Consider the following 142,598-nt stretch of genomic DNA (forward strand, 5'->3'; position numbering starts at 1 on the left):
GTTATGGTCTGACAGCTCTCCCGGCCTTCCTAGGCTCCCTCTCTGCTGTCTCTCACAGGTGTTGCCCCCACTAAAACCCTTGCACCTTTATCCAGTCTTGGCTTCTGCATCTCAGAGGACCCAGATTAACACTGAAGGCTACTGTGCCTCCAGAATGATAAATCCCTGTGGGTTAGGACCTGGTAGCAGGGCTAGATATGAACCTTTAGAGTTGCCCAGAAGAAAAGAATAAGTAACAGGAGAGAGCCGGGGAGAGAAACAGTCCCTAGGTTGGAGACCCTTTAAGTAAATAGCCTTCCAAATTGGTTGCCTGCTCTTTTACTACCGAGATAGGGCCAGGGTCCTTCTGCCACCTGGTGGACATTTTAGGCAAAGCACTTTTGCAGCTTAACAACTCTTGTTCTATGATTCTGCTCAAAGAGGGTGGGAGTAGAGATTTTATTCTGGTGTTTGGGGTCCTCTCTTCCTCATTTACAGCATAAATGATAGGAATTGGAATCCAAACTTTGTACTCAAACATTTATCCTTTAAAATTAGCACCAAGTTGCACATGTCTGTGAAGATATGAAAAGTCACTGGATTGTATGTTTTAAAGATTTGAACTGTATGGTATGTGAATTATATCTCAATAAAGCTGTTTTAAAAATTCGGCACCAGAAGAGGAGTTGGAAAGAACCGAAGCTTTTAGAACATGAGGATAGTTAGTTTCAATTTCTCGGGACATCCTCAAACAGGTGTGCAAAAAGGTCAGACAGGAGGTGTTCAATAAATACTTAATAAATTATGTGTGCAGTTAAATGGGGCTAATTCTTCCATTTCCTTACCACCCACCCTTTAACCTCTGCATCCTCATTCCTCCAAGTCAGGCATCTAATAGCCTTCTCTCTTTCCAAGGTCTCCTGAGAGATTCTAGTCTAAACATCCAAAGGCTTTTATCAGAATCCTTGACCTTTTAGCACCATTTGATACTGTCGATCAGCACCCCTTTCTTCAAACACTCCTCCTCTGACTTTTGTGTCTTGAAAGTCCTTGGTTCTCCTCCTATCGCTAATGACCATCTCTCTCTTTCTGGCTCCTCTTCCTTCCTCAAACTCCTTAAACTCTTTCCTCAATCCAGTCCTTTGGCAATCTTTTTTTTTTTTTTAATTGAAATATAGTTGAATTACAATAGTTACAGTTTCTGGTGTATATAGCATAGTGATTCAGTAATACATATATACATATTCTTTTTCATTATAGGTTATAACAAGATATTAAATATAGTTCCCCATGCTATACAGTAGGACCTTGTTGTTTGTCTATTCTGTATACTGTAGTTTTTATCTGCTAATCCTAAACTTCTAATATATCCCTCCCCTACCCTGCCTTTCCACTTTGGTAACCATGAGTTTGTTTTCTATGTCTGTGAGTCTCTTTCTGTTTTGTAAATAAGTTCATTGTATCATTTTTAAAGATTCCACATGTAAGTGATGTCACAAGATATTTGTCTTTGTCTGGCCCACTTCACTTAGTATGATAAACTCTAAGTCCATCCATGTTGCTGCAAATGGCATTATTTCATTCTTTTTATGGCTGAGTATTATGCCACTGTGTGTATATGTATACACACATACGTGTGTGTGTGTGTGTGTGTGTGTGTGTGTATACACACATACTACATATTATTTATCCAGTCATCCACTGATGGACATTTAGGTTGCTTCCATGTCTTGGCTATTATTGTAAATAGTGCTCCTATAAAAATTGGGGTGCATGTATCTTTTTGAACTAGAGTTTCCTCTGGCTATATGCCCAGGAGCGGGATTGCTGGATCATATAGCAAGTCTATATTTAGTTTTTAAAAGAATCTTCATGCTTTTCCATAGTGGCTACACCAAATTACATTCCCATCAACAGTGTAGGAAGGTTCCTTTATCTACACACTCTGTCCAGCATTTATTGCTTGTCGACTTTTAAATGATGGCCATTCTGACTGGTGTGAGGTCAGACCTCATTGTAGTTTTGATTTGCATTCCTCTGATAATTAGCAATATTGAGCATCTTTTCATGTACTTATTGGCCATCTGTATGTCTTCTTTGGAAAAATGTCTGTTTAGGTCTTCTGTCCATTTCTTGATTGGGTTGTTGGTTTTTTGTTGTTGTTGTTGTTATTGAGTTGTATGAGCTGTTTGTATATTCTAGAAATTAAACCCTTGTCATTCACATCATTTGCAAATATTTTCTCCCGGTCTGTAGGTTGTCTTTTCATTTTGTTAATGGTTTCTTTTGCTGTGCAAAAACTTAAATGTTTGTTTAGACCCCATTTGTTTATTTTTGGGTTTTGGGAGACTGACTTAGGAAAACGTTGCTGTGATTTATGTCAGAGAATCTCTTGCCTATGTTCTCTCCTAGGAGATTTATGGTCCTGTCATTTGTTTAAGTCTTTAAGCCATTTTGAGTTTATTTTTTTTATGGAGTGAGGGAGTGTTCCAACTTCGTTGATTTACATGCAACTGTCCAGCTTTCCCAACACCACTTGCCAGTCCTTTGGCAATCTTTACTGTTCCTACGACTCCAGTAAATACTTCTAGTCCCATGATCCCCACATACTCTCCCCAGTCTTTATTACCCTCTCAAACTCTAGCCCAAATTATTCAATAGCCTCTCAGATTTCATCATCTGAATGTCTCATTAACGCTTTAGACTCAGATGTACTTAAAGCTGAATTCACCACTTTCCTACTGAAACCTACTCCTTTTGGACCTTCTCCCCACCCTCCTTTTAATAGTATCACCATCCTTCCAGTTCTCCAGGTTTGAGACCTTAGATCTACCTTTTTAAAAAAAAATTTAGATATAGTCAGTTTACCATGTTGTGTCAGTTTCTGGTGTACAGCATAAAGTTTCAGTCATACATATATGTATATTTTATATTCCTTTCCGTATTCTTTTTCCTTAGAGGTTACTACAAGATATTGAATATAGTTCCCTGTGCTATACAATAGAAACTTGTTGTTTATCTATTTTATATATAGTGGTTAGTATCTGCAAATCTCTATCTCCCAATTTATTCCTTCCCACCCCCTTCCCCCTTTGATAACCATAAGTTTGTTTTGTATGTCTATGAGTCTGTTTCTGTTTTATAAATAAGTTCATTTGTGTTTTTTTTTTAGATTCCACATATAAGTGATATCATATGGTATTTTGCTTTCTCTTTCTGGCTTACTTCACTTAGAATGATGCTTAGATCTGCCTTTGATTTCTCTCCTCCCATCCAATCAAGCGCATTATAATCCCAGCAGGTTCTGCCTGTGGGATGTCTCAAATATCTTTCCATTCCTTTCTATTCTTTCACCACCATAATTCAGGCTCTCGTTATTTGTTCCCCAACTAGCACAGCAACCTTCCAACTGATTTCCTTGCTTCCAATTTCCCCCCAAACCAACCCATTCTATTGTCAGACTATTTTTCATAAAATACAGCTTTGATTTTGTTACTGTGTTCAGCTACTTCCTTTGTCTTTCTGTTGCCTAACGAACTAAATGTCTGGCAATTGAGGTCTTCCATATTCGCTCTCAACCCTCTTTACAGGCTTGCTTCCTGTTCTCCAGCCAAGTGGGATTATTCTTTCAAAAGAGCATGCCCAGTTCCCACCGGCCTGCCTTTGCACATGCTGCTGTCCCTGCATGGATGATACCCAGGAAGTCATTATCACCGTAGCCAGACAGGCCTGATTTGGAAGCCTGAAGCCACTGTAAGTTCTCTCTCTGATCCTCGATGTAAAACAGAGATAATGAAAAGCTATCCCATAGGCTTGTGTGAGAATTAACTGAGATAATGTACTGTAAAGTGTCTGGCATGTGGGTGGTTAATAAATGGTAGCTATACTTCATTACTGTCTCTTAAAATATTGTCTGTCCTTCAAAATCCATCTCAGTGCCATCCCCTTCAAAATTCCCTTCTTGACCTTCCCACTTTCGAACCTAGTCACCTTCCTTCCTCTGTGAGATGCTGTGTCTCTCATTACGTTGCTTATCATTGTCGCTGTTTTCATACCTGTCACACATTGCACCCATATTCTTCTCCAACTGTAATCTCCAAAGAAGTAGCAATTAGTCTTAGAGCAAAAGCAGGTGGTAAGCAAATCTATTGCATGATGACTCACATGTCAAGAAATGAACTACATGGATTACTTGCTGCCATGGAGAGCTGTTGTGGAGAAGGCAGCCAGCCAAGCGGTTCTCTGAGTCTGAAATGAAAATGAACCTCAACACTTTATAAACATAACTACTGATGGCTGGCTTTTTAAAAATAATTGTTTTTTTCTGAATATGAAAGTACTCATGATCATTGTAGAAAACTTAACAAAATAAAAAGCATCTGTAATCACACCATCCAGAGATACCACTACTAAATTTTTTTATTCTTTAATATTGGTTCCTATTTCCTATGCATCTAAGTAAAAATCTATACAGAAAACTTGGCTTCTGTAGATGTGTATGCCAGAATTTTTCGTATAGCATATCATGAGCGTTTTCTTAGGACATTAACTATTATTCAAACATGTTAATTTCCACACAATAACCCATTATGTGAATGTGTCCTAATTTATTTAATCTTATTAATCAAAATTATTGTTGGACATTCGGGCTTCCGCTCAGCTTTTTTAAAAAACTGTTATCAGTCATACTGATAAAAGTATTTGGATAGATTTGGAATTACAAGGCCAATGGAATAAAAGAAAATTAAGTTCTTGGTTCTGAATTCCTGTTCAGGAAGTTAAAAAAAAATTTTTTTTGAAGTATGATTGACCTCTATGGAGGTATGACCAACATACAAAAAACTGTACACATGTAATGTATAGCAATTGGTGCATTTGGAGATGAGTACACCTGTAATACCATCACCTCAGGACATTTTTAACCAATTTGTAGTTTCACCAGCTACTCTAGGTCTTTTATTAATCTGTCTCTTTGTCAGGTTTTGAAGAGAGAACCAGTTTCAGGAATGAAACAGTAGCTGGATTCCATGTCTTTGGGAAGAAGCTGATGCAAGAGTAATACACTCTTAGCTCACATTCCAGTGACCACCAGGGGTAAAGAGCACTGTAAGTGTTAACATTTCTTGTGGTGGTGTAACTTCCTCCTCATTCGGTCTTTTAACTCCGCTCATTTCCTTGTGCATACTAGCAGTAAAAGATTTTTGGATCTCAAAAAATGTCTCTTCAGGGACAAGAAAGGGGAAGAGAGATAGAAATCATCATTCCATTCCTCACTGGCCTCCGAAAGCTGGGCATCCTACCGTAAATCCTCATAGCACCTTGTGCTTCTCCCGTGCAGCACTTCTTATGATTATAAGTCATCCGTTATTTGTGTATTTGTTTAATGTCTATCTTCTTTACCAAAGTATAAGTTTCACGAGGCAGGGGCCCTGATGGTCTTTTTTGCTGCTTCATCCCTAGAGTGAAGCATAGATCCTACTGTATAGTAGGCAGTCGGTTAACATCTATAGAATGAATTACGACTGGAATGAGGACTCAGGATGGAAAAATATGTGTCTTCTGTACCTCAGAGACTGAGACAAGGAGTTGTCTTGGGTGCTTGCTCTGAGACCCTGAGATGATGCTGGCAGAGTGAGCCCCAGGGACATCTGCCCTGGTGCTCCAGTCTCCCCTCTTCAAGGCCTGGGACATTCAGCCAGCTGGGGAAGAAGAATTGCATTCTTCCCTGAGCCTCTCTGTCCTCCATCCTTTTTCTCTCTCATGCCTTCCTTTCTCCTCCCCATCCCTTTCTTTCTCAAACTCACGTGGAGCTCTTTCCTTCCTCACTCCACCCTCTCCAGCAGATGGCCCAACTAACACTCAATACCAGCGACAGAACCCTGCCTGCCACCGTAGGAGCTCTGCCCAGAAACGATCATGTTGATGGATTACTTCAGGACACTTGAGCCCTCAGTGTCTGGACTACACTCAGCAAGAGGATATGATTATGGCCTCAGATCTGAGTTTCCAGGTGCTTAGTCAACTGACAACTGATTTCTTTTTATTTATTTATTTATTTATTTATTTTTGAGTTATCATAACATTTTGTGTATATTTCCCTGTGCTATACAGTGTAATCTTGTTTATCTATTCTACAATTTTGAAATCCCAGTCTAGACAACTGATTTCTTTATTTTTGTTGGTGATGTCATCTGTCTTCTACCACTTAGGTGTGATTGCTTCCCTCCCTCTGTCCAATTTTCTGTAGAAAGGGAGGTACAAATGGACATGGATGTCCAGGAGGGTCCTCTGGAAATGGGAGGAAAGCTGAGGGTCTCATTCAAAAGGGTTCTCTTTGGAGACATGGAAGATGCAAAATGTATTCCAGAAGGACTTTTAAATCAGTGAGGTGATAGGAAGGGAGAAAAAGGCTAAAGTGGGCCATTTTGATGGGAGGTGGTTCACCTACAGCCTCTCTGTGAGGTCCCTTATTAAACAGAACCAAAGCCATTCCCTTTGCTTTCCTGGGCTGGGACAGCTGCAGCAGGGCTTCATACACCTGACCATTCCAGGAGATCTGGTTTGTTCTTCCTGATGTATGGAGAAGCTGGGGCTTGTGAAGGCCCCTGGTGTAGTGTTGCGGTGTTTGTTACACGAGAACAGGCAGGGAAGGAGTGCCTTTGGCTTAGCCTACTTCAGGTCTTGCTTGGTCCATTATGTTTGTTGTTGAAAACTCGGGCTACTCAAATTTCAGTATTTTTGTCAGGAAAATGACTCTGGTGGTATATTGGTGAAGGTTAAGTTCTTATACTCTTTTACTTAAGAGTTCTTTCTTACAGATAAGTGATTTCCAATGTCTTCTTATGAACTGTTTCCTACTGTTTATGTCTATGGGGGTGAAAAAGGTTGAGTCACTATGTAGAACACAGAAAGTGGTCTACAGCTTGCCTCTCCCTGTAGAACCTGGACTGTGAATCACCCCAGGGTTTCTTTCTCTAAAATACAGAAAGTGTCTTATCCTAGGGGAACTTCTATGGAGAACTTATAAGGAGATGGACCCAGCTTTCCATTCTCTAGGCTTTGATGTCTCTGGAGTCTTTGTCAAGGCCTAGTAGATCTGGGTAGCACTGAAGAAGCTGGCTGGGATGGGGATGTTGTAAAAAGGAAACGGACGGGTGGTGGGAATGGGGTAATCAATCCTCTTGCTGGTGTCTGCATGAGGATGGCATGTGACCAAAAAATTAATCCCAGTGAAGCAATGAGACCAATTCACCAAGGGGATAAGAGGCTTCATGATGAAGAGGTACTTTTGCTTTGGATAAGCCACAAGGCTTGACATGTAGTTTTGAAACTCTTCTAAGATGTGCTTTCATTCAAAGACCACTTGTGTAATACTCTTCAGCTGAAATGCTGTCATTCCATTCTGTCAGTGTCAGCTGAAATAAAATGGGTGGGGACACAGAGAGTCCTGGGACTGTTGTCCCTCAGAGACAATGACAACAGAGTCCTGGCTGAAGGTGGCTGTGTTAACCATGAACTGTTGTATATGAGTGGAATGCACAAGGATGAACGCTATGGTATGATCATTACATTTGTTGTGTGCTTCACAGTGCACAGTTTATAAAGACTTCTATTTTAATTCTAAAATTGTCCTTAAAGTCAGCAGGGCAGGCCTTGTTATCAACACTGTGTAGGTTGATACCCCAAGTCTCAAAAGAGACTTGCCCCAGAGCATACAGTTAGTGTGTTGCTGAGCCAAGAGTTAGACCGAGGAGTTTTGTTTTCAAGTTCAAGCCTCTTGAGTTTTGCTGAACTGGTTAGAGGCAGCCTGAGCCACAGGACTCCCGTGAAATGGGTTGCCCTTTTTAACAGAGCAAAGTCAAGTGCCAGTAGAAACTTGAGGGTGTGGAGAACTGCTGGCCATAAGATCATCAGCAGATCCCATTTTATTACCGCATTTCCAACTTCTTGAGTAAGACTAAACATCCTCAGAATGCAGAACACCTCTTGAGAAAATTTCTCAAGTTCTGTTGCATAACGCGTGCCTCCCAGGGTCACTGTAGGTTGATCAACACGTGGGGAGTGCTCAAGACTGAGGAGGGAAAAGAATGCTGGCTAGGTAGGTGACCACGACAAGTTCCACACCCCTGGCCTTAAGCTCCCGGGGGTCTGGGACCTGTCTTGTGATGAACCTCCTGAAGTCCATCCAAACCCCTGCTGATCCTTTAGAATACAAGCCTCCTTCAGAATACAAAATTACCCCCTAAAGCAATCAGAAGCCAGCTCCTGTTCCTCTTCCCTCTTCTCTGGACTATACTGCTAGCTTCTTGTTTCTCACCTCTGTCACAAAGTTCAATTTTACAAGCCACGAGTCCTTTTGCAATTGTTTGAAAAGTGTGTGGGTGAGAGGGGAGCAGCTCCTGTTTTTTCACTATGAGAGAATTTCAGACAAAATGTTCAGCACAGGCCCAATCCCTTACCTTTTATCTTCCCAAAGAAAATATACACCTGGGAGTGTGTCTCACTAGCCAATAAAATGAAGAGATGGAAACTCCTACATCTAGGAAAGCTCACAGAGTGGCCTTAGCTCCAGCCCAGACAGAGAGTTAATTCCCTTAATAGTATCTGAGCCTAAGGCAGGAGATCCATGCAGCAGACCCAGGTGTAGGACAGCCACTCATTTTTCAATCTTGTCTCAGATATTGAGGTACACTTATTTATTAAGGAGCTGAGCCCAAGCCTGGGTCGTCTGGGATCAGGACCTCTTTAAGGGGACACTTCAGACTGGTGACTTCCACCAGGCTTATGTTTTACTGAGCGTGAAGGTGAGCTTCAGGCCAGTGCAGCAATAAAGGAGCCCATATGGGGAACCAGGAGTTGGAGAGAGGGCAGGCCCCACTCCAGCCATCAAGGAGGAAGTAACCACCTGCACTTGTGAGGCCAACCCCATTCTGGGCCACCACACATGCCTGTAGGTGAGCCAGGGCAGGTGATCAGAGGCCAGAGCTGGGCATAGTCAGGGATGTGCTTAGGAGGTCCTTGCCAGGGTTTTAATTCAGAAACCAGAGACTGGAAAAAAAAAAGCAGATCAGATGAGCATTTTGTGCTCCCATTTACAGTTCTAGGTCCAGTACTAAGCAGAGCCATAAGGTAAGATTGTCAGCTGAGCAGGGTCCAGTTATACACTCCCCTTAAGGAGTTCCAAGCCACAGGGTCCTTGCCCTTTGCTCTCTGATCCATTTTCCAATCAGGGCTTAGCCTTCAAGGCTTAACCTCTTCCCTAGGCTGATCCCCACACCCTGAAAGAAGACCTTTCTATCAGTGTAGCTCACCCATAAGCTGCAAGAGGGCAGATCTCAGAAAAAAGGATACAGATAATCTAGAATTCTGCAGGCTTTTCCCTTCTTCAATGGTCAGAGACCCTGTTCCTCAAGTATCTGAAACAGGGGGTCCTCCTGCCACAATCCTTTTCACCCAGCTGTGGGGGTGGAGTGAGGGATGAGAGCCCCCCTTCTCCACCCGACCAGGGGACAACTCAAGGTAAGAAGGTAAAAGATCTCCCGACACCATTGGCCGAGCCTAGGAGGGAGGCAGTGCGTTTCAGTCTCCCTGCCCGGCCTTGGTCCCCACCCCGATCCATGGCAGCCCTTTCAGAAAATTTAGTGGAAATTAATTCAGACCTGCAGTGGAGTCCGCCAGCCTCCCTCTTCTCCCAGCTCCTCCCATGGCGCCTTCATCACCTTTTCTGTCAGACTCGGACCATCCCTCCTGGGCTTCATCTGCAAGCAGCCCTCGTCTCCCTGCCAGCACTCACCTCTTTCACCCCTTCTTCCTTCCAACCCCAGTCTCCACATCCTCCTGTTCCCCCTTCTCCCCCCTCAAGCCCCTGCCTCCCAGTTGCCTCGCACCCTCTTTCTTCTTGTCCCTGGCACTTGCAGCAAGAGGGAGAGAGAAAGTCCCTGACAGGATTGACTGTCACTCCCCATCCTCCCCCTCCTCTGCTCCCTCCCCCTAGCAGGTCCAGATTTCTCCCTACAAAAGGCTGGAGGCAGAGGCTGTGTGAGACCAGCTGCCTGCACCTTCCCTTTCCTTTGCCTTCTGCTGGCTCGGTTGGGCTGTGTCTTTGTTTTCTCTTTCTCCAGGTGAGAGTGGGTACCTGAGGTACCAGGTCCCCCTCCTCATTCTCCATGAATGCTGTGGAAAGCCCCGAGGGACAGGAGCTGCAAAAGCTGGGGAGCGGAGCCTGGGACAACCCTGCCTACAGTGGTCCCCGCACCCCGCCTGGGACACTGAAGATCTGCACCATTTCCAGTATGGTGCCCCCCCCACCCCAACTCGAGAAGCCTGAAGATGGACCCCAGGAAAAGACACATAAGACCCTGGTGTCCAGCTGCTGCCTCCAAATCTGTCATGGCATCAGAGGTACTTGGTAGAGGGGGCATTCTCCTGTGATCCCAGAGTCAGGAGAAGGGGTCACCAGAAGCTTTTGGAGGGGGATGTGATCTGAAGAAGAGGTGGAATCTCAGTCTCTCTCTGGTATTAGAGAATTATCTGTGTTAGAGCTGAATGCTGCAGAATACAGAAGTCAGGTGCTCTCCCAAAGAGAGAGCCTGGTACAGTCATCTCTTGGGGCCCAGAAGGTTATGTGGGGGCTAGTTTGAGAGAAGACATGGATGTGCTGATCCCCTGGATAGCCCTACCTGGAACAAAGACTCCTTTCCGTGCCTTCATTCTCTGTAACCCAGTGCCTTCACTCCTGTCTACCTCAGGGTGTTTGATGGGGAAGGACAGTCATAGGTGTGGTTAGAGTAGCCAGATTCAGTGAAAGGATAAGATGATGGGGAAAAGGGCTGGGGTGGAAATGGGAATTAAGTCCAGGGACACATGTGTGGGGTAACTGGGGGGAACCCTGCTGTTGGGAATCTTAGGCATCTTTCCAATGTCCCTTAGGACTTTGGGGAACAACATTGACTGAGAACACAACTGAGAACCGGGAACTTTATGTCAAGACGACCCTGCGGGAGCTTTTGGTGTACATCGTGTTCCTGGTAGACATCTGTCTCTGTGAGTAACACCTATCTCTGAGCACATCTGTCTGTGAGAAGCATCTATATATGCACAACTGTGTACATACCTCTGTGGGCAGCATCTGTGGGGACAGCATCCGTCTGTGTGAGCAGGCTGTATCCGAGATCTTTAGATCAATAATAACATTCTATTGTGTACCTTTTCAGCTTAAGATATTTTGATTAAAAAGGGTTTGTCACTGAGTTCAGAGGAAAAAGGCATATTGTTGGAAAACTTTTAATAAAAGTTGCTATGTCAAGAGTTACAAGGGGAATCCACTTTTTAAGTTCAGGTTCCTGATACCTACTTAGCAGCCACTGTTTTCAATCAGCAGGTGGAAGTTTTCACCCTTCCATAAAAAGTGGAAGCCACTCCTTTCTGTTTGGAAAAATATGGTTTGGTGGGTTTCATGTAGTTATTATACAATGTCTGATCCGCATTTCTTTAGAGGCAGGAAGAAAAATATTCAGCTCAGATCCTTGATAAAAGGGTTAAAGATGCAAATGGTGTGGTGGTCAATACAGCTATGGTTCTCGCATGTGAGAGGCCACCATGCCACAGGCACTGAGGGAAGCTTATCTGAAGCTGTAGCTATAGGTGCACACTGGGAAGGTTTGGTCTCCAAGCTGAGAGATCAAGTGAAAAGATAGATCGGTGAACTATGGAAGGATAGAGTCAAAGAACTGTAGATAATAATAAAGATGGAGCAAACATGCCATGAGGCCAATAGGTAAGCATGCTTTATACTTAGTTAATTGTTTCTTTAAAATGTTGCACAAGTGAATTTCAACTAGTCTCCTAGAATTGTATGTGTAGGTGTGTGTTGAGTGAAGTGGCAACTTGAACCATACAACTAAGGTGTCTCCATTTCTAGGTGGCTCTGTACCCCAGCTAGTTCTTTTTAGGATGCATGGATCTTTTGCAAGTAGAATCTGAAAGTCTGATAACATAAGTTTTGGTCACAAATTTCACTGCCTTTATGAGCCATACACTTTTATTTGAGCCCTCTAGGAAAGCTGAGCAGAAAGCACTTGCTTTTGGCTGTCCTCTGTTGAGACTCACTTCATGGGGATGGAGGGGACAGTGCTGAGTGTTTACCACAGGCCTTCAGCATGGAAAGAAAGGAGACAGTACACGTGGGGAATAGGAGTCGACCCAGTGTACATTCTTTGGAGCCCATTTCAGCAAAAGACTGACAGAAATTCATTTGTTGACATACTGATTTTTCATCTTAACCATCTGCTGGGAAGGACTATGACAGACTATGACAGGCAGAGCCTGTCTGTATAAATGACTCAAGTGTTTCTATTTTCAGATTAGCCTTTAGAGAAAGATTAGGAAGTTTCTAGCTGTCCAAAGTTAGGGTGAAGTATGCTTGCTCTTTTGTATGGGGCTGGAGAGAGTGAAAGCTTGGGTTCTGGAAACCCAGAAGTACAACCCACTCGTGTTCTCCACTTTTTGAGATCTCAATGTACTGACCATTGCTAGAGGGACTGTGACTTGCCAAAGTCTGAGTCATAAACTCAGTCTGATAATTATAGAATCCTTGAGTGGCCAGAAGCTTTAGAGGTCATCTAGTTCAAGGATGCAGAAATCTTTTCTCCATGATCCCTCCTGTGGTGCTCTGTCAGGTGACCAAGCAGCCGCATCCTGGGGAGCCTTCATGGGGGTTTCACTGCTTCATGGGGCAGCCCTTTTACTGTTGGGCAGGTGTATTTCCTTCCATCCATGGAGCTCCCCTTTCTGTGCCAGACATTGGACTGAGATAGGCAAAGATAACTGATCCTTAGACCTTTCAAGGGCTCACCTTCCCCTCTTGAGAACTTTCTTCTATTGAGCCATCTACTTCCCTGTTGCTCTCCGAAGCAACAACCCTTCAACTGTGTGAATGAATGTGTTTATTATGTTTCTCCTAGGTCGTCTGTTCTCTGGATTAAATATCTTCTAATCTCTCACCAAATCAGTAATTATAATATGGTTTCTAGAGGTGGTATTATGCAAAGATTGAAGGCAAGGGTTCTGAATATACACAGTCTTGGGTTCAAATCCCAGGCTCTACCATTTACCAGTTGAGGGACCTTGACAAAGTTGCTTAACTTCTCTGAGTTTCAGCTTTCTCATCTGTACCTATCCAATCCATAGGGTTATGTGAGGTTTACATGACGTAATACCTATGCAGTCATTACCTCAATGTCTGGCATATAGTAAAAAATATTCCATAATGCTCACCATCTTGGTTGCCTATCTCCAGTCCTGATCTAAATGTGCCCAGTACTGGACAAAGTCCTCCATGGGTGATCTGACCGGTGTAGAGTTCTGTGATGCTGTTACTTCAGTTGTGTGCATATTTGGGGAATCTGTGATGACATGCAGAGGAAGTGATGTCTGAACTAAAATCTGAAAGATGAGGAGGATTTAGCTCCCCAAAAATGAAGTGAAGGCAAGGGAAGTTTCTGGGAAGAGAGAACAGCATGTGCCAAGCCCCAGAAGTGACAGAGGGCACCGTTTAGTGAGAGTGCATCAGTGTGGCTGGAGCAAAGAGTTTGAAGAGCAAAGAGGTAAAAGATGACAAGGCTGGCCATTTAAGCATGAGTGGGTCATGAAAGGCCTTATAAGTTATGATAAGGAATTGGGATGTTATCCTGTGGACCCTGGAGGGGAAGCATTGAAGATCTATAAACATAGGAGTGACATGATAAATCTTGAGTTCTTCTAATTCTGGGAAGAGGACAAAATCCTGGATTTGGGGTCAGAGAATATCTCTGGGGAAGTTGAGTGAAAAAGATAGTCCTGTGCTAAGTATAGGAATGGTTATTTTATTTAACCCTCACAACAACCTTATCAAGGCCACTGAGTCAATTTAGTGGAAGTAAAGCACACTGGTTAAGCACTAGAACTTTGAAGCCCCAGAGGGTTCAAGGCCTGGCACTTCCAGTTATCAGCTGTGTGGTCCAGAGCAAGTTTGCTAACCTTGGATAACTTGGGTAATGATCATATCCACCTGATAAGATTGTTGTGAAGTTTAAATAAAATGGCCCACGAATATGCCCAGCACAGTGCCTAACACGTGATAAATAATACATACTATTATTTTCAGTTCACAACAGACACTACAATACTGAAGTGGCATGAACCCAACCAGTGATGGAGGTTGAGGGAGAATTAACCTGATACCTTCAAACTTCTGAAAACCTCCAACTCCTATGAAATTGGGCTCTCAGTAAAGACCTTGAAATCATTAAACTACCCGAAGATATACCATTAACTGCCTTTGACTTTGAGAATTGAAGTCCCTGTCCACAAAGTGCCAGCCCCCTCAAGAACTATCTTATAAAAGAGGATTTGGAGGCCTTCACATTCTGATCACTCCTACAACATGTAACAAAATGGTACTAATACCAGGTTCCTAGACACCATCCTGTTCCAGTCCCTTCCTTCCTTCAGGCAGATCTTCAGGCAATGTTGAGCTGATATTGTCTCAGTAGGGCTTTTTTGATGCTCTCCAAGGTCCTCACCTTTGTGGCCTCCTCACCTTTCTGGCCTCTCAGCTTTTTGTCCGCCTCCATGAGTTCTGGCCACCTGCAGCTAGACTATGTATTCTCAGTCGGAATGCTATAGCCCCCAAAGGGGTGGAAGTAGTTTCTTGGATGGCAAGAAATACCCCACTTAGATATTTCAATAGCTTTTGGCTCTCCAATGGGCCACAGTACATAAGCAAAGGTAGAGTATTAAAATGTAATTAGAATTGTGGGTGATTAGGATAAAGTGTCTAAAGAGGCTCCTGGGTTGGAGTACAGTACAAAAAATTGTTAAGAAACACTAAACTAGACCCATCTAATTTTGCTAGTCAGTGTGCTAAGCTCTCCTGCCAAAGGACTGGGATACAAGCCCTGGCCTTAGAATCTGGCATAAAGTAGGGCAGCTGTTGTGTTGTTCAATCAGGATGCTGTCTTTTTTTTTTTTTTTAATATATCTTTATTGAAGTATAGTCATTTTACACTGTTGTGAGGATGCTGCCTTCTAAGAGCTGCCATGACATGTGATTGGATATGCACTTTACTGGTTTGCTTTTCTCTGTCAGTTCCTACGACTGGGTTCAGGTGCTCCAGGACCCATATTTGGTCTTAAGATAAACCCTGTGGCATAATGGAAAGACAGGAACATTGGAGACAGACAAACTGGATTCAGATACCAGCTCTTTCACTTACTGGTTTTGTGACTTTAGGCACTTCCTTGCTGGTAGAACAAGGTTGACAGTATTTATCTTATGGAGATAGCATGTATAAAGAATCTAACACCATTATTGATAGTAATTATCTTTGTGTTACCTAGTGGAATTTTAGAATACTTGGTCTTTTAGATTGGTTGTTAAAAATACCTTTCAATAAAAAAGCAAATCTAAAAAGGCTATGTACTCTGTGATTCTAACTGTATGACATTCTGGAAAAGGTAAAACTATGATGATAGTGAAAGGACCAGTGGTTGCCAGGGTCCAGGGGGAGGAGGAGATGAACAGGTGGAGCACAGAGAATTTTAGGGCAGTGAAACTACTCTGTGTGACACTATTATGGTAGATACATATCATTATATATGTGTCCAAACCCATAGACCATATAACACCAAGAATGAAGCCTGAAGTACGGACTTCGGATGATAATGATGTGTCAACATAGGTTCATCAATTATAACATGAACCACTCTGGCTGTGTGTGTGTGGACGTGAAGGGTATATGGGAAATCTCTACCTTCCATTCAATTTCTCTTTGAACCTAAAAATGCTCTAAAAATTAAAGTCTAGTTTTTTAAAAACATCTATTTGAAAAATACCTCTCAAATTTGTACTTGGCTTTACATTTAGGGATAGTATCATTTGAGCAGCATCCACTTCTGACATTAAACCTTTAAGGCATTTTCTCCAAAAGACCTCAGTTTATCACAACCACTACCACCATCATCATTATCATCAACAGCACTTACAGCAAACCTTTATTAAATAATTTTTCAATGTGCCTAGCACTACACCATGTACATTATCTCACTGACCACTCCCAATAAGTCTACGAAATTGGTTCTGTTATCACTATTTTACAAATCAGGAAAGGTTTAGATATCGCAAATAGCTTGCCCAAGGCCACGCAGCAGGTAAGTGGCAGAAGCAGGAATCCAATTAGGCGACTGTTAGCCTGACTCAAATTCCAAGCAGACTCTTTGCATGCAAATATGCTACACATTAATTATTGTCACCCATCAACATCTTAGCAAGAGTAACTGCCTGCCTTACCCTAAAAGAAGCAGACTCTCGAGAGAATTCTACTAGCTGATTACTTTTCTTTTTATCACTGTATTTAAAAGGTGATATCAAAACATTAAGGAACATTTTAAAATATAATTCACCCTCAATCGACCACCACAACATCAAAGATATTCTCCCATTACCAATCTTATCCATATATTTATATATTTGGCCTAGTTGTATCATATTGTACAGTTTCACTTACAATTATATCATAGTTCCTCATGTTTGTAAGTAATTTTTATATTTTCATTTTAATGACTACATTCACACCACAGTTAACTAAAATATATACTATACATGCTGCTTTTTCCCCCCACTTTTGTTGAATTATTGCCTTGGAATTTCCAGGGAGAGAGATTACTACGCCAAAGACAAAAGTATCTTCTTAGTGCTTGCTATGTGTTGTCATTTTGCCTCTGTAAGCAATCATACTAATTTATGATGCGGCTATTACTGTAAGATCACACCAATTTTGTCACAACTTCATCAACGTTGGATATTCTCATTTATAATTTTTATTATTCAATAATAAAAGGCCTAAGGCCTAACATAGTACAATTTGCCTTAATTTGTTTGTCTTTGATTACTACTGAGGCTAGACAGTTTTCTCGTGTTTTAATATTTATGTATTTATTTTTGTGTAAATTGCATAAGAAATATGTCTTAAGTGGGGCAAGGAATAGGATTGGAGGTAAAGTTTGGCACATTAGACCCTAGGTGAGGGGCCAGCCATCATGGGGCTCATTTCTCAGATGTGGGTTCCTGGGGCTGGAAAGAAAAGTCAGCTAAGCCAGGCAGCACCTGCACAGCACAGGTGTTCGGCCTGGGATGGGCTCTAGTAAACTGTAATGGTCAATCGTATTGACCATATTTCTTCTCCTTTATGTTTTATTCTAGGAACTAGGTAGGGTTAGACACTAGGGATATCTGGAGTCTCATCCAGCTAAAATAGATCTATCTTTTTAACACAGGCATTGTGGGCAAAGCTATCAATCTTTTCATAATAACCATATCAGGTGTGCAGCCCTTTAAACCTTACAAAGAGCTTTCACATCTATTATCTCAGTTGATTCTGACTGCAATCCTGTAAGGGATAGATACTATTATTTCCGTCCCACAGATTAGGAAGCTATTGTTATTGTCCTTATGTAGTCCAGGAATGATCAGTAATTCAGAACGGTCCCTGGTGGGTAGAGTCCATCCTATTCCTGAGCAGAGAAGCTGCTAGGGGGGCGATCTTCCTGCTTCTGCCCCTTCCCTCCCACTATCGTGATAATTCTGAAAGGACTTCCAGCCCTTTGTCTTCTTGGCAGGATGGCTGTAGCCTTTTGTTGATGGAGGAAACATTGAAGGTCTTTGTGTGGAAACAATGGCTGTTTGTTTTAGGAGACAGTATTGTTATCTCAAAGGTGCACCTGGGACTGGCTCCCATATAGGAGCGGCTCTGAGCCAGGACAAGGCTGGGTCTGGTCACCATGGAACTGGGGGGGAGAGCAGAGACCCTTGGCCTTTGGTGACTTGCATCTATGCATCCATTAATGTCAATTGGATGTTCTTTATCCATCACTGGTTGTAAGGAAATGGCTGCCTCTGTTCACTCTGCTTTTTTTTTTTTTTTTTTTTTTTGGTGGATTTTTAAGGTTCTGTTCATAGACTGGTGAATCTTGCATTAACAGGAAAGCCTAAAGTAATCTTGGAGATCAAGAATAATAAGTCTTTTTTTTAATTGTGATATAATTGACATATAACATTGTATTAGTTTTACGTGTAAAACATGATGATTTGATATACATATATATTGTGAAATGATTACCACAATAAGTTCAGTCAGCATCCATCCATACATAGGTACAAAATTTTTTTTTCTAGTAATAAGAATTTTTAAGATCTACTCTCTTAGTAACTTTCAGATATACAATACAGTATTAATTATTATAGTCACCATTTTGTACATTACATCCCCAAGACTTATTTATCTTATAACTGGAAATGTGTACTTTTGACCACCTTCACCCATTTTGCTCACCTCCTGGCTCTGGTAACCACCAATCTGTTTTCTGTATCTATGAGTTCAGGAGTTTTTTTGGTGTTTTGTTTGTTTGCTTTTTAAGATTCCACAATTAAGTGAGATCATGCAGTGTTTCTCTCTTTCTCTCTCTCTGTGTACATATGTACACACATTACCTTTTCATTATCCATTCATCCATCAGTGGACACACAGGTTGTTTCTATATCTTGGCTATAATAAATAATACTGCAATAAGCATAGGGGTGCAGATATCTTTTTGAGATAGTGATTTTTGTTGACTGTGATTAGGTTCTTGTCTCGTGGCAGAAAGAATTCAGAGACGAGATGTGGAGGTTAAGAAAGTAAAGTGAGGATTTATTAAGGAATAGATAGTACGCTCTCAAGAGGAGAGCGGGCAGGCTCAGGTGAGCAGCTGCCCTGAGTTTCTTTGGCAAGTTGGTTACACAGAGTGCAAAAATGAGTGGGTGCAATATTCATTGGGGAGGGAAGGGTTTGGAGTCAAATTCCTTGATTTTTATCCCAACTCCACCTTCCTGAGGGCAGGAGGGGTTTTGTCCTTATTCAGTCTGGATCATCATGTGTTGGTTCATGGTGTCAGCACCCTGTTGTTTACATGATGTATGGTTTCCTGCATTTCGCACCTTGCCCCTCTCTTTTTTTGCCCAATTCCTGCCATTAGGCCTGTGTCCCCCTTTCCTGGCTCATATCTACCTATCTGTGTGCTCTAACAATTTCATTTCCTTTGAACAAATACCTAGAAGTGGAATTATTGGATCATATGGTAATTTTATTTTCAATTTTTTGAGGAACCTTCATAGAAGATGTCTTTTTTTGACAGAGCATACTTAGAATTAACAAAGAAAGGAACAGAAAGCTATTGGAGGTTCAGGAAATGTCTGTGGGTGAGCCCCCATCCCCCATGTGGTTGTAATGATGGCAGAAGAAAACTGATCACATAGAATCATTACATTAGAGAAGGCACAATGGTGATGGAGAGAGCATGGGGCCTGGAATAAGATGACTTGCTTCAAATGATAGTGCAAGCAGTTATTAGACATGTGCCTTTCACAAGATATAGGTCAAGATACTTAAATCTCTGGAAGCCTTGATTTCCTTGTACATAAAGTAAGGATAATGTCTGCCTTTGTGAGACTGGTAGAAAACAAATAAGGTATTTAACACAGTGCCTGGCATATAGAGGGCTTTCAATAAATATCAGTTGTCATTCTGTTAGCGGGTAGAGGGACCCCTAAATTAGGAAGCTCACCAAAGTGTGGGTCCTTGCCGATGGCTGTGAAAGAATTCACACAGCAAACACAGAGGGACAAAGTGAACAGCCGCTTTGTTACTCAGAAGGGGAAATGGAAGGAAAGAGTACAAGCAGAGAGAAGAAAAGAAGGGAGAATCGAGCAGGGAAAGGAAGCGCTGGAGCGGGGAGCCATCAGCCAAGATGGCCAGTGGAGACAGCTCCGGCCCTGGACGGGCTGCGGGGCCTTTTGTTAGAAGGCTCTGCCATCATTGTCTTCATTCAGGTGCTGGTGTTAATAATTTTCTGCTACAAGCCCCTTCCTCCCTCAGATCTCAGCCCTGAAACAAAAAGCAATTAGCAGAAACTTTGGCAGTGACAAAGGAAGAGATACTGGGGTATGTCCTTGGATTTTTAAGGAACCAGCTGTGGAATAAGAGAAATGTCCTACCTTTTCATCAGCTGGGAACTTCCTTTCCCTTGTTAATCAGCCAGGTCAGTAAGCCTGCCTAACCACCTCTCTCACCTACCCCCGAGAGACTTCATACTCAAGAATCTTGGGAAAATGGACGGAGGGCTCTATCTTCTGTAGTTGCTTCCAGCTGTACAGGGGTGTAGGTCTGCCTACCAGGGTAGAAGTCTCTCTATCTTCTGAATCCAGATAACCTGACCCTGGGATAGGCTTCCATCCATACAGCAGCAGAATCTTATTTTGAAACTGCTGGAGATGATTTGAAATGAAGCAGGAAATTACTTGAATTAAAAATGGCCCAATAAGCCGGGCTAACAGGATAATAATGGCAGAGCCTAAGAAGGGCAATAGCCAAGGCAAGACATTGGGCATTTGCCCACCAAGTTCTTCATCCCATTTTCTGATGCTTTCTTTCTGCTCTAATAGACTTCTGATCTCTTCTTATACCTGCTCTGATTGATTATAATCCCCTGTGTGGCCAGGTTTAGGGCAGGCAAGGGAGAAAGAAATGGATTTAAATGTTGTGTGGCCTTAAGAGCTCGATTTTCCATGTAGAGAGTGCTGCCTCTTGGTTTCCACCACAGCGTACGATTGGGAGGGGCTGGGATTCCTGACAGGTAACACTTGTTGGAATTTCCATATTTACTTAGGAACCAGGAGGCCATGGTATGATTTTTTTTTTGGTCATCCAGAGCAGAAAAGGGGTACTCTGTTGATTCTAAACAGTTTTTATTTCTTCTCTGCAGCTGCCTCCTGAGACTTAGTTGAGGGAGGGGCAAAGGTATAATCTTGAAGACAACAGCCTTGGTAACAAAAAGGAAAGTTGCTTTAACCTCCCCAAAAAAACCATCTCCAAAGATTCTGTTCAGCCATGACAGTTTTAAAGGGAAATGGGGGAGTAATCTCAGTTAATCGTTGAGATAGGTGGTCAGAGTTGTTGCCATCCCCCAATGCCTGCAGGCTTGGCCTAATCAACTGCTTGAGCCTGCTCTTCTAAGACTTGGGGAGGCCTGGGAGACTTCAGTTTTTCTATAAACAAGAGGCAGAAGCTGGGGGGATGGCCCACAAGGTCCTGTTCCCTTTCAATTCCCCCTTTTCTTTGATATTCCTTAATCTTGAGGAGAACAGGTGTTGAACAAGAAGGGAATAACATTTTGGATAGACAGAGAAATCATAAATTTACCAGAGTAACTCAGTTTTAGGGGGACTTGGCTTCAACCCCCCTTTTTCTTTCAACCTTCCCAAATCTTTCAGGGAATGGGGCAACAGCCATTCTGGCTACTTCCTACTGAAACAGGGAGTAATCAATTTGGGGAATAGACACTGAGTTGGAAATATTCCAGAGTTTCAAGTCCTGGATCCGAGTCTAATATGATTAAGAATCAACCCCTTGGCCCACCACTTTGGTGTAACATCCAGTTAAAAGTAGAAATGACAACCCGAACTTTAACAGACAAAATAGATCTCATTCCCTGAGGAATTCAGGATAATAAGCCTGAAACCCAGTCTGGACCTGGCACTTTGGGGAGATTTGTAGCCAGGTAGCCAGTTGTCTAATTTTAACTTCTGATGTGGTATTTACATGTATATAATAGGAAGTGTTGACCACTATATGTCTCCCTTTTTTGTTAATATCTGATCTAAAGCAATTTTGTTGTCTAAAAACTTAGTAATTACAAGAAGAGACCTTGAAACCATAAGGTTGCAGCTATCAGTTTCAAGCAGACACTGTTTTGAAAATGGCTGGTGATGTTCCAAGTCTGACACAGCTCTGAAAACTCAGCAATAGGTAAACTTGTCTGAAATCACGTCTAAGATGGTTACTTAGTTTTACCTTGGATGTCTGAAGTACAGTTACTCCATTTTGACTTTCAAATGCGTTTCTCTCCGTAACGGCCAAAGCAGATGTCACCTTGAATGATTTTAGTGCTTTTCTAGATATGAGGAGATGCAAGAATTTGGGCCCATAAAATCTTCTCCTGAACATATCTAACTATCTAAACGCCTGTTTCACCAGTTTTCCCAGAGCACAGAGGGCCTCATTTCTGATCTCCACCCTGAACTCCTTTCAGGGTGTGATGAAGGTCAGCAACTGCAGTGGCTTGTGACCTAATCCTTGCAGAGGCAGATGGCAAGTGCCAACTTTAATTGGCAGGGACCCCCATGATCATCAATTCGACCATGGCTTGGGAGGCATTTCATGACCATTTTGTCTAAAGGTGGTAGGAATGCTCATTCCTAAGTCAGGTGAGGATTTCACTCATAGGCCACTCAATGTGCTATTACTGGACTAGGCCCCTTATTAATAGCAACCAAAAGTCTTTGGACATCCTGTCTTACTAGTCTGTTATGGTCCAGGAAAATATTCCCTCTTGTTCCCTCTTCTTTTCATATCTAGAGTTACACTGTTATAACTACAAATCTCCTATAGAACTTCTGGTTAACTGCTTCAAATTGCCTAGTCGTCATTTTATAAGAGGCTTAGCCACACATTTAGTAATGTAAGAAACAACAATTTTGTAAAACAGGCAATATGCAAATAATATAACTACCAGTATGTTAAGTTAGGAATCTCCATTAGGTGCAGCCCAGTATATTCCCAGGTCATCTGACTTAGTCTGTTCTCTACCAATCCTTATCTTTAAGGGAAATGATATATTGGCATTGTCCATAAGACACCCAGCCCAATTTCCTAGTGTTATTAGGCTGGTTATCCTCAGGATGATTTAATCTTCCCCAACGTAAGGGAGCCTTTAAACTTAAATGACCATAGCCTGGTGTTAATCATGTAAGTCCATCCCATAATTGTGGGAGGTTATATTTTTGGCTGAAGTTCTGCTTGTTGCTCTGATTGAGCTTGAGTGACCTCATGAGAAAATTTGTATTTATGGCCAGGGTCAGAGCAGGTATTATTAATTGGCCAGGTGAGGGGATCCCACCTACTAATATTACTAGTGGCCTGAACAGAACTATAATTTATTTCTTTTAGGATAAAATTCCTAAGGGCTAACCAATTGTAGCCTTGGAGTGGAGAAATCCACCAAGGTAACCTAGAAGTACTGGATATAGGTGGTTGGCCATAAACCTAACAATTGGATTAACTTCAGCTCTGCGTAAGATTGTGAAATACATTTCATTCATAAGCAAAGGTGTGAGTGGTTATCAAAGTAATTGGTATACAGACTTGGTCCAGTGTCTAGGGTCAGCTGTCTACCTCAAATGTCATCTTCTTCTCATCCTGGTCTGGTAGCTTCTCTTTTGTTTGAGCATTGTTTTAAGGTGATTTTTGAAGTCAGCGGCTTTCTCTATAGGCCAGTCCAGTGCAGAGGCCTTTTCTGAGTGGAAATATGAATCCAAGAGTCAATTTCCTTCAGTTTCATTGTGCATGGGCTAGTCAAGAATACCTGATAAAGGGACTTTTCATCTAGGTTGGAGGTAGTCCTTTAAATCTTGTCTGTTTCAGTATGTATAATCTCCTGGTTGCAGGTCATTGGGCATCCGATCTTCATCCAAGGATAGATTATTGAGCTTTAGAAACAAAACTTAGAGTGTCCCTTTAATAATTTAATTAAACTTTGCAACAATATAACATAACAGCAAGGAAATGAGTCTTAGTAAATACAGACCTCAATTAACAAAACTAAAATATCCACTGAAACATAATCTTTTTCTCTCTATAATTACGCTCATTTTTATCAAATATTGCCAAGTCAAGATTAATTTGTCTGTAAATTAAGTCTGATTAATTGATCATATAGGCTCTTTTAAATTGGCTGTGCTGGAATTTCTCAGAAAGGAGTCTCAAACTGAATTCCCAAAAGGCCTCTCAAGGCCAGGAAAGCCACGTCAAGAACCTGTCACAGATTTTGCCTTACAGATTTAGGTGAATTTCTCCCTTTTTGAAGTCCCTAAAATACTTTGAGATTTTTGCACCTGTTAAGAGGTGGCCTTTCTAATTTACCTGGTAAAGCTTCTGGGAACCTAAGAGTTTACCAGTTTCTGGAGAGAGAATAGGTAGAAAGAAAAAGATAAAAGTTTCAATTCTGCTTACAAAGGTATGGTTTACCAAATTGCTGTAAGTCATTAACTAGCTTGAGGAGAACGGTTTCTTTATATCTGGAAAACACAAATTAAAAGCTAGTAATATTTCAGATAAAACCAAAAATTATAACCATATTCATCAGTTTGCTCAGTCCCATGTAACTAATCCTTTTTGTTAACAGTTTTCTGAAATCAGAGTTTCCATTAGACTTTTAAAAAAATATCTTACCCAGTTCAGCAGTATGATTTAAAAGTTATCAGAAACCTGTACTTGTCAGTAAAGAAGTCTTTTCTATAAACCTTTTTGAAGACAAGGTACTTTGCAAAGGCATCAGTGTAAACCCATAACTGTCCTTAAATGGTAAAAGACTTAAGGCACAGTTTAAAACCTGATTACAATGCAGTTGACAAGAAACTTGGTTACTGCTGTGACAGAAAACATTTTAGGATAATAACTAGAATTACAACTAATAACATTTTACCAAGACATAGCAGATCGTTAGGATTCTTTATAATTTCTAGAATCTCTGTATTAACAACATTTTCCCATACAATATAATCTAAGAAAATTTATTATTCATTTGACAATACTTCCCATGTAATTTAACATTCCAAATGAATCCTAATTAGTTTAAAGTTTCTCTTTGGGACGTTTCAGGGGCTCTCCGAAGCATCCCAAAGTTAGGATGAGTTAAAGGACCTTTACTACAATTTGATATTTGGGAAGTTTGTCAAAAAGTTTTAAAACATTTGGTTAGATAAGATCATAGGTCACTGTGAAACAATACTTATTCATTAAACCAAAATAACAATAAAAGATTTTAAAGGCAAACATAGAACAGATCACCCGAGAGGCAAAGAAGCTTTACAATCTGTTTCCAAAAGCAGATTAACATTTCAAGAAAACTTTGTCCTCTTAACAGAGAGAATGAAAATCAAATTCCAGTTTTGTACTAGCTTACTTTTAACAACCAAATCTATTTAGTCATTTAAGTCAACCTAAATTTAACCAATCCTGATCAAACACAAGAGTTCTTTTCTTAGGGTTCCTTTTCCAGAAACCTTCCATCACTTTTTGTATCCATTAGTCTGTCCCTTATTTTTTCCCCCATCTAGAAACAACCAGCTACAGGACAAACCTACTTTTTTTTTTTTTTTTTAACAAAATGTAATTCCATTTCTCATACCTTCTTTTCCTGAAAACACACATCTTACTTTCCTAGCATATTGAAACACTTCCCTCATTATAGTAGCTTTAATTATATATAATTTTAACCCTTGAAAACCATAAATTTTTAGTGAAAACTAAGCAATTATGAACTGTCTTTTACATCAGCATTCTGTAGATTAGTAAACATAAATACCAACAAAAATTTCTAAAAACACCTGCTTTCGTATAGAGAATATCTCAGGGTGGCACCAAGCATACTCATTAATATTCCTAAATACCTTTAGTTTCTCTGCAAAGGGAAGCCAATGTTCAGTAATTAATGTTTCAGTATCTTATTTTATTTGAGAATGACCTAATCATTTAACAAACCTTCATCATTTGACTTAATTTAGCACAATTCTAAAATCTTAAGTTACCAAATATTTAGAGAGATTATTTTTCAGTAGACATTCCTAAAATATAGTTATTTCTAAAGAGTTCACCTAAAACCTCTTATCTTATTGCATTTAATTTACTTGTAAGAATTTCATCTTACCTAGTTATTTTTCTCGCTGACAAATTTACAACAAATATAAAATCTTATTTGATCTCTAGTAAACGTAGGTACAACAGAGATATTATGCTTAACGTTGATGACTCTTAAGACATGTCTATATTAATCAAATCAGCAAACTGTAATACTGTTAGAGCAGGCAGATAGCTAGATACGAGCAGAGAAATGAGGACGCAGGCCAAATGGTAGGAATTAGGCAGAAAGGAGGGGCACAAGCCAAAAACAGGAAACCATACATCATGTAAGCACCAGGAGTCCCTGGGCAGAGAAAGAAAAGTAGAAACCTCTGGGCTGACAAGTGGTCACAAATTTGGGGGTGACGAGTGGCCTAGAGGCTGATAAGGAAAGGTGGAAAAAGACAGGAATCTCCAGCATCTGAATGCAACCTTTTGCTCATTATGCCCTCATTTCAATAAAATTAGCCTTGCAGGTTAGAAGTACCCATCATTCACTGAGGCCATGACACTTCCGATCCAGGCAAAATAAGGATAAAAATCCCTCCTCCCTTCAAGAAGGTGGAGTTGAGATGAAAATCAGGGAATACAACCCCAAACTCTTCTCTCCGCAATGAATATTCCACCCATGCATTTTTATACTCTATGTAACCAACTCGCCAAAGAAACTCAGGGCAGCTGCTCACCTGAGCCTGCCCGCTCTCCCCTTGAGTGTACTATCCATCCCTTAATAAATCCTCACTTCACTTTCTTAACCTCTTTGTGTTGTCTCTGAATTCTTTTTGAGACAGGACAAGAACCTGAACATCGATTACATCTACTGGCAACAATACCAGGTATTAATTTAATACTGAATATTTCCCAGTTCATGTGAACCCGAAATTCATTCTGGCCAGTTTCCTTTTATATTTCTGAGAATTTATATAAGCGCTTAATTTCCTCTAAGCCAATTAAATAGAGCTCTCATACAAATTTAATTTTGATAACTTTTTTTAGAGATAGAGACATCTTATATGTATAATGTATATATAGACATATATACATCCAGACACAGACAGAGATCTCATAGGTTTTCTGCTTGAGTTTTTAAAAGGTCTTTTACCACTTTTTTTTCTTTGGTTTGAAGTTCTGCTAATTAACCCAAGGCCGAAGTCTCAGGCACAGCAGGCTGTGTTTGTATTTCAACAACATGATAACAGTTAACTTCAAGTTTTCTCCTAGGAATATTTTTATTCTCTCAGGATCAGAATTCTGAAAAGACATTTCTATCAAGCCAGCTGTATTTAATCGTGCACGCAAAAAGTCAGTTTTGGAATGTCAAAAAAAGTCTCATCTTGGTCATTTTAGGGTTAGACAAGTGCTTGCAAGTATTGGCTCCATGCAAATTGTGGAAGCCAGCCAGAGTTCCAGGGGTAGCTGCCAGTCTGGGAGCAGGAAGTCTTTAGAAGCACGATTTCCTGCTTTTTTTAAGTTTTATTTTGTTATAAAGTGCAAATCTAAAATTAAAATTAAACTTTCAGTTTTAAGCCACATTAAAAAAAATATCAGCCAACCCAGTTTATTTCGAAATTCCCTCCAGGCCATTTTGCCTAAGAATTCCCTCCAGGTCCTTTGCCTAGAAATTCTCCCTAGGTTCTCTGCCTAGGAATTCCCTCTCCTGTGCAGGTGCAGAGCTAAGGCAGCACTCATAAAAAAGCCTGATAGCAAGGAGAGTAAGGATGGCAATAAGTACCCAAATCCACCAGAGTGTATTATTTAGCTGGAGGGTGGAAGAGAGGGAGGGAGAGGGGGCGGTGGTGGTGGGGAGAGAGAGAGAGAGAGGGAGGGAGGGTAGAGTGCGCCAGCTTAAGAGGGAGAGAAAGGAACAGAGATTAGTGGCCTTACAGACATCTCATGCCACAATCTGTAGGCTTCTTTTTGGGACTTGAACCCACAGGTGGGACATGAACCCATACCCTAATGAGTTCCCTGCCCACTGGGTGTGATCAGGCCCCTGCTCCTTTGTTCCAGGATGGGACTCCAAACGCACAATCATACCAAGGACTTTCACTTCTGTCCTGCTTCCAGGACTTTGAATTTCTGTGGGATTCAAACCCACAAGTAAAAAGAGAGAGAAATAAGGGCCTTTGGAAAGACTTCCTCTGGACAACTTCCAGCCAAGGGTGGAGATTGTTGACAACCCAGGTTTTGAGGACCGACTGAAGGGTAGCCTCAGCCACGGCCTTGCAATCCCTGAGAAATCAAACTGATCTGCAACTGTCCCAATGAGGTCCTCCCTTCAAGAAGAAAAGAGGGAAGAAACAGGGAGGGATAGTGAAAGAGGGGGAGAGAGAGGAAGGGGAGCAAGGGGAACAGATGTAGGTGCTGGCAAGAAATATGGAAAACTAAGAAATGAGCAAGAAAGCAGTCAAATGCTTACCTGGTCCGGTGTCCCCTATGGGCGAGTTGCTTCCGGAGGGAATGAAGAGGACAGAGAAGTCCTAGAGGCAGCCTCCTGGCTCAGTCCCATTTGTGAGGTCCGATGGGGAACCCCGAGCAAGCAGCACCCACAAATGTCCTGTCTGGAGTCCCACCTGGGGTACCATTTGTTAGCAGATAGAGGGACCCCCAAAGTGTGGGTCCTTGCCAACGGCTGTGAAAGAATTCACACAGCAAACGCAGAGAGACAAAGTGAACAGCCGCTTTGTTACTCAGAAGGGGAAATGGAAGGAAAGAGTACAAGCAGAGAGAAGAAAAGAAGGGAGAATCGAGCAGGGAAAGGAAGCGCTGGAGCGGGGAGCCATCAGCCAAGATGGCCAGTGGAGACAGCTCCGGCCCTGGACGGGCTGCGGGGCCTTTTGTTAGAAGGCTCTGCCATCATTGTCTTCATTCAGGTGCTGGTGTTAATAATTTTCTGCTACAAGCCCCTTCCTCCCTCAGATCTCAGCCCTGAAACAAAAAGCAATTAGCAGAAACTTTGGCAGCGACAAAGGAAGAGATACTGGGATATGTCCTTGGATTTTAAGGAACCAGCTGTGGGATAAGAGAAATGTCCTGCTTTTTCATCATCTGGGCACTTCCTTTCCCTTGCTGTTAATCAGCCAGGTCACCTGCCTAACCACCTCTCTCAACTCCGTATCATTTCCATATATTAAGAAAATATTGAAGTGTAAAGTTTAAACCACCAGAAACCTGAGATCTGTTTGAAAACACCAGGATAATGCTTAGCAAGGATCAGAAAGTGGTTGCCAGGGATTAAGAATGGCCATGGGATAACGATGTCATGCCCCTTCTAGCACACTCAGTTACCCGTGGCCCATCTAGACAGAGAAGAAATGTTACGGAAACGACAGGCCAGCCAAGAAACAAGCACCACTCGGAGGGTTGGAGTACTCAGATGTATTACGCCGGCGGGCTCAGAGGGGCTTCTGCTCCGAAGCTCTGAGCACCTCCAAGACGTGCACATGAGGTTTTATAGGGTTAATTACAAGTATGGGGCTATTAGCCAATAAGGTTCAAACAACAAAAAGCAAGGAATCAGTACACTGGAGCTTATCAATTTGGAACAGAACACGTTACTGACACTTGTTGAGCTTGGATTTATGAGTTAGCTTGTTAGCCCAGTAAACTGACACTAAACTTCAGATTTATGAGTTAGCCCGGCAGAACTTATATCAGTAAACCGACACTTATCACACTTAGATTTGTGACTTAGCTCGTTAGCCCATCTGGGCTTTTCCTTCACGTTACGAAGTCCTTCTAGTACTAGGGTGAGGTGATCTGAGCCAGTTTAACCTAAATAATAGGGATTTAGGCACCACCAGCAGGCCTGTATTTGCTGTAACAGAATTTCCTGGTGTCCCAGAATTTCCAGGGCCTAGATTACTGTTACAAGACTGGTGGGCCTGAACATATCCTTTTGTCCAATGCTGAGTGATAGCTTATCATTTAGTTTTTCCCCATGTGGGGCTGTCATTGATCTCTAGAGATACAGTAGTACATTTAAGTGCTAGATCTTAGGATTGGGAAGGGGTTTTGACAAAGAACTATGCATCGCAAGCAGAGAAGTGCAGATAGCATCAGCTGATGAAATCTGGGGCACCACTGATGTAAGCCAGAGGAAGAACGTGAAGCTTGTCTCATAAAGGCATAAGTCTGAGGGCTGACTCTGCTTCTTGCCAGCTGAATGACCCTGAGCAAATTGAATAAACTCTGAACTTCATAATTCATAGGAAACTGCTCATAGGTCAGGAGGAATGATCAGACCATGTCTGACAGGCTATAGGGAGACATTGCCTGGGAAAGCTCCCATTGCCACGCTATGGAGTGGTGGCAATAGGAAGTCTAGGGGTTTAAGTTCAGGAAATTCTCAGGTCTGGGTGGAGGTGCTAGTCAGAAATAAAGCATAGGGCAGTGGTTCTCAAAGGTGTGTTCTAAGGACCCCTGGACATATCCTGAGACCCTTTTGGGGTTTCATGAGGTCCTTTCTTACCCAAATACATATTTGTGACAGGTCATATTTTCTTCCATATTCTTCAACTAAAGCAACATATTGCAATAGGTTGAATGCTGAAGCACATATGAGAATCCAGCTGTCTTCTCTTAAGGCAGACATTAAAGAGACCTGCGAACATGTGAAACAGTGCCACTTTTCTCACTTAGTTGTTTTGTTTTAGAAAACGTAGTTTTTCATAAAAATGTTATTTATCTTCATGTATATCGGGTTTATCTGTGTTTTTAAATGAATGAATTCATAAATATTTAAATTTCTCCTCAGTTTTAATTTCTATAAAGTAATTATTGATAGGTAATTGATAGATAACCCAAATAAACAAAAACCTTCTGGAGTTCTCAGTAATTTTTAAGAGTTCCTAGGGATCCTGAGAACAAAACATTTGAGAAACACACTGGCTTAGAGAATGAGTCTGAGCTGGTCAAATCAGATTATTTCACAGAATGGTTGGAAAGGACAGATGAGACAAGGAGAGCCGTTGGCAAAAGTTCAAACTATGGACAAGAGCCTGCGTATTCACGCATTTATTCATTTATTTACCCAAATATTTCTGAAGTCCTACTATGTGTCAACTTTTAAAGGATTTGAAATACAGAGACTCATCCTCTGCCTTCAAGGAGCAAAGAGGTGGACACGTGAACCAACAGTGACATAAGGAATGCAGTGGTGGAGGGCTGCTCCAGGACCATGGCAAGATGTGGGGGACAAAAAGGTCAGAGAGACCTGGTAACTGTTGCAGGTCCCAGAGGCAGACAGCCACTGACATCTGAGGAGGCCCAAAGGCAGTGCCAGGGAGGTCTAAAGTCTCTGCAGTTTGTTTGCTTGTTTGTTTTAACGTCTTTGGCTCTCAGCCTGGAGTGGGCAAGGGTTGGCAGAGTTAACAGGAGCCAATGAGGCCTCAGGCTATGGATATGCAAGAGCTTTGCTGTACTCAGAGTCTGAAAGGGTAAGTATGAGAGGAAATGTAAAATGGGATTTCTCCTCATTCCATTACAAAAAAATTCCTCCCCCTGCAAAACAAAACAAAACAAAACAAAACAAACCCCAGGGAATATCTTTACTGAAATTTTAACTACTACATAACCCTTGTTTTAAAAAGTCCAATAATTTAGAGAATGTTAAAGCCCACTGTTATTAGCCACTGTTAATAGTTGGGGTATATCATTTCAGCCATTTTCTAGGCACATCAGAATATATATGAATTTTATTTTATTTTTTAATTTCTTTCAGGCTCACTAATTTTTTTTATTGAAGTATAGTCAGTTTACAATGTTGTGTCAATTTCTGGTGTACAGCACATTGCTTCAGTCATACATGAATATACATATATTCATTTTCACAAAAATATATATAAATTTTAGGTAAGAGGCTTCGGTTTGTTTACACTAGAAGGCTGTCTGTGAGATGAAATGTCCGCTGAAGGTGATAAAAACAGTATAGGAGGCTTTTGTAAGGTTTGGTGGCTGACGACAATAAAGTCAGCATAGGAGGATCTCTTGACACACTTGGCAGAAAATAAATCACACTTCAAAATACCTGCCAGGAACTGCTAGCTTGCAGCGAAGGTGAGAGGTAAGAACAGTGCTTCTTGCTGGGTGTTTCTTCATCCTGGACTGCCTCTTCCACACCTTCTTTCTTCTCTCTCATCTCTGGTCCCCTTTTCAGTCTTTGATTCTTCTTTCCCTTTTGACTTTCTTCTCTGGTCCACTGTCCATAGCCTTTTCCCTGTCCTCCTCCTGTCCCTGACACAGCTTCCTGAGAGTTCTTTGAAAGGCTCTCTCTGCTGGGAACTTCAGGGAAACATTTTTCACTTTTGATTCTTGAACCCCGGGGAAAGTTTGATCATGTATTATTTCAAGGAGTTCGTGTCCTTCAAAGTGGTAATGACATGGTCTCCATTTAAATTATTTAAAAATCAGTCAACATGTTAATTACTGAAATATGGCTTCCCTTTATATGGAACCATCTGAGAGCCTCCTGTTGTGTATTGAATGAGCATGCCCTATAGTAAAGGAGGTAATGCATTTATCTGCGGTGTCTGAAACTGTCTTCATATATATTTTTTTCTGGACTGCCTTTATTTTGCAATGTCTCATGAGCTAATCAATGATGAGACTACCCTTAACAGACTGTGTCACTCCAGAGAGAATCAGTTCCTGGCATTGGATAAACATGGTTTGGTCATGGTATTGATTATCCTATAATCTTCACAGAATCATTGATGCATGCAGCTTGGACTGCAAAATTACAGGTGAAGTCTAGGGCTTTTATATACTGAAATCACTCATCACCAACTCTACTATCTCAGTCACCTTTATCTGGTATTTTGTTAGGACAGTGCATGAAATGGTGGCATCATAATTGGGGTGACCCTTATATATGTGAGTTAGGTCTGTCTTGCCTGGTTTCCCATCTTTCCTGGGTCCACATTTTCAAGGATTCTAGCAATGGCACCCTTTAACATCAAGGGTTCCTCTCTTAGTGCTTCCTCAGTGTTAGTATTAAATATCTCTTTGGTGTAGTTAGATACAGGCAGCAAAAGTCTTTAAACCTCAGCTCTGTATGACTCTCCAAGGCCTTGGTTTTTCAAAGATGATCTGGGAAATCTCAGGCAAAATCATTCAAGGAAACACAGATAAGAGCAAGCATAGTCTTCCTGTGTAAAATTCTAGGGGAATATGTATAGAACCACTTCTGACTCATCAGCCAGAAAAGTACTGAGTCAGCTCTCTTATGCTATACTCCAGTTGGCACCTTCAGCTCTCTTGAGACAGTGTGCCCTTCTTCTTAAAGACCAAAGCTATATGTGTCTTATATATCTCTCATGGCATTGCTGAAGTTCATTCTATGTCTTGAGGTCTCTGAACATCATAAGAACTATGCTATTTGAGGGGCAATATTTTTCTTTACAGGATGGCTCTGAAGAAGACAATCCATCTTCCTCAGGACCTCTGACCTCCTGGTTTAACTGCTGTCTTAAAAAACTTTTCAAGTCATTCTGAAACCATGTAATAGTTTACAGTCCATCAGCTAAGGTTATACAATCTATAAGATTTTAAAGGTTATAAAATCTATAAGAATCAATTGCTTTTGTTCTCCCTTTCATCTGCACTAAGAAATTGAATAGAACAGAGAAGTTCCAGCAGCCAATCACAAGTGTATCCTTGTGGCCAGTTCAAGTCCCATCTTCAATCATCTAGGTATCTTATATTTCAGTATTTCATCCCCTGAGATAATCTGTTACATTGATTCAGCATGGACAAGTATTTACAGATCTTTCTTACCGTTGTCCTAAGATACCAGAGCTACTAGAAACTTCAGGGGGAAGAGGGGAGGGTATAGCTCAGTGGTAGAGTGTGTGCTTAGCATGCATGAGGTCCTGGGTTCAATCCCCAGTACCTCCATTAAATAAATAAATAAACCTAATTACCTCCCCCCAAACATTTTTTTTAAAGAAGAAACTTTAGGGGGTCACTAATTAATTCTTGGGTTCATTTTCTGCTTCTCTGAGTGATTACCTTCAGCCTGATTGAATTCTTTCAAAAGCAACTCAAAATTCTTTGGCCCTGAATCTGATTTCCTAAGAAGGACCTGGCCATGTGTAGTCATAGGTTCTCTAGAACTTTAGTCTTCTCAGCCTAAGTCCCAGAAGGCTTAACAATGCTCGTATACGTCGTTACCAGACTTAGTAAGGCAGACGTGAGTGATCTGGTTCTCTCAGCTGTACTGTCTCTAGGTACACTGGTGTGAAATCCTCCAGTGAACACTCTGCAGATTTAATCCTTCTCTCATTTCTGGGTCCCAACTTCTGCCTACTGTCTATCTTAAGAAACATGAGGTATTTGGAATCCAACTTTGAATGATCTGATGGCATTAATCAGAATGTGTGGGTGGTATAGCAAGCAAAGAAGAGTGAAGGGAGGAACTGCCCAAGAAGAAGAAGAAGAACAGAAGAACTTCTTAATAGGGGATGTCCTACTAAGAGAAGGTAAAATGTTCTGTGTGTTCTGTAAATGGTTTCAACCAAGAAGTCTGTGATTAGACTTCACTTTTCTTCGGATAGGAATTTTGTGCTATTAGCTTGTTGACTTCAACTCTTTTTCCCTCTGTGCTTCTCCTAATTTTCTTAGAAAAGTTCCTTTTGCAAAGTATCATCTAACATGGATGTATTCATATGGAATGCTTCTGTTTGGAGATTGATTTAGCTGCCGTAACAGTGGCTTAATTAGATAAAAGTTGGGGTTTTTTTCTTACATAATAATCTGAGGTATAAGAAGCCCTGGACTAATGTGGGGCTTTGCAACCATGTGGGGCCCAGGATCCTTATTGCTTTGCCATTCTCAACTTCTATCTTGTGCTCCGGCTCCTGCTTTTATGTCTGTGCTCCGCTCACAGGAAGTAGAAAAGTTGAAAGGAAAAGCACTTCCCTTCCTTTTAAGAACATGAGTCAGAGTTATAAGTGGAAACAGATCACTCCACTCATATTCCATTGAACAAAACTTAATCAAATGGTCACCATATCCTGCTGCAAGGGAAGCTAGGTAATGTGGTAGTTGGTTGGGCAGCCATGTTCTCCTTGATAAAATCACATCATTATGCAAGGAGGGGAGGAAAGGTATTGGAGGAGTAATTAGCAGTCTGTGCCAGATGGGAGAAGAAATCTTGTCCATTGTTTGGTATGGGAGCAGCAACAGCTAATGGAACCCAGGGAAATCAAGGAATTTATACCTCCCTGACAAAATCATCATGAAGGCTAGTGAGACCTGATTCTTTTCCATCAAGAGTGGGTATTAAAGTGTTTTGCTAAGCTGTTGTAAAACTATCATCAGAGGCTGTTGGAAAGGCATTAAGAGGAGTCAGTTTCAGGGCATTGTATTTTATTTCACAAGAAAGTAGAATCACCCTATAAGGGTAACCAGAGAACTTTTCCCTCCAAATTTTTTATATAACCAAAGCCAAACTGGATCCAGTGTTCTAAGAAATTGTTAGAGGTATTTCAGAGAGCTTCTTAGCAAGCCAGGCTCAGGAAGAAGCCATCAGAGGAGCTGTAAGGTAAATTTATAGAACTGGTAAAGCTCAAGGAACTCCCAACTCTTCAACAGTTGGAGGATTGATGGAACAGTGTGGAAGTTCTATCCACATAATGACTGTCAGGGCTGGGATTAGGGGAGAAAGAGACCCCAGCTTTCTAGAGAAGCATCCTCAATGATTTTCTTCCAGCTTAGGGAAGAGCAGTTGGCTTCTGAGTGTCAAAAACTTGAAAGCGCAGAGTTTCCAACAGAGAAGTAGTATAGACAAATAACGAAATTATACACTTGCTGGCAGAAGCACCCCAGCTCTTCAAGGTTCTTTGTCAATTAGTTGAGAAAAGGGATCTCATTTCTGCCCAAGGAGAGTGCTGTTAGAAAAGGATGGCTATGTTCCTTTAAACAGTAAATGGGGACAGGGAAGAAGCTCAGTAGCAAATGATGATGGCCTATATAGCAATCACCTGGGAAAGGAGACACACAAAGCAATTGCTGACTTCTTGTTATTGCCCTGAGCTGTAATAATTCAAAAGAGAGGGCAAGAATATTCAATCTCTGCTATAAACACTGGAATAGATAAAATCAAGTTCTTATCCAAGCTCATGATGATGACTAAAAATAATTACTAGTCATATTTCTTTAATAGCAATATATTTATGCCCCACCTGTGTCCAAAGGGGATCTGAGCCAGGTTACATTAAAAAGCACAGATGCAATAAAATATAAACCATTAGAACTATAATACGAAGACTTAGCAGCTCACAGAGAAAAAAATGTGACAATGAATATGTATGTTCATGTATAACTGAAAAATTGAGCTCTACACTGGAATTTGACACAACATTGTAAAATAATTATAACTCAATAAAAAAAATGTTAAAAAAAAGACTTAGCAAATGAAGTGGGAAGAGATAGGTGAGGAAGATAACGCAAGATAATTTAAGATCAGAAAATTTAAGATAAACCAAAGTACTGCAAATGAGAACAAAGCCTCAGGTTCCTGGTAGCCAAAGTGAAAAAGAAAACACAAATAGATCGCATAGTTCTCATTGTTGAGTAAGAAAAAGCATACCAGTAAGTAAGAAGATGCTAACTTGGGAAGAATTGGCTTTGTTGGATTTTATATAAGGGACATGGAATATCATAATGGATAAAAGCAATGTTAAAAATTGGAGCTACTTTTTTTTTTTGACTGTTTCTTGTATCTGTCTTCCTTAAAAATCCACATTATATCCTTATTATGTAAGGGCAATTTTTAGGAGTAGGAATGTGTGTGTATATATATATTTTTACATACATATATACATAGGTATATATATGTATTATATGCATATATACATATATAAATATTTATAAACACACATGTACATGTGTCTGTGTCTATATAAATTGTCATGATATTCTAAAAATCTGGCTTTACCTAGAAATAAATTTCAGAAAGCTTTGAGAAATTAATGGAAGGCATGTTCCTAGAATATCATCATCAGTTGGCTTGGTCAGCAAGCCGCCTTTAATATAGGGTAATAATGTATTTAAATTAATGTAGACTTTGGCACAGATATGCTCAAGTCATCCACTGCCCTTTAGAGATGTTCAGACAGTAGCAGTTTTTCTAGTTCCATTTTCCTCAGAAATGATGCAATCCTTTTGAAAATGTCATGGTTTCCATATAAATAAGGACTGTGTTACAATAAAATAAAACCCAATGAAAACAAGTTTAAACCTGAATGGGATTTTTTGTCTAAGTAAGTAAAATCCGAAGGACAGCAGGGTTCAGGGCTGATCAATCCAGTGGTTTAATGACATCATCAAAGACTCACCTGTTTCTGTTATTCAATTCTGCCAGCTGTGCCATCAGTTTCATTCTAAGCCTGGATCACCTGGGCTTTCTTATTCATATCTAGTATGAGAGAGTAGGTCCCAAAAGGTTCCAGAAATCTCTCTTCATGACTCCTTGGTCTGAAATGGATTACATGTTCATCCCTGAACCGATAATGGTACCGAGGGAGGGGGATTTGTAGATTAGCTTAGGCCTGAGCTCCCTGTCCAAGTCCTAAAGCCAGGGTTGGATTTAGCATCTGGCAACATATATGAGATGATCAGGAGAGGTGTGATACCTCAAACAAATCATGGTATGAACCAAGAAAGGATCTTAGGGAAGCAGTCACAAAGCCCAGCACAGCATCCAGCAGCTGGAAATTTCAACCAGTGACTTATTTCAACCAGTGAAATTTCAACCAGTGAAAATATTTTTTAATGATTTTATTATTTTTATATTCTATTATGATCATAGCATTAATTGAATTCCATGGGAAAGAGAAGAGAAATAAAATCCTATTATACTACTCTTTCACTGAAAGTCCATTTTTCCTTTAAGTTTTTATATACTTAGTATCTTTTAAAATATTTAAATGATAGCAGGAAAACAATTTTGCATTCTGTTTTTATTATCATTTCAATGGCTGTATTGTACTCCGTTAAGTGGTTCAGTGATATAATTTACTTAACCATTGCGTCTCTGTAGGACTTTAGGTTGTTTGTAATTTTTTGATATTATACATCACCCAGGTGACATATTTGTACATGTGATTTTTTTCCTTCTTTGGGACTCACCTATGTCAGAGTATGATTCTTGATACAGATTTATGTACATTTATCCATTTATACCAGAATGAAGAAATTTGAAGCTTCTTTTAAGATGTTTAAGATCTTTTGAGTTTGCCAAGTGCTTTTGTAATTTGCCTCCTAATTCAGATATTGAACTCTTCAAATAGTTTTCTTATAAGGACACCTTATAAACTTGCACAGTCCTAACCATTTGTTTTTTTTTTAACTTTTTTTTATTGATTTATAATCATTTTACAGTGTTGTGTCAAATTCCAGTGTTCATCACAATTTTTCAGTCATACATGGACATATACACACTCATTGTCACATTTTTTTCTCTGTGAACTACCAAAACATTTTGTGTATATTTCCCTGTGCTATACAGTATAATCTTGTTTATCTATTATACAATTTTGAAATCCCAGTTTATCCCTTCCCACCCTCCGCCCCCCTGGCAACCACAAGTCTGTATTCTCTGTCTATGAGTCTATTTCTGTCCTGTATTTACACTTTGTTTTTGTTTGTTTGTTTGTTTTTGTTTTTGTTTGTTTAGATTCCACATATGAGCGATCTCATATGGTATTTTTCTTTCTCTTCCTGGCTTACTTCACTTATAATGACATTCTCCAGGAGCATCCATGTTGCTGCAAATGGCATTATGTTGTCGGTTTTTATGGCTGAGTAGTATTCCATTGTATAAATATACCACATCTTCTTTATCCAGTCACCTAACCATTTGGATTGACTTTAGGAAAGAGAGTCAGAGTTCTTAAACAAAAGGATTTTGAGTAGTAGAGTGATGTATTAGTATAATGTAGAGCAGTGGCTAAATCCATGGTCCTTGGAGTAAATCAGACCTGAGTTTGAATCCAAGTTCTACTTGCTTGCTATATTATCTTTGGACAAGTTATTTAATACATTCTGGATCTCAGTTATCTACATAAAAACAGAGTTCCTACTTTTTGAGGCTTTTCAGGATTATGGGAGACAAGGTCTGGAGAGCGCTATGAATAATAAATGTCAGTAATGGTGACTACTCTTATTATTCAGCAAATGTGAATTTGACCCAAGCCAATGTTGAAAGGCATAGAGTGTGTGGGAGAACTTTGTTTCTGTCCAAGAGAGAAAAAAAATCAGATACTCTATGTTGGATGGCCACCTTATCTCTGAAGCATTCTCAAGCAGTCATTGTCCAATTTCTGAAAATTTCCTGGAATGAGGCCCTCACTGTACCAAGAAGATAGTAAAGTACTGGCATGCTGACATTTGATACACTGACGCAACTTCTGACTGCTCCCTGTTCCCTCCTATTCTCTGGCTAGTGTCACCTTTTGAAACACACAGAGCACTTCCCGTCCTTCACTGGATCTTAAAGGAAGGAACCAGGAAGGCCTGCAGCTGCCCGTTGCAGGAACCCCCTCCATGTGACCCTCAGTAGGCAGTTCTTTACTGGCACTCTCTGGGTGAAATGGAGTCTGGGTGAAATGGATGTTTGTGAAGTGGTCCATTTCATAATAGAAAGCACTAATGGTTAAGAAGTTCTGCCTTTTATGGAACTTATGTTTTTCCTCCTGTAACTTCTACCCCTTGGTATAGTTCTGTCCTTAAAGCAGAACAGAATTCATTTACTATGGAGGCAACCAGATTTGCATTTGAGTCCTGGCTCCATGAGTTGTTTACCTCAGGCCAGTTACTCAGCTCTCTCAGACTGGAAAATAGGGGAAACAATAGCACTTAATACATAGGGTTGTTGTAGGATTAAATAAATTAGGCATGTCAAGGACTTAATATAGGGCATGTGATAGATATTCCGAGTATCAGTGGGCATTTGACTAGGTGGAGCCATTTTTCTCGGAATATGTGGTCTTTACAGTCTTGGATAATAATCAGAGATGTTATGCCTCCATAAAGGATTGACAACCATTTCAGAGCAGTTCTCATTCTGAGCCGTAACAGAATTGGAGAATTGGAAAAGAGAAAAAGATACAGCTATGACTACCACCTAGTGGCCATACAGAAGGTATAACAATGTAATCAGCAAATGTCTTTAGGAAAAGTTTAGCTCACTGACCACCAGTTCTAACTGTGGTGGCTTTCTGAAGACAGAAGTTTGATTTTCAACCCATTTTCCAGATCCAGAAGAGCTGCATCTGAGTCCTCCAGATACGAAGATTGGGTTATCGCAGATTTGAGTTAGAGAGAATTAGTCTTTTCTTGGAATTAATGGAGTGGAGCAGGGAAATGTGAAATAATAATGCTTTCTTTCTGCTAATCTCCCACCTGGAAAAGTTTAATGTTGCTTGTGCTTAATCTGGGACCACTCTTTGGCCTTTCCTCCAAGACTGTGGATGAACTTCAGTCCACCCTAAGGCATTCCCTTTCCAGATGGAGTAGTACAAGAAAATATGGCCCAAGATTTGAAAGTGAAAATTCTGAAAGGGGATTATTCACAAGAGGTTGGCAAATCCTACTTTATTTTTTTGATGCAATAACAGACTTACAGAAAATTTGCAAGAATAGTACAAAGATTTCTCATACACATTTCACCCAGATTTCCCAAAGATGAATATTTTACCATGCTTGCTTTTCCTTTGTCATTCTCTCTCTCCACCCCACCCCCGCACACACACACACACACACACACACACACACACACACACACAAACTGTTTGAGAGTAAATTGCAGACATAGTGCCCTGTCACTGCTAAATACTCTCATGTGTATTTTCTAAAAACAAGAACATTCTCTTATCAAAATTAGGAAATTACCTATGATCCAGTACTATTATCTAATGAACAGACTACTACAGTTTCACCAGTTAATCCACTAATAGCCTTTATAGAAAAAGAAAATAAATTATGGTCCAGGACATAATGCTAACTAGATGCACATGTTGCATTTATTTTTCATTTTTTATTTACTCTATCTTAATCTAGGACATTTCTTTAGCATTTTAGGGCAATTTCTCTGTCTTCCATGACCTTGCTAAGAATTGAGTAAAATTCATAATCTTAACAAATTATTAAAAATTTTATAGAATTATAGAAATTTTAAAGAAAAGACAAGAATCCATGAGTTCCTACTGATATACATAAATGAATAAATTAATGAGGAAGAAGGGAAAGCTCTCCTTGAAGAGAATGCCCACTAATAAATGCATGAAGAATGATGGAATGAGAAAACCACAGCTTGACAACCATAATCAGGCAAATAATCAGGCAAAGGTCATCAATGGATGCTAAAACTCACTGATGAATAACAGAATATTTGCATAGTTTCAAAGTATTTCTCTGCAAAATACGTATTAATTACACAGAGAAAAACAATAATTGTACATTGAAGAAAGCTGGATGATACTGCCTTAACGAGGGATCAAAGTTAATATCACCAGTAATGATACATTTAGACACCTTGTGCCCCCGGATATGATGCACTGAAAAGGGCACAGTCTCTCTTTGGCACTCCTTGCCAAAATGCATAACCTGAATTTAAGCACAAGGAGACACCAGACAAATCTAAACTGAGGGCAGTCTATAAAGTAAACGGCTTCTGCTCTTCCAATTCTACCTTTTAACCAGAAAATTTATAGCTTCCCTTGACAGCCCTACTTTAGACTGGATGTGTGTGCTACAGTGGTTAAGGGAGATCTAGTTCTTCAGGGCAAAGGCCAGATTTGTTTTTGATCTGGGGATGCTCCGAGTCCCTCTGTCAGGAGACAGCTGTGTCCATCAGAATGCACCAGGACCAGAGGTTCCATGTCTACCTTCTCCTCCCATGACTGCAGAGTCACTGACTCCAATATCCAGGAGACATCTCTACTGTAAGGTGTTTGGCCAGGGCCTTGGTGTACTGTAGAATTTGGAGGCATTTTCCCCGGTCATAATATAAGACAAATAAAAGGAAGCACTTCCTAATACAGCAGGTAGAAATTTCTTGGCTCTGAGAAGTAAGCAGTAGAAAGTTGAGCTGGTTCAGGAAGAGAAAAGTGAATATTCAGAATGACAGTGTCAAGAGAGAATCACTGAATGGAGTTCAGTCTTTCTGAGGTGAGCTGGGAGGAAGGGTGGAGGGCTTGTAGCCACAACTCTTACATAATGTATTCCCTGGTTTCCCCAATGCCACCATCAGCCTCCTCAGCCAATTCTAGGGGCAGATCCCATCTAGGCAGCATCTCTGGTCCCAGGGCAATGGCTTTACCATCTCCTCTGGAGAATGGAGATGGGAACAGTGTTCAGGACACAGCCTCTTGGATTGATTTCTAGTGACCTATGGAATGACAAGCTCCAGTGCCTATTACTACACCAAAGTGATGTCTGAGCTCTTCTTACATACCCCGTCAGACACTGGAGTCTCCTTCCAGGCCATCAGCAGCATGGCAGACTTCTGGGATGTGAGTATGAGATCTCCCCTACCCATATCGTCTTCTTCTCAATGGCCTAAAGCCTGAGGCCACAGGCCAGGGTTCAGGGATGTCAGATAGTGAATAAGGCCATATCCAGCAACCAGGATTGAGTCAAAGGGTCAGGCAAGAATTAATGGGATAGACTAGAGTTCAGGTAGAGTTAGGTGAGAGATCAAGATGCTAATCAGAGTCAAGTCAATAGGTAAACTAGTATTGGGAGTCAGAGGTAAAGCAGAGTATGTTTTTTTCCTTTTTTTTTTTTTTTTTTTGGTAGGGGGAGGTAATTAGGTTTATTTATTTTTTTATTCTTAGAGGAACCACTGGGGATTGAACCCAGGACCTCATGCATGCTAAGCATGACCTCTACCACTTGAGCTATACTCTCCCCCAAGAATATATTTTAAATAAAGAGTAAGGCCACATCAGGTTAAAATCTGGCCAAGGTTTATGGATCAGTTGAGAGCCCACCAGAAGCAGGCTGGAGACAAGCTGTGAGGGGTCAGGAAGTGGGGGAAAAGGTCATTCTAAGGATAGGGGTCAGGCCCAACTCAGATCTTGGTCTAGTTTGCCCAGGGCCCACTACTGGACAGTTTGTATTGGACCAAATGGTACAACAACCGGAGCCTGGGCCGTGGATCCCACTCCTTCATCTACTATGAGAACCTGCTGCTGGGAGTTCCAAGGCTGCGGCAGCTGCGGGTCCGCAATGACTCCTGCGTGGTGCATGAGGACTTCCGTGAGGACATTTTGAGCTGCTACGACGTCTACTCTCCAGACAAAGAAGAGCAGCTCCCCTTTGGGCCCCTCAATGGCACAGCGTGAGTGAGTCCCCCCACCGATGTCACAGGGCTTGTCCCTCTGAGCCTGACACCATCCCAGGTTTGGGAACCATTTCCATTGAGTCTTAAGGAGACTTGGGGGCACTTGGTGGATCTAGGGGACAGCTTTCTGAGACCCAGCTGTGATTGAAGACCTTGGTCCACATCACTCAGGAACAGAGAAGGTACATTAGCAGACAGAGCATCACCTCTGAACTTGTTTCCAGGCAGAGGTGACAGTCACAGTCACTCTACTCTGGAGGCAGTCCTGCCAGAGAAATCATCCTTTCTTGCCCAGAAGTCCCTCAGGGGTATGGAGAGTGGATGAAGTTTGATACTGCCACACAAGTCATGGTTGGAAGAGTCTAACCCTTGGAACTGACAAGGGAAACAGAAAGGGGCCAAGGACAGATGAAAAATTAGGGAAGAAAGGGGGGAAAGGTGGCTAGAACAGGAGAGAAGGGGAAGGAAATAAAGGTCCAGGGAGGAAAGCTTGTGGACAGAACAGAGAATCATGGGGTCAAGTAGCCAGATGGACAATTTATAAGAGCAGAAAGGGTCTTTTCTGGCTGGTATAGGCCAGGTCCTTCCCTTGTGGGGACTCCTCAGGCTGGGGTCAAACATGGGCTTGGATTTGTCATCCATAGTCTTAGGTGACATCATGAAAAATTAGGAGATTGACATTTGTGTGTTTCAGCTGTGCCATTAACTACCTGGGTTATCTCAGACATCTCTGAGTCTTAGTTTTCTCGTCTGTAAAATGTGGGTAATATTTACCCTCCCTTCTCAAACAGTTACATTAAACAAGATATTATATGTGAAAAATATATTATATGTGGTATGTATATATAATATATATGAAACGGTAAAGCCCAATCATAAAGTGTTGCCATTGCCTTGGGAGACTAGTTTTTGGGACTGGCTTAGACCTCTCTGTTGAGATGAATTCTTCTGTGACAGGTGGACATACCATTCTCAGGATGAGCTGGGGGGCTCCTCTCACTGGGGCCGGCTCACAAGCTACAGTGGAGGTGGCTACTACCTGGACCTTCCAGGAACTCTACAGGCCAGTGCAGAGGCACTTAGGGACCTTCAGGAGGGCCTGTGGCTGGACAGGGGCACTCGAGTGGTCTTCATTGACTTCTCTGTCTACAATGCCAACATCAATCTCTTCTGTGTTCTGAGGTGAGTCCCCCTTCCCTGCCTTCCCTCCATCCATGGTTCCTGGTTCCCTGCTCCTCTGACTGAGACCCTTCCCTAAAATTGTACCCTATGGTGGGAGTGAGGAGGGGAGGGGATAAGAGGAACTGTCCCAGCTCAGGCCCCATCGGGCATCTCTTCCTCCTTCCACAGACTAGTGGTAGAGTTTCCAGCCACAGGAGGTGCCATCCCATCCTGGCAAATCCGCACAGTTAAGCTGATCCGCTATGTCAGCAACTGGGACTTCTTTATCGTTGGCTGTGAGGTCATCTTCTGCATCTTCATTTTCTACTACGTGGTGGAGGAGATCCTGGAGCTCCACATCCACCGGCTTCATTACCTCAGCAGCATCTGGAACATTCTGGACCTGGTGGTCATCTTGGTGAGGGACAGATATCTTATACTTGGGACATACTGGGAGGTGGAGGGGGATCCACCCTGATAGGGGCTCCAAATTCTTCCTTTTGGAGTCCCAAGTCCTCCTTATGGCTTCCTGTCAAATAATATGTTAACAGCTCCCCAAGCCAAAGGCTGATGCTCCCCTCGCTCAGCCTTGGAAAACCCTGTCTCCCACATCTCCTCTCTTTCTGGCCTGTGGTCCAGGCCCTGCTCTTTTCTTTGCTATTACATTCCTCTTCTGCCTCTTGCCTTTATGACCTGTCCCCTTGGAATGCCTGCCTTTTCTTTTCTCTTATTAAAAATTTTTGACCTCTTCATTTTTGTCTCCTTCCTATTAACAAGACACATTAATTTCTGACCCAGGCTGGGAAGTGGTGGGGAAACTAAAATTGCTCAGCTCTGGTTCTCCATGGTCCTTCACAACATAGATATTTACCACTGGCCCCAAAGCCTCCTCTTGGGCTTTAAGACATTCCTCAATCCTATCCAGTTCTGTATGAACCTGAGATAGTCAACAACTCAGCAGGGAAAGATGTGTTTTTTCCCTACCTGTCTTCCCCACCCCAGCTCGCCCCGGGACCTCATCTTTGAACCTCCCTTGAGATCCTCTTGATTTCTCTGACCCCCCCGACCCCTGTGGTGGCAGCTCTCCATTGTGGCCATGGGCTTCCACGTATTCCGAACCCTCGAGGTGAATCAGCTGATGGGGAGGCTCCTGCAGCAGCCAAACACGTACGCTGATTTTGAGTTCCTTGCCTTCTGGCAGACACAGTACGACAACATGAATGCCATCAACCTCTTCTTTGCCTGGATCAAGGTACCCTGGGACTCCTCACCCCCAGCAATGCCTCATTCTCCCTTCCTCAGTACTTGTCCCATTTTCCTCGTCTGGCTTGGCAACTCCTGTGGTCTTCTTAGGCCCCTGGAGTGGACCATTCAAAGCTTTTCTCTTTTCTTCCTTAATTCCTTGGTTCTACATGGCCCTTCCAGATATTCAAGTACATCAGCTTCAACAAGACCATGACCCAGCTCTCCTCCACGCTGGCCCGCTGTGCCAAGGACATCCTGGGCTTCGCTGTCATGTTCTTCATCGTTTTTTTTGCCTACGCCCAGCTAGGCTACCTGCTTTTTGGGACCCAAGTGGAAAACTTCAGCACTTTCATCAAGTGCATGTGTGTGTCCTGTCCCCTTCACTTCTTTCTAGCCCCTCACCCTCCATCTCTATGTGTCCTTGAGGCAGCTAGGTAGGTGTGTGGGCATGTCTGTGCTTAAAGTATCTGTGTGAGAGTCCCTGGAAGCGCTGGTGTGTGTGCTCAGTACCTCTGTACCTCGTTCTGTCTCTATCAGATTGGGCTGGACCTGCTGTAAGGGATCTGAGTTCACCAGAGGGCAATAGTTAGAAGAGTGGGATGGGGGTGTGGATTGGGGTCAGGGCTATGTTTGGGCTCTGGGTGAAGCCAAGACCCTGGTCTCTCAGCTTCACTCAGTTCCGGATCATCCTTGGGGACTTTGATTACAATGCTATCGACAATGCCAACCGCATCCTGGGACCTGCCTACTTTGTCACCTATGTCTTCTTCGTCTTCTTTGTGCTCCTGGTAAGGATCCCTCTGGGGGGGGGGGGGATTTGGGAACCTGAGGAGTGGAGGCATGGATGGCCTGCAGGGTGGGGTTTTGACTCCCTCCATGTTCCACACTAACGATTATGATCGATTTCTCAAATCAAGGATAAGGGAGCATGACCCATTGCTAACAGCATTGTGCTTGGGATCCTGAGATGTGGGACTTAGTAGGCTGCAGAGATGAGATGTTGAGAGCATTGGCTCTTTAGAGCATGTGTCTGGGACACTAATAGGGTCAATGGGTTCAATGCTGTTAGTGGGTCTGGGAGTGAGGACCCAGGTCCCTGCTTTATCCTCCAGAACATGTTCCTGGCCATTATCAATGACACATACTCAGAGGTCAAGGAGGAGTTGGCTGGACAGAAGGAAGAGCTACAGCTTTCAGACCTCCTGAAACAGGTGACTACTCCCTCTCCTGGAGCTGCACATCTGCATCAGGGTCCAGGTCCAAGGCTCTGAGTCCTGGTCTGTGCCTGACTGGTTAGGAGCCTGTGCCCTCATGTGCCTTGGACTTATCCCTGGGATCCTGTCACCTTCTAGGTGCGGGTGGGGGCAGGAGATGTTGAGGAGGCTGTGAGAACTGGTGCCTGTTTCCTTTCCCCTTGCAGGGGTACCACAAGACCCTACTGAGGCTGCGTCTAAGGAAGGAGCAGGTTTCGGAAGTGCAGAAGGTCCTGCAGGGTGGGGAGCAGGAGACCCAGTTCGAGGATTTCACCAACACCTTGAGGGAGTGAGCAACCAGAGATCCAACCTTCTCTGACATTAGTCTATAAGTCCTTGACCCTCAACCATCCACCCTTTGCCTATAAGCCTCTGATCTTGGCTTATGGTGCTCTGACCTTGGTTTATAGGACTATGAGCTTGGCTTATAGGTCTCTGATCCTGACCTTCAGAATTGTGCCCTTGGTTTAAAGGACTCTGAGCATGTTCTATTGTATTCTGGATCTTGTTGAACAACTCTTAGGACTAATGTAATAATATAATTCCATAATCACTGTATACATCCCTCACTCCTTGAAAACTTTGATCTTGGTACTGTGCTCCCCAACAAACACAGATCTTTTCCTTTAACCATCCTCTCCCTGCTTCCCAGTTAAACATATTAACAAACATTGAACAAATATATTGTGAGCACCAGCTGTGGGCCAGACACACAATTAAATGAGACAAAGTCATTGTCCTCCAGGAGTTTATAGACATATAAGCAAATAAACAGAATCAGAGAACAAGTTTGACAACAGAAGTGACTAGAAGAGAGGGGCATGGATTAATAAAAGCATATACAAAAGCAAGGAGGTCTGAAATTGAGCAACACAGACAGGAGTCACTAGTAGCTGAGTATTGTTAAGGTATCAAATGAAAGGTGGAGCACAGGGGGAGCTGAGGCCAGTTAAATGGGCTCAGGCCACACTGGGAAAAGCCTTGGACGCCACTGCTCTATGCAAAGAATAGGGTGCTCAGTAGGGATTTTAAGCAGGGAATGGATATGTTTAGACTTGTATTTTAGAAAGATTAATTACTCTAGTAGCATTATGAGGGATGGATTTCAGGGATAAGGAGTGAAGGGGAGGCTATAGGACAGAGGGTGCAGGGAGGGGTCAGGTTATCTGGAGGCAAAGAGATTTTGCATAATCCCCATAGAAGATCACGAGGGCCTGAACCTAGTCAGTAGGAGTCACAGAAGGAAGAAATAGATTCAAGTGATTTCTTAGGGGATCAAATTGCTAGATCTTGGAGATCCTGGCTTTTCTACATGGTACCCTTCTTCCCTCTTGCCAGAGACTGAAAAAAACAAGTAGGGAGTCCATAACTGAGAGACCACAGCCATGGCAGCTCAGAAGTCATTTCATCACTCTGTTCTCCTCAGGCTGGGGCACACGGAGTATGAGATCACTGAGCTCACAGCTGCCTTCACCAGGTTTGACCAAGATGGGAATCGCATCCTGGATGAGAAGGAGCAGGAACAAATGCGACAGGACCTGGAGAAGGAGAGGGTGAGACTGGCTGGCTGGTGGAGAGGCAGTGTGAGGAAACTGCTCACCCTCCCCTCCCTGCCTGCACACCCAGAGAACACAAACCCAAACTGAAAATCCCCTGATGGTTGGGCAGGAAAGAGCTCTCTAGAATAGCGGTTCTCAAATTGCTGCACATTAGAACCCCCTGAGGAGCTTTTAAAAATTCTCAGGCCACATATCCTATACCAGAATCTCTGGGGAGTTGGGGGGCTCAGCCATCAGTCCTCTTTAAAAACTCTCAAGTAACTCATAGCCAAGGTTGATCGCCATTGCTCACCGTCATTGACTACAACCTTAAGGAGAAAAGGGCCAGTTGCCCAAGAATTCCTGACAATTCCTTCAGAGAACTTGCCCTCTCCTTGGGACTCCTAGCCCCTGCTAGGCCTGCTTCATCCCTATCCAGTGTACACCAAAAAGCCAGGGTCAAAAGGGACGGTGCCAGGGCACTGTCCCTTCTCTTCCAAACTGAGCTGGCTTCTAGTGAGCACCTTGTTAATCAGTGCTTCAAGGAGCTTGCATTTTGTTTCCTTGGAGGTGTTTCCCCACCAGAGGTTAGGCCCAGCTCTGTGTCCAGCACCACCACTCTGCTTCTGTCATCCCCAGAGTTTGAGAGGGAAGAGGAATAGCAGGAACTGGAGCCCAAGGCCCAGTCCTGAGAGCCCACTGGAGCAGGTGAGGGAGCAGGAGCTGATGGCTTCCCAGAGTCACCTTCTCCTCTCTGACCTCTGACTTCCTGATCAGGTGGCCCTCAATGCTGAGATTGAGAACCTGGGCCAGTCCATTGTGAGTAGCCCACCAGGCGAGTCAAGTCCAGAGGCTGCCAGAGCAGGTGGCTGGGTTTCAGAAGAATTCTACACGTACGTGCAGCCAGGGGCCAAGGGTTGACTGTGTTTATGATATCCTACCTTGAGTTTCTTTCCACAACCTTCCAATTCCCTGTCCTATCCTGTGAAGAACTTCTGTACCCCTTTAATTCTCCCTACAAGGCTGGCCTTACCTTCCTTGCTCCCATCCAAACATACACTGTTCTGTACCCCCTATCCCTGGAAACACCCAGGCCCCTAGACACATATTTCTGCTCCTTTGGTCTCTCAAATCCTGCACAGGCTCACAAGGAGAGTTTTGCAGCTGGAGACCACCCTGGAAGGAGTCATGTCCCAAGTTGATGCCGTGGGCTCAAAGCTGACCATGCTGGAGAGGAAGGGGCAGCTGGCTCCCTCTTCATGCACGGTGAGTGGCCCTTTATCCGGCTCCTGTTGGCTCCCCACAGCTGAACTCTACCATCTTTTCCACTCAGTGGGTGGAGGCAAAACATTTTTGAAAGACCAATGATTTCACTGCTCCTTGGGCAACATGTTCACAGTAGTCAGTGTATCAGCGGAGGTGGCGGGGGGAGGGAAGACCTGAAGTTGGTTGCTCTAGCCTGAGGGCTGCTTTGGCCTCTAGGAGATGATCTGGGGTTGGAGAAACAGATCCAGGTAAAAGGAAAGTGGGACACAAACTCTTCTTTCAAGTGACTTGTCTCTTTTTCTTCCAACAGGGGGAACAAGGCATTTGGGAGCACCTGCAGGCAGCCCCAGCCATGACTCCAGCCCCCTGGGAACTCCAGAGTGGACAGGAGAGTGGTGGGGGAGGGGTCCTAAGGCATCAGACAGCAGGCTCCTCCCTCACCACCTCCCTGGAAGGACCCTTGGCACGTGCCCTCCACTTCTAGGGCAGCAGTTCCCACCATTGCTGCTGCTGAGTTCCACCCTATGTCTGGCCATTTGAGCCAATGTTTCTGTGTGTAGCCATGTAGCTCTGTGAAATAACAGAGCTCTCACTCCCTGTACTCTGAGCTCTGTTTAGATGATTTAAAAAAAATAGTCAGTAACAAACAAAATAAAGGAAGGGAGGGTAATGACTTTCCTAAGCATCTGGATAGCCACCATTTGTGAAAAAAGTAGAAGCTGAGAGAATAGCAGTATCTACATGTCTTCCTCCTTGCCAGTGAATCTTCTCCTCTGTGCATCTAGAGATATGTTGCCAGCACCCATGGAGTTCAAGTCTTCTCCATAGACCTTCCCTGTGAAAGAGAATGGGAAGCCAGAGAGGAGAGGAGCCTTTCTCATGTGAGGAGGTTATAATGTCACAGAGGATCTGGAGTGATGATGTCCCCCAACTTTCCCCCAGCAAAGTCCGTGAAGACTCAGTGGAAGAGCCTGCCTTCAGACATGCCACTGAACACTGTGGGGGCTGTAAACCAGGATGAAGATGGAGCCTGAGGAGAATCCGGCAAAGAAAGGACTTCAGGATTCCAAGATCTTTGGATAAAATGTGGTGGGCTCCGATTCTGTCCTTCCATAGGACAACGTGGGTTCCCCTGGTGATAGTCAATAAAAATTCTTAGGAAACCCAGGACTTGGCAGTTGTTTCTGGGATTGCATGGGGGGAGAAGAGAGGCTGGAACTGTGAGCCATTCTTGTACTTGGGCTGGAGAAATCTCATCCCTGCTGGGAGGTGTAGAGTCTGGCAGTGACAATGTGAAGAAGCTGGGCTGCCCCAGGAGTCCTAAAATAAAAACTCTGGCTTATAGGAATGGTTTGAAATGGTGGGCACTATGATTGTACCACTGGAGAGAGTGGAAACAGTGATCTAGGGAGACCTTAGAGTGAAGAGAGTAAGGTGTGTGTGCGCACGCGCGCATGCACGCAGGGTGTGGGCAGTGAGAGTGCAGCTGGAGGATAACCAAAGACAAGACAAAAAACTCCTACAGCAAGATTTCAGGTATATAGGACTGCATCTTGAGACCTGCTATATAACCGCTCTCTTGCCTTGTGACCCTTATCCCTACCTTATTTTGCACCTTCCATTGCTCCCCAGTTTCTTTTTTCATCCATTCCCTTCACCCACCCCCATTCTCTTACCTCGTCAAATACATTCTGTACACCCAGGAGTCTTGTGAAACAGCTGAGTGTAATTAAGATAAACAGAGTGTATCCTCAGCCCTAAAAAAGTTATCATCTAAGCTTTCTTCAAGAAAGGCTGTATCAACCGAAGAGAAGTAGGTGCCAGCCTCCAGCTTAAAAATAAATGGTCCAATGTGTTGATGTTAATCCAGGACATTGGAAGGGAGAGTATTTCAGCTCAGGTCTAATGCCTGAAGGTTTCCCCAGAGCCTAGATGAGACTACCTTCAAAAGCATGGATTCCCTAAGCAGGCTTTCAGCGACTAGTACCAGCCAGGGTGAGAATTCTCTGGGGAGCGGCTAATTTGTCTCCGGTCACTTCAGTCAGTAGGCCACACCGGGCTCGACCCCTCCCCTCCCATACACGTTGTGTGTCTTCCTAGACTAGTGATTCCTCCAGGAAGGGGCCGCAGGATTGAGCGCATCCTTAGTTCCAGACGTTGGACTCTTGGCAGCAGATTGACTCACGAAAGCCCATTCTAGCTTCAATCCCGCCTTGGTGCTTACACTTTGTTATTATTCATAACGTACGGTACGACTTGAGGCTCAAGATCACAGGGCAGCGAATTCAGGGCGGGAGTGGGTGGGGCACGCCCGGCGCGCATGCGCAGGTATCCCAGAACCGGAAGCAGCGCGGGGCCGGGCATGGCGGCGGCGGCTGAGAGTGTCCCAGCCACCCACAGAGAGGAGCCCGTTCGAGGTATGCGGAGTGGATGGGGATGAAGTGTCGCGGGAGGCCTGAGGCTCCGGGTACGGGCCCGGGATGCCGGAGCGGGCAGGCGGGCACAGCGAGGCGCGCCTGTGTGTGCGTGCGTTTGTCCTGTCAGGGCGCCTGAGATGGTTTGGCCGCGGGGTCGGGTGTAAGCTGAGGCGGATTCAAGGGAGCAGAGTTGGCGTCTTTTGTGGCAAGGACGAGGCGAGGGACTTGAAATTATGACACATGAAGATTGGAGCCGATTTGATGGAATGAGGACAGGTGGGGATGTGGGGAGAGGCTGCTGTGCCTGGATTAGGACCAGGTGTAGGGCAGGGCACTTACTTATCCTCATTTGATCCAGATGATGCCGCCGTGGAAACAGCTGAGGAAGCAAAGGAGCCAGCTGAGGCCGACATCACCGAGCTCTGCCGGGATATGTTCTCCAAAATGGCAACTTATCTGACTGGAGAACTGACGGGTGAGGCGGGGCTTGGGTTGAGCAGGGGTCTGGCTCCAGACCTGGGAGGTGCTTTAGCAGCATCAGTCTGCGGCTCCCTTCCTAACCCTATAAACCTTGAAACATGCCTGTTTGAAGTTTGGGAGGTCAGGAATAGGTAGGAAAGAAGTCCATCCCTTCCCTGGAGAAATTTCACGAACTACTTTCAGAAACACCTAAGAATACTTACATTCCTGCAGGCCTCCGTAGTGTGGGCTGAAGCTGAGAAAACAAAAAAGAATTTATCAAGAAGTGCTCCCTTGGAGGAGGTGTATTTTGAACAGAGTTGTGAAGCAAATGATTGTCCCAAAAGTGGGAAATGACTAGTGAGTGAGGTGTTATAAGCAAGCAGTTTGTTTGGCTAAACTTTCATATTTACTACGTTAAAGAGAAATGAAATTGGAAGTGACCCACAGATTTGGGGACCTATTAGGTTGGTCTGAGGATTTGGTGACCCACCCTTTGGAACATGATTAATTTTTTGGTCCAGTGTGTATTTCTAGGTGAACACATGACCCCTGTGTGGAGGAGGGTCCAAAAAATGACATCTGGCTTTTCATAAGGGTCTATTATATTGTTTCACTTCCCTAGGAAGTTGCTGTGAGCTAAATTTGTGAATCAGAGTCTATGAGAAAATGTTTGATACAGAATAGGAGGAGTTGTGTAATCAGCCTGATTACTTATTTGTTTATTTATTTCTGAGCAAGAGAAACCAGGCAACAAATCTATTTTTGGCTTTTCTTTAAAAATTCCCAAGATTTGGCAATACTAGTCCCTCATTCTTAAGAGGCTCTAGTTTACTAGAGCTGGGCACCTGTCTCCTTTAAATGGACCAGTGCTGTTCAATTTGTCCCCACTACTCCCTATTTTCTCTCTTTTACTGAGACCTGGTGTCAGTTGCCATTTATTACTGTTCTTATATTGTTTTTAGTAGTGGTACAGAGTGGTTTTCTGTACCAATATCTATCAAAATTGGTGAAGTAAATGATAGACTAAGAGGATTATGTTCCAAGAAGTAGGAGAGAGCATATTTCTATGTGGAAATGGATAATTTTGTGTTTAATTTTCAAATCCTTAGCTTGCTTCACTCATTTACATTATGTTGCTGGCTTCTAGGTATTTGAGTGGCCCTTGTTTTAGAGAGACTAATTTGATAGCAGTGAGAGTATGGATATGGAGGAAAGAGAGAAGAGCAATATTGCAGATGAAAAGTAGTGGTCTGTGACAGAGTGATGGGAAAAGGAATGGGAAGGAGAACATGATGCAAGAACATTACAGAAGTGGAATTTATAGAACTTGTGGAAGTGGGTATTGAGGGATGGGAGCCGCTTAAGATGTGTCTGAGGTTTTAAGCCTGGGTAGTGCCATCAGCCAAAATTGGCAAGTTCGAAAGAGGAACCATGTTTAGTGTGAAAATAATATTTTCAGTTTTGGCTTGGCTGATTTTAGATATTACTGGGACACTCAGGTGACTATTACCAAGACATTCAGGTGACTTGCACATGTTAGTCCAGAGCTCAGTGTGTGATCAGAGCAGGAATAGAGTTGGGAGCCACCCATGTAAACATCAGTCATGTGTGACAGCTGAGGAAGAGTGGGGCACTGATAATTAAGTGAGTTGGCTGAGAAGAGATCTGGCATAGAAACTCAGAAAGAGCTGTGAGAAAGAGATTAGAAAATGCTACAGCGGCCAAGGGACATGAGCATTTCAGGAAGAGAGGGAGATCAGTAATGTCAGATACTATGGGGAGGCCTAGGAGGATAACAACTGCAAAAAGGCCATGAATTTGGGGGTTAGGATAGTGCTGATGACCTTTGAGCATGTAATTTCTCTGGATGATGGGAGCAGAGACCAGAATGGATGGGCTTACAGGAGTGAATAGTGAAGAAGAGGAAGCAGTGAGTGTAAGGTACTCTTTCAAAAGGGTTAGCAGTGAAGCTCCTTTGCTTTACTGAGCAAATGATGTAGGTGTAGAATAGAGGGAGGGCTTTTGGGCTGGAAGAAACATGAATATATTTCTAGATAGAGAGGGAAGTGCCAGGATGGAGAGAGTTTGGAAATGCGGGGGAGAGGAGGTGATTGAAGAGAGGCCCTGAAGAGGTAGAAGGGTTTGGGATCAGGAGCACAGGAGGAGGAGTTGTCTTGGAAGAGTAGGAGCACTTCTGCCTCTTGGGAAGATGTTAAGGTACAGAGAAGTTTAGAAGTGAGGCAAAAAGATTGAGGCAGCTTATGTAAGTGGGCTTGGCTTTTGGGAAAACTGGAGTAAAGGCCATTTGCTTTGAGCAGGGCTGGGGAAGGGAATTGAGGGTATGAGAAACAGACAAATGGTTTGAATAAATGCATAAAATGCAATATAGAATCACAAGTAATAAATGAGTTACTGAGAAGTGTTGAGGTCCTAGTTGATTTTATATGTATTTTGATATTTACATTTGCTGCAATCTGCCGTATTACATGTTTTCGTGCTGTAGAGGTACCAAGACTATTTCACTTCCCTTTTCTTGGTACATGAGTTTATCATTTCCCTTTCTAACTAAGATCCTGAAGCTTCTGAATCTCACTTGATTTAAATAGTGTGTTGATTGTTGCCTGAGTTTCTACTTAGACATTCAGAGTATGCAGGCTGAGTATAAATGTCATAGATCAAAAGTGGCTTGCTCCTTTGCCATTCCCTAGGTCCTCCCTTGAACTACTATTTGGCCTATTAATTCCATATTCCAGGGATCTAAGACAAATCTTAAAAGCATCACATCTTCTGTTTGTTTTAAAGCCACCAGTGAAGACTATAAGCTCTTGGAAAATATGAATAAACTAACCAGCCTGAAGTATCTTGAAATGAAAGATATTGCTATAAACATTAGTAGAAACTTAAAGGACTTAAACCAGAAGTGTAAGTAATAATTTTTACAATTAAATATGTTTGTATTTAATGTTCTTTTGTGCTTGGGGTGGTGGGGAAGGGAAGAGAATATGGCCTCTATCCTCAGGAAGCTCATTTTCTAAAAGTGAATTACAAAGTTAAGGTGAATTTCTTCCATTCTGAGGATTAGCGTACCTTGGTGTATGGTTATTCTGCTTCTGAATCTTGATTTGATCAGCTTATTCCTGGAAAACGGGGGGCAGAGGAAGGGTGGCCAGATTCTAGTGAACTGATTCAACAATGAAATCCATGAAGGACTACTCTATAAACAGAAAACCAGAACATCTATAAATGGAAAACACTGCTTTAGACTAGTAAGATATATTATTTCTATTGACTTACCTTTGTGTTCCCTGTCTTTAGAGCCCTCTTTCTTGGTCCGGGAGTACCCAAGAAACTGAATCAGTAATGGAAGGATTGCTTGAGGAGCAAGGAATTTAAAAGAGAGGAAAGTCAGATGAGAGAGGCTTAACTTTGTCTAGGTCATCTGATCAACTAGCTACTGTCTTCTGAGGTGTCTGCCCTACTAGTGATCAGAGCCATGTCACTCTACCTACTGGGTCTTAGGCAGAGCTGGAGAGACAGTAGCATTCTTACTTTTCCACTGTTTTCTACACTCCTTGTTGAAGCCGTATAAACCTGTGGTCTATCTTTGTTTTTAAAGATGCTGGACTGCAGCCTTATCTGGATCAGATCAATGTCATTGAGGAGCAGGTAGCAGCTCTCGAGCAGGCAGCCTACAAGCTGGATGCATATTCAAAAAAACTGGGTAACTATTTTTATTTCTATTTTCATTTGACAAGAGTACCCTCCTGCCAATATGACCTTATCTAATATGATAGCTAACGTTTATGGTATGCCTACAGTTATCTATTTTAATCTTCACAAACCTCTTGAGAGTAACTTTTTATTATTGGTAGTAGTAATAAAATAACGTTTCCCGAGTACTTAATGATCTGTCAAGGCACTGTTTTTTTGTGTCTTTTATGTTTTTTATCCTTCCAATAATCCATGAGCTAAGTGTGTGATTTTTATCCCCACTCTATAGAAGAGGAAACTGTGGTTGAAGGGGTTATAACTTCCTTAAGGATACAAAGCTGGTATATGAAAGAGCTTTATTCCAAACTAGATCTGATTAATTATAAAGCTCAAGCTCTTAATTGTGGTTCAGCAGGCTGAAGCATCTTTAATGATGTAGTTAATGTCTTAAAAAACAGGATTGCTAATCAATGCCTTCTTGAAGGATTACTTTTCCTTTGAAGAGGAAACTGGCACTTTCAGTGTTGATGCCTTGCTAACTGGCTCTGGCTCTTGTATCTATAATTAAAAATAATAAAGTTGTTTTTAACCAAGGTATAATTTACAGATTATTTTTATCATTGACAGTTGTTGACTACTTCAAGAGACTGGTCTTTAGCACACTGAGATTTGACATGGGTGGTGATTAATGATTTCATTGGCCACCGTTAAATTTACTAAATGGCGACTGTGAACTTTAGAAGGTGTTGTACCAGATGCTTTCAAGCTTTCAAAGAAAAAGAGATATATCATTAAGAGGCTTATTTGATTGTTTTCCTAGAGTGAGGGGTAGGGTTAAGAATATAAAAGGTGAAACCTACACTTACACTTCTTGAGAGTTCCAGTCTGGCTCCCACAGGGTTCCTGGGACAGAGCCTAGAGAAGCAATTTCCTGTGCTTACTAAAGCTCCCGGGTGGCTCAAGTGTCCTTAGAGCTCCTTAATCCTGGTGGAGCCATCTGAGCAGGTGCTGTTAACAGGGTTAGAACTTAGGGAACTTGTGTTAGGTTCTCAATTCTGTGTGTGTGTGGTTGACTCTTTATCTTAAGTTGTGTGCATTGATTATATTTGGACAGATATCCAAATATCTGTCTTTAGCTAATATGATAGCATTTATGGACACAATTTGGATAGTTAGGAAGACTGAAGCTAATAGATTTTTTTTAATGTAATAGACATTTTTGATTTTGCCTGGAAATGCTAACTAAAAAGTATCTTTGTGAGAGTCAGTTTTAAAAGATACAACTTTCTCTCCCCCTCCCCACTGCAGAAGCCAAGTACAAGAAGCTGGAGAAGCGATGAAAACTTATTCCTATGGGACAAAGTCTTTTTTAATGTGGAAGAATGTTTTATAAGACCTGAATCCTGAGGCTGATGAATTGTCAGAACTCCTCAAAAGGCAACTATGCTGGTCATCCCAGAAAACATCCCAACATTGGAGTAAACTGGAGAACCGTGGCTACTCCTGAACTTCTTTGGAGGCAGTATCCCTCAGAAACTCACACTTATAACTCCTTACTTTTCACTTGAATGCATCATCTATTCAGGACAGAGAGTCTCTCAAAAGTTCAGGATAAACCTGGGCTTGCCAGTAGAATCAAATGAGAGGACCTGTTTTCCCTGGTAGTAGTTGATTACTGCATTATTTTCTTAAATGGCTGGTTTTTGAGTGACTGTATAAATTGTTTTTTTCTGTTAAGGACGCTAATGTATTGCTAACAAGATTCTAAATTTAAAAAGGAAAACAACAACAACAAAAAGGAAAAAACAGTCTTGTTCTTGACAGTTTGTCACCTTGTGAATGTCAGTAATTTACTTTTCTATAACATTGCAAATAACAGAAAATGAAACAATTTCAGAACAAATCTTCTAGACTGAGCGGAAACAGTGAAAGGAGTGTTGTTGCAATAGCTTGGTGTATGTGATGGGCCCCTCCTGTCTTTTCTCTGTGTGAGTCAGATGGCTGGGGATGACATCTTGACATGTGCTCCCTTTTGGAAATATAAGGACAGGATGTGTATGTGTGTGTACATGTTAAGTGGGGAGGTGGAGCTGCCACTTGGGCTGCTACTTATTAAATAAAGCATTTTATAAAATATCTTCCTACTTGTGTCTGCAGGATCAGGGAGGCTCCTGGGACCTGATCGTGTTCCTTTCGTACTAAAGACATAAGTGCATGTGACTGACCTGTCTAGTTTGAAAGACAGGCAACCATATTCAGAGTTGGATGTCAGCAGTTAGGAAGGTCCCCAATTCTATCTCTGAAAGAGTTCTTTGTTCTGTTTCTGTCATTTCCCACCATTTATGTTCCAGCCCACCATCATTTATCCTCTGCTTCTCTGGACTATTGCTGTGATGTCTTCTCATCTTAACTATCCCTCCAACCCGCCCTCCACACTGCTGCCAGACCAGTCTTTCTAAAATGTAAACTGGCCACATTCTTATGCTTAGAATCCTTTTGTGACTTCTCATGGATGAAGGTTTTTTCTTCATAAACTTTCTACTTTGCAATAGATTTATATTTGCAGGAAAGTTGTAAAGATAACACAGAATTCCATGGATGAGTTTTCATATCTCACTGTTTCCTCTTCCTGAAATTATTACCTGCCCATGTTTGACAAACTTCTACTCTTCTCCAAATTGTCTTAATCTCCACTCCTGGGCTGTGCTGTATTACCCCCAAAAGTAGAAAAAATATGTCCTTTGTGTACCAGTAATACAGGAGCATCAATATTTGTGAGGCAGATAACTTCATTTTTCCCAAAAAAGCATTGTAGAAATTGTGAGGAAAATCAGAACTTTGTTTTTCTTCCTTAAACTTATTTTACATTAATTTTGAATTTCTTGGCTGCCCTTGGTGAGTTTTTCCTGCCCCTCAGTTGTCAGAAACTTGCTTTTGTTTCTACTTCCTTAAACACTGTTGTCTCCTACCAATTGGGCTGAATTCTCCCAAAAAGTCAATGTTACAAAAAACAAAACTAAAAAGGTGGGTGGGCTATTCTAGATTAAAAGAGACTAGAGATAGAATTGAATCCAAGTGTGAAAGTTGATTGGATCTTGAATGAAAACAAATAAAGTTATAAAATAAATTTGGAGAGAAAAAAAACTTTAAATATAAATATGTGTTGCGGGGTGTTAGCTAAAAATTGGCACTTGCCATCTGCCTCTGAAAGAACTGGATCACGTTGGCACTTGTCATCTAACTCTGTATTAAATTACAAGCCGCTGCAGCCACTGACCTCCAACAATCCCTGAAAGGAGTTCAGGATAGAGATCAGGAATGAGGCACTCTATGCTCTGGGAAAACTGCCTGAACAGGCCTTCAGGTAGTTAGATATTTTCAGGAGAAAATTTTATGACCCCAATTCTTATGTCTCCTCATATCTAGAAAAGCACCATAGTCATTAATGGTGACATCTGCTTCTTGTGACTACCCGCAGCCTCTGCCTAAACGTGTGCTTGATTGCACATACCCCACTTCACTGAAATCAGATATAATACTGAGTTTTCCCCCTGCCTCTTTAGAACAGTTTCACAGAGCTATCTGAGGTGCTGTCTCCTGGGCTATAGTTCTCATTTTGCCCCAAATAAAACTTAACCCACAACACTCACATTGTGTGATTTTATTTCAGTCGACAGGGGATATTATTGAATTAATGTTGATTTTCTTAGATGTGTTAAATGGTATTTTGGTTATACAGGAGGATATTCTTAGGAAATACATGCTGAGATATTCCTGATGTCTTCAATTTACTTTCAAATGACAGAATAAATTGCTTATATACCTCGAAGGAGAGAAGGTGGAGGGAGAAGTAAATTTGCCAACTTGTTACTAGATCCAGATGATTGCCTTTGTTCTTTCCACTTTCTGATAGGTTTAAAACTTACAAAAAGCATGTGTGGAGGGAGTCTGTCTTCTCCACCAGAGTTACATTATTAGGCTGGGGCCGACATTGTTCCAGGAACTTTCTAGCAACTCAGTACTTTTAATTGGCCCCAAATAAAAAATTACAACTGGATTGCTTTTCATCATTTCACTTTCCCCCTCCTTCCCTCTCCATTCCTCCTATAGGTGAAACCTCCTGAGAGAGGCTTCTGTCCCTCGGTGCTCTCCGTAGATAACTGAGTTTTCATTGGCTGGGTTCGCTGACGTCTTACTGTAGTGCGACCGCATTTTCCGGAGGAGCGTGGGTTTGGTGTCCCAATTTGCCGTGGTCGTCTTGACCCAGGCTGTTAGGGCGGATGGCTCAGAAGCCCCTGCGCCTGTGAGTGACCCTGAATCTGAAGAGTGTGTGTGTGTCTGCTGGTGGGGTGTGTGTGTGTCTGAGTCTGCTGGCGGGGGGGGGGGGGGGGTCTTGATCTAAATGGGAAGGGAGGAGGAAAAGGCGAGAGTGGGAGGAGGATAGAGAGCGCCCAGCGCGTTTTTGCCTCACCCGGTGCCAGCCTCTTTTCCCGGGCCATTTTCGCTCCCGAGGAGGGGAACTCTTGGCGACACTCGCTGGGACAGGCGGAAGCACCCAGCGTCAGGCCTCCTCCGTGTTAGGTCGTTCTGGCCTCTGACATCATTTCCCCTTCATTCCTCCTTGCACTCTTACTTACTTATTAACACAAAATTGTAGGCATGGGGTCCATTGATGGGCCCTGAGCAAGTGGTAGGCTAGAGAGAGAGGTGAGGTCTCTGCCCTGGCATTCTTTTTGAGAGGTTGGTTAGGAGAGGACTTCCATTCATCTATTCATTGAATAATTGCAGTGTGCTGGTACCGTGCTAGCTGTTGCACAGATGGCTCTTCTGCCTTTGTGGATCTTACAGTTTAGAGGAACGGCTATTAATCGAGGAATCCAGATAAATGTTAAATTACGGTACTGATAAATGTCAGGAGGAAAAGTTTGACGATTCTGGGAAGATGTATAATAGGGTATTTGGCTTAAGGTGAGGGATCAAGGAAGTGAGGATTGAGCCCTGATTAATAGCTTTGTCTTTATCCTAAAAAGTCATTGGAATGTTTCAGAATGTCTTGGCATGAATCGTGTTTTCACTTTGGAAAGCGATTCTGACTGCAATCTGGAGAACAAATTAGAGGCAAAGTAGGGGACAGCTAGGATTAGAGTGAAGGCAGAGGAGAAGTGTGGGAACTCAAGGTTTATTTAGGAAAGGACATCATCAGGGTTTGGAGATAGTTTGGTTATGAATGAGAAGGAATTGGCACTGTCTGGGTCCTAGATTTCTTTCTTCAGTGAGATGGGAAATACTGGAAAAGGGCCCACATAAGGAGATGATGAATTTTGAGGTGTTTTGATGGTGTACGAACCAGGCAGTGGCTCTCCCAGAAACAGCTGTAATTCCATGTGACAACTGCTATGAGAGAGAAGTGCAGGATCCTCTGGGAGCAACAGGAATTAGTGGCTATAGGGGTTGGAGGGCTTCCTTGAAGAGGTGGTGCTCAGAAGATAAATGAGAATGCTTAATAATTTATTACAGAGCTTGCTCTGAAAAGCTAAATGGGTTTCTGAAGTTTTGAGAAGAGATCTTTCTGAGCTGATCAGGAAGGCTTCAGAGATGTGCTAGGCCTTGAAGGATGGGAAAAATTTAGACTCAGGATGGGTAGGGTGGGACTGTTAGGAGAAATAACTACCCCAGGAGAATGGCAGAAGCAGAGAGTTATCAGATGGACAGTGGTGAAGGTTTCTGTTATGGAAGCTTGGAGAAAGCACTGGGGAGAGACATCAAGGACTTGCAGAAAGCTGTGGATCCTTAGGCAGTGGAGTTGTCTTAGTGTTTTTTAAAGAACATTAAACTGTTAGTTTTATATAGGATGGACAGGAAGAAGAGGAGGCATTGGAGAAAATATAAGCAAAGTATTCTCTTTGTATCCAATACCAGAGTCATTGTATTTCTCTCTGATTCTGCCTCTGCTGTAACTACAGGACTCTCAGTTGCTCAGCCTTGTAATTGTCCTCCATTCCTACTTCTCCACTCCAGTTTGTGTTTAAGTCTTGAGAGTTCTAAATTTCTCATCATTTCTCTCCTCCCCATCTTCATGTAACATTGCCCTCTTTGCCAGCATTTTTGCTTATAGTCACTTGTTCCTCCAGACCATCATTCACTCTGTTACTAAAATGATCTTTCTAAAACAGTCACTACCTAGCTTGAAAATGTTCAGTGATATGGACAATAAAGCACACCAGAAAGACAAACTGACAAAACAATAAGATCTATAATTTTTCAAGATGAGTTAAAAGACATTAAGAAAATGATATGAGAAGTGGAGAAACCATATAAATCATATACCTCACAACCTAGGGTCAGTCCCCCTTACAAACTTTAGCTCTCTTGCCAATTTCTACCTCCCTGCCACATAACACTTTACACATACGTCCTATTACTGCCCTTTTTCTATAGATTTGTAACTGTCAGAGTATTTCCCCTTCCCTGATAGTGAGCTCTCTGAGGCTTAAACTGAGTCTTCATCTTCTTTATACTCCTAGCATGTCCTTAGCAAAGTACTTGGCATATTGTACTTAGCAAGCATGTTACAGGTGTCCAGAGTGTTTTTGTGGAGTGGATGACTGAAGCCTTGTGCTAAGGTAGTGGCAGTGGAAATGAAAAAGACGAAATGGTTGTGAAGGATGTTTGTAAAAAGAGATTGATGATACTTGATGACTGGAAGGGAGATTTTTGACTCTTGATAACCAAGTCGACAGTAGACCCGTCCACAAAACTTGGCAAGTGAGAAGAAACTGGTTCAATTTTGGAGGAAATGATAAGCTAAATTTTAGATATAGTGGGTTGAAGGTGTTGGTGAGATCTGTAGGTGGAGCTGCCCAGTAGTCATTAAAGTTCACATGCATTGAACCTCTCAGGTAATCTCAGAGAGAGTGGGTCACATGCCTACCTGATCCAGGAAGACTAGTATGTGTCATATCTGGCAGGCCTATTTGGGTGTCCTGAATTGCCTTAACATTTATCTCTTATTTGCAGCTTGGCATGTGGAGATGTTGAAGGGAAATTTGATGTTTTATTCAATAGAGTTCGAGCAATTCAGAAGAAAAGTGGAAACTTTGATGTAAGATGTTTCCTTTTACTGCATTTATTTGGACTGTTGTAGTCAGACACACTAAAATAATGTGTGGCCTCCTTTATACATTTCTCAATTGAACACACACTCTCCTTGTTTGTTAGATTGCGTTCCTTTTGTGTGCATGGGAACTTAGTAGCTGCAGAGTGGTATGGGAAGGGAGACCTGTTTACTGTAGACCTTTGAATACTTTTTGAATTGGAATCATGTTACTTTATTACCATACACAAAGCTGAGAACAAACTAGCAAAACTTCCGTGATTCTGACCACTGGGTTTGGGAAGCACAGATCTATTTCATAGGTATATGGTATAGATTAAGTCAGATAGCATATGTGCAAATGCTTCACAAACTAAAGAACCTTATGTAATTGTTACAGATTGCCAACTAGACTGTAAATTCCTGTAGTACAGAAGAGTATTCTAGATATGAGGATAATTTGTTCATTGGGTTAAATGTTGAATAAAGGCAGCAGCAGGTAGGAAATGTGTCCTTTATACCCTGTTTCTCTCAGGGTATCTAATATTTAAAGTTTTGTATTTCACAGAGGGATTCTTGAAGGTCGGATTTCTCCATTTTTTCCCCAGTCCTCTCATCCCCTTCCCCAACTTGAATTTGACAGCCAGTGAGCCAAGATTTAGTAGTTTATATAGAGTCAGAGTAACCACTACAATCACTGTGAAAGAATTATGTATAGAAATTCTGTAAATTGATTAAGGAAAAAACCTGGTTTGAGACCATTAAGAAGGGTAATTAGCTGAATAATGTTACTATCAGTTAGTTATGTATTATTTGATAATAAAAATCTCATATCTGTTTAAAACGCTCATTTTAGCTGCTGTTGTGTGTAGGAAATTTCTTTGGCACCACTCCAGATGCTGAATGGGAGGAGTATAAAACTGGCATCAAGAAAGGTACAAAACTTATTTTTAGCATATGATTTTTAACAAAATTTCAAGGCTAGGTAGTTCTTGCCAGGTTGGTTTTCACAAGTGTTAGTGACTTAAGAGCTTGCCTTTGATCTCTGCATTGACCTGGGAAGAATGCCTATGCATCTAAATGTTCACATTTTGAATTTGGTTGGATGTAGTTCCAGAGAAAGAATTCTCTTCTAAGTAGGAAAGAATTGAATAAATGCAATCATATGTGTCCTGTCCTTCTTCCAGTTTTGGTGTTTTTTATTAAGCAATTTGAGTCTGTGTTTCCATAGTTATATATTGACTATCCACTCTAAGATGTTACTTCATCAGTCTTGTGGTACCATTTAATAGTCAGACCACAAGGTTGGATGTAGGATATTCTAAGTGGTGAGCATGTTCCACACACAGGATTGCACACTCTACTTTTGCTGTGTTTTTCCTATGGGCAAGCAGTTCTCCGGTTCCAAAGCAGATCTGTTAACTATTTGGTGTGATGTCTGTTTCTCTCACTAGCTCCTATTCAGACATACGTGCTGGGTGCCAATAACCAGGAAACAGTAAAATATTTCCAAGATGTTGATGGCTGTGAATTAGCTGAAAATATTACTTATCTGGGTAAGTTGATACTTCTTGTGTTTGTAATGGGCATAATGTTTCCCAGGAATTAGTCTCCCAGGAATTTGTGGCTGGATTCTTTTGCCACTACTGCCTGAGAGAATGGGGGTCAGTGGGGTCTTGTCTGACGTTTACGTTTATACCCTTAAGACTATGGCATTTTTTCCTCTGTTGTCTCCTGCCTCTTCCTAATCTCCTTGTTATTCCACAAACCAGTATACACTCTTCCAGCCAACAAGAGGAGTAAACTACTTGACTACAGTGTTTGGAGTACCTAAGGTATAAATTGTGTTAAAAAAAAATTCCATGCGTGTGGTCTCACCATGTTACATTGCTCAATATATACAGCTTATTTGTAGACTCCTAATTTGCTATAGCTCTAGGTTTCACTAAGGTTTTGGAAACTCAAGTTTTTCGTGTTGATCCTTGGGTTTTTCACTCCTTTTGCCCTATTTCTGGTTCTAGGTCCACTCTTCAATTCCAGGTTAAAGTTGTTCCATCCACTACCCCCTGAAACTCTTCTAGTAGTTCTTTCAATGTCTGGCTGTTTTAAAAAGCATCGTCAAATTTTGCTTTTGTTCTCCACTTGCCCGCCTCCCCTCACTGCTACTGCTTCTTGGATCATTCAGCTCATTTTTTTCCTAAAATGGCTCAACTTCTTTTCACATTTCCTCTCTCTTGGTGTCTCATTTCTCTAGAAAGCCTCTACATTTCCTTTGCTGTAAATGCTCCTTTTATAGTTCTTTATTAGTATGTGTGTTCCTTTATTACTTTATTATTTTTTGTTAATATGTATGTTCCTTTATGAGTATGTGGAAAGAGCCATTTGGGAAGAAGATACTCAGTAGATGAAAGGGAGGTGAAAATTGATGAAGCAGGGTCTTGGAGGCAACAGAGGAACGGAATCAAGGGCACAAGTCAGGAATAAATTTAGAAGATGACAGTGTCTTAATTTTTCCCAAACAGTTGCTTTTTCCAAATGTTTTCCTTTTTTTGGAAGCGTCTGCCTTCATGAAGAGTACATCTATTCTAGACTACAGCTTACTCAGAACTGCAATTATTTTTTCTTATCATTGCCTCTTTCTGTGTCCAGGTGTCTAGATTTCTTTTAGTCCATATAGAGTCTCTAGAAAGCAGAAGTCCTTTTTATTAATCAGTGCTTCCCAAGTTTTTCATCTGTAAGTCACCTGGGATGGTCAGACAAGCCTGTGGGCTCCAGGCTCCCTTATGTGGGCTCCACATAAGGGCTGCTGTTGCTTACAGAACAGAAGTACTGTTGTATTTCATCCAGCATAGAGACCTAGCAGCCAGAAGTGTGGCTGTAGGAGAGTTTAGGAAAGGCAGAGAGGTAGGAGAGTCATGGCATGGGGCAAGAGATTCATCACCAGAGTGACATTTCATTCTGCAGTTTGACTAAAACGTGTCCATTTTTCTTTGAACACAGGTCGTAAGGGTATCTTCACTGGAAGCTCGGGGCTGCAGATTGTGTACCTCAGCGGGATGGAGTCCTTAAATGAGCTGGTCCCAGGTTACAGTTTTAGTCCCAAGGATGTGTCTTCCCTGAGAACAATGCTGTGTTCAACATCCCAGTTTAAGGGTGTTGATATCTTGCTCACATCCCCATGGCCCAAGTATGTGGGGAACTTTGGGAATTCTTCTGTGAGTAGTGTTTGTTTGGTTGGAATTTCTAAAAGCAAATTGCGCTGGCTTAATTTGAGCTTTTTTTGCTTTTTGTATGAGTATTTCAGCTCTTAGTTCCTTTCAGTGGAAATCTTTTGTGAATTTTTTCAGAATACTTAAAGCTATATCAGCTGACCAAAGTAAAAGTTGATCTTATGAAAGCATGATTCACAGATGAGATTGTGAAGTCTTAATTATAAATGAATGTTTTTTTAAATTATATTGTCCATTTCAACTACCCTTTCTCAAGCTGCTTCTTCACATGTTTTGAGGGGTCACCAGCTTTCAGTGAAAAAATTTACAGCTAGTAGCAACTCTGCAGTATTATTTCCTCTCTCCCATTCCAGATTATATCTTTTTGGCTATCAAAATATTTTAAAACATGGAATCATTATGAGATTGAGGATAGTAATCTAAAGATGGGAAACTAAATTGAAAACTTGGTACTTCTGTAATGGGAAAGCGTTAGTGTTGGAATGTATCAGAGCTAGCCATTGCATTTGATCTGAATATTTTTATAAGCAATCTGGAAGAGGATGTATGCCAGATTGGTGAGTGACAACTATTATGGGGAGCTTCATGGGTGGAAATAAGCTTAAGGAAGAGCTTGAAAGGTTGTATGTGGGGGCAGAAAGTATCAACTGACTGACCTTCAGTGAAGGAAAATGTTTAGGACAAATACCAATTCATAGATGCAAAGTTACCAGTGATGATCCAGAAAAGGGCCTAGTAGACAGACCACTTTCTGCCAACTTTAACACAGTGTGTCCATGACCAGAAAGGCCAACAAAATACCAGGCATTATCAGGATATTGAAAGGAGAAGGGACAATGCTCTCTTCCCCTTCCACAAACCCGTGGTTATTCTTCCACTAGAATACAAGCATAGCATAGAGAGGATACAGCACAGCTAGGGAAGATCCAGAGAAGAACTACTACAGTGATGATGGAGAGGAGAAACACGTGGGATATTCTGTAAGGAAGAATGAAAAGAATGAGGCTGCTTCATTTTGGGGGTGCTAAAAAAGTTTACAGTTTTTGTTTAAAGTTGATTAAAAAATTATTTTTGGAGGAGAGTAATTAGGTTTGTTTGTTTGTTTGTTTGTTTGTTTATTTATTTATTTATTTATTTATTTATTTATGGCAGTACTGGTTTTTTTTTTTTGGTACTGGGGATTGAATGCAGGATCTCATGCATGCTAAGCATATGCTCTACCACTGATCTATACCCTCCCCCTCAGTTTAAAGTTGATTTTGATGAAAGTTTATAAGTAGTCATGCAACATATACATAGAAGAGAAAACAGTATAGTTTACCAGTCTCTAAAATACTTCAGCTAACCTCAAGGCTAATTCCTTGCCCTTTAGTAGAAACCTGAAGGAAGCAAGCATAAAATGAAAGGAAGTTCTTGATTTATTTAGCGGAAAATTAATTTTGGTAATTTCTTTACTTGCAGCTAATATCTTCTCTTAGAATGAAGTTCATAAATAATATGGATAAGAGATCACACAATTTGTTGTTAGTGGAAGCTAGGGATGTACTGGGAACAAGCCTAGCTTTGACAAATTTTATGTTACAAACATTGTAACAAGGGTGTGATTGTGCCCTTTCAGAAACCATGCCTTCCTTGACAGAAGCAAAATAAAGGCTTGTGTGCTTTACATGATGAAGTCTTTGAATATTCCATGCCATATATTCAATGGCTACTAGGGGCCCTGAAGCTAGCTTTTAATTTTGATTTTCTGCAACGACTAATTTTGATTTTCTGTATTGTCGGAACTTAAGCAAATTACAGAAGCAATCTGTGAGCTCCAGAGAGACAGCACTTAGTTTCCAAAAAAAGATTTTGATAAACCTTGTTTTAGGTGTTAATATGGAGGAGTTACCTTCCCTTTTAACCTGGCTTCCAACAGTTGTTCCTATTTCTGCATTCATAATAGCCCAGTTCCCCTCATGTGTTCGAGAGTTTTCTGATTGCCATAAGAATGGAATTCATGATGTAAATCCTACTGCCCACATTTGTAGCCACAAGTAAATTCCGAAGACATTTCAGAGTGCCTTATTTCTCTGTATTTATTGATAAATCATCAGTCGATTATGGTGACTGTGTTTCTATTTTCTAGGGAGAAGTAGATACCAAAAAATCTGGCTCTGCTTTGATCTCCAGTCTTGCCACAGGCTTGAAACCAAGATATCATTTTGCTGCTTTGGAAAAGACCTATTATGAGAGACTTCCATATCGGTGAGTAGAATTTCTTTTCTTCTTTTTTTTTTTTTTGGTTTTTTGAAGATTTTGCCTTGGATTTTCTGTGTAAATTTCTCATGTTCATTTCAGCCTTATAACAGCTTGGTTCCTTTTAGTTACTCAGGCATGAAACAAGTCAACTCTCAAATCATTCCACTTCTCTGAGTTTAGTTTCCTATTTTGAAATGCAAGGGATTGGACGATATAGTAGAGCTCCTTGAAGTTTTGAAGGTCTCAGTTGACAATGTGGTTTCATCACCATAGTTTGATGTAGTACAGTAAGTCCTGTTTTGATCAGGTTAAACAGTACTCTTTATAATCTTAAATTCAGTATGATCACCTTAGAAGTATTTCAATTTGGAAATCAAGAACTTGTATCAATTTTTTCCCTCCCTCTCTCTCTCTCTCTTTTTTTTCAGTTTAGTTTGGAGGTGGGGTTTTTAAAGGATGTATTGCAGAGAAAATAAAACTAGTGTTTTACAAGTTATACAGCTAAGTTAACTCTGAGTTATCTTCATTGTAAGGGGCATGGATAATCCCTAAAATAATTTTTGAAAACTTTTTTTAAACACAAAAGCCATATATATGTTGCTAAAAGTTCAAAACATAGGGGTGAGCAAAAAGAATATAACTTACCCTTTCCCTGTACTCCACAGCCTAAGATATAACTATAGGTACTACAGATTTTTTTTTTCATATCTCCGTATATGCATTCCAGAAAAACTTCTTCTTTAAAACCGTGCACTAAAAGCAGAAAGCTTACAGGACAAGCCACTCACAACCTGTTTTTTGGGGGTGGGGTGGGGCTGGTAATTAGGTTTTGTTTGTTTCTTTCTTTCTTTATTATTTTTAATGTAGGTACTTGTGGTTGAACCCAGGATCTTGTGCATGCTAAGCGTGCACTCTACCACTAAGCTATACCCTCCCCCCTAAACCCTGTTCTATTTTTAAGGATCCAAATATACATTTCTCAGAGAACATAAACCAGTGGCCATTAGGCACATGAAAAGATGCTCACATCGTTAGCCATTAGGGTAATCCAAATCAAAACCACAATGAGATCCCACTTCTCACCCTACTAGGATGACTATAATCAAAAAGGCAAATAATAAGTGTTGGTGAGGATGTGGAGGAATTGGAACCTTCATACACTGCTGGTAAGAATAAAAAATGGTGCAGCTCCTTTGCAAAATACTTGGTATTTCCTTACCATATGACTCAGAAATTCCACTCCTGTTGCAAGTGAAATGTAAACATAGGTTCACACAAAACTTGTACACAAATGCTCAAACAGCATTATTTGTAAAAACCAAAAAGTGAAAACAACCCAAATGTCCATCACTTCATGAACGGATAAATAATGAGTGGTATATCTGTGCTATGGAAAGTTACTCAGTTTAAAAAAAAAAAAAGGAATGGAGTACTGATGATAAGCTACAATATGCGTGAACTGTAAAAACATTATTCTAAATAAAAGAAGCCAGACACAAAATACCACATATATGATTCCATTTATCTATAGTGTCTAGAATAGGCAAATTCATAGAGATAGGAAATAGACTAGTGTTTGCCAGGGGCTAGTTGGAGGGAAATGGGGAGTGACGGCTAATAAAGAGTTTCTTTTTTTAGGTGATGAAAATGTTCTAAAATTAGATTGTGGTGGTGGTTTAATATATATGAATATACCCAAAACTGTTGAATTATACGGTGTTTGAATTAGATCTTAATAAAGCTCTTTAAAAAGCAGCAAAAAACCCTGTACAACTTTTAAACCAGAGCTGTAACAAAAATTGTCATAACTACCATAATAAAAATACTAGCATAGTTAAATCTACATCAGCATTTGCACTTAAAATTTCTGTCAGGCCCTGCTTTGCATCCTGCATTGTGAGTCTTATGCTTCCAACTTTGAAAAGCAATTTATAATATTAAAAATACCCTTCAGTGGTAGCATTCGTCATCAGACATTTTTATTTTAAAATAAGTGAGGGAAACATCTTCACAACTTCTTTATCTGTACTTGCAGTTTCCTTGCTGGTTTAGTTTCCATTGCTACTATAACAAATTACCACAAAGTTTGTAGCTAAAACAATACAAATTTATTATCTTACAGTTCTGTAAGTCAGAAATTTGACACAGGTCTCTTTGGGCTACAAAGTGTTGGCCAGGTTGTGTTCCTTTCTGGGGGCTCTAGGAGTAACTGTTTCCTTGCCTTTTTCAGCTTCTAGAGGCCACCTGTCTTCTTTGGCTTATGGCCCCTTGCTCTGTCTTAAAACCACCAGCTCTGGTTGCATCCTTCTTACTACTCTCACCTTCTACAGTCACTTTCCCCTCTGACTCTCTTTTGCTTCCCTCTTTCACTTTTAAGGACCCTTGTGATTATGTTGGGTCTACCCAGGTAATCCAGGATCATCTATCTTAAGGTCAGTTGATTTGCAACTGATTAATCCCATCTGTCACCTTTGTTACCCTCTGCCTTGTAAGCCAACATTCACAGGTTATGGGAATTAGGACCTGGACATCTTTCAGGTAATGGGTGATGTGTGTGCATTATTTTGCTACCACTCTCAGATAGTTTAACAGTGGATACTGTTAGCAGTTTTTGAGGCTGCTGCACTGGTCACTACTCTCAGGGTATGTAGCTATTTTTCCTTAATGTCTTCATATATTGTTAAAACTTTTAATTGTAAGTAAGCTTGTTTCAGTCATCTTTAAAAGTTGGGGAAAGTTGCATACGAAGGAGCATGACTTTCACCATATACTGACATCAGTCCCATTTGTCAACAGTGAATGTTCTTACTATCTTTAAAAAAACAGGTTGTAGCAGGCAGACTGTATTTTGGTTTATTTGCTTTCAATACTGTGAATATAAAACATGTATTTGTGTATTTATTTAAAATGGTTTTATACTAGCTTTTTTAAAGATAAAATTGTATTTTGTGACAGATTCAGGAAATTTCTATAGCAGAAGGAAAGTAAAGAACTCTAAGGATTGATATCTGTATTAAGTCAACTCACTAAATATAAGAAATATATATAACACCATTATTTTTTTTCTTTTAATTATAAATAATAGTTGCTTAATGTAGAATGCTTGTAAAACAGAAAAGCTCAAAAAAGTATTTTGGTATATGCAGTTCTCATTTTTTTTTTAAAAAAAAAACGTAGACACTCATGTATTTTTATATTTTTCCTAGAAAAATGAAATTATACTATATATTACTATTTGAAGCATGTTTTTTGCACTTAAAACTCACTTCTTTTTGGTTTTCATTATTATAGCCTTTGATTACACAAAAGAAGAGAGAATAGTATGATGGACCCTCCTGAACCTATCATCTAGCTCCAGCAATTATTTTGCCAATTTTCCAACTCTTTTAAAGCCAAAAGTTGGTTGTTGGTTTTTGTGTGTGTGTGTGTGTGTGTGTGTGTGTGTGTGTGTGTGTGTGCTTTTCAGATATGTGATCTCAATTTTTCCTAACAAGCACTGGGAAGTAGGGATGATTATCCTAGTAGATGGACAGGCAACATCTGAAATTGTTACTGGTGGTGATGGACTTGGGACCTGTGCTCTTTTCATAGCCTCACGGAGTCCACATATTTCATAACTGCAGATCAAAAGCAGTGTTTGTTGGTAACCTATTATCTCTCAAATATATTGTAGAAACCACATCGTTCTGCAGGAAAATGCACAGCATGCCACCAGATTCATAGCTCTGGCAAATGTTGGAAATCCAGAAAAGAAAAAGGTAAATTTTGAGTTTTTGGTGGTTGGTTAATATTCATTGTCTGCCTGATAAATGTTCCTCTTGCCCAGTTTAGCATTCAGATACTCTCTTATGTCCCAGCACTTCAGTGACTTTACTCTCTGTAATGATGCAGGAATGAAAGGTCAGGTTTCCGTGGGCCCTTTGTAGGCTATTTTAGAGAAGGGTATGGGCAAATTGGCCCAATGGAATAAAGGCAGAATTTCAAAAGAATGATATTCCTTTCTTCTCACATCTATGTGGTTGCCTCTATAGGTATTTTTCATGAGTTTGATGGTATTCTTGCTTTGCTTCTTTTAGCAACTTCATTTAGCAGAAAGAATAAAATCCTCCCAAGGATTTACCTAAGCCCTCCTTGGCGCTGGGAAATCTTAGTGATACCTGGAATCTATCTTTGTACTGAAAAACAGTGCAGGAGAATGAAAAGAGAATATACCAGAAAAGTATGTAGTTTTCCTCACTTCTCTGAGAGCATTTCTAATCTGTAGCATGGGCCAAAAGCAGGATATTGTGGATTGGGATAGCTAAGATCAGAACAATCAGTCAAGTGGGAAAATTAGTAATTTGAAGATTATCCCACTATAATATGTCATAAACAATGTACATACAAAAGATAAGCAAATTCATATTTTGTTTTTTCCATAATATCTTAAGCTTTTGAGCCCAGTGCGTTCTTAGCAAGTTGAGTTTGTAATTTTCTTAACTGCCCTTTCAGGACTGAGTATCACTCATAGTATTTTTAGTCTCTTGCTTTACTCTCAGGGATATGTTAGCCTCAGCCCTAAGCAATGCATTCTTGAAGAGTGCACATTTTAAAATTTGGCTAGTGTTATTAAATTCATTTCAAAATTTTTGTTCCAGTTTATACTTAACCAGCAGTGTATGAGTTTGTTTTCTATCCACATTCTTGTTGGGTAGTGTCAAATTTTTATTACAGTTTTTGTTATCCTGATAGACAAAGATCATATACCATTGTTAATTAGTTGCATTTCCCTGGTAGTGAGGTTAAGCATCTATTTATATCTCATGTCAAGTTTTCAGTATTTGTGCCATGAATCCAAGATTCTAGATATTTATGGGAATATTTACTTTTTTGTGACTAGTCCCGAAGAAAATTTATCAGCATATATTGGAGAAATTGTATAAAATCAGAGATAAACACTAGGTTGTCCAATTTAGTTTTCGTAAGAAAAAAAGAATGGCAGTGCAGTCGTTATTGACAAAGTACACAAAGATAAAGGACTCGGAAACAGAAGTAGTTTGTCTTGAAGGGTTATGGAGCAAGTCCTTCTGGGCCTTGCAGTGATAATTGTTTTGTGTGAGGGCTGGGGCTTAGATTAGTTGCTTGTTACTTCGTCAGCCTTCAGAGATCACTAAAATGGCATTGCTGTGGATATTGTAAACCACAGATGTGTTGGTTGCTGCTCTTTTAATCTTGCTCAGTTTTTGAAGCTTTATGTGAAATTTTCACAATAAAATAGGTTGATCGTATTTGCATAAATAGTGTTTCCCTTAATTTTATGTTTTTTTTTTCTCCAAAGTATCTTTATGCATTCAGTATCATTCCTATGAAACTAATGGATGCAGCAGAACTGGTGAAACAGCCTCCAGACGTCACTGAAAACCCTTACAGAAAATCTGGAAAGGAAGCATCCGTAGGAAAGCAAATTCCTGCTCCTGAGGTATGTTCTGATTGAGAGGTGGCATTTTCTGGGCAGGATTGCCCATTGTAGCATCCTTTTCCTGGTTATATTTTAGTTCATAAGACAAATTTCATCCCCAGAATCTAAATCTTTTTTTGCTCTCTTTGGAAAATCATGGCGGTGGTTAGAAAGCCTTGGTAGGTTTCAAGAAAGTTCAGTGTTTGTTTTTTTTTAAATGGTAATTTGGGGTTAACAGTTTCATATTTTAAGTCTTTCTTTGCCTAAACTTGGTTCATATGTTAGGGCTACACATGTGAAGTCTTTCCTTGTCTAAAGTTAGCTCTATTAACTTTTTAGGCAGGTATCTAACTGCTTGGTAGCAGTGTAATTTGCTATTTTATAATGAGTGCTAATAGGTAAATGAGATTCACTCTGAAGAAATTTTTTAATAGTAGACTTTTCTGAAATTCATTTTTTTTCCCTCACTAAAGAAAGACCATCAAGTTCCCTTACTAGTATGTATGGTCTTCTTTCTCAGACTGTTTTTCTTTATGAGCAGTCTTCTTATCTTTTTAATTAAACTTCAGTTAAGAGTTATTTGACCTGTGAAATTGTAAGACTGCATTACAGCCATACTGAGAGAGAAAGGAAAAGGAATTTGGGTGGCTTCATACTGTTCTGTTTTAGACAAGAATTGCTGCATAACTTGCATTTTAATTTGCTTTTCCAAAGGGGTGAATTTGGTGGTAGCTTGGACAAGTGTTGAGAAGTATGACTGAGAGTCCAGGCATCAGGATTGGGAAGATACTTTTCTTCTCTAGAATACGCAGCAAGGGCCAGGAGGAAAGATAGACATGACATGCATGGCAAGAATGTTCCCTTGTATGTGGACGGTGTAACAGTTAGTTTAATAACATTTACTCTTCTACCTTTGGCCATTCCAGGAGGAATCGGCCTGTCAATATTTCTTTGATTTAAATGAAAAGCAAGGAAGGAAGCGTTCATCTTCAGGCAGAGAGAGCAAATCTTCTCCTCACCCAAAGCAGCCTCGCAAACCTCGTAAGTACCTCCATTCCAGAGGTCTCTTACCTGAACAATAACTATTATTTTGGGTCTTGTTTGGGAAGCAGCATTGCTAAGAAAGCCTCTTCTGGCAGAAGAAGATTGTATATTCAGTCATTAGACCAATAGTAAATAGAATAGAATAGAATTTTTAAAATAAATAAATTAAATTAAATTAAATTCAGATATGGCCTGACTTTGAGGCTAAGGCTATTTCTGTAAGAACTATGGAAAAAGCTTCTTTCCTTCGTGTCTGTCAAACATGAGATTAGAAGCCTACAAAACCAATGTAGGTGCGTAAAATAATAGAATAATCAAACTAGTAGACAAGATTTATGGCTGTTTCATTGAGATCCTCTTTCTCCACCCTCTTGTTTCAAAGATGAAGAAGCTGACTTTGGGAGGGTAAACTGACTCCCAGGGTCATGTTGCTAGCTAGTGGCATAGTGGAACTAGAACTGGGGCTCCAGACACCCAGTTGAATGTTCTTTAATTGCAGCTGGTTGCCAGTTACATGCTGTTGTAGTCAATATGTGGTTATCACTTGTGGATCACCTACCTATGGATTGGTTACAAATTTGGAACTCTTAATAGAGGTTTAGTTTTATTGCTAATACTGATGGGGGCAGGGATCAAGTAGACCCAGCCTGTCGTGCAGTGCTGTATCTGTACCAGTCTTTGCAGGATAGAGATCAGACAGGGCTGAGTTTATAGGGTAGTTATATGCTGGAGGGCTTAACATTTGTCTTTCTTCCACATGAAGCTCAGCCTCCAGGACCCTGCTGGTTTTGCCTTGCCAGCCCTGAAGTGGAAAAGCATTTGGTGGTCAACATTGGGACACATGTGAGTTACTTCCATGGACCTTTTACAGAGAAGGAGATGTTTTCTATTAACTTTATTGAGTCAGTTTACATAAATCATAAAATTAGCCTACTTTAAGTGTACAATTCAGTGATTTTTAGTAAGCTTACCGATTGTACAACTATCATATAATACAGTTTTAGAACATGTTCATCCCTCCAGTAAGATTCCTCATGCCCAGTTACAGTTAGTCCCCATTCCCACCGTAAGCCCTGGGCAACCATTAGTCTGCTTTCTGTCTCCATTTCTGTCTGGACATTTCAGATAAATGGAATCATATAATGTGTGGTCTTTGTCTCTGGCTTCTTTTCCTTAGCATAATATTCTTGAGGCCCAGTCATGTAGTATGTGTTAGTTTTCTGTTCCTTCTTCTCATCAAGGAGTATTCCATTGTATGGATAGACTACATTTTGTCTATTTATTCAGTTGATGGACATTTGAATTGTTTCCGCTTTACAGCTATTAGTGAACATTTGCAAAATGTCTCTGTGTGAACATGTTTTTTTAAATTGAAGTGTAGTTGATTTATGATGTGTTAGTTTGAGATATACACAAAGTGATTTAGTTATACACACACACAGAGACACAGACACAGACACATACATATATATTCTATTTCAGCTTCTTTTCCATTACAGGTTATTGCAAGATATTGGATATACTTCCCTGTGCTATACAGTAGGTCCTTTTTTAAAGCTTTTTTTTTAAAGCTTATTTTTGGTGGAGGCGGTTAGGTTTATTTATTTTTTTCAGTGGAGAAACTGGGGATTGAACCCAGGACCTCCTGCATGCAAGGCATGCACTCTACCACTGAGCAATACCCTCCCCCTATCTATTTTATATGTAATAGTGTATATATCTTAATCTGAAACTCCTAATTTATCCCTCCCCACCCCCTGTCCTCTTTGGTAACCATTTGTTTTCTATGTCTGTAAGTCTATTTCTGCTTTGTAAATAAGTGTTTTTTTGTTTGTTTGTTTGTTTGTTTTTTAGTTTCCACATATAAATGATACCATTTGATATTTGTCTTTTTCTGTCTAACTTATGTCACTTACTATGATAATCTCTGGGTCCATCCATGTTGCTGCAAATGGCATTTTTTTTAATCACTAAGTAATATTCCATTATATATGTATACCATATCTTCTTTATCCATTCATCTGTAGGTGGACATTTAGGTTGCTTCCATGTCTTGGCTATTGCAAACAGTGCTGCTATGAACATTAGGGTGCATGTATCTTTTCGAATTAGAGTTTTCTCAAGATATATGCCCAGGAGGGGGATTGCTGAATCATATGGTAACTATTTTTAGTTTTTTTAAGGAACCTCCATACTGTCCTCCATAGTGGCTGCACCAAATTTCATTCCCACTAACAGTGTAGTTGGGTTCCTTTTTCTCCACACCCTCTCCATCTTTTATTATTTGCAGACTTTTTAATGATGGCTGTTGTGACTGGTGTAAGGTGCCTATTAGTATGCCTTCTTTGGAAAAATGTCTCTTTAGGTCTTCTGCTCATTTTTTGATTGGGTTGTTTGGTTTTTTGATACTAAGCTGTATGAGCTGTTTGTATACTTTGGAAATTAATCCTTTGTCAGTTGCATTGTTTGCAATTATTTTCTCCCATTCCATACTTTGTCTTTGCGTCTTGTTTATGATTTCCTTTGCTCTGTAAAAGCTTTCAATTTAATTAAAAATGTAATTTTTTCATTTTTGCTTTTCATTACTCTAGGATACAGATCCAAAGAAAATAATGTCAAAGAGTGTTCTACCTATGTTTTTCCTTAGGAGTTATAGAGTATGCTGTCTTATATTTAATCCATTTAATGTAAGACTTTAATTCATTTTGAGTTTATTTTTGTATATGGTGTTAGAGAATGTTCTAATTTCATTCTTTTACATGTAGCTGTTCAGTTTTCCCAGTACCACTTATTGAAGAGACTGTCTTTTCTTCACTGTATATATTTGCCTCCTTTGTTGTAGATTAATTGGCCTTAAGTGTGTGGGTTTACTTCTCGGCTTTCTATCCTGTTCTGTTGATCTATGTGTCTCTTTTCGTGCCAGTACCATACTGTTTTAATTATCGTAGCTTTGTAGTATAGTCTGAAGTCTGGGAGTGTGATTCCTCCAGTTCTGTTATTCTTTCTCAAGATTGTTTTGGCTATTCAGATCTATTGTGTTTCCATACAAATTAAAAATTTTTTGTTCCATTCTGTGAAAAACAATGCCATTGGTAATTTGATAGGGATTGCATTGAATCTGTATATTGCCTTGAGTAGTATTATAATTTTAACAGTATTGATTCTTCCAGTCCAAGAACATGGTATATCTTAGTCATCTTCCAGCTTTGTCATCAGCATCTTACAGTTTTCCAAATAAAGTCTTGCCTCCTTAGGTAGTTTTATTCTTAGGTGTTTTATTCTTTTTGATGTGATAGTAAATGGATTGTTTCCTTAATTTCTTTTCTAATATTTTATTGTTAATATATAGAAATGCAGCAGATTTCTGTATTTAATTTTATATCCTGTAACTTTACCAAATTCATTGATGAGCTCTAGTAGTTTTTTGGTGGTGTCTTTAGGGTTTTCTATGTATAGTATCATGTCATGCAGTCATGGTTTTACTTCTTTTCCAATTTGGATTCCTTTGGTTTCTTTTTCTTCTCTGATTGCTGTGGCTAGGATTTCTAAAACTATGTTGAATAAAAGTGGTGAGAGTCGTCATCCTTATCTTGTTCCTGATCTTAGAGGAAATGCTTTCAGCTTTCCACCTTTGAGTAGGATGTGAGCTGTGGGTTTGTCATATGTGGCCTTTATTATGTTGAGGTATGTTCCCACTTGATCCTGGCATATGATCCTTTTAATGTATTGTTGGAGTTGATTTGCTAATTAGTATTTTGTTGAGGGTTTTTGCACCTATGTTCATCAATTATACTGGACTGTAATTTTCTCTTTTTGTGATATCTTTTTCTGGTTTTGGTATCAGGGTGATGATGGCCCCATAGAATGAGTTTGGAAGTGTTACTTCTCTGCAATTTTTTAGAATAGTTTCTGAAAGATAGGCAATAGCTCTTCTCTAAATATTTGGTAGAATTCTCCTGTGAAGCCATCTGGTCCTGGACTTCTATTTGTTGGGAATTTTTAAATTACTGATTCAATTTCAGTACTGGTAATTAGTCTGTTCATATTTTCTGTTTCTTCCTGGTTCAGTCTTGGGAGATTGTACCTTTCTAAGAATTTGTCTATTTCTTCTAGGTTGTCCATTTTATTGGCCTATCATTGCTTGTAGTAGCCTCTTATGATTTTATGTTGTTCCTTTGTCTGGAACATATTCCTCTGCCTCCTCATTTTGTCTAAATTTCTATTTGTATTTTTATGTACGTGGTAGGTTAGTTAAGTTTCTTGACCTTGGATAAATGGCCCTCTGTAGGATACGTCCTATGGGTCCTAGCAATGCACTCCCCTCTTGTCACCCAAGGGCCAGAGGCTAGCTGGTCCCAATGGTAGGGTCTGACCTATGTTTGCAGACTCATTCTGCAGGCTGCAGGATCATAGTTTTCTTGCTTCTGGTGTCTGCCTAATGGTAGGTGAGGCTGGTCTAGAGGCTTGTGCCGGCTTCCTGGTGGGAGGGGCTGGTGTCTGTCCACTGGTGGGTGGAGCTGGGTCTTGGCCCTCTGGTAAGCAAGGCCTTGTTTGGGAGTGTGTCTTGAGTTGGCTGTGGGCTCAGGAAGTCTTCAGGCAGTCTGCTGATGGGAGGGGATGTATCCCCACCCAGTTAGTTGTTTGGCCTGAGGTGTCCCAGCCCTGGAGCCTACCAGGATGTTGGGTGGGGCCAGGTCTTGGTACTAATGACCCAGGCAAGATGTCAGCCTCCAGGAAGGAGAGTTCATGCAGATGAATACTCCCGAAATGTCTGCCAACATGTCTGTGTCCTGAGAGTGAGCCACAGCCACCCTGTGCCTTCCCAGGAGACCCTCCAAGACCAGTAAGTAGGCCTGGCCAGGGTCCCATGAAATTATGGCTTTTGCCCTTGGTCCTGGTGAGCATAAGATTTTGTGTGCATCATTTAGTAGTGAAGTCCCTATTTCCCCGAGTCCCATGGAGCTCATACAGTTAAGCTCTGCTGGCCTTCAAAGCCATATACTCTGGGGGCTCCTCTTCCTGGTGCCGGACCCCCGGGTTAGGGAGCCTAATGTGGGGCTTAGAACTCTCACTTCTGTGGGGGAATCTCTGCAATACAGTTTTTCTCCAATTTGTGGGTTGCCCCCTGGGGTGTATGGAATTTGATTATATTGCGACTCTGTCCCTCCTACCTGTCTTGTTGTGATTTCTTCTTTATGTCTTTAGTTATGGAAGATCATTTCCAGTAGGTTCCAGTCTTTTACTGATGATTGTTCTGCAGTTAGTTGTGATTTTGTGAGTGTGTTTGTGAGAGGAGGTGAGCTCTGGCTCCTTCTTGAACATATGTTTTCATTTCTTTTTGGCTGGACACCTAAGAAGTGGAATTGCTTGTAGATTTGTGTTTCATTTTTTTTAAGAAACTGCCAAGCTATTTTCCAAAATGGCTGTATTGTCTTGTTTTCCCACCAGCAATGTATGAGGGTTCCTGTTTTTCTACATCCTTGCCAACATTTGTTATTGTCTGTCTTTTTTGATTATAGCAGTTCTCCTGTAGTTTAATAGAGCCAGTTTCAAAAGCTTGGTCCCTCCTTGCCTCCTCTCTGACGAATAGGTGTGGATCTCCTGGGGTGCTACTCTTATATAATCCTTGAACTTTCTGTATTTTTAGTCCATACTACTTGGGAGTGATGAGTTGCTTTTATTAATTACTATTTAAAACAGGGATTTTCTTTGTCCCGAAAAAGGGATCCTTTGTTGCCTATATATTCATATTGGGTTAAAAATGTTGGTATTCTTATATCTTCAGGTTTAGAACTTTGCATTTGTTAATTTTTATCTATAGCAATTATGTAAGGTTGGGACTGATTCATAGTAACTAATTATATAAAAGACTAGAGTAATAGATTCTGTTTTGCCTAGTAGTAGAGGATATAACTTTCTAATGACAGGAATACCTACATCCACATTCCTGGTATGGGTATCTGGGAACCCAAGATGATAATTATAAAGTTGCCCAGTAAGCACTGAATCAGACTATGAGAACTGGATGATCTAGAGGGTGATTTTACTCAGGCTGTGAAAAACTGATGAACTATGTGTGTCTCACAGTAAAGTCATCTGGCTTCAGATTTCCTCAGATACTTTTCCTTGGGCAGGGCTTGATTAGGTATTAAGTAATATTTACTAGGCTTTGACCCTCATTTCTCTGGGACCCATATTGACAAGTATCCTTTTTCATTCACTTAGAATGAAGAAAGCTTAATTTTCACAGTACATTTGCACCTTAGTCACCCATGACTAGATCGGCTTTTTCCCAAGGTTCCTGAGGGAAATATTTACAAACATTTCTTAGCATGTGATGCTTCTGCAGACAGATACTTTCATCTGGTTTTCATTGATTTGTTCTAATTTTGGTTTCTGGGGATGGCCTTTTCTTTAACTTATCCTGACAATCCTGACTGAGGGCCCTTTCCTGAGGCCTCCTATAGACTGACCAGAGCCTCAGTGTCATCTTACACTCTTAAGTCATATCCTTCTCCTGCCATTGTTGTTTCTGACAGAGGAGTCCCAGTCTTAATTTGTGTGTCTTGGTCATTGGCACACTCCTTTCTTTAGAGGGAGGACTTATGGGGTCAAGGCCTGCAACACAGTTGGGCCAGGAAGCCTGTGGATGAAGCCTTAAGTGAGAAGCAAACTTGAAAAGTTCTTGCTTTTACAGGGATGCCCTTTTTGGATTATCTCTCTTGGACCTTGTTTTCCTCCTTGGGTTAGTTTATTCCATCGTTCTTTCCCACACAATTTGTATGGTAAGACAGACTTCAGACTGCCTTCTGTTTGGAAAGCTTCAATAGGTTCACAGTGCAGGGGAAAGAGATTTGGATTAGGTGACTTGGCTCTGTGCTGCTCTGGGCCACTGGGAGAAATGGCCTTTTCTTGCAGTTCACCCTTCTGTTGCCCAGGGTATCTGACTCAGGGTCTGAGCCTGGGGGATAATAAAGGAAATGTGTTTGCTTCTCATCTCAGCTTGAAGCTAGAGAGACAAAATGCATTTCTGGTGTTAATTGTGGCCTAGCTTGGTAGCCCAAATAGGAGGTCACATGAGGATTTTAGTCTAGTCTGCCTAGTAATCACGTTTACATTTACCTGTGCTGTTCTTTGTTGATAGAAACCTTTTGGGAACCTCTGGTGACCTGTGGGTGTCTGGCAAAGGGTTTGGTGTCCCTTCTTGTAACTATTCCTCTTGATCTCCTTTCACTACTTCCTTCCCCTGGTTTTCTCAGTCTTTGCCCTGCCTTCCTCAAGGGATATACGTGGAACTGTGCTGATGGCCCATGGCTACAAATTGGTAAAAGGATGGGTGGACTGCTAAGAGATCAGACTAACTACTGCAAAATCCATGCATTTTACTGGGGGAGAAACATTCATTGAGGTCCTATTTATACATTTGAGATATAATTGGAGGTAACCCAAGTACAAAACAGATTAGAAGGCGAGAGTTTGAAAGGGAGGGAGGAGACTGGGCAAGAACTGAAAAGTCCTGCCTCCAGGGGTGCTACTTAGTCTAGACCAGGAACCTTCTTCAGTAGCCTCGATGCACATCACAATATAAAAACTATGGTGGTAACCTCCCTGACATAAAGGAAAGGCTAGAAAACTCAGGCTTCTAGAGTAACTTTTTAAAACAAACACAGTGAAAAATGGTTATTTTAAAAATTTTAAAAATATTTTAGTGCTTATGAGGTTTTGATAAACTTTTGTCTTTTGGGAAATTAACTCTGAACACAGCTACATGTGTTCAGTCTTCTGCCAAGTAGATCATAGATGATCATGCTTTAGTTTCTGATACCTATCCTGTAACTCTATTGAACTTTCTCAGTGTGCATGAAAAATAAATGACTCTTTCCTTCAGCCTTGACTTCAAACCCACCACTCTAAAGCTATCATTTGGATTTTTTTTTCTAAAGCTCTAGTACCTTCATTTGCCTGCATCAATATTCACTGGCCCTTTCTCTACTCACTCAGTGTCTTCCTTCAAAGAAAGTCCGAGTAGTAGAGCAGTCTTGCACGTTTAGGTTTTGGCAGAAATATTTTTAGCTGCTATTTAGCTGCCGACATCCATTGTAGGGAAGCATAGTTTTCTTTGGTATACCTGAGTTTGAGGTTTCTCCTTCTTCCTCCCACCCCATTAGATTATATGTGCTTTCATTTTGTAGAGGTTAGTCAGCAACTTAAGGCTGTAGGGACATTGGATGCTAATCACATCATCTTAGCCTTTTTCGTGAGCCCAGGGGTTGTAGTTAGGGGTGGGATTAGATGCCACTGAAGGGAAGGTGGTCATTTTGAAGTCAGAAATGATGTCTTTATGTGGCTGAAGGTGACAGTAACTGAAAAAATTTGTTTTCAAGTTTGGAGCCTGGAAGGGGAAAATGAACTGTTTATTTCCACCTCCTTCAGCTCTGGTGTGTTTGTTGCCAAAAGCCTATCTATATGCTGTTCATTTGTTCCCAGCTTATTGGATACTTGCAGAGAAATTTGTTGTATCTAATCTTGTTCTTCAGCAGGTACTTGAGAAAATTGGTGTTATTACCTCTAAAATCAGATTTTACAAGTGGAGAATTTCTACTGATAGCCTCTTGACTACTTTTTTCCACACCCTCGGGCTCACTATTTGTAAAGGCTTTTCTCTCTGGAGAATCACACGTGTGGTATTGACGTCTCGCTTCTGTGTGCTTCCTCTTCAGTGCTACCTTGCCCTGGCCAAAGGAGGCTTATCTGATGATCATGTCCTCATCCTGCCCATTGGACACTACCAGTCAGTGGTGGAGCTTTCAGCAGAGGTGGTGGAAGAGGTGGAGAAGTATAAGGCTACACTGAGGCGGTTCTTTAAGAGTCGAGGGAAATGCTGTGTTCTATTTGAGAGAAATTTTAAGAGCCATCACCTCCAGCTACAGGTAGGTGGTCTCTGCCTAGGAACTTGGAAGGGCTGTATGGGGACCTGGATATTGATAAATATTTAAGAAATGTTAATTTAATTCTTATTTTTAATTAATGCTTAAATACCTGATTCTAATATAAGATTAAGTATTTAAATATTTAATTTAGTATTTAAATATTTAACATGAATCTTTATATTAATATATAATGTTCATTTAAAAGGTTAAAGAGTCTCTGGTGATAACTCCAGAGATTTCACAGGGAAGTGAACGGTCAATACAAGCAAACAGCACAGACAGTAAGTGCCTTATGAGAAAGGGAGTGGGTAGTTGAGGAAAGTTCCAAGAAAGATTTGGGCCTTGATAGGTAGAGCTTGGAAGAGAGTGGGTGTTTTGTGTGCAGCCCAGCATGAATGACAGCTCAGAGGTAGGAAATAGTCTCAGAGCCTGCAAAGGGCTCACAGCTCAGAAATTCAGATTGTTATGGATAATTTGTAGTTGTGGTAGTTTTCTTTCTGGCACATTTGTTAAGTTTTCAGATGGGCCTGACTCTGCCACATATATCATATAGGAGCTGGCAAAGGCTTGATGACAGAGAGATCTCTTCCTAGCCTTTCCCGTATCACAGATAGGCTCCCACATGTGGCAGGCAATCTCATAAGTTTAAGTCCTTACAGGCAGGCTGATGTAGACCTGTCTGGCCTGAGGAGAAATCTTGGCTGAGGGGTGTTTCCCCACCCCTGTGATGGATTTGCTACTTCTCAGGGACTGTGCAGAAAGCATTACCTCTCTGGGACCTGCTCAAAGAATTTCTCCTATCCCCCTGCAACCCCCCAAGGTCGTTCCTGTACCACTCAGCCGCTGCACTACTGATGACATTAAAGATGCCTTCATTACTCAGGCACAGGAGCAACAGATAGAGCTGTTGGAAATCCCAGAGCACTCTGACATCAAGCAGGTAAAACAGGAGGGGAAGGTGGTATTCAGAGAGAAGTAAAGACCTGATTTCTGACATGTTGAGCCTGAGGTACTATCAAGGCATTCAAAAAATGTTAAATAGGCAGGTGACAGCCGGGTACTAGAGCACAGGGTGTTGATTAGACTGCAGACAAAGATGGCATTATAACAATGCCTCAGTGCTTTCCTGGGAAGAACAAGAAGTTAGAAATTTCCTGAGACAGGAACTTAGAAAGGTGGGTGCCACTGGGGGGATCTTTATAATAGCTGCCATTTTGGCCTTTTATACTCTTGTTCCATTTAGTGTCTTGGGATCCGTATCTGCTCAAATCCTTTTTCTTATACTTCTAAATTGAATTCCTTGCCAGATTAAAGCTTTTAAGAGATGAGCTAGGATTTTCGATTTTTAAAGCACAAATTGCATGTCCTCATACTACTCTGTTTACTTTAGATTGCACAGCCAGGAGCAGCATATTTTTATGTTGAACTAGACACAGGAGAGAAACTTTTCCATAGAATTAAAAAGAATTTCCCTTTGCAGTTTGGAAGGTTTGTATATTTTTCTTATTTTAAATGTGTTTTCGCTAGACCTACTCTGAACCAAGTAGTGGGCTGCATGGCCAATTGAATAAAAAGCCGAACAAGAAACAATCCTTGCCCCAAGGAACCAGGAGTCTTAGGGCAAGTCAGGTATTTATGTATGTGACAATAATGTAATGCAGAATGTAGAAAATACCATAAGAAAGTTTTGAGGAATGATGTACTTTAGACATTCAGAGAAGGGAAAGCTCATTTCTGCTTGGTGGAAGGCGTCATGACAGGGCTGAAGTGGAGCCTGAAAGATAGATTTAGAGGGTAAGCGTTGGCATGTGAGCATTCTAGCCTAAGGGAGGAATATGCTACCATTAATAAACGTATGCTCTGTGCTAGACACAGTGCCAAGAACTTTCCATGCATTGCTTCATTTAATCTTACCAACTCTGTAGGGTAGGTACTGTCAGCCCAATTTACCAGTGTGGAGAATGAGGCTCTGGAGCAGTGCCCAATAGAACTTTCCACAATGATGGGCATGTTCTGTGAATCTACACTGTCCAAACAGTAATCATAGCTATATCAGTAATGACTAGTGAGCACTTGAAATGTGGCTAATGTGGCTGAGGATATCAATTTTTAACTTAATTGCAATTAGATAGGATTAAATTTAAATACCTGTGTCTGGCTAGTGGCTTCTATAGTGGACAGCATGGCTCTAGAGTGGTTAAGGAGCTTGTCCATGGTCACACAATGACCTGACCTGCTGGACCCCAAAATGTGAGGTCTTAACCTCATTACTCTGTAGTGTCCTAGAAGTCTGGATGAGGCTTCAGAAATTTCTGCTCCTCATATCATGCAGAACATGATGCAAAACCGTACAGGGAGTGGTATAAATTAGGCAAAGACTGAAGGCAGGAATTTGCTGACAAGAAGAGAAAGAGTATGGAGGGGAGCTGAAAATATGCAGAATAGATTATCTGATGCTGGTGTCTGTGATTTGCAGCAGTTTTTTCCCCCTAGTTAGAACTGAGCTTGGAGTCAACTTTGAACCCTTTCGGACCAATTTGGAAAGCCCCCAAGAGATTGCCACTATTGGATATGTCCAGAAAATGTAGTCTACATTTTCAAAAAGATAATTAATAAATGAGAACAAGTGTGTCAGGAGCTTCAGACATCTGACATTATCTTTGTGTTGCTGTTTCAGCTACAGGCACAGTTGTGGACACTGATGACATGGACACATGACTGCAGACATGCACAGGCACATAAGCTCACACAAGAGAGATTCTTTAAAGGATTTTGTGCTCTTGATAGTTGATTATATTTTCAACATTGAGTATTTTTCAAAATAGTGACTTGTAGTTACATAGCATTTCATAGTTAACAGAATATTTGAGAAAACATCTTTTTTTCCTGCTATATGAGAGGGTTGGTTCTATCTTCATTTTACAGGTGAAGAGGTAGGCTCACAGTCTGCCCAGGGAACTAGAACTTGAGCTTAGGTCCTTTGACTTTTAGAAGTTTCATGTAATTTGTTTTCGACCTGTTTACTGTAGCTTCAAAGTGGAAAGTGAACAATATATATGTGTACAAATAGAGTTATTTCTAATCTATCAAAATAAGTAAAATGGAAAGCGGTGGCATTTAGGAGGTAGCTTGTGTGTGTGGTTGTTTGTTGCCATGGAGCCTGTGCTGTTGTGCCTCTGTAGGCCCAAGTGTGCTAGGAGGAGAGGCAGAAAGTCAAAGTGAGTTGATACCAGGTGCCTGACTTTTGACCATGCCCTCAGCAAACTCCTGGCCTAAGTGAGATGACAAAACAAGAGTTTAAGGCAGGGTGTAATCACAGCTAGTTTGGTGCTTTGTGTTACCTCCATATATCAGAAAACCCTTATTTTGCATTTCATAGGTGAGGAAATCAAAACACAGAGACGAAGTAATCTGTTCAAGTCATAGCACGTGGCAAAGCTAGGAATGGAATCCAGTGTCTGATCTTTCTGATACCAAGGCCTGACCACTTTCTACTGTGTCATGTTGCTTCTCTAGGTACCAACAATGTAGTTCCAAGCTGTTCTGAGAAGTAAATGGGACTTGAGGGGTTAGAGAAGAGTAAGACCTGAGCTGGTCACTTAAAACAGGTGTGATTTTGATAGAATGGCAGAGATGGCATTCAGGGCAGAGAAAATGGTATGAGCAAAGTCAGAGGAATTTGCATACCTTCTTTGGGTGATGCTGAGGAGAGCTCTCTGGCTGGAGGGGAATAATGGAAGGAGGGGGTTTGGGGCTGACACTGTTTGTTTTGACTTCTTTGTGTTCTTTCTGCAGGGAGGTTCTGGCCAGTGAAGCCATTCTTAATATTCCTGACAAGTCTGACTGGAGGCAGTGTCAGAGCAGCAAGGAAGAGGAGGAGACCCTGGCTCACCGCTTCCGGAAAGACTTTGAGCCCTTTGACTTCACTCTGGATGACTAAGCAAAGGGAAAAGCACTATATGAACTTCACAGGAAGTAATAGCAGCCTGTTTTTTAAGAAATTGCAGTCTCCCGTGGGGACTGTTACCCTGCCTCTTTTTTGTGTATTCCCATGGAACCTGCCTGCAGCAAGAGGCCTAAGATTGAATATTTTTTGAAAAAGTCTCATTCTAGGATGAAGATCTTATGTTAAAAGCATGTCTGTCATCCAGCTCCAAGTACCGCTTGTGTTTATGAACATTTTCAAAAACATTTAAACTATCAAATAAAATCCAAATGCTTGCTTTTTCAGGGTTGGGAAGTATCTTGTGTTCATGTTACCTATAACCATTGAAATGAAGTAGTGTGTGGTAATAGTAGGAGGGGCCAGGGCTTTAGGCCCAGCTGTTATCCCAGGATCTTACAGGTAGCTTCTCTCTCAGCACCCAGGATGGAGAAGGGACCCACAGCCTTTGTCGTTTTTCTCTCATAGCATTCATCTTACTGATATAAAAGAGCTCACTCAGTCCTTCAGCAAATATTTAACTCCTGTGTGCATGCATTTTTCTAGGCTCTGGGAGTATAGCCATGTCCCAACATTATCCCTATTGTCCTAGAATTTACATTCTTTTTTTTTTTAACTGAAGTATAGTTGGTTACACTGTGTCAATTTCTGGTATACAGTACAATGTCCCAGTCATGCATATACATACATATATTCGTTTTCATATTCTTTTTCACAGAATTTACATTCTAGTTGGAAAGAAAGGGGGCAGATTTTTAAAAAGATGAGTTCTACTTAGGTACTGAATATTAGTTGCTGTTTGATAGTTATAAATTCATGGAGATCTGGGTTGATGATATTTGGTGTCTAGAAAGATTAAGCAAAGTGGTTTGGGGAAGGTAACATAATAAAAATGTGATACTATTTACTTCTAATTTTCATGACTAAAATAGTTTTTTGCTCTGGAGGCAAAAATCTGAGCTGTCTGAGGTTTTGAGTCCAGACAGGGTTCCGAGGATCATCAGGTGTTGTACACCCAGCAAACGAGGGCTTCATGCTATTAGAACAACCTATGCCACAATTATCTGTGCAATCTGCCTAGTTATAAGGGACATGCTCTTAGAGTTGTCATCACATCCAATTCTGATGCTCCAGCTCCATGGCTACCAAGCACATATGGGGAACAAGAATCTCTGATACCTCCCACTGCTGTGATACCAATGACCTACAACATGATGCGGTTTGTGTCATACAGTGTTCAACATTCTGCTTGCAATATTCAGGGATTCTGGTGACAACACATTTGCTCTGCCAAAGTTAACACTCAGTGCTTTCAAAGTAGCCAACAACACTGCTATGGTGCGCATGTGGTATCCACCTTTAGAAGTCTCAATATGTTACATCTGTGTGGCAAAATCATGTGTCACTAAGTGTTAGCTGGAATTCTAAGTATCTCAAAGGCCAGGTGGCACAAATTATGGTCCAAGTGCACATAATCTCAAAGGAGGCTCAAATGACCATGCAAAGGACACATTTCTTTACAGAATTTGATTCTATGCTGATGTTATACTTGAAGTGATGAGATCCCCAAGTTCTGTGAAGCTTACGACCGACTCAAAACAGGGACCTAGTTCTCCTATTCTAAGGCACCACTCAGAAGCCCTTCTTGTTGTACCAACTCTGCAGCGCTGCATCGGAAACAATCCCCACAATGAGGAACTACCGCGCTGGCAAAACTGTAACTGGAGGTATGCAAGCTCCGTGAGGCATTTAGGGAAAAACTCCCTGAGTCAGGAGGAGCATACTTTCCTCGGGAACAGCGTCACATCCTTAAGTATTTTGGGATTACAGGGGAGATCCTGGAACAGGTGTATAGGAAGTCAAGCAAAAGAAATGCTGAGCCTGACTGTGGATGATGATTAATCATTTAAGGAAAAAAAAGTGAACTATGAAGCCTAAGGCATCAGGGTGCCTGTTAGCGCAGGATTATTTCTAGTTTTTTGGATTCTGCAAAGTTTAAATCATTTACCAGTACCAACTCAGCAGGTGGTGGGGCTGGAGGATAGATGGCAAAGGTCTGAAGAAAGGTGAAGTGTAGATAGGGGTGGAGAAGGCGTTAAGTTTAGAAAAGACGGATACGGGCGAGACTAGTTTGGAAAGTGATTTGAAGGGAAGATAGGGTCTGGAGAGAGCTCAAATTTTTGAAGGCTAGAAAAACACATCTGAGTTCTCTCAGTCAGGAGAATGCCCAGGAAACTTAGAAAAGGAACAGAAGGCGCCCACCTCCTCTCCGGACCCTTTCGCCCGCTAGACTCTCGCGCCCTGCGGGGAGGAGTTGGGCGGGGCTTTTCCTGCCGCAGTTACCGGAAGTGATGCATACCTCTCGCGAGAAGAAAGACGCGCGAGCCTCGGTGGCCCGGAACCGGCCTCGGAACAGTGGCGGAACCCGAGGTCGCTTTCCCTCCCGCCCCATGGAGCGGCCCCCGGGGCTGCGGCCGGGCGCGGGCGGGCCCTGGGAGATGCGAGAGCGACTGGGTACAGGCGGCTTCGGGAACGTCTGCCTATACCAGCATCGGGTGAGGAGGGGAGCGCGAGGGAGCGGCGGTGGGTGTTTGTCAGAGTGCCTGTGGAACACAGTGACTGTCAGTATGTGAGAGATTATCGGTGAAACCTTGAGTAGTATCGTGAGCCTGTGTGTTTGTGTGTGTGTGTGTGTGCGCGCGCGCGACAGAGAGAGAGAGGGAGGGAGAGAGAGAGAGGGATTGTGTTTGTGAGCCTGGTAGCTGAGTCCGGAGTTGTATCTGAGGTCTTGGTCAGTGTGTGTGAGTTAGAGCTATTAGGGGAAACTTTTGTTATGACTGTGAAGATGTGACAAAGTGTTTACAGAGTGTGACGGTGCGTATGTGTCCCTCTGAACGTAGAAAATGTCAGGGTGTGTGAGGCAGGCGCACATAAGAATGTGTATCGTGAACACAAATGGGTGAGAAGATGGGGCTCAAGAAGGGGCTGCCTGTTGGAAAGTGTATGTTTGTATGTGTGCTTGGAGGCCATGTGATGTCAGTAGGGACTGGAGTAGACAAGGATGGTGTCATGATGGGTCCAAGGTTAAGCTTTTGGGCACATTGGGTAGGCTTTGGAATTGGGGGTGTGTTCCAGGTGGGGAACCGTTTGAGGATCAGCTAGTGAAAATGATCATGGGTTCACAGGGGAAGGAGATAGATTGGGGGTAAGGTGCCTTCGCCGGTGGAACACAGCTAACATCAGACTTGGGAATTTTGCTTTGATTTAGTTGAGAATGTTTAACCATTGTAGCAACAGCTAATAATCACGTTTGAGCCATTTAGATACTACTAAAATGCTTGCATTGGCCTACGAATTAAGAAGTGAATTCAAGAGGAGGAATGATATTTGCTGTCTTATGGAATATGGGTGTGAGTAGAGAGGCTAGAATATAGAGCTGGAGGTAGGGTAGATGGGAATCTACTTGGAAGGAATAAGCTTGTTTGTGTGGCAGTTACAATGACAAATGTCACTCATAGAACTGAAGAATATTTGTGAAGTAGGTTTCTAGATAGAGCTTAGGAGGGAGTCTTGGAGAGAAGGAGACAGGAAGTTGAAGGACTAAGGCATTAAGTACTTTGACATCCAGACAAGTAGTAAATTTAATAATTTTCACCATCAGACGTAAGGCACTCAACGAGTAGAGAGAGAAACAGCCAAGTACCTCCAGCAGAATGTTGCCTATGGCCTTGTTATCTAACCTGCCCATCAGCCTGGTCACAAGAAAAAGAAGTATGCGTGCTGGCATGCTTTTGTGACTACTTTGCTTGGTCCCTGGCTGGGGATGAATGAATACATCCAATTCTTTTGAAATTGTGGTAAAGAGTATATTACAAAAATTTTACCATTTTAACCATTTTTAAGTGTACAATTCAGTGGCATTGTATGTTTACATTGTTGTGCAACAGCCATCACCTATTTCCGGAACTTTTTCATCTTCCCAAATTGAAACTCTGTACCCTTTAAACAATAACCCTCATTCTTCTCCTCCCCCAGCCCCTGGCAACTACTTTTCTACTTTCTGTCTGTATGGAATTCATCACTTTTTAAATGGAAGAGATTTGGGTTCCTCTAGAATCTTAGAAATCTCTCAGTAACTTTCCAGATGTCCACAGTGGTCCTTCCCCAGAATGGGACATGTGACAACTGGCCTGTAGTGAGAACAGAAGAAGTTCTCTGTCATAAGACTTGGAAACAGCATCATTATTTTTCCATTTACAGCTTTGCATTTACAGATTTCAAGATCCTTGTGTTTTGATGGAAGCCATATCTCAATAGTTCATCTACACCTATTAAATCACAATGAGAAAGGGAAAAGGATATGAGATGGTTTATTTAACTGATTACTGTGCTGGGTGCTGATGGTACCAGAATCAATAAAAACTGTATTTTCTGCTCTCAAGGAAATTTCAACTCTAGTGAAAAAGGTAGACACAGAAACACTTTAAGTACAATGTAGTAACCTGTATATCGAAGATATTTGTAAAGTGATATGGAAGCATGGCAGAATAACCAAAGAACTCTTCCTAGGGAATAGCGTCGCTATTTTGTTTGGAAAACAAATAGTTTGGAGAAACTAATCTCCGTGAAATGCTTTTAAAAAAGGATACTTTGGCCAATACATTGTATAAATGCTGCATGTAATATTTCTTCATTTGGAGAGTCATAACCCACATCAGCATATGAAAGCTCTGAGAAGTCCTATAGTAAAGAAATTAATTTAACTTAGTATTTTCCGGTTTTTTAATTGCAGTAAAATATAAATAACATTTACCATTTTTACCATTTTTAGGTGTACAGTTCTGTGGCATTAAGTACCTTCACATTGTTATGCAACCATCACTGTCTATCTCCAGAATATTACCATTGTTTTAAAAACACAGAACTCGTTTTGTTTTGGTTTGGTTAGGTTTGCTGGGCATATATAAACTTTCCACAGAATGTTCTTTGTGAAAAGGTAGAGTAAGAAAGGCCCTCACCGAGTAAGTAAAATATAACCTGAGAAATTGAAGGATCTTACAGGTAGGGGTCTTTTTGAAATAGATAACTTCCTACCTTATTCAGAAGATAATTTAGGGCTTAATGTTGTCCATGGTTGTACCAGATTGTCTCTGTGGTGGTAAAAGCTTACGTGGGACCTAGAGTAACCAGGTACCTACTCAAAACAAAAGAAAGGTTGAAGGGAGCGAGGCATGTGGTTAGGCTGGTTTGTAGTCTGTCCTGGTTCTTTACTCTCTCTATACGTCAACTGTCTTACCTCTAGCTACCCCCCATTTCAGACCATTCCATACAAGTTGTGTTGCTTCCTGTTCCTGGGCTGCATTATTACTATTGCTAGAATATGATGAGATCTGGCTACTTCCTGTAATGTGCATCAGGTTGGGTTTAATTTTAGTCAGGATTGGCTAAATTACTAGTCATAGGCAAGAGCTGTCAGATTTATTTTATAGATATGGAAACATAAGTACAATCGCTGTTAGGATTTTTTTATTTTAGGTAATTTGAAATGTAAAGATTAGGAACTAATTTTGGAATGTTTTTGTATTAAGTTTGGTCATATTAAAACTATTTCTTGCTGTTGAGGTCAGGGATCCCTGAATTATTCTTTTCATTCTTGTTATGCTGGAGCCTGTGACCCTTGTTAGTTGTCTTGACTAAGCTCAAAAAGGGGTTTGTTGGGGAGATAGGGTCTTTGTATTTTTTTAGCAGTGTTTATGAGACAGTGTTCTGAAGAGATCTGTTACAGAATCAGCTGCTTTTTGCTTGTGTGCTTTGGTGTGTTTGAAGGTCAGTTTTAAAGCATTAGTTTAATAGTCTCATGGTTTATCTCGCAAAAGTATTGGCTCAAGAGTGCTGTGGATAAATATATTTAATTAGTAAAGCCAATGAGTTTTGTTTCCCCAGGTTGGTATTTCTTTGATAGCAAGTAAATCTGCACAAGAATGTAATTTATAATTTTTTTTCTGTTGATTTTCTATTTTGGCAGGAACTTGATCTCAAAATAGCAATTAAATCTTGTCGCCTGGAGCTCAGTACCAAAAACAGAGAACGGTGGTGCCATGAAATCCAGATCATGAAGAAGTAAGTGTACTTGATGACTTAAGTTTCCTCGGTTCTGCACCCAGCCAGGGAAGGAGGCCAGGAATCCATTCTTCTCAGGATCTTTTGGGGAACTTATTTTTCTCTTTCTCATTAAATATATGTGTTCTATTTCTAATAATAACATCACATTATGCTTAAGTAGGTGGGGTTTAAAAAGTCAGCTAAGTGTTACCAGAGTCAGCTCTCTGAGAGCAGAATCTCTTTCTCCTGGAACTTGGGCAGTGCGCCTCTATTATATTTTATAATTAAATAACAGTCACTACTTTCATTTCTTTACTCTCACCTACTTTTGTTAGATAGTGTATCTATTGCTTCGTAAAAAATTATTCCCAAACGTAGTGGCTTAAAACGACAAACGTTTAGTATCTCATAGTTTCTGTGGTTTCGGAATTTGGGAGTGACTTAGCTGGGTGGTTTTGACTCAGGGGATCCCTCCTGAAACATCACCAGATGTTAACTGGAGCTGGAGTATCTACTTCCAAGCTCATATATGTTGGCTAGAGGCATCTGTTTCTCACCATATGAGCCTCTTCATAGCAAAGATTAAATGTCTTCGTGGCATGGTAGTTAGCTTTCCCTAAAGTCAGTGATCTGAGAGAGAGAGCAAGTTGAAAGCTGATGTACCTATGGTCTTTCCTCAGAAGTCGCATTCTATCCTTTCCAAATAATTACTATTTGTTAGAAATTAGCCACTAAATATAACCTCCATTCAAGGGGAACAGAATTAAGTTCTTGAAGGGAGAACTGGACATATTTTAAAACCTTCACAGGTAGTGTGCTAGTAGGTACTTACAAATAATTCTTCTAATTGTCTCAGTAGCCCAGTATTTAGTCATTATCCCTATTTTATAGAGGAGGAAGTTAAAGCTCATAGAGTCATACACCTGGTAGGTAATAGAGTCTGGATTTGAAATAAGCACTTTCTGACTTCATTGTTCTTGGTGCCCTGTACTGGTTCTCAAACTTAGCTATGTAGCAGAATCACTAGGAAAGCTTGTTAATGATGTAAATTCATAGGCCCTATTCATGGGAATTGTGTTTCTTTAAGTCTCTAGCCACTGGGAATCAATTACAGTTTTGAGATCCACTGCATGATGATGGTGATGGTGATGGCTGGGATGATATATTGTTAAGTTAGGAGAAAAAGATGTTAGGAGACAATAGGTAATGTGATTCAGTATTGGTAAAAAATGTATTTGTGCACAGATTAAAAACTGGGAGGAAATATGCCAAAATTTTAAGTGTTCAGAGCTAGGTGACATTTTAAGTGATTATGGGGGAGGCAGTATGATACAGACTTTGGAGCCAGACTGCTAGATTTGAGTCCTTCCTTGACTGCCTGCTCACTATGTGATCTTATGTTACCTAACCAATTTGTGTTTCAGTTTTCTCCTGTGTGTTGAGACTCTTGATAAATTTATCTATAGTAGGATTGTTGTGACAAGTAAATGAGTTAATGTATGTAAAGTGCTTACTATTTGGCATATAGAAATGTGATAGTAGTAATAGTGATAGTATTTTTTATCTAGATTTTCTTTTTAACAAATACTAATTTTTGATTACACAAATGAGAAATTAGAATATTATAAATAATGTCAGCCTTTCTTCCCCTGACTGCCCCCCAGTTAACTACTATTTCAAACTCATTCCCTTTTCATTGGAAACAAATTTTTAATTATACTGTTTTCCCCTTGTTAGGTTGAACCACGCCAATGTTGTGAAGGCCTGTGATGTTCCTGAGGAATTGAATTTTTTGATTAATGATGTGCCTCTTCTAGCAATGGAGTATTGTTCTGGAGGAGATCTCCGGAAGGTAGTGTGGATGTTTTGAGATGATGAGATAGTAAATCACGAACTTTATTGGCGATGTTTCAACCCCACTCCACACGGTAATCTAGAATAACAGTCAGTAAACCATGGCCTGTTACCTGCTTTTGTGGCTGCTCTTTTACTGTAGTGGCAGAGCTGAGTAGTTGTGACAGAGACTGTATGGCCTGCAGAGCCTAACGTGCCTACTGTCTGGCCCTTTACAGACCATGTTTGCTGACTCCTGATTAAGAACGTGCATTTTTTGTTGGTGGTGGTGTTTGCAGGATGGCACTGTATTGATGGTGTTTCAAGGGTTTATTTAAAAGTTGTTTTTTCTGTTGCAAACCTTTCTTTCCTGTCTCATTTTAAATCTGCGATATGGCTGTTCTTACTTATATCTGTAAGATTTTTCAACCTTTTTCAATTTCAAATACTTTTTCCCTTTTATCTTTTTTTTCTTTTTGTTATCTTTATTATCTTTTTTTTTTTGTCATTTCATTCTTTCTCCCTTTATCTTTACTTGTGTAAGCCTTGTCATGAAATTTACATGTCCTCAGTATAGATGTGGTAATTTTTCCCCCTTATCTTTTCTTAATCATGACTTCTTTTCTTATTTGAATATTCTCTCAGAGTATAGTGATTAATGATTGATGTGTCACTATTACAGCCCAGAAATATTGGCAATATACATTTTTAGACTTTTTTTTCTTTAGCTACTCAACAAACCAGAAAATTGCTGTGGACTTAAAGAAAGCCAGATACTTTCTTTACTGAGTGATATAGGTATGTAATTGATATGAAAATACCATCATAATTTTATGCCCCTTTGATCTATAAAGATTCTATGTATTATTTGGGAATTAAGGAGAATTTTTGATGTACATACAAAGCATAGATTTTTCACTATAAGAAATTTTATCTTTATGAAATTTTTTATCTATAAGAAATTATCAGAAAAATTTAACTGTTATCATTGGTGCTAAATTAAAACTAGGATATTTCGTTTTTTATTTTTTGTTTTTGGCTAGATATCCATTCAGCTAATAGATGTTCCAATTGCTGGAAAAAAAGTGGTGTGAAATGACCCTATTCAATAGTACCCCACCTCCCTGCTTGCTTAACACAGTAACTTTATTTACCAGTGGTATTGCATCTCGTGGGCCTAGGTCTCAAGTCAACTCTTAGGATGAAATCTCTTTTTAAACAGAATTACTCCTGAAAACTCTCTGAAATAACCAGGACCTAGGCCCTTGGAGGACACCTAAAAGCCATGACAGTGTTTCCCTATATATTTTTATTTTGCTGCTTTTCTTAGGTCATGGAAACCAAAGTCTACTTGAAGAGGGTGATTTAGGTGGGAGGGAAAGACTATAAATATACAGCAATTAATATAGGGCTTTGGGCTTTTCTTAATTGCTTGTTCCATTTCTTTTTAATATTAATTTTCATTAGTTAAAGAGCATATATTATAATTCTGCAGTATTTGTTTAATGTTACTGGATTTTCTGTGGAGAAAATCTGAGCTGCTATACTATCACTAATCATGTAGTTATGATGGTCCATATAAATTTGAGCATCAGAGCAGATCTGTACAAAATGTGAGATGATTTTTTTTAATTCAGTGTTTTCTATTACCTCAAAATATATTTTAAATTTTATTTAGGATCTGGGATCCGATATTTGCATGTAAACAAAATTATACATCGTGATTTAAAACCAGAAAATATAGTTCTTCAGGATGTTGGTGGAAAGGTAAGTGAAACCTGAAGAAATATTCCAACCAGTTGAATAGAATCTCCCTGGTGTAGTCAGTCTTTGAGGTTTGGTGTCTCCATATCACTCTATACTTCTCTATCACAGCCCTTGTTACACTGAACTGTGGTTTTATGTTTAGTTGCTTATCTCCTCGGCCAACGCAGTAGATTGTTGTAGAAGAAACTGCATGTGTCTTGTTCACTTCTGTTTTTCCAGCACAGTATCTAGCAGAGATAGTAGGCAGTGAGTAAGTAATTTGTTAATCCTTATAAAGCACATCCCCAAAACACATCCTCGATCTGCTTTACTTTAAGGAAAAAAAAAGTTTACTTAATTACGTTTCTTATTTAAGAAAAGTAAAGCAAAACTCATTTGCCTCCCCCAAAGTCCTAAGTTCTATATTTAATTAAAATTTACAACCTTGATTTCTCAGATTCCTAAAGCAGTCATCTTGGGAAATTATGAATTGACTCTTGAAATATTTATTTTTATCATAATAATTTGAGCAGTTTTCTTGCTTCTAGCCCCCAAGTTCCATTCCAATAAAGACCTTAAGCCAAGAGTCTGAACACTGAATTGGATTGGGTAGTCTTTAGTTAGTAAAGATAGAGGTCATTTGGAGGTGATGAAACCTTGATGATGCTTATTCTCTTTGGAGCCTTACATGTATGTTTTGCACCATTTGCTTTTTTTGTATCCAGAGACGTGAGGATATTCTTGAAGTTAGATAGGTGTCTACTCACATCAGTCCACTCTAAGATGGTATGATGTTTCCTCAAGTTTGGAAGTCACCCTCACCTTTGCCTTCCAGTTTAATGGATCAAGCTTATTCTGAACATACCAAAATAAAAATTAATAGCTAATCTGTATTTAGTTTTTACCATGTACCAGGCACTGTGTTAAATTACTTTTTTTCACTATGTTATTGAATCCTAGTAACAATTCTTTGAAGTAGAGATTGTTAGTAATACTGTTATGTAGGAAACTGAGAGAAGTAACTTGATCAAGATCACATGGCTGTTTAAGTGGTGGAGCTCAGGCTTAAAACACTTTTGTGTTATTCCAGAGCACATGCTCTTCACCACCACCCTCTCCAGAGCTTTGTAAGGACATTGTTGCCTTTCTTTTCAAATTTCTCAACCATTTAATACTTAATATTTGATAGATTATGCATAAAATTATTGACCTGGGATACGCCAAAGATGTTGATCAAGGAAGTCTGTGTACATCTTTCGTGGGAACATTGCAGTATCTGGTAAGACATATTGTTTTTTTGAATTTAAGTGTACAAAATTCTCATTCTTATTTCTGAAGGTCATGAATATAATAGTTCAAAAATCAAAAAGCTTTTCTCTTTTAGTGCTGATGTTTAAAGCATTGTTTCTCTTTAAGGCCCCAGAGCTCTTTGAGAATAAGCCTTACACAGCCACTGTTGATTATTGGAGCTTTGGGACCATGGTGTTTGAATGTATTGCTGGATATAGGCCTTTTTTGCATCATCTGCAGCCATTTACCTGGTAAGAAATGGAAAAGAAGTTTGGTATGCATAATGGGAAGGGAAATTTTCAGTTTCCTGCTCTCCCTTCCTTCTTTAAATGGTATAATTGCCTTTTAAACACATAATTAAACAAAATTAAATGGCAAAAATTCTTTTTTTTTAAATTTTATTTTATTGAATTATAGTCAGTTTACAATGTTGTGTCAATTTCCAGTGTAGAACCAAAAATGCTTAGTGTTTGTGAGAACTGGGTTGTCAACTTAGGTAGCTTTTGTTTTTATAGGCATGAGAAGATTAAGAAGAAGGATCCAAAGTGTATATTTGCATGTGAAGAAATGTCAGGAGAAGTTCGATTTAGTAGCCATTTACCTCAACCAAATAGCCTTTGTAGGTATGTATATTTCAGTTGAGGAAGTTCACGTCAGTTTCTTCAGGGTTGTAAAAGAACAGAGTTGCTGTCTGTTTCAAATAGCATTATCCAGGGGAACTCTCTGTGACGATGGAAACGTTTTATATGTGTGCTGGCGATGTGAGTCTGTCTGAGCACTTGAAAGGTGGACGGTGTGACTGAAGAACTGAATTTCAAACTTACTTACTTTTATTTAACTTCAATATAAATACAAATAGCCAATTGTGACTGGTGGCTACCATACTGGACAGCACAGGTTTGGTGGAAACAAGAACTGCCATTCAACTGATTGGCTTAGGTGCTAAGAAGACTCTTGGGATACTGCAGTAAAGTGAGTTCCTTAGGGAATGGAACCCTACTCACCTGTTGGATTTGCCAGTAACTAACTTGCATATGTGAGTTTTGGGTTGTTTTTATGGAAAAAAAGTTTATCACCTGTCATTTCATGAATTATTCAAAAGTAAGATACAAAATGGGACAGGTGAATAGTGACAAAGGAAATGGACAACCTATAAAATAACCTTTTTTACAAACTAAAGGAAAATGGGAACATAATGATTTTTTATCCTATTTTTGTATGTTTTCTAGTTTAATAGTAGAACCCATGGAAAACTGGCTACAGTTGATGCTGAATTGGGATCCTCAGCAGAGAGGAGGACCTGTCGATCTTACTTTGAAGCAGCCAAGATGTTTTGTATTAATGGATCACATTCTGAATTTGAAGGTCAGTTTGAATAGGGTCTACTTCATAAGACTTGCATTGAGGTTAATAAATTTATTTGGAAAATGAGCATAAATATATTTTAATTATCTTTTCTTGATGCTTATTTGGAAAAGAAAATGATATTCTTAGAGCAGAGGTATTTTTCATTTCTTTAGTAAGCCTTCTCAGTTTTACATCTCAGTGGTCTTTGTTGATTACTCCTTTAATCTTTTGGATTTTTCCCCTTCTTCGTGTCAGTGCCATTTTACCTCATTCATTTAGGTCTAATCATACTGGATTTGGTTTGGTGAGAAATGTTCCTATCTGGCTGTCATGCCTCTATGCTTCCTTTCCATTCTACAGACCATGCAGCATGAACTGCCTATCTCATCTTCTGAAAACACTTTTTTATTCTCTTGTCCAAGAGGCTAACAGTTCTTTTTTGCCTACCAAGTCAAGCCTAAAGTGACCTGCTTGGCTTCTGGGGGCTTTCTTAATGCAGGTTCACCCCAACCCAAGTGCTTGTTTGCTTACCCTTTACTTCACTCACTGCTCCTAATGCCATCAAGCCCGTTATCCATTTTTGTGCTTTGACAGATGCTATCCTTTTGCCCTAAGTGATCTCTATCTCTCTGTATCTCTTCATCTATTCAGTTGGCACATACTCAACTCTCCTTTTCTCTGAATGGTTTCTACCTCATAGTTTGTAGTTTAATCATATTTACTATATTCTCTATTTCTTTTCTTCCACTCATGTCTCTCCATATACATTGTCTTCTGCAATGCTGGGATTTTTTTTTTTTTTTAACTATTTTTATTAACAGTCGCCTACCCTGCCACCACACTGTCCCTCTACTGGCATTCTGTACAAAACAAGGCATGTACTAGATTCCTCAGTAAATATTCCTTGATGTGAATAAAAGGTTCTGTTATGCTGTAAACCCAGAAACAGTTCTGATCTATGGTCTTTTCACATTTGTTGTTGGGTTTTTGGTTTTTTTTGGGGGGGGGGGGTAGGTAATGAGGTTTACTTATTTATTTTTAGAGGAGGTACTGGGAATTGAACCCAGGACCTCATGCATGCTAAGCATGTGCTCTACCACTTGAGCTATACCCTCCCCTCCTTTTCACATTTGTTGATTGCTTATAGTAGATAGGGTTTCTAACATTGAAACAAGAAAGAGTCGTTATGTAAGGTTTTACTCCTATCTTTTTATACTTTATTAAATAGGAATTTGAGCCCATGTTGTTGTCATTCTTGGCTAACATTGAAAAGGTATCTGGCTTCTTGATTTGGTTTTCTTCTACTGTACCAAGAAATAAATCATCCCCCAATGTGTTAGACAAGCAGCACCTGGTGACACCTTTTAGTTCTTTGTTCCCTTCAAAAAATTTGGTTTTTATCTCAGATTTTCTTTTTCAGGCTTGTCATGGTAATCATAGCATCATTTCTACCTGGAAGGGGTCTGTGAGCATGTGCTTGTCATAGAGCCTGGGGAAAGGGTCCTCCTTGTGTGTTTTGTGGTCCGTAGACTTTAGTTCAGTTTGCAGCACCACTATTTGCATATCTGTGAATCTGGGACCCCGAAAATGTATGTGTGTATGCGTGTGTATGTATATATATTTATAGTTCAGGTACAGTAGTATCTTCTTTGAATAGTCAGTATTATTGTGAGGTACAGAATGAAGTTTGTGTAGGGTACTATTCATTGTAGTTCAGGGGTGCTTTCCAGACATGATAATAGGACTGAATTTTGAATAATAAGGGAGTGTCAATCCAGAGAATGGGCAAGGGTGAAGATTTACAGGCAGGGGAATGTCATGAACAGAGAAGCATGAACTGCAATACAGGTTGGTGTTATTGTAGGGCATTTTTCTGAGGAGTTTATTACATTGTTCAAGGAGGGAATAGTGTCTGTTTTATTTTCATTTAAAGAAGACAACAACAAAAGTTACCGAAATACTTCTTTCCCTTAAAAAGAAAAATAGTTTAGAGAGTCTTCACTGCATATTTTTCTATTTATTATGAAAAACTTTAAATATGGAAAAAGTTGGAAAAAGTGTACTGAGCTTGCCTAAAGATAATAGTGAAACAAGTATTTATTTATTCCTTCTTTGCCTCCTTTTTCATGCCCTTAAGTGTAACTGTATCCTAAGAGTCTCTCCTTGGCTTCCTCTTTTTCCAATATTACTTCTCTTCCTTTTCTTTGGCAATCTCTTTAACTATAAATTGCATATGGGTAACTCCCAAATTTATCTCCTCAGTTGTTACTTTGTATAACTCTCTGCAGTGTATTTATAACGAAACTTGGTGGTCCCAGTGGTACCCAAGACGTAATTCATTACAGATGGAGCACATTTGCTCCATCAGCTGCTTCTATAGCTTTTCCCTTGCTCTTTACTTGCACTATCACCTTTCTAGTTACCTAGGTTGGAAACTTTGGCTATCTGACTATTCCTTCTCCTTCAGTCTACATATTCAATTATTTTGTGAAATTTTGTGAATGTTTTAACAATTCTGAACTTGTCAGTTTCTCAATTTAGAATGCCTTCCCTAGTTCCTTTTTGCTTATTGAATAAAGTTCAAACCCTTACATTGGTGTTCAGAATCTATCTTGGTCTCATTTCATCCTACACTTCCAGTTTTATCTCCTGTTATGCCCTAAGGGGGCATCATTTTAGGTACATTTGAACTGAATAATTTATATTCTCTGATTATGCTCATCCCTTTCTACTTTTCTGCCTGCCTTGTTGTTTTCTGCCTAGAAGAATCTTTCTTCTTTTAGTCTTTTTCTTCTTCTAATCATTCTTCCTTTTCAAAATTTAGCTCAAATAGTGCCTCCTTTATAAATGCCCTTTTCCTCCCACCAAGTAATCTCCTTTGGAATCTGTACAGTACTTTACAACTAAAAGTACCTATTGGATTTTGGTTTGTATTTTGGTTCTTTAAATGTTTTTTATTATCTTTTATTTGTCTATTATCCCATGGAGGTCAAGGATCATTAAGTTACTCAGTCTGCATGCACACTACTAGCTCAACACACCTAATAGTATGTACCATAGTAGGTACTTATTAAATGTTTGCGTGAACAAAAGGATTAATTTAAGTTGTGTTTCCTCTACTTTTTTTTTTGCTCCCTTCTAGCTCTGCTTTGCTAGTGGGATACTGTGATCACTTATCCTAGTTTGAAATATACTCTGTGTAAAAATAAATGTCCACCTTAGGATTTTCATACTAAGTTTCTGCTATTGCTCTTAGTGGCCACTGTCATAGTGTGAAATCTGCCTAGGCTGGCACGGAATGGAAGGTCTCAGCTGGTGCACTTGTATCCATGTCAAGTTGGAAGATTCCCTTCTCTTCCCCCCATCTTTTTTAAACTTAGAAGGTTATTATATATTAAAGGAAAGTTTATACTTTACCTCTGTAATAAACATTTCTAGCAGAGATAATTTTAATCATTTGTATACACTAGTCAATTGTAAGGCACTGGGGAAACAAAGGTATTAATTTTGTATGGCTTATCTAAGGACAGTGGAAGGAAAAGGATTTAAAGTTATGTTGTGTTCAAAAGACTTACCTCTAACTCTGTAGCTGTCCTTGATTACCTGGGTAGAGCCCCACCTAACTCAGTATTAGGCCACTTTAAATGGGGCTTTAGGTGATAAGTTCTCAGAACTCTGGTTTCTTTCTTTGCCAAAATGGAGATTAGAAGATCTAATTAATGGGATGTTATGTGAAAGCACTTAACTTGTGCTTGGTATCTATTAGGCACCGTAAATGGGAACATTTCCTCCCAGGTCAGCAATATATTTCTCAAAATAAGCGTTGTCTTTTTAAATTGGGGTTTTTAGTTCTTGATTTTGTACATTTCTAGAACTTTGGAACTTTATTCCTTGGAACTAACATCTGTTGTAGTAGAAAAGTAAACTCTACTCTTCAGTTTTCAGAATGTCATTTTGTAATTAGAGAAGGAGATCTCACTTTGGAAAATGATTGAACCTTGTTTAATGCAGAGATAATGCCTTTTGCTCATATTTCCTTTAGTACCTAGCACTGAATCTTTTATGGAGCAAATGATCAATTATTATTTCTCCTTTTTCTTATTTGAACAGATAGTACACATCCTAAATATGACTTCTGCAAAGATAGTTTCTTTTTTGTTGCCACCTGATGAGAGTCTTCATTCACTGCAGTCTCGTATTGAGCGTGAAACTGGAATAAATACTGGTTCTCAAGAGCTTCTTTCAGAGACCGGAATTTCTCTGGATCCTCGAAAACCAGCCTCTCAATGTGTTCTGGATGGAGTCGTAAGACAATTCTAATATACCTAGAGTATAAGAAATCTGTTAGCATAGAGGGATTGCATGCTTTGCATTTTTGATGCATAGTTGGAATCCTTTGGGGTGTCATACGTATCTTAGAATTATTTTTTTAGTTTTATCCTACTCATTACTCTTATCATTGCTTTGCAAGTTGAAAAGATAGAAATGAAACTTTTATTGTTTTGAACTTTACATGATTTTCTTTTTGGAACCGGTTATCTCCTTCCTCTTTTTTCCCCTTTTTGTACTTGAAGCCTAGAACTTCGAAATTAGATGTATAGCCCCATAGTCCTGCCAGAGGATAGATGGGTGGTAAAATATGATTGTGATCATCACTCTTTTTTCATTTTTCTTTCTTTTTTTACTTTATTGATGCATATTTTATATATCATTGTAATATCATAGAATTTACCCATTTCAAGTGTACAGTTCAGTAATTTTTTTTTTGCAGCTACCTTAATTCTACAGCCATCTCCATGAATCAGTTTAAAAACATTTCCATCTCAATAAGATCCTTCATGTTTGTAACTGTTAATATCCATTCTGCCCACCCCAGAAAAGCACTAAGTTACTTTCTACCTCTATAGATTTGCCTTTTCTGAAAATTTCATGCAAGTGGAATGATATAATCTGTAATCTCTTGTGTCTGACTTCTTTCACTTACTGTTACTCATTCATGTCATAGTATATATCAGTACTTCATTCCTTTTGATTACTGAATAATATTCCCATTGTATGGATATATGTTGTTATGACTTTTTGCTTTTGTCCTTTAGGGTCTAGTGATTGTTTTTCACTTTATTCCATACTACAGTTATTTATTTATTTTTCCTAAACAAAAGTTTAGACCTTAAATCTATGAGATATATGCTAATGAAATTGACTTCACCATTTGCATTTCACAGTAGGAAATCTGGTGCTTAGGCATTTAGAGAACCTAGGATCTTCAAGGACCTTTTTCCTTTTTTAAAAAATTGCTTATTTCTTTTTCAGAGGGGCTGTGATAGCTATATGGTTTATTTGTTTGATAAAAGTAAGACTGTATATGAAGGACCGTTTGCTTCTAGAAGTTTATCTGACTGTGTAAATTATATTGGTAAGTATAGTCCATTTACTGACTGAGCTTTAAATCTGAAATAATGTAATTTAAACTCAACATGATTAGTAGAAATGGTCTTTTGGTATTTCTGTTCTGTATCTTACACTTCAGGTTTCTGTGTGTGGTGAAAAATGGGTTTGTATGGTTTGGAAGGTGAAGAGGTAGATTTTAAATTACCACCAGATCCCTCATTTGGGAGATTTACTTTCCTGCAGATAGGGCTCTCACATTTAAAAACAATCTCCACTGTTAATTAAGCCCACTTTTTAGTTGCTCTTTCATTATTTAAGCATGTTCAAATACTTCATTTTATCCTTTGAATACTGTTTAACATTCAAATGATTTCATTTATCTTGAGAGTTACTTCCTTTTGGAGTAGTTAAGTGATCAGTTTCTGTCTACCCAAAACTAAAAACAAGCACAAAATGGTAAAGTCAAGAGCAAAATTGGGTATAAGGGTTAAAGGTATATAATCTTTCCTTTTCATGTTTCTTTTTTTAAACATTTCTAGATTTATAGAAAAATTGAGCAGATAGTACAGTTAGTCCCCTCCCCTACACATATAGTTTACCCTGTTATTAATATCTTACATTAGTATGGTACTTTTGTTATAGTTAATGGACCAATATATTATTACTAACAAAAGTTCATACTTGATTCAGATTTCCTTAGTTTTTATCTGATGTTCTTTTTCTGTTCCAGGATCCTGTATTACATTTAGTCATCACATCTCCTTAGGCTTTTTCTTGGTTGTGATAGTTTCTCAGATTTTCCTTGTTTTTGATGGCTTTGAAAGTACTGGTCAGGTATTTGTAGGATGCCCCTCTGTTGCAATTTACCTGATTTTTTTCCCTCATGATTAGACTAGCATAATGGGTTTTTGATAGAAAAATCACAGAAGTCAGGTACCATTTACATCACATTATATAAAGGATACATACTGTCAATATGATTAATGACTGTTGGTGTTGACTTTGATCACCTGGCTAAAGTAGCATTTGTCAGGTTTCTCCACTGTAAAGTTTAATCTCCCTGCCCACCCCCACCCCACCCCCCAACTTTCCATACTGTACTCTTTGGAAGGAAATCGCTATGCCAAGAACCCACGCTTTAGGGTAGACTAGTAGACATATAATTTGTTCGGAATTCTTCTGCACATGAGATTTATCTCTTCTCTCCCATTTATTAATTTATTTAATCATTTATTATAAAAATTTTATTTATTTTATATCATGGATTATAATCCAGTATGAGTTTATTTATTTTGTTGTTCAGATTGTTGCAAACTTCATTAGGAGCTCTTTCAGGAGTCTTGCATTGAAGAAAGCATATCTTATTAAAGTGCTGTTTACCCTGTATGTTTTCCTGAAGGTGGGTTGGTAGTCCAGGAGATGAAATTTGTTGTTCAGAAGCAGTAAAGACCATGGCACATTGTGGAGGATGTGGGATTTGATTTAGAACTTCAAAGAAATAAAGAATTTGGATTAGTGGAGAGAAAAAAAGTATTCTAGGCTGGAAAGAAGCAAGGGGGAAAAAAGACAGATACAGGAATAACTGTAAGCTTTGTGATTATGTAGTAATTATGTCTTCATTTCTATTTCCCTTTGTATCTGGAGCAGGGCTTACGTATTGCAAGTGATCAGTAAATGTACATTGAAATTGAATGAAGCAGTAATAAGTGGTTCTTTCTGGCATCAGTTTCTAGCATCTGTGGGAATGCTGTGCATATGGACAGGAAATCACAAAGAATAATAAAAGAACTATAAAATCTTAAAAAGTAACTCCCCTTTCTTTTTCCTTATCTTCTTACATGTAGTACAGGACAGCAAAATACAGCTTCCAATTATACAGCTGCGTAAAGTATGGGCGGAAGCAGTGCACTATGTGTCTGGGCTAAAAGAAGACTACAGCAGGCTCTTTCAGGGACAGAGAGCAGCGATGTAAGTGGCTTCTGTTGTTCATAGGTGCAGCGACCCATGCATTGTTGCTCGAGAATTAATCTCGCCAGTTTTCACTAGTCAGTATTCCATGCAATACTAAATTGCTGGGCCAACTTGGAAAGTAGTATTCTGATCAGACTTGTAGAATTCTTACCAATGGTCTGAAACCATCCAGTTGCAATAGTTTAGCAGTAGTTCCTGAATGGTCCTAGTATAAGAAGATTGTTTATTATCATAGAGTATCACAGGCAGGAAGTCTTTAGAGATTAGATTGTAGAGATTAGCTATTTCTTATAGATTGATAATAGAAACATAAGCTTTGGGCTTATGGCAGTTTGAGGTTTTAAATTTTTGTCCAATGTTTCTGAAATGCTGATGCCTTTTTTTTTCTTGCTATGATTTAGGTTAAGTCTTCTTAGATATAATGCTAACTTGACAAAAATGAAGAACACTTTGATCTCAGCATCTCAGCAGCTGAAAGCTAAATTGGAGTTTTTTCACAAAAGCATTCAGCTTGACTTGGAAAGATATAGTGAGCAGATGACTTATGGGATATGTAAGTGTGCGGTAATGTGTTTGAAAGAACTGTCTAGTCTCTTGAAGATAGCAAGCTGTTTCATTTACATTCATATTAGAACAAGAGACAGAACATCTCAAATCATCATAAACCATATTTGGTTTGAATGTTAGTGCTTTTTTTTTAACCTTTAATTGAGCAACTTTACTGTCGCCCCTCTCTCCCCTACTGGACTAAAATTGTTCAGCTCCAGAAAAATACAAAAATGATTTAAGAACTTGTGATTGTCAAACCTCATTTAAAAAATAGATACAAAGTCTGTAGTGGAGTGACTTCTTAGCCTGGGAAGTCTTAGACTACTTATCTTCCTGTAAATAATAATACAAATAATCCCAGGGGTTTTTTTTTTCCCCCAAACCTCCTACTGTGGAATCCCACCATTTTTTATTGTACACAGCCTCTGCCTCTATTGTCAAATGGAACGCTCCCTTCATATGTCTGTGTCTCTTCTCTTCTTCTTATAAGGACACTTGGCATGCTGGATTAAGAGTCCATCTTAATTTAGCTAATTGCATCTGCAGTGACCCTTTTTCCAAATAAGGTCATATACTCAGGTACTGAGTTAGGACTTCAGCGTATCTTTGGGGGCCACAAGTCAGCCTATAATGCCGTTTTTGATGTTGTTACGACAAGGAGATGGGTAGGTCAGTAATTGAAACTATGGCTATTTCTCAGATAACCAATTAAGACTTTTTTTTTTAGCCTCAGAAAAAATGTTAAAAGCATGGAAAGAAATGAAAGAAAAGGCTATCCACTATGCTGAGGTAAAATCACTGAGCTCATTCTGTGTGCTTATTAATTCCTGAGGTCTCCCTTAGAAATTGTCTTTGGTTTTGGTACATAGAATATTTTTCATCCTGAATATCAGATATCTAGTAGATGCTTTGTGTACATTGAGGGAAGTACCATAGTGGATAAAAACAGAGGCTTTTGTTAAAGGAGACTAAATGGAAGCCTCACTGAGCTTTAGTTTCCATATTATATTATGGGGACTATATCTTTTTCAGTAGGGTTATACAAATTAAATGGGAGTGAATAAGGAATGGTAGTTATCACTTATTTTTATTACTGGTTTAGATAGAATGGCTGGACATCCTGGTTTACCTGGGACAGTCTCAGTTTATACCTATTTTTCCATAATTATCAGTACTATTCACTCTCAAAACTATGCAGTTTTGGATAGTAAATTATATGCTATAGGTAGGTATAGATGATTCTCTAGGTGGCAGATTCCTTCCTTACCTGGTACATCTGTCCATGGTCCCACTAAATTGTTGCTCTACTTACCTGAGGACATGGGTGGGGCAGTTGGTACCCTGCACTGGGAAATCCAGTGTCTTTATCTTTCAGTATCCTTTTTCAAGGCAGATGGGAACAAGAAGTGATGAAAATCATAGAACTGAGATGCAGTGGCTTTGATGGCCACTTTTTCTTGTTAGTGACACTTCTATCTTTTTGCTTCTCAGGAGGAGAAAGAAAATGCTAGTAGTCTACTGTTGTCAGGGGAGAAAGGGAGAGGCATAGGAATAAGTTTGGTCTTGTGTGAAAGCTAAGTGTCATAATCTGAAGGATAAAAAGGCTTGAACAAGATAGTGTTTTGCATTAAATCATTTAGTTCTTTTATTGCAGCAAGTTATTCTCTGAGTTCTTCTCTGTGTTGTGTGGTAGTGAGACTGTCATTTCTTTTGTGTTTATTATATTTTAGGTCGGTGTCATTGGATACTTGGAGGATCAGATCATGTCTCTGCACACTGAAATCATGGAGCTACAGAAGAGCCCCTATGGACGACGTCAGGGAGACTTGATGGAATCTCTGTAAGGGTGCACTCGTGTTGTTGGTGTTGGTGTCTGTAATTTTTGGTAGCAGATTGTTCTTTCTTTGTAATTCTGGCAGATTAAGCCTATATGTGGTTCTTTTGTATAGTTTTCCTTTCTCCAAATATATTGGCACATATTTCAAAAGGAAGTTCTTTTTTAGTCACAGGAAGTTTTGGAAATAACTCTTTGGGTTGATCTTTGCATTTTTAATCAAAGCATCTTTTCATGCTAAGAATTTTCCAAGTATTCTAAGTTACAAACTATTTCCCTACTTACCATACTTCTGGTTATGAATAGACAACACAAAGTTATTGTCTATTAAATTCCCTAAATGAGGTTAACTTCCTAAGTGGATTAGAAACTTCAGATTTTTCTCTCTAATCATAGGTCATAATTTTTGTCATAATTCAACTGTTTTTGGCACCAAGGGTAATATATATGTGACGTAATCTTTGCATCTTAAGATCTTGCTTAGTACTCAATGAAATGCTCTGTAAAATGTTCGTTGGCAATATGTACTTGGCTTTAAAATGGGATTATTACTCTATTCAGGTAGTATTGTTCATTTCATGTTGGGGACTATTAAAGTCATTAAACTATATTCACATATAAAAGTATGTTTTCTCTTTCATAGGGAACAGCGCGCCATTGATCTATATAAGCAGTTGAAGCACAGACCTTCAGGTAAGACACTTTTTGCAGTATACAAAGGCATTTTAGGAAACTATCACTAGCTTAACAAATCTAGGAGATTGGATTTTAAATCAGCTGCAGAATAAATTCCAGTTTTGATATTGCCATCGAGCTGTTTATGGTACAGCTTTTTAGTTTGTGAGAGTTTAAGAAATTAGGAAGGCAAAGTAAAATTGAAATAGAAAAAACTTTAAAGGGAAGTGAAAAGAAGGAATGAAAGAGAAAAAAAGGAACTCACAGAAGGGAAAGAGGAAGCAAGAAAATGTGTGGAAAGATGGGAAAAATAAGTGCTGCTTAAAATTAGAGATTGGAAAGAATTTGACGTGGAATGTTCAGATGGATGGCCCACGTGCTAGGCCAAAGTAGTTTACTTTGAAAGTAATGCCTTCATCTACATCTGGTCACTGATTGCTTATTTCATTGGCAAAACTATTCCTGTTGAACTCTGCTGAATACAGAGCATGATCTGCTGGGAAGAGTACTGGATTGGGAACTCGAAGACTTGAATTCTAGACTGGGCACTTTACTGACCAAATGACCTCAGGCAAATAACCTTTTCCCCCTGTATCTCATTTCCCTCTTCTGCAAATTGGGGTTGAAACCTAGCTTTCTTAACTCAGTGAGTGTGTGTGGCAGTGTATTTGAGAGAATGTGAAAATGCTTTGAAAACTATAAAGTATGTATATCCATGATATTATCCTTCAGTTAAAAACTGATTTGTTTTGAAGGGTTATAGAAGAAATAAAAGGTGAAGTCTGTGTCCTAATTTGCTATATTTCTAAATTGTACATAAACAAACAAAAAATATACATTTTACACTTTAAAATTTATCAACACATGCAAATTAATACACATCTTAAATTGTATTTAACAAAGAACATGGTCTCTACATTAGTTTGGTGGGTGTCGTAATTAGGTTTGTTTATTTATTTATTTTTGGAAGAGGTATTGGGGATTGAACCCAGGACCTTGTGTATGCTAAGCATGCACTCTACCACTTTAGCTATACCCTCCCCCTGCCACATTGGTTTTTATTGTAGTGGAATTTGTTCAGTTAATTTCTGCAAACATTTATGAGGTACACATACGATAGGCATCTAACCCTGACTTGGGGTCAGGGTTGGTTAGAGGAGGTTTCCTGCAGGAGATGACCTCTGAGATGAGCCTTAAAGGATAAGTAGCAACAGGTAGGTGAAAGGAGGTGGGCTCTTGTATATACAAGTATAATAGGTAAAGACGTGTACCAGCGGTAGTTAGCATGTTTGAGGAAATGCAGTGTGACGGATCGTAGAGCTTCAGAAGGAGAGAGGATGTAGCTGGATTGTAAAGGATCTGTTATGTCATGGTAACAATTTTGGATTTCATCATGATGACAGAGAGAAATCCTAAGAAGTTTTTAGCAGGGGAATGGCATGATCAGATTAGCATTTTAGAAATACTTCTCTGGTAGCATTGTGGATAATGGATTAAAATGTCACTAGACTAGAGACACGTATTAGTTATGAGGTTGTCAAAATAATCATGGCTTAGGATAGGGCAGGCCATGAGCTAAGGCATAGAGCCTGAACTATGACAGTGGGGTGAAGAGGAGGAGGGTAAGGCAAGAGAGATGATAGGAGGTAGAACTGATAGTGTTGGGTGATGGGGTAGAGAGTCATGGATGCCTGCCAAGTTTCTAGCTAGAGCAGCCAGGTGCATAGTAGGACCATTCACCATAATGGGAAGTGTAGGAAAGATGACAGACTTAATGGGTAAAGAAGATGAGTTCATTTTTGAACATGTTGATGTTAAGGTGTCAGTGGGACATTCAAATAGACACGGCTAATTGTATTAGATATATATGTATGTATGTATATATGCATGTGTATATAAACACACATATGTATACACATATGTACATGGATTTAGTAGAGAAGTCCAGGTTAGATATTTAGCTATTTTGAGAGTAATCAGCCATAGGAGTAAAGTGATCATCTTGAAAAAGTATGTGGAATAAGAAAACCAAAGATGGAATTGTAGGGAGTACCAACAGTCAAGAAATCGCTGGAAGCAGAAGTGCCTACAAAGGTTGAGGAATGGACAGAAAAAAACAGCAGGAATGATATGATAGGAACAGGACAGAGAGAGTTTCAAGAAGAAAGTGATCAGTAAGGTGATACATCCATTAACTTAGTCAAATTAATTTTCCACAGTCATTGATAACATTTGTTTGGATTATCTTTATAAAAACCTTGCAGTAGCCATGCATATCAGCATTTACAGGACCAGAAATAAATTTGCTATCCAGGTAGCTTCTTTAAACCGATAGTCATCTTGAGTGACAAGTTGTGAGAAGTCTTGTCTATTGTCGGGCCTTATATAATCACACTGAGGTGTGGTCTTGGTGTCTTTTCTAGTTTAGAGTTGACTTGAGACCCTGTTTTTCAACTGAAAATGGTGAAAATCAACTTTCTTCATTCTTTATGTTGGAGAAGGTTAAAGTTCTGAGGTCTTTGACCTTCTAAAAAGGCTAATTATATGAGAAAGGTGTTGGGCCTGGTCCATGGTATTTAGGAAGAAGTGCTGTTTGGAGAGGAGCCTTTTTGGAGTCTCTGTGTCTGGTTGTTGGTGAGAGAGAGATAAAAAAACAAAAAAAGATGTGTGGGGAATAAAATTGAGTGCTAGGGGAGGTCTTTGCAGTGCTAACAAAGGACACAACTCTTTTAAAACACTTCTTTGAGACTCCTTTCATAGTAAAATGTGGGTAACAACAGTAGCCATCTCACAGGACTCCTGTAAGAGTTAAATGAGAAAATTATGGGTAGGTATTAGCAAATAATAACTATTATTTTTGCATTCAAGATTATTGTCCAGGGAAATACCAGCATGATCCATGAGCACCCTTCCAGTTTTTAACACTTAAATAGCCATTTTCTGAAATATAGCAATTAATGCTAGTTGTTTTGTTTTTTAAATGAAGTGGCTTCTCCTATAAACAGTAGAACTTACTCACTGTGACCACACAACCATCCCATTTGAGAATATTTGTCAGCTGCCAGTTTGCTTTAAAATGTCATACTACCCTCAGATTGAACTTTCAAGGTGTCTACAGGTCCTTTTATTAGTGCATCAGATTTCGCTTAAGTTGGTCAGCTTTTTTCAGCATTTGTTCATGGGTGTAAACAGATGGATAACATGAAACTCCAGTCGACCTAGCTTGGACTCCTTCCTTTGAGTCAGTGAAAGATTGATGAATTGTCCTGTTTTTAAATAAATTATGTTAATCATTCAAGGAATATTGATCTCTTGGCCAGAAAGCTGCCTATGTGTCTGGGGCTTGGGTTGGTAAGGGTTAAAGGTAGCCAAGATGATTCTTTTCAGGACAACTAAGGTCTCTGAAGATACAGTGATAAATTTATACATACATTACACACACACAAACAGCACAGATTTCATTTTTAGATATATGATTATTTATAGATATATATTATATAATCTTAAAATCTTTTATCCTAATCTAGTTTTGAAATTAAATGGAGATGTTAATTAAAACTAGTTTCAGATTTTTAGGAATTTTTTGTTTGGAGGCTGATATGTTCACCCAGTAGAGAGGCTATATGTACTGACTGAGATCTTTTGTAGATCACTCCTACAGCGACAGCACGGAGATGGTGAAAATCATTGTGCATACTGTGCAGAGTCAGGACCGGGTTCTCAAAGAGCTGTTTGGTCATCTGAGGTAGAAATAATGTTTTATTTTCTGTTGAAAATCTGGGATACTTTCATCATTTTCTTTTCAAAGTGTAGTACCCCTTTCTGGCAGTACGTTGGGTAGCTTGACCCCAGCTGCATGCATTTAGGTGTTCTGTTTGTGTCCTTTGCTTTGCAGATTAGTCATTAAATCTGATGCTGATTGTCATTCATTTCCCTAGCTGGGTTTGGGAGTATGAGATACGGTCTTAGAGGATGTGTAAATGTCTGACACAAATTTTTACCTCTCCAGCAAGTTGTTGGGCTGTAAACAGAAGATTATTGATCTGCTGCCCCAAGTGGAAATGGCCCTCAGTAACATCAAAGAAGCTGACAATACTGTCATGTTTATGCAGGGAAAGAGGCAGAAAGAAATATGGCATCTCCTTAAAATTGCCTGTGTAAGTAATTTTTAATGAATTATGTAATATGACATTGATTTGCTGTTATTTCCTGCAAAAAGGGACTTATATCAGCACGATCTGGGTCCTCTTGAAGATGTGTGTATTTTGTGTTGGTGTTCTTTGCCTGGTGTCTGACTAGCAATTCAGATGCAGGACTTTATGATCATCCCTCATTATCTGTCTCCTTTCCAGTCTCCTGTTTTTATACTTCTCCCAGCCCTAGACCACTGTGGTATCGCAACGCAATTTGGGGATAGATGTGCCTAACAAGTTAAAAGAAAACAGCCCTTTGTTCAACTGGAGTTTTTTTCTCCCACTAAAGTAGGATAGAGGGATAGATACATTTGGTTTTAGTCAGTGAAGAAAGGGGACAAGGACAAGATAGTAGTAATGTGTAATGGTGGGGATAGTTTTGTACAGAAATACTCTGGTTATGCATAAAAGTGGTGATGGAAATGTAAGTCTTAGGAATATGAACGCGTGGAGATGCGTGCCTGTAATTGTTTTTGTTTGTTTGTTTTATTTTTCTTTCAGACACAGAGTTCTGCCCGATCCCTTGTAGGATCCAGTCTAGAAGGTGCAGTAACCCCTCAGGCCTCAGCATGGCTGCCTCCAACTTCAGCAGAACGTGAACATCCTCTGTCATGCGTGGTAACTCCTCAAGATGGGTGGGTTCACTTTATAACAATAGATAGTTGTGTTTTCAACGGCATTGGTGGGAATGAGGCAATAGTAGAGTGTAGTGGTTACAGCATAGTCTTCAGTGCCTTACAGACCAGGGCTGAATCCTGATTGTCCCTTTGTCATAACCTTATGCAATTAACTTGACTCTTTTAATGTTCACATTTCCTCACCTGTAAAATGAGAAGTACTGTGAAAATTCAGTTAGATGATGTATATATTGTCTAACTTGGGAAGTGAATATTCAGCAAATGTTACTTATTAGTTCAGTCTGTGTTCTGAGTTCTTTATCTGTTGTTGGCTTATCAAATCTTTTACCGAAACTTTATTCCTAACTTAACCGTTTATCTCTGAGACATTATGCTCTTTTTGCTGTTATTATTTTGGGATCTTTGATCACCCCTCTAATGAATTGAGTTTTATCTACTCATTTTATAATTTATTATTTCTAAAATCAGACTTTTTTCAATGCCTTTAATCAGTTTTATAGATACCTCAAGTTTGAAGTCCTATATTTTCTTTTAATTCCTACTCTTCTGCTAAAAGCTGAATGACTATCCATTTCTGTTATTTTTCTCAGCATAAGATGTGCCGTATCCAGAGCCAGTGGCTCTTTGATAGCTTGTGTATTATTGCTTTTCTCACAACTCATGGAGACCTCTACAGGGCCAGCATTTCCTGGAAGCTCTGCCCTTAATTAGTTTTGCAAAAGTGCTCAGGAAGGCAAGCTGATATCAGGTATTTTATCTTTTTAAAGAAAGCAAGTTCCAGGGTATATTCTTGGGGTCATTATAGATTTGGCCCAGTGTAATACATACACAGTTATAGCACAGGCTGTAATTAATTATATAGACTTCAGGAAATATTCCATTAATCAGAGTTGATGCAAATAAAATTTAATACCTTTTTGCTTTCATTAAAGGCATTTAGATTTGTTAGGGGATGATAATGGTTGAAAATGTGATCTCTATACAGGTAATTTCCAATTGGAGGTTGTGTTTGCTTGCAAAAGTATATCCAACAGGAATTTTGAAACCTATTTTACAGAATATATTATAAAGGAAAACTGATTTAAGTTACAACATACTTGTGGTACTTAAGCATCAAGGATTGGGAACTGCTGGCCTCAATTTTTCCATCTGTTGAATAAGCTGAGTGAGAATTTAGTTCTAAGCTAATAGTGGCTATCATCCATGGCCTAGAACTGATTCTGGTAGGGTAGGAACTGAGGGTTAGTAAAAGGTAAGGATAGAAGCCATATGGAGGAGGAAAGTGTGGAAAGTGGAAACCAGATTCAGGATTTCCTTCATATACAAACTTTCAGGGATACTTATTGGTTCCGGGCAGCTCCCCTGTCACAGTGTTTTCTTCTGCTGTCCTCAGGAATCAGCTTGCTTGTTTTCTTTTTTCATTGCTGTCATCTATAGTTTCCAAACAGTTATTTCACCTTTGTTGATCTTTGCAGAACAGAGTGTACTTCTCCCCTTAGATTTGTGTCTCTAAAGTAATCATGCTGATATTTTTACTACTTGTAAGCAAGGGGAAATATCCCAGAAACAAAAAGAGATCTTCCATAGATCTCTTTGTGTCTGCGCCACAAGGATCTCTTTTTTGTTCCCTTGGTGAGCATTTTTAGGGGGAAAAATATTGGGGGAAAAATGTTGGGTATAAGCGCCACTTGTATTTCAGAGGAAAATCAGATTGGAGTTATAGTAGACTCCTTATCATTAGAGCTAGGCAGAGGCAGCAGCTTGGAGTAACAAGCAGGACTCTGTGGGGAGGAGGATGAGGAAACTGAAGACTACAGGAATCAGCTGCATTGGGTTGCTGGGTTGCTGGGTTGCTGGGTTGCAGCAAAGGCAGTAATCATCCTGACCCTAAAGACCAGAAAGTAGAGGAAATTCATATGCCCCTTTGCTGAATTTGAAAAGGCTTTGTTTTTTCATTCCACAGGGAGACTTTAGCACAAATGATAGAAGAGAATTTGAACTGTCTTGGCCATTTAAGCACTATTATTCATGAGGCAAATGAGAAACAAGGCAATAGTTTGATGGTAAGTTTTATGTGGATATGGATGTGTGTTTCAGGTTTGCTGGGTACAAAGGGTTTAACTTTCCACACCAGACTTATCTGGCATTTGGGATCCATGTGGGGGAATAGCAGAATTGGGCATTTGAGGAATGCTTGACCTCAAATCCCCATCTTCTCCTATTCATGGATATACTAGGATTATGTTATCAGTAATCTTCAACAAAAGCATTCTTGGTCACATTAAATGAGTGGTGAACTTTCTTTGCAATGTGACCACTAAAATTGAATGGTTTGTACTGTTTTGCTTCTGCAGTCAATTTTCTCCAATAAGATAGGGCATGATTTGTACTATAACTCAAATACAGCTGTCATATGCAAAATAAATAATGTTAATATGGTTGTAATTAATAGAAGTGCTTATATTAAGATTTGGTTACTGTGAATTGTTGATTTGTTAAAACTTGGAGAACTGCAATAAAATGTTTACTGAATTAAGTTTTACTATATTTAATCTCAATGTCAGTTCTTTATATTTCCTCTTTCATTAATTATTTGCTTTGAGTATTTATGAAAACTCTTTGAAATTTTTTTAATTAGCAGAAAATAAGGTAAAACTAAACCTTTAACTGTAACTTATACTTCTGGTTTTTCAACTTTTGATTATAAAATGTTCAAATATACAGAAAACTTCCAAAATGAGCACCCATATACCTACCATGTATAGTCAATATCTAATTGTAACTTTTTTATGCCTGGTTTTAGAATCTTGATTGGAGTTGGTTAACAGAATGACTTGCCACTTACTGACTGTCCCCAAACCTATGAAGTTGTTGCTGAATGTGTTGGAAATTTGTTTCTCTTCCATGAAACTATTCTTCAAACACCAGTCAGTGGAAGAAATGAGCATGATCAGAACCTACACATGAATTTACAAACACAATGTTTTGACTTTGGGTAATTTTAAACCCTGAACAGATAAAATTTTATACGTCAGTGGACTTGTTTAAATAGTACAGCTACTTAGGAATATCATTGGAATCGATTTGCCTTCAAACTTGGTAAAACATTACTTATTTAACTGTCTTTTAACATTTAACTTTTGGGCATAAGGCCAAAATAATGTATACAGAGAAGACCTCAACTGACATGTATTCTAAGTAAAAGCTGTTTGTGTGTCTGTGGAAGAGGCTGCACACAAGTAAAATTGTACTTCTTAAAGAATAAACCCTACCTCCTTGTGTTACTCAGCAGTTCTCTTGGCATTATAAGTAACTAGTTTAATTGCATTTTTCAATTTTATTGCACATTTGACAGTATCCCTTTCCTACAGAAGGGATTGTGCATCTGTGCCTTTAATACTATTTGATTCTTACAAATCTTAAGTGTGCTGTGTGTATATGTATTTAAGATGTACATTTAATAATATCAAAGAGAAGATGCTTGTTAATTTATAATGTATTTGAAAGCTTATCTGTTTTTTCATTTGTAAAAATGGGTCTTCTTGTTTAAGAAATGTTTCATGTCTTGTCATAGAAATTTATAAAGGTCTGCATTCCCTTATCTGTAATTCCAAAATCTAAAAAACTCTAAAAACAACGTTTTTCATAAGCTTGGTGACAAAACCATCTGCTTGCACATCTTACCTGAACTGACATTGAATCTACTTATCCCATTTAGTGTGAATATTCATTTATTTTGCTGCATAAATGATAATTTGTTTGATTGGGAGGAAGGTGCTGCCACAGACCCCGCTGGGGGTTCATGTAGTATGGTATATGCACTGAATTGCCTTTCTAAAATCTGAAAATTTCATAATTCTATAACATCTGGCGCTAAGGGTTTCAGATAAAGGACTGTGGATCTATCATGTTAAATAATTTAGAAGGTTATCACTTGTTTAAAAAAAATGTGAAATGCTTTTGTATTCTAGACAGTTTTTCACTTTGTGTATTAAATGATTTTTAAATTACTTTTGAATCTCTAGTCATTAAATTCAGATTAGAATAGAGTAGTTGAATATGCTTTGGAAAAATAGGAAGGCTCCATGAATAGAGTTGGAGCACAGAATAACGTAATGGTCTCTCACTGTACTTCCCTTAGGAATTAAACAGGACTTACAGTAAAGACAGCATTGGGTCGCTTCTTTAATATAGTCCTTTCTCCTGAGATGTCCTTACACCACTATCCATGTCTAAAATCCATGCTCATACCTTGCCCTATAAAGTGATGTCTTAAGTTACACCATAGCCATTTTTGCTAGTAGTGTCATTTTCCCAGTCATCAACGTTTGAAACCTTGGGGTTGTCTTCTCCTCTAACTTTTTAGTTGTCTGGTACTACTGTTTCTTTGAATATGGAAATTCTGACTACCAGCTGATAAAATAGGCAGTCTCTCTCTTGCTTCTCTAGTTCTAGAAGGTTTTAATCAATAGATATGTATTGGGTACCTGTTGCTTGAAGTATTGAGCAAGATGGCAAGACCAGAAACCAGTAACGTAGACGGTACAGTAAGAATGATTATCTGGGAGTCCGAACCTTGCAAGCCATCCAAGCATTGAAATTACTATTAAATGATTTTTTAAGTGATGGTGTATTTTCTAAATATTGTGATAACTGATTAAAGACTTGGTACAGGGTGGGGCCATTTTTATGGTTTGTGACTGGTGTGACATCAGGATAGCCTGATCTATGTGATCAGGTGGTGGTGTGAGCCAGAACAGACAGGTGGTGTGAGCCAGAACAGACTACTATAGTGAGATCACAGTCAGATCTGCTTTTGATACACAGGTTAACCACTCTTATTTTTAGCTGGGTGACAACTTTTCAGAGTTGAATGGCAGTTGTCAATTGTATACATTTCATTCTCTAATTCAAGCAATATTATGAAAAACTAAGAGAATCCATCCAGAAAACAGGTTGGACAAGTTATTTTTCATTCTTTTTGCTTTCTGGAAGTTAAAATAAGCTCTGCAAATATAATTTACCTGATGCAGACAAGGTCTCATACATTCCTAGGTAATAAAAGTCAAATGAACGATACAGGTAAGTGCATTTATTGAAGGCAGAGTGTAGAGTGGTCTGGGAGGGCTTGCTTTAACTAAGACTTAAATTGATTCTATTTACCCCTTCCCATTTTCATTGTTACTACGATCATAACCTTGGGCCTGCAGTTTCCTAACCACTTGCCTTCCCCGCTCCAATCTGTCTCCACTCTAAGCCATTGTGTAGACTCGTGGCCCTAAAGCACTGCTTTCCCATACTTCCCTGCCCAAGGGGTTATGGAGCCCTCCAACCTTAAGTCGACCTTGTCCATGGTCACACTGCTAGCATTTCAAGGCTTACTCATTACTGCCCAACCTATTCTAACATGCTGCCCTTATTTCCCTTGTATACATCTATCTCATTCCCATTTCCACTCTTTAATTTTGTTCTCTCTGCTTTTGGTAATAAAGGCAGATAATGCAAAATTTAAAAGAACTGGACAATATATAATGAAAAGAAAGTGTGTCTCTATTCTCTGGCCATCCAGTTTCCCCTTCCTACAGAAAAAGTGCATTCAAGCCTTTCACAATCTGGGCCTAGCCTAGCATCTCATTCCTAACCATCACAAAGGCTTCAGGAAGCTCAAATGCTTACTCTTCTTTTTAGTCTTCCTGGAGAAGCCCCCAACACAAACCTACGCTTACTTACATGCTTAGCTTTTTCTGTTCCTATTGCTTGAATGGCCTTCATAAAGCCCTCACTGAATAGCATTCTGACACGTCTCTGCACTAGAACAAACTGACCATCCCTTGTTCCAGAGGCCCTCTCCTTTCCTCTGCACCCCTGCTTACTCCACATTACCGACTTCCCTTCTCTTCCGGAGCAAGAAACGAGCAGGACACAGAGAAGAGTCCACGTACCTTCCCGCGAGATTGTCCAGCTGGGAGAATTTTGTCCCGTCCGCTCCCCGTCCCTCTAGTAGCTGGGCGAGCGCGGCGTCGGCGTGCGTGTCCGCGCAGCCGCAGTGCCTTGCGAGTGGGCAGGGCCGTCTATTGGCGGCGGTTGGCCCGGCCGGGGAGGCGGCTGCACGTGCGGCGGGGGCGATGCGTCACTGATCGGTGAGAGGCGGCGGAGGGCTCGGCCTCCGTCCGGAGTCTGCGGCTGGCCCGTTTCTCAGTTAGTGCTTTCTGCCCGGCGGGGGTCGGCGGGGAGCGGCTGTTGGTAGGGGGTTGTCACGACGCTCACCGAGCAGGGGCGACCCACGGGCCGCCTCGGTCTGAGAGGCCGACGAGGAGGAAGCGGGCTCTGCGAGGAGCGAAAAGGGGAAGGACTCCCCGGCTCTGCCGACGGGAGGGCGCCAGGTCGCGGGAGGGAAAACTGGGAACGGGAGGAGGTGGGCCTGTCACTCACGGGGCTGGGACTCCGTTCCTTCCTAATCCAGGAGGAACAAGGATGAATATGACTCAGGCCCGGGTTCTGGTGGCTGGAGTGGTGGGTCTGGTGGTTCTCCTCCTCTACGCCTCCATTCACAAGATCGAAGAAGGACACCTGGCCGTGTACTACAGGTGAGCGGCATGTGCAGTCAGCACAGGTTCTAGAGCAGGTAGAAAGGGAACTCCCATTAGAGTCTGGGAAGTTGTTCCCTTTGCAGTGTCTGGGACCTCTCTCCAGTCCTAGGAAGCGGTTTCGTTGCAGCCCTAGGGAGAGTAGGGGGCCTGTAGTAGGCCTCTGCAGAGCACCCTCCAGGTGTTGGACAGTTTCAGTGCTATGTACATCGGGTGCAGAGGTTAAGACACCCTACCGTTACTGCTAATAGACAGCAAAATCAGTTACTTGCAGAAAAAAAGTGAAGAGTGGAAGGCAGTGGTCTTTCCACCTGTAGATGAAAAAAATGGATAAATCATTGTTAAAACTCCATACAGCTGCACTGGCTTTCGGTTTGCAGCTGTAGATACTGTTTAGAAACTCTGGTCCTATTTGTGGTTGTTTCTTAGATTTCTTTTTTTTTTTTTTTTTTTTTTTTTTCCTTTTAAAGGTCCTGGTGTCTGATTTTGACTTGTAAGGCCATAATGACCACGACAATTGTTAAATTCCTGGACCTCGGGAGGCAAACACAGCACTGATGGGCCACCCTCCTCCCACCTTTCCCTTTTCAGGTTGAGGAAAGGAATGGTGTGGAATATGTTATTCTCTGGCTGAGATGAATAGCTCTTCCTTCAATGTAGTTACCCCAGTTCTTTACATATAGACAGAGAGAGGACAGTTTGGAGAATTTCAATAATGTATTTGAAAGAGTTCCAACTTTTTGCTGGCTTCCATCATCACCTAAAACTCCTTTTAGATCCGTATTGAGTCTTAGAAAGTCTTCCCTGTGAAGTGCTAGTTTCAAACACAGTTTTAGTAATATGTCTTAGCAGGTGGGGGTCTTGCATTTAAAAAAAAAAAGACAGATTAGTCTGTATTTCTATCTAGTTCAGCATCGTCTTCCTGATAGTAAAGCCAAGGAGAGAACATTTCAAGATATGGTTCTCAAAGAATTAGGGATGGACCTCAAACAGTTCATCTTTTCTTAATTATTTGTTATGAATTCTTTGCAAGCCTATTCATATTTTCAAGATAGGAAGCTAAGTTCTATGAATTTACTATTCACTATGTAAAGCAGGATCTTTTTTATATTTGCCTCTAAAATGCCTCCTTTTTATAACTTCCAGGATGTGCTTTCAGGTTTCTTACATTCTAGAATTTGGTGAACAAGTCCTTACTTATATCCTATCTATTTATAGTCTTATCCCCTCACCCTTCATTTTCTGTGCTAATTTCTTGTTGTTAGTTTTATCGAGACTTTATGCCCCCAGTATTTTCATTGCCTTGTAGGTAGATTAAAAGACTCTTGAGCCTCAGAAATTTTCTCCGTCCTTTAGAGTTTATGTTATCTTTTTTTTCCAGCCTGGTGACTAAATGTATTATGTTTTGATCTGGCTCATGTTATGTACAATTAAAGTACATCAACCAAGAGCCATTTGAATTTTTTTCACAAGTATTTCTTGGAAGGTTAAAGACTAAGGAGAATCTTTGTACCTGAGAGTGGTGCTGGAGACCCAGAGGTCTGGTTGGCAGAGCTTATTAAACAAGGTGTAACATGAGCAGTTTAATTTGATCTTTTCACCCTTTTAGGTGTGGCAGATATTTTAGGGACCAGTAGTTAGTTATTCATCATGAGTAACTCATGTGAGTGAGTTTTTAGTAGGTCAGTAGGGTGCATAAGAGTGAATATTTATTATAGCATTTTAGATTTGGAAAGAGAATTTCTCTCTTTATAATCTTGTCCAATTAAAACATCTTTTTGCAGGGGAGGAGCTTTACTAACTAGCCCCAGTGGACCAGGCTATCATATCATGTTGCCTTTCATTACTACGTTCAGATCTGTGCAGGTGAGTGATTCCTACCTAGGGAAGCCCCCACACTGGATAGACAGGTGTGACAGGAACAGTTACCACATTCATGGGTGGAGACAGATTTTCTTACTGCTTAAGCAAATGGTGCTATTTACTTAAATGCAGGAGTTAAAGTTCAAAGTACAATTGTCACAGTGTAAGTTATGATTTTGAACAGCCTCACTCTCTTGAAGTGTATTAGCAGCATGAGCTAGATAGCTTGGAAGGACTGACTTCTCCCATCTATGAAGTAGTATGCAGCAGATTTTCTGTTGGTGCTGTCAAACTAAAAGCAGGACTTAAGACAACTCAACCAGAGATACAAACCAGTGATTATTTGGTTTAGGATGGTGTTTGGTATCCATAGTAGCAAGCTCCTGGGCTACTGTTCATATGGAGGATCTGAATTTTTATACACAGCTTCTCTGCCACACATTTTTGCCTGGAACGTTAAGCAGAGTTTTATGTGGAGCCTTAGTGAGTGTTCTGTTTTGACAGCATCCCAGGATATTTGAAATGAGTGCCTGGTTCTTACGAATAGTGTCTTGGCCATGGGAGACACTTAGTAAATATCTTTTGATATAACAAGATGACAAAACAGGATTGGATGGTTACTACTTTTGCAAGTTCTGTGTGATCATAAATCATTGGATTCAGAAGGTTGTCTATTATCTGCTGCTAACAGGACTGAGGAAATTTGAAGTCTAGGCTTCCTGCTAAGTGAGAGTTTCATTGTGATTACTTAACCCTTCCAGTTTTCCTTCCAATTCCCTTTTAGATGGCTTAGGGCAAGAATCATGTCTGTTAAGGTGAAGTATAGGTTCTTCAGATTGACTTCCATATTGTTTTCCCATGTTTATTGTATTTACTCGCCTTGGTTGATGCTGTCACCTCTTCTCTTACCATCTTTCCCTTCGTTCCTTATCTCCTGTCTAAATCTTGCCAGTCTTTTTAAGGCTCATCACAAATCTCTCTCCTCCTATTCTGTATTTCTTAATGTCTGTATTGTGAATTGTGGCCCTTGATCTTATTTCCTTTAATATGTTGTCTGGTATTATCCTCTTAAGTTTTTGTATGTATTTTTTTTTTCCAGAAAGTCTCCAAGCTTCTTGAAGGCAATGGTTGTAACACACTTAAATTTCTAACTTTTCTACTTGTGGTGGAAGTTGTTAAATTGAGCTGATTTCTCAGGAAGCAGTATGGTGTAGTGAACATGGGGCCAGAAACCTGCAAACTTTGGTTCTTGCTCTGGCTTTGCCACCAATTGGTTGCATGACTTTGCAAAAATCACTTAACCATTCTAGACTTCAGTTTCTCCTCTGTGAAAGAAGAAATTTTAATTATGTGAACTTACCTACAGCTTAAATAGTTTATAATGATATGGCATTGTCAGACCCTTAGAAATTGGGGGCTCTTTTAGATCTTGTTCAAAGCCAGGCAGATCTGTCTCTGCCTTCTTGGAGCTCAGTACCTTGAATCATACTGATGCAGAGAAATATAAAAGAGATACAGACAATAAAAAATAGGTTTTAAAGTTTAATTGCATATATAACAAATATATGGTGTGTGTGGATATATATTATATGTATATGTGTTGTGTGTATGTGTACATATATGTACCCACATACACAAATAGCATGATAAACTATCATAAGACATGAAAATGAAATTAGTAAAAAGATTTCTGTGTAAACTATTTTACTTTTCATCTACAAAAAAGATTAAATGCTGGAGCCAGTGTGACTAAATAGGAATGTTCTGTCCTTATATGTGAAATAGCAATGTTCTAGGAAAGAATTATATTAATAAAACCCTTTTAAGAAATTGTTCTTATAAGAATAAGACAAACTTATTTTAGAAACTTTTGAAACACATAAGAAGACATAGCCTACATAAACAAATAGCTTAACAGACATGGCATTTGAAAGGAATATATAAGAAGCATCTTGGGGAAATGTGAGATCCTATATATAATGTTAGGAAAAAACTATGCTTAGGGAATATAAAAACCTTCAGCCTTTAAAATGTATATAACATAACCAAAAACTTATAAAATAAATACTAATACTGGGAAAATAATTTTTGAGGTAATATAAAAGAAGTATAAAAGTACATGAAGATAGGATGTTACACTGAAGACACAACATCTGAACTCTTTCCTAGTTCTTCTTGGTTTGAAAATTGGGTACAGAGTATCCTTTAGGTTTAAATAGGAATGTATATTTGAAGTTGATGCGGAATATGGAAATTGAATTTGGTTAAAGTTTTGAAGGAAATAAATTGAGCTCATCTCTTTATCAGCTCCTTCACTCTACCTAGATCCTGTCACTAATGTTTAGTATTACCTTAATCGTTTAGCCCCAGGCTTAATATTCTATTCCTTTCCCTTCTGGAATTTTATATGCAATTAGTTGTCAAACCCTTCCTCTATTATGTCTCTTAGATGACAGCTTTCAGTTTTCATGGCCTTTACTTCATTAAGGTGAATAAATTACTACTTTAGCTACCCAGCTGGTTTCCTTGTCTCCAGACATAATAGAGAACCACATCAGGCGCAAGCCAAGGGATGAAGGAGAAGTCATGTTTTTGAAAGGTACATTTTGTGGCTGTATATAAGATGGACTAGGGAGAGCCCAAGCCCCCCAGCAAACATTCCAGGGTCCTCTAACTAATGTCATCATGTGCTCTTCTCAGAATTCACCTCTGGTCTATATTGCCCCTACTGTTCCAGGCAAGCCAACTGCTTCCTGACACCTAGACACACAGGTTGTCCTCAACTTTGTGTACTTGAATAGAGTATTTATTGAACCTAACATGTTCCTCTGCCTTATCTGTTCTTAATTCTCCTCTAAACCTGGCTTATAAATACTTCACCTCAGAGAGCTTTTCAAACAATTACTTTACTCTGTCACTTAATACCTAACAATTCAGTGTACACTCTGTTATTTGTACCTGTTATGGATTGCTTTGTAAGGATCTTTGTTTCCTGTTGGATTGTGAGCTCTGGAAATGGACCATGCTTCCTTTTTCCTTTGTATTCCATAAAGTACCATGTTTCTGTGGGCTTAGTAATTAGGTGTAGTGTGTCCAGAATATAGTCAGTATGTACTCACCTATTGGAAGCCTTAGAGGGCAGTGGAGAGTCATTCTGGACCCGAACTACATAGTGACAAGGGCAGAGTAATTAAGTACAAGATTGTTGGTTCACTAGGAGAAAGCAGTGCTGATGGTGGCACTCTTACTAAGAAGGAAGTTGAATAGACTGAGATCACTAGAGCCTGAGCTTTAGATGAAAAGGTTGCTGTTGAGTTCAGGGGCCCCTTGAAGTTGTAGACTACTTGTATGCATATAATAGTTACCTTTTACCTTCATTGTAAATAGTAATGTTAGTATTAAATATCAAAGTTCAGAGTACAAGTCCTAGCAGTAATATCCTTGTGGGTAATCCATGTAGTTTACAGTCCCAGGCTAGCTCCAGGCAAGTAAGGGACTGATTGAGAGATTGAATGTTGAAACTTTCCTGGTATGTTTTGATTCAAACATTAGCTATAAAATATTTTGTCTCTAGTCTTTCATGTCTGCTAGGATACAAAATGAGGTTACTCTGATAGCTAATCTTTGGGGACTGAAATAGTAATGGAGCTCTCCTGTACTTACCTCTCAGCACTTCTCTAGAGGTTTTCTTTTGAGACCAGAGGTTCTTTGGTGATATGTGTGCTGAGTATTGATGAGATATTTTTTCCTCCCCAGACAACACTACAAACTGATGAAGTTAAAAATGTGCCTTGTGGAACAAGGTAAGCATTCCCCTTGCTTACCAACCTCCCTTTGTTTCAGATGTAGTTTCTGTTCATAAACTGTGAGCACTTAAACACCTTTCAAATAGGCATGATAGGAACCCAGGGGGCTTTCTCTTCTGAGTATTATTTGAGAAAAGCCATATCTCCAAATAGGAACTTCCCGTCTTAGGAGCCATTTTAAACTCTCAGCGGCAGATAGTTTAAAATGAAATCAGCTCACATTCTTATCATCTGTAGTATTAAATGCCATCTAATTGAGAGTTTCTGATTCAGGAAGTCTGGAAAGAGACCCAAGAATTTGCATTTTCAGAAGAAGTTCCAAGGTGATACTGGTGCTGCTGGTCTGAGGACCTTAACTTTGAAAATCACTGCCCTGAATGGTTTTAGGGAGAGAAAGGCAAGCAGGGCCCAGATTATTTCTAAAATATAATCAGTACATTGAAGTGCAGTTGAAAAGAAAGTAAAGTTTAAAGTGTATTTTAAATTCTGCATTTTAAATGACTAAAATATCACTATTACAAGCCTATAAAAGAGGCTTGACATTTGTGGAAGGACAGAAATATTCTTAAAAACGGAGCAAATCCCCTGTGTTTTAAGTTAACATGTTTGATATCAGGTTCTCCCTAGGTCCATCTGTAACACACTTTTATGGGATCCCTTTAGAGATGACTCAAAATTGGCAGCTGATGAGCTGTTGGGTAGATTTTATTTTTATCTTCATGCTTTCCTGTGTTTGTGAGATTTTTTTTGGCAAACAGGTATTAACCCTTTTTTATCAAGAAAAAATTGTCATTTTAAGTTGGTTGAAGGGCTTACTTGTGTAGTTTCAAAATCTCTTAACTTCATGTGTCTGAAATTGAGGTTCACATGTCCCTCAGGGTCTGTGCTGGTAGGCCAGGAAGTGTGGGTAGCCAGTAATTAACAAGATCTGTCTTTCTGAAGTGTCGATTTTACTTCAAGTTTTGAGGGGGGTGGTTCTTTTTTCATATTAGAATAAATACAGATGAAAAGTAGACCAAGATAAGGCAGGAAACCAAAAGAATTTAAGCTTGCGGCTAGCCTTCCTACCTCTTTACCTGGTTCCTTAATGGAAGAGTTTGAGAAGTGCATTGCTTTAGCTGTTGACTTTAGTTAATACGGTCAAAGTGCTAAGCAGCTCTAGGTTATAAGTCTAGTCTTCATGTGAGCTGATCTGATCACAGAAGTTACAGAGGTGAGCCTTTGGTTATGAAAAGAGGCAGATGAGTATGTGTAGGGTCACTTGAGTAGTGATTAGTGAGATCCTTTTCATCAATCAGTAGTATATGTGTAGATTTTCCTTCTAAATTTCTCTCGTGTGGGATATGTTTGATGATATGGGATTAATCTGGGACTATAATAAGTTTGTACTTGGCTCACATTTCTCTGTTTCTTTGTTTTTAGTGGTGGGGTCATGATCTATATTGACCGAATAGAAGTGGTTAATATGTTGGCCCCTTGTGCAGGTATGATACCCATCTATTCTGTTATTTTTATAGTTATAATCAGAGTATTTGTAAATGAGACATTCCCTGAGAAATAGAAAGGTACCTTTAAAGTTTTATGACCTCATACATTTCTGAGATATATGTATATATAATCACTGCAATATTTTCCATTTCTAGAGAGTGGTGACAGAATTAGGTCACAAATCCTGGACAGACTTGACTTTCTCCAACTGTATGGGTTACTCTTCTCTGAGCCAAGTGTATCTAAGAGCATGCCAGTCACTGATTATTTCTAGAATTTCTAGAAAGTGGCATTTTATCCAGTCAGGATGAGGAATGATTTCCTTACATTTCTGTAAGCAATCATTTCCTTAGCCACATTGATTTTGACTGTAGAAAAATCTTTTCTAGTTGAGATTTGCCAGAACTTGCAAAGGAATCTGAAAGTCCTTAGTATGGGGAAAGCATTTTCTTGGTAAAAGATGAAAACTCACAGAGGTGGAATGGGAGTGTTTTTCAAATCAAAAACCTAATTAGAAGTTGTGAAGTAAGATTGGCCTTTTTTAATGTTTGATTTTTTCCCCCAGGTTTTTTTTTTCATTGTGCTAAAATATATATAACATAAAATTTACTATCTTAACCATTTTTAAATGTTCAGTGGGTATTAAATACGTTCACATTGTTACGTAGTCATCACCAACATCTATCTCCATAACTCTTTTCATCTTGCAGAACTGAAACTCTTTACCCATTAAACAGTAACTCCCTGTTCCCCGCTCCCCAGCCTCTAGCAACCATTGTTCTCCTTTCTGTCTCTGTGATTTTGACTACTCTAAATACTCTGTGTAGGTGAAATCATACAGTATTTGTCTTTTGTGATTGGCTTATTTCACTTAGCATAATGTCCTCAAGGTTTGTCCATGTTGTAGCATGTGTCAAGAGTTTCCTTCCTTTTTAAGGCTCAGTAATATTCCATTGTATGTATATACCACATTTTGTTTATCCATTCATCCATCAGTGGACACTTCGATTATGTCCATGTTTTGGCTATTGTGAATAATGCTGCTATGAACATGGGTGTACATGAAAAGATCTACCATTTTATTTTTATCCTTATTATTCAAATTTGCATGCTTAATATGTCAGGATACTGTGTTCGGCAAAAAAAATTCAGAAAGGTGAAGTTAGAGCCTTTTCCTTAAGGGGTTTTTATTTTACTTGAGAAAACATGATACTGACCTAAAAAAATGCATATTGGTGTGTAAGGTTATGTTAAAATTCATGTTACTGCTACAGGCACAAATAGCAAAAGGATTTCAGAGCAGAGAGCAAGGTGTCTTACAGTCAAGTGGATTTAGATTATATTTTTCAGCAATTAAGTATTTTCCTGTTTTTTATCATCTACTTTCCCTGGTCACAAATCAAAGGAATGGAATATGATTGGAAAAATAGATGAAGGGGAGAAATTGCTCATTTTCTGGCCAGAGATAAAATGAAAACTGTTGGATCACCAACTCATCTGGAAATGACCAAGGGAATGAGTTAATCAGCAAGTATTTATTGATGGCCTGTCCATCAGTTGTGATCTGGAATCCAGTTACATCTAGTCCTCCATGGCAAGACCGGTAGAACACGCCTTCAGTCTGAAGGGAGAAAGCAGCGTGTTTTAACAAGTAGAGCACAGATTCTGGTCTGGTCTAGTATGTACCCTTAGGCGCATTTCTGAAATTCTGTTTCATATTATGCAAAATTAGTAGATTTTTTGTGAGAATTAGTGTTAATGTATATAAATTGCTTGACATAAATCCTGGTCCTGTAAATGTTAGCTTCTTTCCCTCGTAACCTTTAAAACTTTTATCTTTTTTTTTTTTTTAACAACCTTTAAAACCTGCCTTTTTGAAAATGGTGTCTTGCAGCTGCTTCCTTCTTTCATTCTCACTGTTCCTCAAATAATCCAGGCCCTCTTTACCTCTTAGCGAAACTTTTGCCTTGGAATAATTACCTTACACTTCTTCCCCTGCCTCTGATTTCTGTGCCTCACAATTTTTCACTCTGCTGCCAAAGTACAAATCTGGTTGTGTCATGCCCTTGCTCGAAAAATTTGACAGTTCCTTATTACCTCTAAGATAATATATATGCTCCTTAGTATGGAATTCAGAGTTTGCCCATTAGAATTACAAATACAATAATGTCTGGAAAATTAGGCACAAGGAACACATCAAGGTTTGGAGTTGGGTTTCATGTTCTGACTATTTCACTGGCACTTTTCCTCGTGTATATTTTTTCACTGTAACTTTAACCTTGGCTGAATTAGAGAATACATGGGGAAACATGGATTGTACCTCTTTGTTTCAGTGTTTGATATTGTGAGGAACTACACTGCAGATTATGACAAGACCTTAATCTTCAATAAAATCCATCACGAACTGAACCAGTTTTGCAGTGCCCACACGCTTCAAGAAGTTTACATTGAATTGTTTGGTAAGTATCTTATTTGTTTTAAATGTGTAAATAACCAATTAGAAATCTTGTTCAACTTGTTTGTGTGATAATGCTGTGATAATGTTAGTAAACACTGGTATTTGAGTGTTTCTTCTGAATTTAAATTAAAGCAATTATCTTTAGAACATTCTTTATCTTAAGTTTAATTCTTCTTTGATTAAATTTGCTTAAAATTGCTTAAATTAAGCAAATAGTTACTCATACAAGAGATTTTAAGAATGGTGACCATTTTCAGGAATGTATACTCTGTAACTTGGTAGAGATTGGAAAAAGATCATTACTTAAAAGACTGTTCTATTTTTACTATGATAACTTACTGAAAATTAGCTTTGTTGCTGTTAATAGATAATTTGGGGAAATTTAGGAGTCTGCTTTGTAGTTTCCCAAGATTCACCCCAATGTTTGATGATTTGCTATGAGGACTTAAAGGACTCAGCATAATCGCACTCGCAGCTGAGATGTATTACAGCAAAAGGGTACAGAGCAAAATCACTGAAAGGAAAAGGCACATGGGGGAAGTCTGAAGGAAACCAGGCACAAGCTTTTAAGAGTCTTCTCCCAGTGGAGTCATACAGGATATACTTAATTACTCCAGCAATGAGTTGTGACGACACGTGTGAGCTGTTGTCTGCCAGGGAAGCTCGTTAGACTCACTGCTCAGGATTTGTGCTGAGGGCTGGTCATGTCAGTACCCTCTGCCTAGAACATACCAAAATTCCAAATTCCCAGAAGGAAAATACCTGTTCATAAACCACAGTGTTTGTATGAACAGTTTAGGCACGGTGAGTCATTCTTATCCATTCTGGGAATAGTGAAAATCCTCTCCAAGTCCATGTTCTCAGGTGACAGCCTGAGGCCAAATTGCAAACAGGCCTTTCTAAGGATAGTAGCTTCAGCCTTGCTCTGTTAACTCTCTTCTGCACAAGTTACTTTTCATTTGTGATCGTGAACGCTCTGGCCAGGGATTGGGTTACTACTATTGGCTGCTCCTCTCCCTCCTGGAACTCTTAATGAATTTCTTAGGGGCAGGCGTAGGGGTGATTAATCAATTTAGAAATCTACCAATTCTTTCCTCGTTGATGATTGAGAACTGTTGGGGTGGTGTTTAAGAGAACTAGTCTGTCCTGATTTGTCGGGTCATTGGTTACTTAATAATAGTGAAAGTACTGTTGAGGTAGATAGAAAATTCATAAGTTACAAGGCCAAGTGAAGTGACATTTTTTATTGTCCATTCTTGTGTGCTTCAGAGACCTTCCTATGAGCCTTCCCCTCCTCCCTTTAAATCTAAAATAATAGGCAGAGGTCCATGGAAATGAAATTTAGTTATTTGGAGACTTGGATAAAGCTTGACTGAAGATGGGAATTTGCTTTTTTATGAGAATCAGGACACAGTAAGTAACAACACTGAATTAAGATTAGAAACCTAGTGAAAAAGAATGCGACAATGAATATATGTATGTTCATGTATAACTGAAAAATTGTGCTCTACGCTGGAAATTGACACACATTGTAAAGTGACTATATAACTCAATAAAAAAAAGTGAAAAAAAGATACTAGGAACCTAGATTCTCCATTTATTGGATAAACTTCAACTAGCTGCTTGTCATCTTTCTTCCTTAATTTCCTTGTTTAATAATTTGTCACACTTTTTCCCATACAAAAGGAAAACTAAGTATGTGTATATACACACACCCCTATATATATATATATATTTGTTTTCATATATATGAGAAATGGCTTAAGCTATATAAAAGAATAGTACCATGAAAACTTTAGGTCTGATAATGATTGGTTTTGTTTCAGTATTAAATATTTCTTGAATGTTATGAGAGCTGTTGTTCTTGGCTTTAAAACAGATCAAATAGATGAAAACCTGAAGCAAGCTCTGCAGAAAGATTTAAACATCATGGCCCCAGGCCTCACCATACAGGTAAGCCCTTCTCCTAGGGAAATTCTCTGGGAATTTTGAGAGTTTTGAATTTAATTGTCTTTTCACTGGACTGTTTAGTCAGCAGTTATTTAATTGAAGTGCTGTGGTGATCTATAGAATATCTGTCTCAGTTTGACCTTAGGTTTCTGCCAAAATAAAATATTCTTGTAGCTTACCATGGGTGGCCTTTTTTTCTGAACTCTTTAGAGGGAACAGATAAACTGCGGCTCTTATAAGGAAATAACATCCATATTCTTCTATGTGTGAGGCATTAGTAAGATACAGTAATGGTCATGTATCAGTGTAAGACTAATCCTTGCGCTCAGTAAGATTATGAAAAATAATTTCAAGTATAAGATTTAAATAATAACTAGACAAAGTAAATGTCACTAAGTATTAAGTGACAGATGAAGTGATTGGATGATTATTGCTCTGGGAGTTTAGAGGACATTTCAAGAGAGTCTGCCTGTAAATAAGTATGACTGAGTTGGGATTTTAGGTAGTTCTGGAAGAATTAATAGGATTTTTGTGGGGGAAAGGAGAACGGAAGGTATTTCTAGTGGGTGGAATGGCCTGAGTACAAGCAAGGTAGCAGATGAATTTAGTGGAGTGGTGGTGGCATTGGGAGATAAAATGGAGAGAACAGCTGCTTTTGGGGGGTCAGTATTTTTTCAGATTGGGCTGAAATCCATTAGTGGGTTATTAGTGGGTTCTAAAATCAACTTTAATGGGTCATGACCAGCATTTTTAATAAAGTGGAATTGAATAAGAAAAGCACATGGCATGTAGTAATTTTAAGTATCATTCTGTGAAACTTTAGTTTGTTTTACATGAGTGTGTGGGGTAGGTGTTAATACTGGGTGTCACTCTAAGATGACTTTTCTACTGTGGTCATGGTCTGTAACATTGGAGAGCTGTGGCTCTGGATCTGAATTACCTGATAAGTGGTAATACGGCTTCTCTAGTGTCTTTTCTCAGTTTCTAGGAGATCAGTTAATTGTTGTGATGAACATTATTGCAGCTAAAGGTAGAGCTTCCTCTGATGTCATGTGTCTCAAGTGTCACACCATTACTGAGAGTATATGTTCACTGTGAGTGATCGTGAGTGATCTCTTAAGCGAGTCTGTCTTCCTTCATGCTGTGCCGTTGTCTCCAACCAGTGCCTGAGGGGGAGCCACCAAAGTTAAGGAGTGATTTGAAATGTCCAGAGCTAACTTTGTAAAACGCTCTGGATTGTCCATTCATTTGTGGCTAGAGTAGCTTTTCAGTTTTAAACATAATAAATGTGAATGTCACAGATTCCTAAGATTCTGCTCAGGTTGTTGCTTGGAGATCTAGGTGGTTCTTAACAGCTGCCTGGAGTTCCTTGCCTTATATTACGTAACTGTTTACCTGTTGTTTCCAGTTTTATTTTGCTGTTCATAAGCAATAGTGTAGTGAACATTCCTGATACATCTTCTTGTATGTACAGGTTATCTTTCACAGCGGCCATGCAAATTTATATTCTTAGTAGTGTGTGTAAATACTTGTTTCTCCACAACCTCATCAGCACTTGAAGCAGTCAGACATGCTAATTTTTGCCATATGGATGGGTGTGAAGTTCTCTCTCTCTTTGATTTGTATTTCCTTAGTTGTTAGTGAGGATTTTTGATTTTTTTTTGGTCCATTTATACCCTTCTGTCAATTGCCTATTCATATCTTTTGCCCACTTTTCTGTTAAAATATTTTTCTTTTTCTTACTGATTTGTAGTAATACTTTGTGCATTTTGGATATTTTTATACACACAGGTGTTATGTATGTTGTAAAAAAAAATTTCTAGATACTAGGAAAAAGATGAATAACAAAGTGGAGTTCACCAGTAATCTTACTATGCAGAGATAACAGAGTTTGTTGTATCTTTCCAGACTCTTCTTAATGTAGAGGAACATCTGTTTTTAGTTACAAATAATGTTGAACTAAAATGGAATCATACCATAGCTGCTTTTTTCACCAACAGTATACATAAGCATCTTTTCAAGTCAAAAATACAGATTTGCTACATCATAACTTTTAATGTTTTCATTTAATTAATCTCTATGGCTCCCAATTTTTTATTATTATTTACATATTGTAATGAACAAGCTTGTACATACATCTTTTAAAATTCTTCCCTTAGGATAAATTCTTAAATGTAGGATTGATGAATCAAAGGGTATGCCCTGTTTGGGGGCTTTTTGGTACAAATTATTGCCAAATTGCCTTTCAGAAAAATTTTTAGCACCATGTACTCATCAGCAGTGTTGATGAGCTGACATTTCCTACACATTTGATTGTGTGATTGTACCCAAATAATTAACAGATGCTTACCTACTCTCTAAATCTTTTTAGAGAAAATGAATCTGGTATTTTGTATTAATTATTGATGTTGACTGCCCCTGGGATATTTATTGGCCATTTGTGAGTTGTTTATTACGTTTGCTCATTTTTTAGTTTTTATCTGTTTTTCTCATTGACTTAAACTATTTTTGATATGTTAATTATTGCAACTCTTCTTTAAATGCATAGGAAACATTTTCTCCAATTTTTTCTTTGCCATTTAACTTTTCCTTTCCCTTTGACAATTCTGAGTTTAATTTTAGTATTTTTAGTAGTAATTTTAGTATTTTTTCTTTGTGGCATTTTGGCATGCTGGCATGCTTTTAAGAGCCTTTCACCACTTTAAAATATAGAGATTTAAATAAAATCAGAAATTAGAACAGTTTTCTCTACTTTTACAATTATATTTTTAGATTTAAATTTTTAATTCATCTGGAATCCATTTTGATGTCATTTGTGGGGTGGGGCTACAATTTGCCTCTCCCCCAATTTATTAGCATCAGTGATTACTGAATAATTTATGCCCCTCTCTCCTCCTTGTTTGAAATGCCATTTGTATTGTCTGCTGAATTCTATTAGATGGTAAAGCCTTTTTTGGACTTCTCCTGTTCCATTGATATTTCTATTTCCTATTCATTCATTATTTACAGAGTCCTTGGTCTTTTCCCATCCAATCTGCTTCTCTCCTGTTTTTCCCTTCTTGTTAATAAATGGCTTCTTCTTCCCCTCAGGCCAGTCTAGATGTGTGAGAAACATCTTTGACAACTCTCTCACCCGTAACATATAATCAGTCCCTGTATCCTGCTGATTCTACCAAATCCATCTGAAACATCACTGCCACCTCCTTAAGTCAAGTACCATGCCTTACCTGGACTTCTACAGTAGTCTCCTATCTTGTTTCCTCACTTTCACTTGTCCACATCATTTTCTGCGCAGCAGCAAGAAGGATCTTTTAAATGTACCTGCATTTATTTGTTGTTTTTATAAAAACAGTTGTTGAACTGAAAAATGTCACTTTATGTTACTTTTTTTAAACTGATAAATCAAGGTCTCCATTGTTTTCGTTGCTTTGGTCTTGTTAGAAAATAGTTTCTTTAGACAGTTGGAATGCATTTTTAGAACTTCAAGGCTATTTTTCAGCTTTCCTATTTTTAACATATTATCATATGGTTACGATAATTCAACTTTTTATTCACTTTTAAAATCTAGTAAGGTATATTTTCAAAAATAATGGACCTTGATATTTCTGCCAGTTTATTCTAATGGATGGGTTTTCATTATTGAAATTTTCAATATACCAGGTACCTAAATTGGCATGTACATTTTAAAATTAGGAACATAATTTATGACTTAATTGTATCATCATTTCAATTTCTTTTAGAATTTCTGACTTAGGTGAGAGACCCATATCCCAGTTTAAATTAATATTCATGAATTTAATGAGTTTTAATACTGTTAAATATATAGTCATTTTTTTTTGTAGTCACTTTTTTTTAAGCATTGAGAAATGCAGATGATTCTTGGTGACTTTATTATATATCTACAGGTTTGTTGAATTAACTGTCTCTAGTAATTTTTTTGGTTAATTTCCTTAGATTTGTGTGTGTGTGTGTGTGTGTGTGTGTGTGTGCATGTGTGCACACAGTAAAAATCATGTGAGATCTATTCTCTTAAAATTGTAAGTATACAGTACATTATTATTGACTGTAGGTACAGTGTTGTACAGCAGACCTCTGGAGCTTTTATCTTGCTTGACTGAAACTTTATGAATTTCTCTAGATTTTTTAGTTATGTAATTATGCCATAATAAAAATTTTGATTTCTGCCCCCAGCCTAGTATTTCCCAGTCCCGAAAGCATCCTGTTTTAATTCTTCACATAACACTAGTAACCATCTGAAATTCTCTTATTTATTTATTTATTTGCTTTTTGTTGTTATTTATTGTTTCTTTTCTCCTTTTAAAATTTTAAAGTCCATGAGAGCAAAGCTGTATCCACAGTGGTTGGAGCAAACAGCAGTTGGTACAGACTAGGCACCCAGTAATATTTGTTGTTGAATGAACCTTCTCTGTAACAATCAGTGTTTTAATTTTTCCCTTCTCTATATTTACACCTCATTTTTACTTCTTGAATAACTACTGTGACAAATTAAAGTGGTAGGCTTCCTTGGTATTTTTTCCTATTATTGAAGGCAATGAGTGTATTATATTCTGGCTTTTGGTTAAAAATACATGCTTGGAACCCAGGAGTCCATTTCAATGGATATATTCATTTCATCAGACTTTTTTTCTCTTTCTCCACTCATTGTATGTGTGTGTGTGTGTGTGTGTGTGTGTGTTGGCCATTGTTTTTGGATGTGTTGCCATTTTATTTCTTAAATCTCCTATGAAGCAAACTACTCATGGTATCTGTTACAGTATGTGCTTATATTTCACATATTTGAAAATCACGGGATTTCCCAAGATTAGCAAACATGTAGTATATTCTTCAGCCACATACAGCAAGATAGAATTCTTCGGAAGACAGTCCTATTTTGTTTCTTTTTATAAGAATAAAAAGATACATGGCGAGTCTTGTAATTAAATGCAATATGACAGTGCTTCCCTCTAAATCATATTGGAAGTCATCTGTATTTCTGGTAGTCAACTAGTGAAATCTGGCATCTCTCATAGATTCTGGTTCTGAATTTTTCTTTGTCTTCTGGATAAATCCATGAGTTGTTTCTTATGGCCTCACTTGCCTCACCTTCAGTATCCATTGAGTGTTCACCATGGTCCCCAGATTCTTTCTCATTTCACTCTAATTCTTGTATATAGTTATGATAATCCTCAAAGTTATGTACAGATCGGACTTCTCTCAAATATGTGGAGGAGGCTATGTTGCTTAAAATTTTTTAAATCTTTTTTCAAAAGCCCTTAAAGAAGCCTGTGTGTTCAAAGGCCTTGTTGCTTAAAACTTCAGCCAATTTTCAGAGGGAAATTAAAACTTTCTTCTGTTTTGTGTGTGTTTACAGTAGGGTGGAAGATGGTGTGGGTTGTTTAACTAGTAAAATCAAACATTTTGGGGAGAACAAGTCCTTGATATAGAAAAGTCAGCCTTCAAAAACTGTATTTCCCAAGTAGATGTAACTGTGTAAGGGCTTGTGTACCCATGGCACAGAAAGCCAAACTCTGACAGTGGGTGTTTGCAGCAAAGTAAGGGTTTATTTGCAGGATCTAGCAAGGAGAATGGGCAGCTCATGCTCAGAGGACCCAAACTCCTTGATGGTTTTCAGGGAAATCTTTAGAGGCAACATTTGGGGTGAGAATGTTGAGGGGGCATGACTTTCTTCCGGGTGATGTTCCAGGAATCTTAATCATCAACCTGATTCCAGCCAGCCTGGAGTCTAGTATTGGAAGTCACCATCCTCCACCTGGGTGGGAGTCTTAGTTCCTGTAGAACAACTCAAAGATATGCATTAGATTGTTGTTATGTATATCCCTTGAGGAGAAAATAGGACTTTATTTTATGAATTACTGTTTCTTGACTGCTTTTCCTTTTGTTTCTGCATTTCCTCACTCACTCATTAGTAACTGCTTGAATCTATTACTTTGAACTCAGGAAAGGCCTAGGAGACTAAAGACTTTTTCTACAAACAAGAAATGGGACACAGAAGGGCTTTTGCACCCAGCTCTTGCACTCCAAAATTATCCTGTTTTGTAGATAATTATGCCAAAGTACACGATGTTAGGGAAACAGTGTCTAGTAAGCAGTGTCTACAGAGACAAGTAGACTTTGTTCTAAGTGAAATTCTAGGAAGAAAGAATGTAAGCGGCTAATTGGTATTTGTTAATTGTTAATTGATTCTTGTTTTCCCTCAGGGTTGGACTATGTACTTGTAACCATTGCTGAGTGATTGCAGGTTTAGGAAGTAATAAATTAATTTTCCACTGTCCACTGTATTAAGCTGCATATACTGACCTGGGTTTTTCTTTGTTTTTATTTTTGTTTTTGACTTTTTCCTTCTTTACAATTTAAATCTTGGAATTTTACCTTACTTCTGTTTCTTTGGTTTGCAAGTTTGAAAAGGAAACAAAAGTATCTAACTTAAGGGCTATGTGAAAGGTCTTTTAAGAGAGAACTTTTTCTGTAAAGGAATTTATTTACTTAATGAGTAGAATATTTTTTCCTATAGCTAGGCTTTTTTTTTTTAAAGGAAACAAGAAGCAGCTTATCTTTGACTTTGATGGCAGGAAAAGTAGATTTTCTAATGGGATCCCTACATGTGTTAGTTGTCAGCTATGTCATAGCTGTTTTATTAGTTTCATTTGAGGAGCTCTTCTGTAGATTTAGTTTGAAGATTTATTTTTCAAATATATTTTGGCTTTTTTACTTTTATTTTTTAGGCTGTGCGTGTTACAAAACCCAAAATCCCAGAAGCCATAAGAAGAAATTTTGAGTTAATGTGAGTAATGTGCATGGGATCCCAATATTTTTACTTAGGGCTGTCTACATATTAATCTACCAGTCTAGAGGAGGCGTGTGTGTGAGACGTTACACTCTGGGGAGGGGTATATGTCTATCTTCCACACTCTAATTCTAGTAATGTTACCTGTTCTGGTGTCTTAATTCCCAGTAGACTCTTATTAGTTTTCTCTTTATATATAGACATTTCAGGAGCAGCTTCAGTGGCTAAGGATGCAGTTTGCTGTAGGACTGTTGTTGGAAGCCTAAGGAGCTATAATTTGGATGTGAATAATACCTTGAGTTAAATATTAATAGCGAAGAGAAAGAGTCCTAGCGTTAAGGTTGAAGAGAGTGCCTGTATTTTGTTACTGTGTTATAAATGGTAAGAATAAACACATTGGTATCAAGTTTGCTTTTCCACTGTGTGTGATTGTATATCTAAAATTAGACTTGGTCTTTGTAATTTGCCTCTGGGGAAATTTTGCCTGAGTTGACCCCTGGTAGTCTTTTCTTATATGTGTCCAGAGCTGACTGGGAGTGAGAAGTTACTTGCTTAACGTGAGTTTCTACGTGTTACAGAAGATCCCTTTTAGGGAAGTACCTATTGCAGTTGGAATGACAGTATTATTCTCATATGACAGGTACCAAAAAGAAGAAACAAAAAAGTCTTTAGGAAATTTGGCTAATGTGTTAGGAGGAAAATTATGAAATGCTGGAAAACTAACTTTGCAGAAGTCAAGAATACAACAGATGTGTAAATACAGGAGGTCCAAAAAATAATAATAATACTTCTTTATAGAGTGATGTATTTCTGAATTCTTACTGTTCCCAAGTCTGTATCTTCTGTTAGGCAGTTTTATTTTCCCTTTTTCACTGTAGGAAAGAAACTTTTAAAACTATAAAACATGGAGTGCTAGGCTGGGTAGATCATGGGACTGATCCATTTACAGAGGGAAAAAAATTTCTTAAAGGTTCAGAATGTCTTAGGCTTTAACTATGATAGCTTCTGGTGATGGAACGATGAATACTGTGTGTTCTCTGCCTGAAAATAACTTACAGTATCCAGAATGTCATTTTATGTCTTTATCAGTATTGACTGGAGGAAAGGAGAGATCTTTGCGGGTGGGGGCAGGGGATGTTTGGGGAAACTATTGGAGTTACTTTTCAGATAATTCTGGATCTTTCCTGATTTTATAGATGATTGGCATTCCAGAATTAAAGGCTACCTTGGGATCATCCAGTCAAACCTCCCACCTAATATAGTCTTTTTTTATATCCTTCTTGCCATATAGTCACCCAGTTGCCACTTGCACATGCTCAATGATAGGCTACCTATTTCCATTATTAGAAAGCTCAGATTCTCAGAAAATTCTTCTTTACATTGAGCCCCCATTCACCACCTAATTAATAACTGCCACCTAGTTATATCTTCTGTACAACAAACAGATAGGGCCACTGCACAAGGGTGCCTGAAGAGGGGCCGAAATCCAGCTCCCTTCTGCTTGCCAAACCATGGACCTGATGGGCTGCATCTGCCCAGAGGTTAGTGCCTTTTGCTAATTGGTCCAGATTAGCTGAAGGCCTAACAGCAAAGGAGGCATTCATATATGCCAGACATTTCCATATCAAAGGCCCTTCCATGATACAGTTAGAGGAAAGGATCAGACTAAAATTCAGATATACTAAATCTGATTCCTATTTCTGGGTGACTTTGGGCAAATCATTTAACTTTCAACCTCAGATTCATTATTAGTAAAATAGGGTAACACCTCTCTTGCCTACCTTAATGGGCCGGAAAATTCTTGTTGAAAATAGTTCTCTGACCCACTAGAGAGTCAGAATTACTACCTGTGACTGCACATTATTTTTAATTTTTTGTAATATTTTACTCCACAGGGAGGCTGAGAAGACAAAACTTCTTATAGCTGCACAGAAACAAAAGGTTGTGGAGAAAGAAGCTGAGAC

At 39.7% G+C, this 142,598-nt stretch overlaps 5 protein-coding genes and 2 non-coding genes across 16 annotated transcripts in view; 6 read left to right on the forward strand and 1 right to left on the reverse strand.

Moving 5' to 3' along the window:
• Nucleotides 1–5,678: 5,678 nt before the first annotated feature.
• PKD2L1 (polycystin 2 like 1, transient receptor potential cation channel) lies at nt 5,679–51,737 on the forward strand. 3 transcript variants are annotated; one of them, XM_045507384.2, is made up of 15 exons: nt 5,682–10,380; nt 10,909–11,022; nt 42,177–42,304; nt 42,881–43,134; nt 44,095–44,319; nt 44,488–44,716; nt 45,380–45,550; nt 45,724–45,905; nt 46,211–46,331; nt 46,656–46,754; nt 46,964–47,085; nt 48,223–48,349; nt 49,112–49,227; nt 49,477–49,600; nt 49,911–51,737. In XM_045507384.2, exons 1-15 carry the CDS (start codon nt 10,146–10,148, stop codon nt 50,082–50,084), a joined length of 2,421 nt encoding a protein of 806 aa, XP_045363340.2. In that variant the 5' UTR covers nt 5,682–10,145; the 3' UTR covers nt 50,085–51,737. The 3 variants fall into 3 exon arrangements, 2 of the variants coding, with proteins under 2 accessions (XP_045363340.2, XP_045363341.2); XM_045507385.2 differs by having other exon boundaries at nt 10,160–10,380; nt 10,887–11,022; XR_012510175.1 differs by lacking the exon at nt 49,112–49,227 and having other exon boundaries at nt 5,679–10,380; nt 49,911–50,042.
• A 124-nt stretch (nt 51,738–51,861) lies between these two features.
• BLOC1S2 (biogenesis of lysosomal organelles complex 1 subunit 2) lies at nt 51,862–58,326 on the forward strand. The gene is made up of 5 exons (XM_010971050.3): nt 51,862–52,017; nt 52,376–52,492; nt 55,282–55,401; nt 56,096–56,200; nt 57,499–58,326. Exons 1-5 carry the CDS (start codon nt 51,921–51,923, stop codon nt 57,528–57,530), a joined length of 471 nt encoding a protein of 156 aa, XP_010969352.2. The 5' UTR covers nt 51,862–51,920; the 3' UTR covers nt 57,531–58,326.
• Nucleotides 58,327–60,334: 2,008 nt separating this feature from the next.
• CWF19L1 (CWF19 like cell cycle control factor 1) lies at nt 60,335–88,395 on the forward strand. 6 transcript variants are annotated; one of them, XR_012510176.1, is made up of 15 exons: nt 60,335–60,493; nt 63,208–63,292; nt 64,140–64,218; nt 64,738–64,839; nt 66,284–66,498; nt 68,642–68,760; nt 72,428–72,512; nt 74,072–74,212; nt 75,118–75,232; nt 75,999–76,078; nt 83,956–84,165; nt 84,986–85,105; nt 85,556–85,653; nt 87,545–87,681; nt 87,961–88,095. XR_012510176.1 is itself a non-coding variant. In XM_010971052.3 (14 exons), exons 1-14 carry the CDS (start codon nt 60,471–60,473, stop codon nt 88,103–88,105), a joined length of 1,617 nt encoding a protein of 538 aa, XP_010969354.2. In that variant the 5' UTR covers nt 60,335–60,470; the 3' UTR covers nt 88,106–88,395. The 6 variants fall into 6 exon arrangements, 5 of the variants coding, with proteins under 5 accessions (XP_010969354.2, XP_074229867.1, XP_010969355.2 ...); XM_010971052.3 differs by lacking the exon at nt 87,545–87,681 and having other exon boundaries at nt 87,961–88,395; XM_074373766.1 differs by lacking the exon at nt 87,961–88,095 and having other exon boundaries at nt 87,545–87,950.
• TRNAA-UGC (transfer RNA alanine (anticodon UGC)) lies at nt 76,850–76,922 on the reverse strand. The gene has a single exon. It is a non-coding gene; the product is annotated as a tRNA-Ala (tRNA).
• Nucleotides 84,644–84,791, forward strand: LOC123613172 (small nucleolar RNA SNORA12). The gene has a single exon (XR_006720520.1). It is a non-coding gene; the product is annotated as a small nucleolar RNA SNORA12 (small nucleolar RNA).
• Nucleotides 88,396–90,454: 2,059 nt separating the features above from the next.
• Nucleotides 90,455–119,687, forward strand: CHUK (component of inhibitor of nuclear factor kappa B kinase complex). 2 transcript variants are annotated; one of them, XM_074373770.1, is made up of 21 exons: nt 90,455–90,663; nt 94,134–94,228; nt 95,948–96,062; nt 96,772–96,841; nt 97,722–97,810; nt 98,979–99,068; nt 99,206–99,330; nt 99,595–99,702; nt 100,309–100,444; nt 104,537–104,731; nt 105,740–105,842; nt 107,662–107,785; nt 108,190–108,341; nt 109,065–109,126; nt 110,068–110,177; nt 110,815–110,864; nt 114,495–114,591; nt 114,856–115,003; nt 115,541–115,657; nt 117,641–117,740; nt 118,481–119,687. In XM_074373770.1, exons 1-20 carry the CDS (start codon nt 90,460–90,462, stop codon nt 117,707–117,709), a joined length of 2,259 nt encoding a protein of 752 aa, XP_074229871.1. In that variant the 5' UTR covers nt 90,455–90,459; the 3' UTR covers nt 117,710–117,740; nt 118,481–119,687. The 2 variants fall into 2 exon arrangements, with proteins under 2 accessions (XP_074229871.1, XP_074229870.1); XM_074373769.1 differs by having other exon boundaries at nt 90,457–90,663; nt 115,541–115,674.
• A 1,999-nt stretch (nt 119,688–121,686) lies between these two features.
• Nucleotides 121,687–142,598, forward strand: part of ERLIN1 (ER lipid raft associated 1) — a 33,046-nt gene continuing 12,134 nt past the window's right edge. The window contains exons 1-9 of one of the 2 annotated variants that reach the window (XM_010971054.3): nt 121,687–121,817; nt 122,141–122,264; nt 124,049–124,130; nt 127,884–127,930; nt 129,356–129,417; nt 131,755–131,880; nt 133,759–133,832; nt 140,573–140,631; nt 142,530–142,598. The exon at nt 142,530–142,598 is cut by the window's right edge and continues 23 nt beyond it. In XM_010971054.3, the coding sequence (XP_010969356.1) occupies nt 122,152–122,264; nt 124,049–124,130; nt 127,884–127,930; nt 129,356–129,417; nt 131,755–131,880; nt 133,759–133,832; nt 140,573–140,631; nt 142,530–142,598 (632 nt within the window). In that variant the 5' untranslated portion in view covers nt 121,687–121,817; nt 122,141–122,151. Of the gene's footprint in view, nt 121,876–122,140; nt 122,265–124,048; nt 124,131–127,883; nt 127,931–129,355; nt 129,418–131,754; nt 131,881–133,758; nt 133,833–140,572; nt 140,632–142,529 lie in introns of both variants that reach the window. The other variant, XM_074373771.1, reaches the window with a different exon arrangement.

The sequence above is a fragment of the Camelus bactrianus genome, chromosome 11, assembly GCF_048773025.1.
Source record: "Camelus bactrianus isolate YW-2024 breed Bactrian camel chromosome 11, ASM4877302v1, whole genome shotgun sequence".
Classification (NCBI taxonomy): Eukaryota; Metazoa; Chordata; class Mammalia; order Artiodactyla; family Camelidae; genus Camelus; species Camelus bactrianus.

Excerpts from the sequence above, each read along its gene's own strand:
- CWF19L1 (XM_010971052.3), top strand. The coding sequence starts at position 60,471 with ATGGCTCAGAAGCCCCTGCGCCT. Across the intron at positions 66,499-68,641 it reads GGAACTTTGGGAATTCTTCT|GGAGAAGTAGATACCAAAAA; the intron begins GTGAGTAGTGTT and ends TCTATTTTCTAG. Across the intron at positions 85,106-85,555 it reads AGCACTCTGACATCAAGCAG|ATTGCACAGCCAGGAGCAGC; the intron begins GTAAAACAGGAG and ends TGTTTACTTTAG.
- CHUK (XM_074373769.1), top strand. The coding sequence starts at position 90,460 with ATGCATACCTCTCGCGAGAAGAAAGACGCGCGAGCCTCGGTGGCCCGG. Across the intron at positions 99,703-100,308 it reads CAACCAAATAGCCTTTGTAG|TTTAATAGTAGAACCCATGG; the intron begins GTATGTATATTT and ends TATGTTTTCTAG. Across the intron at positions 117,741-118,480 it reads AACAAGGCAATAGTTTGATG|AATCTTGATTGGAGTTGGTT; the intron begins GTAAGTTTTATG and ends GCCTGGTTTTAG.
- BLOC1S2 (XM_010971050.3), top strand. The coding sequence starts at position 51,921 with ATGCGCAGGTATCCCAGAACCGGAAGCAGCGCGGGGCCGGGCATGGCG. Across the intron at positions 52,493-55,281 it reads TCTGACTGGAGAACTGACGG|CCACCAGTGAAGACTATAAG; the intron begins GTGAGGCGGGGC and ends TTTGTTTTAAAG. Across the intron at positions 56,201-57,498 it reads TGCATATTCAAAAAAACTGG|AAGCCAAGTACAAGAAGCTG; the intron begins GTAACTATTTTT and ends TCCCCACTGCAG.
- PKD2L1 (XM_045507384.2), top strand. The coding sequence starts at position 10,146 with ATGAATGCTGTGGAAAGCCCCGAGGGACAGGAGCTGCAAAAGCTGGGG. Across the intron at positions 46,755-46,963 it reads TTTCAGACCTCCTGAAACAG|GGGTACCACAAGACCCTACT; the intron begins GTGACTACTCCC and ends TTCCCCTTGCAG. Across the intron at positions 49,601-49,910 it reads TGGCTCCCTCTTCATGCACG|GGGGAACAAGGCATTTGGGA; the intron begins GTGAGTGGCCCT and ends TTCTTCCAACAG.